The sequence below is a fragment of the Salmo salar genome, chromosome 18, assembly GCF_965601325.2.
Source record: "Salmo salar chromosome 18, fSalSal1, whole genome shotgun sequence".
NCBI classification, from domain to species: Eukaryota; Metazoa; Chordata; class Actinopteri; order Salmoniformes; family Salmonidae; genus Salmo; species Salmo salar.
The window spans coordinates 32,613,982-32,758,160 of NC_138308.1; the positions used below are offsets into that span (position 1 = coordinate 32,613,982).

General features: G+C 43.3%; 3 protein-coding genes across 4 annotated transcripts in view; 2 read left to right on the forward strand and 1 right to left on the reverse strand.

The window, feature by feature from the left end:
* The first annotated feature begins 2,327 nt into the window (after positions 1-2,327).
* Positions 2,328-36,141, forward strand: LOC106577237 (uncharacterized). 2 transcript variants are annotated; one of them, XM_014155155.3, is made up of 15 exons: positions 2,328-2,575; positions 18,063-18,145; positions 18,737-18,820; positions 18,963-19,019; positions 19,205-19,408; positions 19,701-19,817; positions 26,084-26,129; positions 26,311-26,401; positions 27,793-27,934; positions 28,097-28,201; positions 31,175-31,265; positions 31,467-31,500; positions 31,672-31,852; positions 31,971-32,086; positions 33,481-36,141. In XM_014155155.3, exons 1-15 carry the CDS (start codon positions 2,518-2,520, stop codon positions 33,614-33,616), a joined length of 1,545 nt encoding a protein of 514 aa, XP_014010630.1. In that variant the 5' UTR covers positions 2,328-2,517; the 3' UTR covers positions 33,617-36,141. The 2 variants fall into 2 exon arrangements, with proteins under 2 accessions (XP_014010630.1, XP_014010631.1); XM_014155156.3 differs by having other exon boundaries at positions 18,743-18,820.
* A 10,200-nt stretch (positions 36,142-46,341) lies between these two features.
* LOC106577236 (lysyl oxidase homolog 4) lies at positions 46,342-97,540 on the forward strand. Its single transcript, XM_014155154.3, has 15 exons — positions 46,342-46,459; positions 47,616-47,960; positions 49,274-49,581; positions 49,891-50,105; positions 63,134-63,172; positions 66,494-66,707; positions 67,021-67,198; positions 74,999-75,153; positions 75,439-75,606; positions 76,572-76,734; positions 78,877-79,120; positions 84,082-84,197; positions 84,767-84,903; positions 93,540-93,651; positions 93,801-97,540. Exons 2-15 carry the CDS (start codon positions 47,636-47,638, stop codon positions 93,869-93,871), a joined length of 2,445 nt encoding a protein of 814 aa, XP_014010629.1. The 5' UTR covers positions 46,342-46,459; positions 47,616-47,635; the 3' UTR covers positions 93,872-97,540.
* A 43,191-nt stretch (positions 97,541-140,731) lies between these two features.
* LOC106577258 (golgin subfamily A member 7B) overlaps positions 140,732-144,179 on the reverse strand; it is a 19,114-nt gene continuing 15,666 nt past the window's right edge. The window contains exons 4-5 of the mRNA XM_014155193.3: positions 141,868-141,969; positions 140,732-140,818 (exon numbers count right to left, since the gene is read on the reverse strand). Of these exons, the coding sequence (XP_014010668.1) occupies positions 140,732-140,818; positions 141,868-141,969 (189 nt within the window). The remainder of the gene's footprint in view (positions 140,819-141,867; positions 141,970-144,179) is intronic.

Here is a 144,179-nt window from a genome sequence, read left to right on the forward strand (position 1 = left end):
AACAATTCTTTAAAGCTACCATATGTACCTTTTTGGGCAACCCAACTAAATTCACATAGAAATGTAAGTTATAGATCTGTCATTCTCATTGAAAGAAAGTCTAAGAAGTGGTAGATCTGTTCTATGTGTGCTATTCCTATGCTTCCCGTACTTAAGTTTTGTTTTTGTTTTTGTGTCTTTTACTTTCGGTTTTCTACACCATCTTCAAACAGCTGAAAATATAATATTTTTGGTTATTGAAAATATATTTCACAGCGCTTTAGATGGTACAAAGATTGCTTGCTTTGTCACATAAACAAAAATGAGGCAAACTATTAGAAATTTAGCAACCAGGAAATGGTGGAGCGATTCCTGCATACGGCACCTTTAAGATAAGAGAATTGGATTAATGGGGAGATGTAATTGCTGTTACTACAGCTGTTCTCATACGCAACACACAGATATAGAATTACTAGAATGGACACAGTTCTGTGTACTCTGTGACAGGAGAAAAGGCTTGAGTAAGTGTGTGTTCTCAGATGTGTGTGTTCCATTCGCAAGTAGGTGAATGAATGCACAGTATGTAGAGCTACAGTATATGGTGCTCAGGTGTGGGTGTGTTCATTCTGTTCTAAGCTGAGTGTGTGTGTGTACACTCTCAGAAAAAAAGGTGCTATCTAGAACCTAAAAGGGTTATTTGGCTGTCACCATAGGAGAACCCTTTAAAGAACCCTTTCTGGTTCCAAATAGAACCCTTTTGGTTCCAGTTAGAACCATTTTGGGTTTCATGTAGAACCCTTTCCACAGAGGGTCGAAAGTTGACATACACCTTAGCCAAATACATTTAAACTCAGTTTTCACAATTCCTGACATTTATCTTAGTAATCATTCCCTGTTTTAGGTCAGTTAGGATCACCACTTTATTTTAAGAATGTGAAATGTCAGAATAATAGTAGAGAAAATTATTTATTTCAGATTTTATTTCTTTCATCACATTCCAAGTGGGTCAGAAGTTTACATACACTCAATTAGTATTTGGTAGCATTGCCTTTAAATTGTTTCACTTGCGTCAAACATTTCAGGTAGCTTTCCACAAGCTTCCCACAAGAAGTTGGGTGAATTTTGGCCCATTCCTCCTGACAGAGCTGGTGTAACTGAATCAGGTTTGTAGGCCTCCTTGCACGCACACGCTTTTTCAGTTGTGCCCACAAATGTTCTATGGGATTGAGGTCAGGGCTTTGTGATGGCCACTCCAATACCTTGACTTTCTTGTCCTTAACCTGTTGAGGACAGACGTTCCGCTAGCGGAACCCCTAGCCAACAGCCAATGGCATCACACGGCGCGAAATACAAAACCAACTAAAATACCACAATTCAATTTTCTCAAACAATCAACTATTTACACCATTTTAAAGATAAGACTCTCGTTAATCTAACCACATTGTCCGATTTCAAAAAGGCTTAACAGCGAAACCAAAACATTAGATTATGTTAGGAGAGTACATAGACACAAATAATCACACAGCAATTTTCCAAGCAAGCATATATGTCACATAAACCCAAACCACAGCTAAATGCAGCACTAACCTTTGATGATCTTCATCAGATGACACTCCTAGGACATTATGTTATACAATACATGCATGTTTTGTTCAATCAAGTTCAGATGGCAGCGCACTATTGGCCCAGTGTTGTCTGAGTTTGTTCTTAACTGACTTGCTAGTTAAATAAATCAAATGTGTTATGTGAATGAATATCCTTTGAACAATCCTAATGTGAATAAAACTCTATCTCTATTGTTTACAAATGTTGTAAAAAATATATTTTATGAACTTTGAACCAAATGTCTAAATTGAACAAATCCAGCTGAAATTACAGTCTGTCCGTCGGTCTTTCTGTGAAGATCTCAATTGAATATTTTGGTCCAAATTAAAACATCTTAAACTAAAAGGCTACTGTCAAAACATTAGGTGAGGTTTGAGAATCCCCACGGGTCCATGTAAATTAGGTTGTAACTATCAGGGGTTGAGAGTATCGTACACTAAATAGTTGCCACCACCCTTTTATTTTGAAAAATACCATTCTATAGAATCTATTGAAAGCGAAATCCTTTCCATGGAAATTTGGGACGTTATATCAACTGATGCTGAATTGTCATGTAGAATGTTCATTCAAATTATGCTAACTGATGTGGCTCATGGAATGGAATATAGGCCTATTTGTTGTAATGTCAGTTGAATTAACTCAAAACATTACAGCACAGATTGAAGGGTACACACGTACACTTCTAAATTCTATTTCTATGTGAAAATGTATATAAACGTTGGATTTTGTCGTGAACTGCCTCTTTAAGACGTGGGCATTGGGTGGAACCTCCAACGAACCAAATATGCCGACTCATGACGCCCAGGAAGCCCCGAACAAACCTCCCAAATTCCCGCAGATCTGAGACAGCTAAGGTCCCCATGTTATAAGCGTTTTTTACTTTGTAACAATGTGTGTGGTTTTATTAACGGGTATTTGAGTCGATAATGCTGAATGGTCGGTGTCATGCGGTTCACATGGGATATTTACAGGCTGTTGGGGCTTGGGAGCGGTAAGAAATCTCCACTTTTTACAACTCTTTTCGAACTTTCCTCTCAACTCGTTAACAGTTAGTCGGCAAAAAAAAAGTTGATTTGGCCTTTGAACTAGGATTACAAAACATTTCAAGTGAGTGTTTGTGACATTTAACTAGTTACCCTGGTAGAATAACTAATCTGTAATAACATACTTCGGCGCTTTTGTTGCTTAGAAGTTAAAATACATTCAAACAAGTGGCTACGCTTGCCACTCTCCCGCTAGCTTTTTCGAAGCTACATTGGAACATTAGTAAATATAAAATGTAACGATTGCTACACGAATTTACTTCGGAGTTCTCATGATGTGGATTGTTGAATGGCCCACAAAAAGAGTTGTAACGTGTCAACTATATTTCAATAAAGTATGTCGGTCTATACTGAAAACAGCACAGTGTTTTTGCACATTTGCACATCTTACTCAATGCAGGAATCTGAAAGCACATCCATAAACCTTGGCTATTAGAGTAACACTTCCTTTCATCGCCTCGTCCAAAAACACTTTATTGAAGCACTACTGATAAGAATTGCTCAATCGATAACATGGCATAGCCTTGCTCTCCAGAACCCAATGCATTAAAGCTGCAATGTGCAACCAGACACAATTCACATAGAAGAGTATGTTATAGAGATGTCATTCTCATTGAAAGCAAGTCTTAAGAAGCGGTAGATCTGTTCTATGTCAAATCAAATTGTATTAGTCACATGCGCCGAATACAAAAGGCGTGGACCTTACACTGAAATGCTTACTTACTGCCCTAACCAACAATGAAGTAAAAAAAATATGTAGAATAAGAAATAAAGTAACAAGTAATTGAAGAACAGCAGTAAAATAACAATAGCGAGACTATATACAGGGGGGTACTGGTACAGAGTCAATGTGCGGGGGCACCAGTTAGTTGAGGTAATATGTACTAGAGGTTGACCGATTATGATTTTCCCGATGCCGATTATTGGAGGACCCAAAAACCCTGATGCCGATGATTTTTTTTTTTTACATCATTTATTTTATTATATATATATATATATATATATATATATATATATATATATATATATATATATATATATATATATATATATATATATATATATATATATATTTGTAATAATGGCAATTACAACAATACTGAATGAACAATGAACACTTTTTTATTTTAACTTAATATAATACATCAATAAAATCAATTTAGTCTCAAATAAATTATGAAACATGTTCAGTTTGGTTTAAATAGTGCAAAAACAAATTGTTGGAGAAGAAAGTAAAAGTGCAATATGTGCCATGTAAAAAAGCTAATGTTTAAGTTTCTTGCTGAGAACATATGAAAGCTGGTGGTTCCTTTTAACATGAGTCTTCATTATTCCCACGTAAGAATTTTTAGGTTGAAGTTATTATAGGACTATTTCTCTCTATACCATTTGTATTTCATATACCTTTGACTATTGGACATTCTAATAGGTACTTTAGTATTATCAGCCTAATCTCGGGAGTTGATACGCTTCAAGTCATTAACAGCGCGATGCTTGAAGCATTGCGAAGAGCTGCTGGCAAACGCAGTAAGTGCTGTTTGATTGAATGCTTACGAGCCTGCTGCTGCCTACCACCGCTCAGTCAGACTACTCTATCAAATCATAGACATAATTAAAATATAATAACACAGAGAAATACGAGCCTTAGGTCATTAATATGGTCAAATCCGGAAACTATCATTTCGAAAACAAAACATTTATTCCTTCAGTGAAATACGGAATCGTTCCGTATTTTATCTAACGGGTGGCATCCATAAGTCTAAATATAGCTGTTACATTGCACAACCTTCAATGTTATGTCATAATTACGTAAAATTCTGGCAAATTAGTTCGCAACGAGCCAGGCGGCCCAAACTGTTCGCATATACCCTGACTCTAAGTGCAATGAACGCAAGAGAAGTGACACAATTTCCCTAGTTTAATATTGCCTGCTAACATGAATTTCTTTTAACTAAATATACTTCTGTGTATTGATTTTAAGAAAGGCATTGATGTTTATGGTTAGGTACATTCGTGCAACAATTGTGCTTTTTTCACAAATTAGCTTTTGTTAAATCATCCCCCGTTTGGCGAAGTTGGCTGTCTTTGTTATGAAGAAATAGTCTTCACACAGTTCACAACAAGCCAGGCGGCCCAAACTGCTGCTTATACATTTTACGTTTACATTTTAGTCATGTAGCAGACGCTCTTATCCAGATTGACTTACAGTAGTGAATGCATACATTTTCATACTTTTCATTTCATGCATCCTTTTTTTTTTTTTTTTTTTTTTTTTTGTACTGGTCCCCCGTGGGAATCGAACCCACAACCCTGGCGTTGCAAAAACCATGCTCTACCAACTGAGCCACAGGGAAGGCTATACCCTGACTCTGTTGCAAGAGAAGTGACACAATTTCCCTAGTTAAAAGAAATTCATGTTAGCAGACAGTATTAACTAAATATGCAGGTTTAAAAATATATACTTGTGTATTGATTTTAAGAAAGGCGTTGATGTTTATGGTTAGGTACACATTGGTGCAACGACAGTGCTTTTTTTCGTGAATGCGCTTGTTAAATCACCCATTTGGTGAAGTAGGCTGTGATTCAATGATAAATTAACAGGCACCGCATCGATTATATGCAACGCAGGACAAGCTAGATAAACTAGTAATATCATCAACCATGTGTAGTTAACTAGTGATTATGTTAAGATTGATTGTTTTTTAAAAGGTAAGTTTAATGCTAGCTAGCACCTTACCTTGGCTCCTTGCTGCACTCCCATAACAGGTAGTCAGCCTGCCACGCATTCTCCTGGTGGAGTGCAATGTAATTGGCTATGATCGGTGTCCAAAAATGCAGATTACCGATTGTTATGAAAACTTGAAATCGGCCCTAATTAATCGGCCATTCTGTTTAATCGGTCAACCTCTAATATGTACATGTAGGTAGAGTTATGAAAGTGACTATGCATAGATGATAACACCATCTATGCATAGTCACTATGCATTGCTATGCTTTCCGTTCTTAAGTTTCAATGTTGCATCTTTTATTTTCGGTTTGTACAGCAGCCTCAAACGTCTGAAACACATGAATTTCCATAACCAAAATATTTTCATCAATGCTCACAAAAAAATGGTCATGGCCATGACTGAAGACAAACGAGTTGTCTTTGGGGTGTGGTTTGATGTGGGTGTTCCTTGGGTGTGTCTGACTGATTTCATGTCAACTGTAATATGGTTACATTTTAAACTCTAACAATCTATTTGAGAGACAACAAGTGCTCATTGTGCAAATGTATTTATACTTTCAATAAACATTTGGAAAGAAAATCTAGTTTACATGTTGTCAACAATCTAAGCCAACCCTGTCTGTTTTGTCCCATAGTGCACACACATCGGTTGTTGCTAAACAACCAACCCGTCTATGGAGAGAATTCAGTTTTGAATTTGAGGACTTCTCCCCTCCTGACTGACTCATCATCTCAAGATTGTCAGCTAATTAGGTTCAACGTGTAGGCTAAAGACCTTGTATTTAGCCAACGTGACAGCAGCTAGCTTGCATAGCTTGGTGATATGATAGCCAGCTGCAGCTATATTTCTCTGTCAAATCAGATATGGCAAGAATTAGTGTCTGAAATGTGTAGAAGAATTAGTGTCTGGAATAAGACAGACTTGCTACAAAAGTAGCTTGCAACTTAGTTTCAACATTTCATAACATCAAGTAAATACATGTTATCACATGTTATCGTGGATACATTATAAACTACTGCCAGTTGAGTGCCCATGGTCTTCAGTCAGCTCAGCTACACAATATTCTATAACTGGCAAGTTTTGTCTCTCCTTATGTCTGCTATTAGATCTTTCCCGGGAAACAAATCCTAGAACTAATCTCCCTACAGGTGTAGGCTACATGTGGACATTGCACAAACATCACCCAACTTGAGTGTAGATGCATCAACAACAAAAAAATCTAAGGATGTGTTTGTGTTACAAAGACGAAACATTTTCTGCTGTAAATATCATATTGTTGTGCTTATATAGACTGTATGCCTACACTTTACCTAACAAATAAAATCAGTTCTGTTTAGAGCATAACTTCAGCTGTCTAACCAGAACTAGAATGGCATTTCTATGGCCTATTTGCCCAAATCTAAGGATTATTTAACACACTGACATGCACACCTCTCTGGGTAAGGTTCTGTCTTCAAGTCGCCAGTCAGTGATAAGTCCCTTCCATCTAAGTAATGTATTACAGGTTATGGACAGGTGCCGTCAGGTGGCAGGAGGGGTGGAGTGTATGACACTCCATCCTGGATATGACAGAGTTTGAGTTCAATAACTACAGACAGATGTGAGATGCAGGAGGATGGCACTCTTCTCATACTGAGTAACCTACAGCGTAATATGACAAAAATGCAATAGCTGAACTTATGTAGATATTCTAAACAGTGTTATGATAACAAAATGAAAACACGAAGCAGAGGACTCTTTGGTCCTTTAAAAACCTACTCTATGTAAAAGATTGTGTGCTAATAGCTTGGAAAATAAATAAATGTGACTCTGGATGATAGGATAATGATGTTTGTTTCCAACATTAGGGCTGTTTTCCTAAAGAAGTTAAAATCACTTTGTGTTTTGTTTCCTTGCCACGATACTATCCTGATACTGGTATTGTCCCAGCCCTAGTGGTTATGTCCTCCATTACTCTAAAACGGACTGGTGTCTGGTCACTGTCTCCTTATCTGGTGATCTGTCATCATTTTTTGCCCTAGGAAATACACACTGTTTCTTGTTGGCATCTTTTCAAATCAAATCCAATTTTATTTGTCACATGCGCCGACCTTACCGTGAAATGCTTACTTACAAACCCTTAAACAATGCAGTTCAAGAAATAGAGTCAAGAAAATATTTACTAAATAATCGAAAGTAAAAAATAAATAATAATAATAATAAAAAGTAACATAAGAAATGTACATAGCAATAACAAGGCTATATACAGGGGGTACTGGTACCGAGACAATGTGTGCGGGTACAGGTTAGTCAAGGTCATTTGTAAAGTGACTATGCATAGATAATAAACAGCCAGTAGCAGCAGTGTAAAAGCAAAGGAGGGGGGGTCAATGTAAATAGTCCGGGTGGCCATTTGATTAGTTGTTCAGCACTCTTATGGCTTGTGGGTAGAAGTTGTTAAGGATCCTTTTGGTCCTAGACTTAGTGCTCCCGTACTGCTTACCATGCAGTAGCAGAGAGAACAGTCTGTGACTTGAGTGACTGGAGTCTTTGACACATTTTTGGGCCTTCCTCTGACACTGCCTAGTATATAGGTCCTGGATGTCAGGAAGCTTGGCCCCAGTGATGTACTGGGCTGTACGCCCAGTACATCACTGGGGCCAAGTCTAGGACCAAAAGGTGAGAATTTTTGGACGATAAACAAATTACTTGCATGGACACAGTTTTATTTAGGAATTTTAGTTTCAACCGTACCAAATGGGGAAAGAATACAATGTAACAAATAGTCAAACTATGTGTGAAAACGCTGTTACTGTAGCAGGTTTGCACCGATCCTTATGACTGTGTGCCCCCAGCCAACAAACTACACTTCCGCCCAGTTACATTTACACATGGGCAATGGTGGAAAAAGTACCCAACTGTCATACTTGAGTAAAAGTAAAGATACCTTAACAGAAAATGACTCAAGTAAAAGTCAGTCACCCAGTAAAATTGTACTTGAGTAAAACATTTTGGTTTAAAATATACTTAAGTATAAAAAGTAAAAGTATAAATAATTTCAAATTCCTTATATTTAGCAAACCAGCCATTTTTTTTTTTTATATTACGGATAGCCAGGGGCACGCTCCAACATTCACACATAATTTACAAGTGAGTCTGCCAGATCAGAGGCAGTACGGATGAATTTGACTATTTTCCTGTCCTGCTAAGCATTCAAAATGTAACGAGTACTTTTGGGTGTCAAGGAAAATCTGTCGCCCATGGGATGGAAACCTAGTTACAGTGTGTAAATGATAACACATTAGTGCAGAAAAGAAATACATTGATTAAAATGCTGGAAATAAACAATTTAACTATGCAAAAGGTTGTGTGAATTAAAAAAATAGATTCTAGATGCCTGGCTCAAAAAGGGCCCCGTTGTCTTCAGTGATTTAAGCAAACACCTGGGCTATTAATTTAAGTTTTACGGTATTCAGTTTGTGGCCCATGTGGGAATCAAACCCACAACTGCCCCAACCAACCAACCAACCAACCAAACTGCGGGAACCACATAACATTTCCGAAATGTTTATACTTTCTACAAAGTTTCCCTCAACATTTTTTGTTGACAATGTTTCTTTCTCTTGTAGATATCAGAGATGAGTTACATAACATGATACACAGAGAGCACAGGAGGTTGGTGGCACCTTTAGCAGGAGCCCCTCTTCCCCAGTGATGGCTGGAGTGGACCAGATGGAATGGTATCAAACACATGGTTTCCATGTGTTTGATGCCATTTCATTCGCTCCATTCTAACCATTATTATGAGCCGTCCTCCCCTCAGCAGCCTCCACTGACAGAGACTAAATACTTTCCCCCTTCCCATTTGTGCTAAATACTGACATGCTGTTCCTCTTTTCTTTTTGATCACTAACTTTACTCTTGCTCTAAATTCGCCACAACATGTTGGGTAGCCCGAGTGGCACAGCGCTCTAAAGCACTGCATCTCAGTGCTGGAGGCGTCACTACAGACCCTGGTTCGGTTCCAGGCTGTATCACAACCGGCCATGATTGGGAGTCCCGTAGGGCGGCGCACAATTGGCCCAGTGTCGTCTGGTTTTGGCCGGGGTTGGCCGTCATTGTAAATAATAATTTGTTCTTAACTGACTTGACTAGTTAAATAAAGGTTCAATAAAAAAGCTGTGATTACAAAGTAGCTCTTTGAATCCCCTGGTTTCTGATCTCTTTGTCTAGGCCCGATTCCAGTCGCAGAAAGTCTAGCTTGCAGCCCTGTTCCCCATTTTTTTGTATTTGTATTTGTTTCTGAGTAACTTGATGACATGTGGTAATTACGTAGGTAGGTACAGTACATTGTTTTTTACATTTTATTAGGATCCCCATTAGCCGATGTCAATGGCGACAGCTAGTCTTTCTGAGGTCCGACGCAAAACGGAAAAGACATTAGAGACAAGACTTTACAATTTACATAGGATAAAGAAATAATACTCCAAGCTGCAGCGCAATACTACTTGTAAAACATAGAGAACTGATAATATATACTGGTTGTTGGGGTGGGGGTCCGTTGGTGGCTTTTCACAATTTCTTTGGAATCCTCATGTCTTGCTCATTGTTAGACTTATTTATTTTTGGTCCAAATTGGATGTTATGTACAATATTTATTTTATATGAATCCAATCATTTAAAATGGCCAATTTGGGAGAAATCAATTAGCTTCATTTCTCAGAGATCAAATTATATTTCAACAAAATGTTGTAGGAAGTCTAATCTAATCTGTTTCTAACTACAGAAATGATTTTCGAACAATCTTGAGATGGTGGCAGTCAATCCTCTTTCTGGTGCTTTTTTGTGGTGGAACGACCCAACAATCTCTAATTGTAGAATTTTGCGCTTTCTCACACACCTGTGATCTGAGATGGTAGATGATTTCAGTCATGCAAATGTCTAGCAGGTACAATTATAGAGTATGATGAGTCCAAAATGTGTGCTGGTGTTGTTAGTGCTAGGCTGGAACGAAAGCCGGACCACAGTAGGCATAGCTCTCCAGGACAGGGCAGAGTCGGAAAGCTCTGATTTGGGTAGTGATGACGAGGGAGGCTGAGTACTGTATTTAGCTAGATGGTGTAGCTAGCCTCCCACAGTTTGGGATGATATACTGTATATTTTACATTCTTGTGTCAGCAAAATCCCCTTTCAGCACCACTAATTTCCTTCAAGAGGTAAACACCGGATCTTTTGTTGCTATTGGCATCAGATCTGGATAATTTGTTGGACAGAGAACATTCCTTTATGATGGGGATTGAAGGAACAGTATGATTTAGCAGGTAATGGGTACTCAGACGGTGCAGTAAGAACATGCGTAACCTTTCCATTTAAATAGCAGGACTGGGTGGAGTTTTTGCCATATTGCCTAGTGTTTTGTCTACGTCTATCCTGTCCTCTCAGATCTCAGGGCTTCTGGATGGGACCAGATGCTGAGATTTACTCCATCCCTATATGGTCTGGTGGTGAGTCACAGATGGATAGTTAGTCACCATTGGTGTTTGTATGTGTGCGCGTGGGAACTACTGCAAGAAATGCCACAGATCTTCCACACTGAGGAGATGGAAATTTCAACAGTGTACAGGTCTATGTATGGATGTCAATCCAGTGTTTTATCTAAATGTCCCCCCTGTTCACTTTCCATTTTGGAAACATTTTGCTACATTGTGCCCTGCTGAACATGCCCACTGTATCTGTATCCCATTACCTGTATATTTGTCCTGGTGTCTTCCAGGGTGAATCAACTGACACAGTGGCCCTGACCTGACCCCTAGCAGCCCAATAGGAAATCAGCATACTGTCATGTGAGGGGAACTTATGACATCAACCACTCTAGTATTATATTCATCAATGGACTTGTACCCTACTGACATCATGGCCATTTAGATTAAAGGAACAGCTTTCTGAAGAAGAAAAAAAAAAAAGATATATATCTATTTTTCACTGAGCTCCTTTTGAGGTTAGAAGACCATAACGATATACATTTTTCATATAACTATCCCTTTAAATGTCTTCCCTTCTACCCTAAGAAGTTTGAACTCGGCTTTGGGAAGGGACTCTGCGGGCCCTAGTCATGATGAGGCTGTGACATCACAGGTCAACCAGCTCCCCAGACCTTCCCTGTCCTCCCAGAACATATTGTTGGATGACTTTGTCCATGTTCAGCCATTTAAAGTAATTTAGAAAAGATGGCTATGTTTTGATAAAGCCGTAGCCCAGAGCAGGGATCATCAACTAGGTTCAGCTCGCTGGATGTTTTTTTTTCTCTTTTTCTTGAGCTGATGGTCAGGGGGCTGGAACATAATTACAAATAATTTGTCAAATGCAAATTGGCCGCAAAAAGCACAAACAAATATAGCATTTGACAAAAACATAATAATTTCAAACTTGCTTACATTTGTATACAGTCAAATATCTCTTATGCGTGGGAATACATTCTAACAGATTTCCTAAATTAAATAACAGCCAAGCAAAACACCAGCACTAATTTTAGCCTCTAGTACAGAGACCGATACACACGGTTTTGATGTGTGTTGGTTTGATCTTAGCAGATGTTCTACATATGGATACCAACTGTCCCCACCCACCCTCTTCTTGTCTCTGTGTGTACACTCAGAGATCTCATGATCTGCATCATCATTAAACTCATATTCACCCTGTCTCACCATTTACTAGGCTCACACAAACTCTGTTGGGGTTTTAGGCTGGGTTTCTGTATAAGCACTTTATGACATCTGCTGATATAAAAATGGCTTTCTAAATATATTTTGATTTGTTTCTACAGAACTCCCACACCTGTGCGTACACATGTTTCATGTAGAGGCTGCACTTAGACACAGACCTAGAAAACGTACAACTGATCTTACATCGGTCTAAGGGCAACATCCTCCTACTCAGTCATAGCCCCAACACATGCCTCCTTCACTTAAGCCGTTTCCATTAGAGGTCAACCGATTATGATTTTTCTACGCCGATACAGATTATTGGAGGACCAAAAAAAGCCAATACCGATTAATCGGCCGTTTAAAAAAAATAAGAAAAAAAAATAAAAAATTATTTTCTTTTTTTTACATTTTTTTTATATATATATTTGTAATAATGACAATTACAACAATACTGAATGAAAAATAGCACTTTTTTATTTTAACTTAATATGATACATAAATAAAATCAATTCAGTCTCAAATAAATAATGAAACCTGTTCAATTTGGTTTAAATAATGCATAAACACAATGTTGGAGAAGAAAGTAAAAGTGCAATATGTGCCATGTAAAAAAGCTAACATTTAAGTTCCTTGCTCAGAACATGAGAACGTATGAAAACTGGTGGTTCCTTTTAACATGAGTCTTCAATATTTCCAGGTAAGAAGTTTTAGGTTGTAGTTATTATAGGACTATTTCTCTCTATACCATTTGTATTTCATATACCTTTGACTATTGGATGTTCTTATAGACACTATAGCATTGCCAGCCTAATCTCGGGAGTTGATAGGCTTGAAGTCATAAACAGCGCTGTGCTTCAAGCATTGCAAAAAGCTGCTGGCAAATGGAGGAAAGTGCGGTTTGAATGAATGCTTACGAGCATGCTGCTGCCTACCACCGCTAAGACTGCTCTATCAAATATCAAATCATAGACTTAATTATAACATAATAACACACATATACGAGCCTTAGGTCGTTAATATGGTCAAATCCGGAAACTCATTTTGAAAACAAAACGTTTATTCTTTCAATGAAATACAGAACCGTCTAAATATTGCTGTTACATTGCACAACCTTCAATGTTATGTCATAATTATGTAAAATTCTGGCAAATTAATTATGGTCTTTGTTAGGAAGAAATGGTCTTCACACAGTTCGCAACAAGCCAGGTGACCCAAACTGCTGCATATACCCTGACTCTGCCTGCACTGAACGCAAGAGAAGTGACACAATTTCAGGCACCGCATTGATTATATGCAAATCTAGTTAAACTAGTAATATCATCAACCATGTGTAGTTAATTAGTGATTATGTTAAGATTGATTGTTTATTATAAGTTTAATGCTAGCTAGCATCTTACCATGGCCTCCTTGCTGCCTGCACTTGCGTAACAGGTGGTCAGCCTGCCACGCAGTCGCCTCGTGGATTGCAATATAATCGGCCATAATCGGCGTCCAAAAATGCCAGTTACCCATTCGTTATGAACTTGAAATTGGCCCTAATCAATCGGCCATTCCGATTAATCGGTCGACCTCTAGTTTCCATGTCAACCCATCCCATCGGAGCTCATTTCCTTCTGTTATTTTAGTTTCCCTATTGTCTCCCCTCAGACAAACTGTAGGCAAATGTCACTAGACCAGACCGATGTAATGTCTAGACTAGACAAATGACGCATGATTCCACAACAATCAGTTTCACTCCTTAATCACGGAACTTACTGTTTAACCACTGAACTCTGTTTTGTGTCAAGTGAATAACTGTCTGTTGTTGCCCAGTGCATGACCATGGTTTTTGTTGCCCAGTGAAGGATCATTGATTTAAAAGTTTAACAAACCATACAACTCTATGCACAAGGACTCCTTTTAACAATTTGCATTGACATTTTTACAGAAACACACTTACTGGAAGAAGTTTGGTAACAGAATTTCTGTAAAATCTCCCTAAATGTTTTCAAAAACTCTGTTAAATATCTGCTCTGAATTAAGATTCAACAATGTCAGCCGATACAATGGGGTGTAATCTATGACACCACACCTTGACATTGAAAAAATCTATTTGGTTTATTGAGTAAGTGAAGTGGATTTACACCGGGTAATGGAATTTCATCATGGATCCCTGATCTGTACAACATAGAAATGCATAACTATGGATATGAATGTCATTCTCTTCATGGTGATGTATCCTAAATAGGTACACTAAAGTATACATATGAAATATCCTCCTTTGCATATCTGGGTATTATTCTACACACTGGCTATTATTTTAATGAGCTCTGCTCTCAACAAGACCAAATCTGGTTGGTCTGGACCAAATCTGAAACAATCATAGATGTCTATGTTTCACAAGTTTGGACATCAAAGTACAGCACGGTAGAGATCAGTACAGTTGAGCACAGAACAGTACAGTAGAGTTCAGCACAGTAAAGTATAGTACAGTACATTATAGTGTTCTCAACTCGTGTGCCCTACTGTGTACTGTGCTGAACTGTACTGTACTGAACTAATACTCTGCTGTACTGTGCTTTCCAAACTTGTGAACCCAACTGTGGTTTGACTTCTATAATTTCCCATTGTAGCCAATTCATTTGCAGAAATCCGTTACTGATTTTGGTGATTTTTAAAGTAACTATTTTAATCACTATCATAACTCTGTATTGTTGATGAAGGACCCATAACTATTTCACAGCACCTGTTGTTTATGAAGCATGTGACAAATACATTTTATTTGACTTATACATTTTCTTTATAAATTATTATCAGTAAAAACACTAACTAATTGATAGGTCTACCTATACATGTTATTTCTGTTAACTTTCATTATTGTCCCTCACGAGGGAGAGAAATTAGAAAATATATTGAAGATGAGTGGGTTTTTGGTCACAGAATTTCAAGGCACAGGGCAATGTTTCTAAAACTTACAAGGCAGAAAAAATGATCCAAAGCTAAATATACAGTGCCTATAGAAAGTCTACACTCCCTTTCAAAATGTTCACCTTTTGTTGCCTTATAGCCTGGAATTAAAATGCAAAATACTTAACACCCTTTGATCTACACATCCTACCGCACAAGTGACATTTTTGTAATGTATTTTTTGAAAATCAATAAATGGAATTAGCTTGGTTGCGTACTGTAAGCGTCCACACACCTTGTAATAGCAATCCTAAATTAGCTCAGGGCTAACCAATCACATTCAGAATCACACACCAAGTTTATTGGCCTCAACCTGTGTTAAATTGTAGTGATTCACATGATTTCAGGATTCATTCAGCAGTTCCTGTAGGTTCTGTCTGCTAGTAGTGACTTACAAAGCAAACACTCAATCATGAGCACCAAAGATCTTAAAAAAAAAACTCAGGGACAAAGTTGTGGAAAGGCAAAGATTGGTGTCACAGCCAGGCATACAGTGCATTCGGAAAGTATTCAGACATTTTGTTACATTACAGCCTTATTCTAAAATATATGAAGGAAGAAAAAAAATCATGACAAAGCGAAAACAGTTATGCAAATAAATGTGCAAAAATGTTTTTTTTTTTTTAAGTATTCAGACCCTTTGCTATGAGACTCGATATTGAGCTCAGGTAAATCCTGTTTCCATTGATCATCCTTGAGATGTTTCTCCAACTTGATTGGAGTCCACCTGTGGTAAATTCAATTGATTGGACATGATTTGGAAAGGCACACACCTGTCTATATAAGCTCCCTCAGTTGACAGTGCATGTCAGAGCAAAACTAAGCCATTAGGTCGAAGGAATTGTCCGTAGAGCTCCGAGACAGGTTTGTGTTGAGGCACAGATCTGGGGAAGGGTACCCAAACATTTCTACAGCATTGAAGGTTCCCAAGAACACAGTAGCCTCCATCATTATTAAATGGAAGGAGTTTGGAGCTGGCCGCCCGGCCAAACTGAGCAATCGGGGGGAAAAGGGCCTTGGTCAGGGAGGTGACCAAGAACCCGATGGTCACTCTGCTAGAACTTCAGTGTACTTGGGAGAACCTTCCAGAAGGACAACCATCTCTACAGCACCACCAATTAGGCCATTATGGTAGAGTGACCAGATGGAAGCCACTCCTCAGTTAAAGGCACATGACAGCCCGCTTGGATTATGCCAAAAGGCCTCTCCGACTATGAGAAACAAAATTCTCTGATCTGATGAAACCAAGATTTAATTATTTGGCCTGAATGCCAAGCGTCACGTCTGGAGTGAACCTGGCTCCATCCCTACAGTGAAGCATGGTGGTGGCAGTATCATGCTGTGGGGATTTCTTTCAGCAGCAGGGACTGGGAGACTAGTCAGGATCAATGGAAAGATGACCGGAGCAAAGTACAGAGATCCTGGATGAAAACCTGCTCCAGAGTGCTCAGGACCTCAGACCTCACCAGGACAATGACCCTAAGCACACAGCCAAGATAGCGCATGAGTGGCTTCGGGACAAGTTTCTGAATGTCCTTGAGTGGCCGAGCCAGACCCCGGAATTGAACCCGATCGAACATCCTATTTTCAGGAGATACCTGAAAATAGCTGTGCCGCGACGCTCCCCATCCAACTTGACAGAGCTTGAAAGGGATATGCAGAGAAGAATGTTAGAAATTATCCAAATACAGGAGTGTCAAGCTTGTAGCGTTATACCCAAGAAGACTTGAGGCTGTAATCGCTTCCAAAGGATCTTCAACAAAGTACTGAGTAAGGGGTCTGAATATTTATGTATATTTCAGTTTAGTATTTTTTTTATACATTTGCCAAATGATGGGGTGTTGTGTGTAGATTGAGGGGGGGGGGGGAAAGATTTAATCAATTTTAGAATAAGGCTGTGGAAAAAGTCAAGGTCTGAATACTTTCCGATTGCGCCGTATTTCTAGAGAAGTCACATGTACACCTCTTGACTGCTGTTTCACTTCTTCATTTTTAATGTCCTCGTTTTCGGTCCATTGGTCTCCATCAGAATTCAGAGCTTGAAATGTAAAACACAGAAGATTGAGTCCTGTCAGTGTAAGACACATGTCAAACTCATTCCACAGAGGGCAGAGTTTCTGCACTCCTCCCTTGGACTTGATTGATAATTATGGTCACTGGTTAGTAAGGAACTTCCCTCATCTAATTGTCTCGGTCTTAATTGACAGGATAAAAAAAAAAAAAAACAGCAGACACTAGGCCTTCCATGGAATGAGTTTGACACCACTGTTTTAAGGCTTTGACCATAAACAATATAAAGAATTATATATATTCTCAGTTCTCCTTTTGCAGAAGGAACTGTTCAGTCGTTAGACTTGTGTGCGTGACAGACTGACTTGAATCTGATGGCAGCGAGCCGTGACCTGGTTCAAGCCTGTATCTGACCACACAGTTCTGTTAATGTTAGCAAGGTTTCAACCAATTCTCTATATCAGACATTGATTGGCTTACCTCTGAGCATGTAACGTATGAATAGAACCCTGATGTACACATTAGGAACACCTACTCTTTCCGTGACATAGACTGACCACCTGAATCCAGGTGAAAGCTATGATCCTTTATTGATGTCACTTGTTAAATCCACTTCAATCAGTGTAGATGAAGGAGGAGACGGGTTAAAGAAGGGTTTTTAAGCCTTGAGACAATTGAGACATGGATTGTCTATGTGCGCCATTCAGAGGAGGAATGGGCAAGACAAAATATTGATGTGCATTTGAACGGGGTATGGTAGTAGGTGCCAGGCGCACAGGTTTGAGTGTGTCAAGAACTGCAACATTGCTGAGTTTTTCACGCTGAACAGTTTCCCGTGTGTATCAAGAATGGTCCACCACCCAAAGGATATCCAGCCAACTTAAAACAACTGAGGAAAGGAAGCATTGGAGTCAACATGGGCCAGCATCCCTGTGGAATGCTTTCAACACTTTGTAGTCCATGCCCTGATTAATTGAGGCTGTTCTGAGGGCAAATGGGGGTTCAACTCAATATTAGGAAGTTGTTCCTAATGTTTTGTACACTCGTATGTTTTTGTTTTTTCCCAGAAGCCCCCAGTGCCCAGGGCCAGGAGGAGATGGAGTGTGGCGCAGCGACCCCTGACCCCACCAATGACGTCACACTGTCTCAGGTAAGGTAATCATCTTCAAATCATATTTTTTGCAGGAATCTCCATACGAATGATTTTCCTGAAAATGATGTGACACTATCAGTCAGAGGTAAGGACATGTTACATTGAAGGACAATGTATGTTTGACAGTATTCGGAGCATTGTGATCTTAAAAGTTAAAAGGCATGCTCTGGAACTTAGGCGACGACTGAGTATTTTTTTTAAACCTCCCGCTTTGGGCTGGATGTGCCAATGTGTAGTTCATACATGCATAATCTATGAGCGGAATTACTGTCTTACCTCAATTAGCCACGAAATCCCTAGTTTGAAAGCGACGTTTTTTCTGGGAGCTGTGCTGCACCATTTTTCCCTACATTTTCCCCCACGGGTACCAGCCTTCTAGCAATTTGACTTCAAGCCAATGAGCTTCAGTCCCTCCACATTTGAGTGACAGCCAACAAGTGTTGCGCACACACAGTAGATGATGTGGTGCACATATCTGCACAAATGTGACGTAGTATGCAATTTTTGAGGACCACTTACGGTTCGTGAGCACTACTTTCAGAACTACTGGCTAGAAAGTATACAGTAGTACAAGATAATGTCTTTAAGGAACAGGACATCAGTGGAGAGGACAGTCTGAGTGAGGAGGAGAAGGCCAAACGCAGAGTGGAGCGACGCAGAGCCAAGAGGAAGGTGAGCAACACACGCACACACCACACCTACTCCTCCTGAGCCATAGTGTTTAGTTAAAATAGATGAGACCTGCTCTGTCCATAGTGAACAACATAGTCATCTGTATTCCTGATGCGTGATGCTGTTTCTATGTTTCTCTCAGCGTCAACGGGAGCGCAAGAAGCTGGAGCAGGTGAAGACGCCTGAGAGCACCGAGCAGGTAAACTACAAACCAATATTACATGTCTTCTAAATTAATCTGAATCATATGACGATTAGCACCCTAATTTGCAGTTATCGAAAAAAGGAATGGTTTGTATAGAAAGGAATGGTTGTTATAAAAAGGATTGGACAGTTGGCATTCCAGCTAGGTTATAATATGCTCTGTAACTGTGTGTTTACCAGGACGCTGAAGATGAGGATGATGATGGTGGTGAATCTGAGGAGGAGGAAGCAGAGGAGAGCGATTCTGAGCTTGAGGAGGAGGAGCAAGAAGAAGAAAAAGATGATAGAGCAGCCATTCCTTGCTCCAAGGAGCCTCCCGCCCCATCCCCAGCCCCCTCGGGGACTAAAGGACCCCAGAAGACCGCTGCACGACACTCTGAAGAGGTAGTGATAGATTGACTCCTTCATCTTGGCAATGGCGTAAGAGCCTGGTCCCAGGTCTGTTTGTACTGTCTGTGACAATGACTATAGGAATTGTAAAGACTGCACAAATTGAGATGGAACCAGGCCAATTATGTAGTGTTGTTGAGTCAAGAAACCGTCTGGGAAGCTACCCAGGCTTGTGTAGGGGAGCCGTCTCTACTTGAGGAGTCTTAATACACACTCATGGGTACCTTTAGTAAACCATTCTCTCTCTCACACATATGATTTCTTTATTTTTGTCTCTCTACTATAGGAACCAGAGTGGGATGTGAGCAGTGCGTTCTTTGCCAACGCTGCTAGCCACATCAGGCCAAAAGGCTGGACCAAACCTGGGCGCAAGTCCAAGGAGAATGAGGGCAGAACCAGAGAGGTAAGTGGACCGTGAGCTTTGGGATATCTACCTTGCTGGCTAGCTGCTATGGTAAGAGTGGTGCTAGCCAGCATATCTAGCTAGATGTTTGCTGTGGTGGGTGTTTTGTTGATGTCTATCTGTAAGAGTTGTTGTGGCAACGATAGCTAGCTAGCTAGCTACTTAGAAGTTGCGCTGGTAGGAGTGTTGTTGGGGTTAAAGATGTTTCTGTGGTAGGAGTGTTGATGATAGCTAGCTAGCCGTCTGCTGTGCTGTCTGCAGTGAGACTTAGGATATCTTGCCATCTAGGAGTCACTGCGTTGTAGAAGTGTTTTGGGGGCTAAGGATAGCTAGGTACAGTAGCTATCTACTGTGGTAGGAGTGTTGGGGCTAAGGATACCTAGGTACAGTAACTATTTACTGCGGTAGAAGTGTGGGGTCGAGGGCTAAGGATAGCTAGGTGCATTATCTATTTACTGTGGTAGGAGTGTTGGCAATAGGTTGCTGTCAGTAGTAGGAGTGTTGATGACTAACTGTCTACTGTAATAGGGGAGACCAGGGGTAAATTGGACGCCTTAGTCTAGAGTGCTGTGTTAAATTGTGCTCAGGAGCATTTTTTACGTCTCTAAAGTGTTAAAATGGGTACTAATAGATGTGATTATTGAAAAAAAAATCAGTTTGCACCTTTTACTCATTCTAAATTGCCACCTCTCTTTTTTGGATTGTCCTGTGGAACATTCCCCATGTGTCTAATGATGTATCATTTTTCAGTAAGAAGAGGTGTTTTGATTGGTATAGTTGATGAAAATATACTGAACAAAAATATAAATGCAACAATTTCAACAACAATTTCAACAATTTCAATTTCATTTTCAGGGAAAAACAGGTAGTTGACTAATATTTTTTGTTATTATTGACAAAATTAACACTTCCCTGCAGCCTGTTACATTTAACCCCGCGTACGGGGTCAATTGTAACATTTCACTTCCGCCACTCTCGGTTGAATTGTAAACGACTGGTATGTCCAAGAAACGCAGTTATTGTGTAATGGTAGCTGAGACGTACAGTACCAGTCAAAAGTTTGGACACACCTACTCATTCAAGGGTTTTTCTTTATTTTTACTATTTTCTACATTGTAGAATAATAGTGAAGACATCAAAACTATAAAATAACACATATGGAATCATGAAGTAACAAAAAGTATTTAATATTTGAGATTCTTCAAAGTAGCCACCCTTTGCCTTGATGACAGCTTTGCACACTTGGCATTCTCTCCACAAGCTTTACCTGGAATGCTTTTACAACAGTCTGAAGGAGTTTTCACATATGCTGAGCACTTGTTGGCTGCTTTTGCTTCCCTCTGCGGTCCAACTCATCCCAAACCATCTCAATTGGGTTGAGGTCGGGTGATTTGTGGAGGCCAGGTCATCTGATGCAGCCCTCCATCACTCTCCACCTTATACAGCCTGGAAGTGTGTTGGGTCATTGTCCTGTTGTAAAACGAATGATAGTCCCACTAAGCGCAAACCAGAGGGGGGTTGTCAATGTAATAGTCCGGAGGCTATTTGATTAATTGTTCAGCAGTCTTATGGCTTGGGTGTAGAAGCTGTTAAGGAGCATTTTGGTCCTAGACTTGGCACTCCGGTACCGTTTGCCGTGCGGTAGCAGAGAAAACAGTCTATAACTTGGGTGACTGGAGTCTCTGACAATTTCATGGGCTTTCCTCTGACACCACCTGGTATAGAGGTCCTGGATGGCAGGAATGTTGGCCTCAATGATGTACTGGGCCATACGCACCACCCTCTGTAGTGCCTTACAGAGTCGAGCAGTTGCCATACCAGGCGGTGATGCAACCGGTTAGGATGCTCTCGATGGTGCAGCTGTATACATTTTTGAGGATCTGGAGACCCATGCCAAGTCTTTTCAGTCTCCTGAGGGGGAAAAGGTTTTGTTGTGCCCTCTTCACGACTGTCTTGGTGTGTTTGTACCATGATAGCTCATTGGTGATGTGGACACCAAGGAACCTGAAACTCCACTACAGCCCGTTGATGTTAATGGGGGCTTGTTCGTCCTGTAGTCCACAATCAGCTCTTTTGTCTGGCTCACATTGAGGTAGATGTTGTCCTGCCACCATACTGCCAGTTCTCTGACCACCTCCCTATAGGCTGTCTCATCGTTGTCGGTGATCAGGCCTACCACTGTTGTGTCGTCAGCAAACTTAATGATGGTGTTGGAGTCGTGTTTGGCCATGCGGTCGTGGGTGAACAGGGAGTACAGGAGAGGACTAAGTACACACCCCTGAGGGGCCCCAGTGTTGAGGATCAGCGTGCCAGACGTGTTGTTGCCTACCCTTACCAGCTGGGGGTGGCCCGTCAGGAAGTCCAGGATCCAGTTACAGAGGAAGGTGTTTTCGGCCCAGGGTCCTTAGCTTAGTGATGAGCTTCGTGGGCGTTATGGGATTGAACGTTGAGCTGTAGTCAATGAACAGCATTCTCACATAGGTGTTCCTTTTGTCCAGGTGGGAAAGGGCAGTGTATAGTGCGATTGCATTATCTGTGGCATTGTTTGGGCGGTATGCGAATTGGAGTGGGTCTAGGGTATACGGGAGGGTGCTGTTGATGTGAGCCATGACCAGCCTTTCAAAGCACTTTTGATTACTATCCAGTGCTATGGGGCGGTAATCAGTTAGGCAGGTTACCTTCGCTTCCTTGGTCACACGTACTATGGTTGTCTGCTTGAAACATGTAGGTATTACAGACTCAGGCAAGGAGAGGTTGAAAATGTCAATGAAAACACTTGCCTGTTGGTTCGCGCGTGCATTGAGTACATGTCCTGGTAATCCATCTGGCCCTAATGGCTTTGTGAATGTTGACTTGTTTAACCTCTCTGGGCTAGGCGGGACGAATTCGTCCCACCAACGCAACAGCCAGTTGAATCCCGTGGCGCGATTTTCAAATACCTTAGAAATGCTATTACTTCAATTTCTCAAACATATGACTATTTTACACATTTTTAAAGACAAGACTCTCGTTAATCTAACCACACTGTCCGATTTCAAAAAGGCTTTACAACGAAAGCAAAACATTAGATTATGTCAGCAGAGTACCCCAGCCAGAAATAATCAGACACCCATTTTTCAAGCTAGCATATGTCACAAAAACCCAGAAGACAACTAAATGCAGCACTAACCTTTGATAATCTTCATCAGATGACACACCTAGGACATTATGTTATACAATACATGCATGTTTTGTTAAATCAAGTTCATATTTATATCAAAAAACAGCTTTTTACATTAGCATGTGACGTTCAGAACTAGCATAAGCCCCCGCAAACTTCCGGGGAATTTACTAACAATTTACTAAATTACTCACGATAAACGTTCACAAAAAACATAACAATTATTTTAAGAATTATAGATACAGAACTCCTTTGTGCAATCGAGGTGTCCGATTTTAAAATAGCTTTTCGGTGAAAGCACATTTTGCAATATTCTCAGTAGATAGCCCAGCCATCACGGCTAGCCATTTAGACACCCACCAAGTTTAGCCCTGACCAAAGTCAGATTTACTATTACAAAAGTTTGATTACCTTTGTTGTCTTCGTCAGAATGCACTCCCAGGACTGCTACTTCAATAACAAATGTTGGTTTGGTCCAAAATAATCCATCGTTATATCCAAACAGCGGCGTTTTGTTATATCCAAACAGCGGCGTTCCAGACACTATCCGAAATGGTAAATCAGGGTCACGAGCATGGCGCAATTCGTGACAAAAAAAATCTAAATATTCCATTACCGTACTTCGAAGCATGTCAACCGCTGTTTAAAATCCATTTTTATGCAATTTTTCTCGTAAAAAAGCGATAATATTCCGACCGGGAATCTCCGTTTAGGTAAACAGAGGAAAGAAAACAAAGCATTCGGTCGACGCGGGCACGCGCCTGAGTCTCACAGTACTGTAACCAGCCACTACCCAAACGTGCTACTTTTTTTCAGCCAGAGCCTGCAAAGCCACGATTCAGCTTTTTGCCGGCTTCTGAGAGCCCATGGCAGCCGTAGGAAGTGTCACGTAACAGCAGAGATCCTTTGTAATGGATAGAGATGGCAAAGAAGGCCAAGAAATGGTCAGATAGGGTACTTCCTGTACAGAATCTTCTCAGGTTTTGACCTGCCATTTGAGTTCTGTTATACTCACAGACACCATTCAAACAGTTTTAGAAACTTTGGAGTGTTTTCTATCCAAAGCCAATAATTATATGTATATTCTAGTTACTGGGCAGGAGTAGTAACCAGATTAAATCGGGTACGTTTTTTATCCAGCCGTGTCAATACTGCCCCCTAGCCCTAACAGGTTAAAGGTCTTGCTCACATCGGCTACCGAGAGCATTATCACACAGTCATCCAGAACAGCTGGTACTCTCGTGCATGCTTCAGTGTTGCTTGCCTTGAGCCAAGCATAAAAGGCATTTAGCTCGTCTGATAGGCTTGCGTCACTAGGCAGGTCGCGTCTGGGTGTACCTTTTTGTAGTCTGTAATAGTTTTCAAAGCCCTGCCACATTGGAAGGGGGTCAGAGACTGTGTAGTAGGATTCAATCTTAATCCTGTATTGCTTGTTTGATGGTTCATCTGAGGGCAAAGCGGATTTCTTATGTGTCCGGATTAGTGTGATGCTCCTTGAAAGCGGCAGCTCTAGCCTTTAGCTCAATGCGGATGTTGCCTGTAATCCATGGCTTCTGGTTGGGATATGCAGGTACGGTCACTGTGGGGATGACGTCGTCGATGCACTTATTGATAAAGCCATTGGAATATGTTCCCGGGATTCATCCAGTCTGTGCTAGCAAAACAGTCCTGTAGCGTAGCATCCGCGTCATCTGACTACTTCCATGTTGAGAGAGTCACTGGTACTTCCTGCTTTAGTTTTTGCTTGTAAGCAGGAAGATAGAATTATGGTCAGATTTGCCAAATGGAGGGTGGGGGAGAGCTTTGTATGCATCTCTGTGTGTGGAGTAAAGGTGGTCTTTAGGTTTTTTATTTATTTTTTTCCCATCTGGTTGCTCATGTGACATGCTGGTAAAAATGTGGTAAAACTGATTTGTTTGCCTGCATTAAAGTCCCTGGCCACTAGGAGCACTGATTCTGGGTGAGCATTTTCTTGTTTGATTATGGCCTTAGTTGGTTGAGTGCGGTCTTAGTGCCAGCATTGGTCTGTGGTGATAAGTAGACGGCTACAAATAGTTTAGACGAGACATCTCTTGGTAGATAGTGTGGTCTACAGCTTATCATAAGGTACTCTACCTCAGGCGAGCAATACCTCGAGACTTCTTTAATATTAGACATCGCGCACCAGCTGTTATTGACAAAAATACACACAACCCCACCCCTCGTCTTACCAGACGTAGCTTCTCTGTTCTGCCGGTGCATTGAAAATCCCTCCAGCTCTATATTATCCGTATCATCGTTCAGCAACGACTCAGTGAAACATAAGATATTACAGTTCTTAATGTCCTGTTGGTAGGATAATCGTAGATCATCAATTTTATTTTCCAATGATTGCATGTTAGCAAGTAGGACAGGTGGGAGTTTACTCGCGCGCCTACGGATTCTCAGAAGGCAGCCCGATCTGCGTCCTCTTTTCCTCCGTCTTTTCATTTTACTATGTGTTATTTAATAGTTTTGATGTCTTCAATATTATTCTACAATGTAGAAAATAGTAAAATAAAGAGAACCCCTGGAATGAGTAGGTGTAAACTTTTGACTGGTACTGTATGTTTGTATAAAAACAGTCTTTTCATGAATAAGCAAAAGGCTTTTATCTGGTCTCCCATCGTGTTGATATCTGTAGGCCGTGGCAGGTTCAATGTCCTCCCTAAGGTGAGGTGAACTCTGCATCTGGAAGGCATGGTAAACAGTTATTGGAACGTTTATGTGTTTGACCTCGCATTGTCTCACACACACACATGCATAGATACATATACACATACACTGCCTCAGTGCACAGGCTTGAGCACGGTCAGTTGTGTCACTGGGTCAGAGGTTACCAACAGTTTTCTGTCTGTCTCTGTCTGTCTGTCACATTTTACTGATGTATCCTAGGCCTATTTGCTTTTTATCTAACACATTTCCACAAAGTGCTTATTAGCATGTTATAACAGCAACCCAGGCCTAAAGCTGCAGGTTACAGTGACAATAAACAGCTTCCTAGGTAGGACAAACTCTAGGGAGCTAATATGCGAACGAATTAATGTGTTTGCCTTACTTTTTCGGGAACATGTTCTGGTTTCTTCAGGTGAATGGAACAGATGCTGTGACTAAGAGAAGCGCCTCGTTGACAGGTGAGTGTGTGCGTTTATCCATCCATCCAGGTGTGGCAGCGTTAGGGCAGTGATCAATTACACACACTACTCTCTGTACACACCCTCAAACACATACGGGTGCACACACACACCTTGCTGTGCAAACATGCTCAGATGTTGTTTGTACATTTGAGCCTCTGGCTGTGTATGTGCCCTGTAGAAAAAGGGATCAAGCTGGTGCAGGAGGGCCAGTATTCTCAGGCCGTCGTTATGTTTACAGAAGCCATCAGATACGACCCAAAGGATTACAGGTAATATCACACTGTTATATGTCTGCATTATGTCACTTACTACCGCATGACCTCTGACCTCAATACGCTAGTTACAGTGAGCTCCAAAAGTATTGGGACAGTGACACCTTTTTTGTTGTGACAGGGGAGGTTAGCATTTTTGGGGGGGTATTATATTTATTTATCTAACTTTCTCACTCACTTATTCACGATTCATTAAGGATTATCCGTAATCATGGTAGCATCCACATTAATGTAGAAGTGTTTAGAAACATTCTATTCTTATTTACAGTAAAAGTGACTCCAAGATGACACTACATTAATTACCATTAATTTCTATTGGGCACAAAATAATCTGAAACACAACCAAAACAAACAACAAATGCATCCAACAAGTTTGCAAAGTCACAAGCTTGATGTAGTCATTGTGTTCTGGGAATATGGAACCAAATACTCAACTTTTTATTTCCTTAGTACATAGAAGTGAATTTGGCCCAATACCTTTGTTCCTCTAAAATGTACAAAAAGTGCTGTAATTTCTGAACGATTCACCTGATATCGATGAAAATACCCTCAAATTAATGCTGACAGTCTACAATTTAACCTCATACTTATTGTATCATTTCAAAGCCGAAACAACAAAAAATGAGTCACTGTCCTAATATCAATCAATCAAATGTATTTATAAAGCCCATTTTACATCAGCAGATGTCAAAGTGCTATACAGAAACCCAGCCTAAAACCCCAAACAGAAAGCAATGGAGATGTAAAGGCACGGTGGCTAGGAAAAACTCCCTAGAAAGGCCAGAACCTAGGAAGAAACCTAGAGAGGAACCAGGCTCTGAGCGGTGGCCAGTTCTCTTCTGGCTGTGCCTGATGGAGATCATAACAGTACATGGCCAATATGTTCAAACGTTCATAGATGACCAGCGGGGTCAAATAATAATAATCACAGTGGTTGTCGAGGATGTAACAGGTCAGTTGGCTTTTCATAGCCGCAGATGCTGTAGAGAGAAATATTAGAAAACAGCTCGACCAGGTGGACTGGGGACAGCAAGGAGTCATCTGGCTAGGTAGTCCTGAGGCATGGTCCAAAGGCTCAGGTCCTCCGGGAGGGGGAGAGAGCAAGAATTAGCGGGAGCATATTTAAATTCACACAGGACACCGGATAAGACAGGAGAATTACACCAGATATAACAGACTGACCCTAGCACCCCGACACAAAAACTACTGCAGCATAGATACTGGAGGCTGACTGTATCTAGCCGACATCAATACATTGGTACAGTATGACATAGACAATAAACCACAATTTACCGTGTGTGTGTGTCTCTGTATGTGTGTGTGTGTGTGTCTCTGTATGTGTGTGTGTGTGTGTCTCTGTATGTGTGTTTATCTGTCTGTCCGTCCAGGTTCTTTGGGAACCGGTCGTACTGTTATAGCTGTTTGGAGCACTACCCCCAGGCCCTGTCTGATGCTGAGAGGTCCATCCAGCTGGCACCTGACTGGCCTAAAGGACACTTCCGCAAGGGCAGTGCACTCATTGGGATGAAGGTGGACCACAGACTGCATATCTGTCCTCTCCTGTTCTATTGTATTCTATAGGATGCAAATTCTCCGTATAGTGATTATTCACCAATTATATAATATATGTTTATGCAGGCTTGAGGTGTGTTGACCTCCTGTGTGTGTGTGTGTGTGTGTGTGTGTGTGTAGCGGTACAGTGAGGCAGAGAAAGCCATGGAACAGGTGCTGAAGCTGGATAAAGACTGTGAGGAGGCTGTCAATGATCTCTACAACTGCAAAGTCTTACAGCTTATGGTGAACACACACATCTTTGAATACACACGTACATGTTCAAGCCTGCACACACACGTGGCTATGTGCTACCAACGTGCTCACGATACGTATGGGAAATGGCAATGTATAGCTGTTACAGATCTCCTAAACTGTTTCCTAGTCTCCTTTCTTTTATGAAAAGCAGCATAGGACAGGTAAACTGAAGTTTAGGTTTAGTGCTTTTCACACCACTACTCAGGGACCCACAGCTGTTCCATGTACAGTGCCGTGAAAAAGTATTTGCCCCGTTTCTCTATTTTTGCATATTTTGATACTGAATTTTGATACTGAATTTTGATACCAAAAATCTAATATTAGATAAAGGGAACATGTCGCGCTCGCTTGCCCACTCTGTCGCGCTCGCTCGCCCGCTCTGTCCCGCTCACTCGTCCGCCCTGTCGTGCTCGTCCGCCCTGTCGTGCTCGTCCGCCCTGTTGCGCTCGCCCGCGCTGTCCCGCTCACTCGCCCGCCATGTCGTGCTCGCCCGCCATGTCGCGCTCGCCCGCCCTGTCGCGCTCGTCCGCCCTGTCGCGCGCCCTGTCGCGCGCCCTGTCGCCCGCCCTGTCGCGCGCCCTGTCGTCCTCTCTGTCGCGCGCCCTGTCGTCCTCTCTGTCGCGCGCCCTGTCGTCCTCTCTGTCGCGCGCTCTGTCGTCCGCTCTGTCGCGCCCGCCCTGTCGTCCGCTCTATCACGCCCGCCCTGTCGTGCCCGCTCTGTCTCGCCCGCCCTGTCGCTCCTCGCCCGCTCTCCCTCTGTCGCTCCTCGCCCGCTCTCCCTCTGTCGCTCCTCGCCCGCTCTCCCTCTCTGTCGCTCCTGGCCCGCTCTCCCTCTCTGTCGCTCCTCGCCCGCTCTCCCTCTCTGTCGCTCCTCGCCCGCTCTCCCTCTCTGTCGCTCCTCGCCCGCTCTCCCTCTGTCGCTCCTCGCCCGCTCTCCCTCTGTCGCTCTCTGTCGCCCGCTCTCCCTCTGTCGCTCCTCGCCCGCTCTCCCTCTGTCGCGTCGCGCCTCGCCCGCTCGCCCTCTGTCGCGCCTCGCCCGCTCTCCCTCTCTGTCGCTCCTCGCCCGCTCTCCCTCTGTCGCTCCTCGCCCGCTCTCCCTCTGTCGCTCCTCGCCCGCTCTCCCTCTCTGTCGCCCGCTCTCCCTCTGTCGCTCTCTGTCGCCCGCTCTCCCTCTGTCGCTCCTCGCCCGCTCTCCCTCTGTCGCGTCGCGCCTCGCCCGCTCGCCCTCTGTCGCGCCTCGCCCGCTCTCCCTCTGTCGCTCTCTGTCGCCCGCTCTCCCTCTGTCGCTCCTCGCCCGCTCTCCCTCTGTCGCGTCGCGCCTCGCCCGCTCGCCCTCTGTCGCGCCTCGCCCGCTCTCCCTCTCTGTCGCTCCTCGCCCGCTCTCCCTCTGTCGCTCCTCGCCCGCTCTCCCTCTGTCGCTCCTCGCCCGCTCTCCCTCTCTGTCGCCCGCTCTCCCTCTGTCGCTCTCTGTCGCCCGCTCTCCCTCTGTCGCTCCTCGCCCGCTCTCCCTCTGTCGCGTCGCGCCTCGCCCGCTCGCCCTCTGTCGCGCCTCGCCCGCTCGCCCTCTGTCGCTCCTCGCCCGCTCGCCCTCTGTCGCTCCTCGCCCGCTCTCCCTCTGTCGCTCCTCGCCCGCTCTCCCTCTCTGTCGCCCGCTCTCCCTCTGTCGCTCTCTGTCGCCCGCTCTCCCTCTGTCGCTCCTCGCCCGCTCTCCCTCTGTCGCGTCGCGCCTCGCCCGCTCGCCCTCTGTCGCTCCTCGCCCGCTCTCCCTCTGTCGCTCCTCGCCCGCTCTCCCTCTGTCGCGTCGCGCCTCGCCCGCTCGCCCTCTGTCGCTCCTCGCCCGCTCGCCCTCTGTCGCTCCTCGCTCTCTGTCGCTCTCTGTCGCCCGCTCTTGCTCTGTTGCTCCTCGCCCGCTCTTGCTCTGTCGCCCGCTATCTCGCCCGCTATTGCTGTCGCTCCTCGCCCGCTCTTGCTCTGTCGCCGCTCTCCCTCTCTGTCGCTCCTCGCCCGCTCTCTCTCTGTCTGTCTCTCTGTCTGTCTGTCTGTCTGTCGCGCGCTCTCTCAATTCAATTCAAGGGTCTTTATTGGCATGGGAAGCATATGTTAACATTGTCAAAGCAAGTGAAGTAGATAATATACAAAAGTAAACATTACACTCACAGAAGTTCCAAAATGAATAAAGACATTACAAATGTCATTATGTGTATATATGCAGTGTTGTAACTGTGCAAATGGTTAAAATACAAAAGGGAAAATAAATAAACATAAACATGGGTTGTATTTACAATGGTGTTTGTTCTTCACTGGTTGCCCTTTTCTTGTGGCAACAGGTCACAGATCTTGCTGCTGTGATGGCACACTGTGGTATTTCACCCAGTAGATATGGGAGTTTATCAAAATTGGGTTTGTTTTCAAATCTTTGTGGATCTGTGTAATCTGAGAGAAATATGTGTCTTTAATATGGTTATATATTTGGCAGGGGGTTAGGAAGTGCTGCTCAGTTTCCAGCTCATTTTGTGGGCAGTGTGCACATAGCCTGTCTTCTCTTGAGAGCCAGGTCGGCCTACAGCGGCCTTTCTCAATAGCAAGGCTATGCTCACTGAGTCTGTACATAGTCAAAGCTTTCCTTAAGTTTGGGTCAGTCACAGTGGTCAGGTATTCTGCCACTATGTACTCTCTGTTAATGGCCAAATAGCATTCCAGCTTGCTCTGTTTTTTTGTGAATTCTTTCCATTGTCTCAAGTAATTATCTTTTTGTTTTCTCTTAATTTGGTTGGGTCTAATTGTGTTGCTGTCCCGGGGCGTCTGTTTCTGTTTGAGCCCCAGGACCAGCTTGCTAAGGGGACTCTTCACCAGGTTCATCTGTCTTTAGGTTATGGAAGGTTTGGGAATCGCTTCCTTTTAGGTGGAAGCGCTCCCTCTCACTCTGTCTCTCACTCTCGTCTCTCTCTTCTCTGTCTCTAGGATCTGGGTTTTGAGGAGGGACAGAGTGTGTCTCTGCTGGAGCGATTCACCACTCTACAGGCTGTGCTGACCTCACCTGAGGCTTCTAGGGGTGAGGACACATACCACTGTGCAGGCCGTGCCAGTGGTATGGAAAAACATGCAATTTCTCGTCTTAAGCCTAGAGGGCAGCAATGTCATGAATTAGTCTAATTTAAATGACATGGGAAGGAAAGGGAACACATTTCTGAGCTATTGCTGCAATGTAGATGTTTTGTGTGATCTAATTCAGTTGTCTTCTCTCTTTCCTCAGTGGTGAGCCAGGATTCCTCATTGGGTTTGCCAGGGTAGGTGGATATTAGCCAATCTCATTGACCCAATAAGGGTCAGGGGTCATAGAAAATAGAAAAACATACATTTTTGATTTCCTTATTTGGTGTGGACAAGTATGTGTAACTTGTTGTCTGTGTGGACATAAGTGATGTCTCTTCCCTGTTCGGCCTCTCTTCCTCCTTCAGGTCCCCGTGTGTCTCTCTCTGGGTGGGGAACGTGACCGCTGAGCTGACTGAGAAACACCTGTTGGACCTCTTTAAAACTTACGGGGAGATAGACAGCATACGAGTTCTCCACGAGCGGTTCTGTGCCTTCGTCAACTTCAAGAACGCCAACAAGGCATCGCGGGCCATGGAGAAACTCAACGTGAGTGGCCTTCATAAGATGCTGTGTTTTTTTTCTGTTTTTTATTTTGTATGTCTGTATGTTTTAACTTTTTCTATTCTATTGCCATTAATGTATTAGTATGTGTGTTCCCCCACAGGGCTACAGTATAGAGAACACAAGGTTGGTGGTTCGCTACCCAGACCATCGCAGCCAGAGGGTTCTGCCTATCCCCCTCAAGACCAACTCACTTGCATTGCAACAGGCAGCTGCTGGGTAAGAAAACACCCTTTTAAAGCTGAGATCTGTGAAAGGTGAAATGGCGCCCCCCCCCCCCACAGGCGCTTGACCTAAAACTGCAAAAGGTGGAATAGCTATCCCTTACTTCTCCAGAGTCAGATGAACCCTTTTTATGTCTGGATCTAGTATGAAGAAAGTTGGAGGTAGTTTCGTGAGCCTATGCTAACCAGCCTTAGTGCAATGACTGGACGTCTATGGTATCTACTAGTATGCTAGCAGTTACTATAGACTTCCAGTCACTGTGCTAATGCTAGTTAGCAACTGCACACAGGGAAATAAAAACGTATTCCACAAGTTAATCTCAGGGTTCAACCCAAAGAATGGAAGAGAGGCGCAGTGCCACCTTGCTGACTGTCAGCACCACTATGTTAAAAAAAAACATTTGTTATGATATTTTTTTCCCCTAGATTACAGGTGTTCAAAAACACAATCTCGGCACTGCCCCCCTCAGGGCCTCCCAACCAGCCGTACTCAGCAGCACCATCTTGTTAAAAACTCCATATGAAAAGCCTTCATCTGACTCTGGGGAAAGTAGATAAAGGGCTTCATCTGACACTGGGGAAGTAGATAAAGGGCTTCATCTGACCTGGGGAAGTAGATAAAGGGCTTCATCTGACCTGGGGAAGTAGATAAAGGGCTTCATCTGACTCTGGGGAAGTAGATAAAGGGCTTCATCTGACTCTGGGGAAGTAGATAAAGGGCTTCATCTGACTCTGGGGAAGTAGATAAAGGGACTTCATCTGACTCTGGGGAAGTAGATAAAGGGCTTCATCTGACCTGGGGAAGTAGATAAAGGGCTTCATCTGACACTGGGGAAGGAGATAAAGGGCTTCATCTGACTCTGGGGAAGGAGATAAAGGGCTTCATCTGACACTGGGGAAGGAGATAAAGGGACTTCATCTGACACTGGGGAAAGAGATAAAGGGCTTCATCTGACTGGGGAAGTAGATAAAGGGCTTCATCTGACTCTGGGGAAGTAGATAAAGGGCTTCATCTGACTCTGGGGAAGTAGATAAAGGGCTTCATCTGACTCTGGGGAAGTAGATAAAGGGCTTCATCTGACTCTGGGGAAGTAGATAAAGGGCTTCATCTGACTCTGGGGAAGTAGATAAAGGGCTTCATCTGACTCTGGGGAAGTAGATAAAGGGCTTCATCTGACTCTGGGGAAGTAGATAAAGGGCTTCATCTGACTCTGGGGAAGTAGATAAAGGGCTTCATCTGACTCTGGGGAAGTAGATAAAGTATCCCTTTAAAATAAAGCAAGAGGAAATCCGTTGACGACGAGCTACGTGGCCCACTTTAACATTTTGTATAATTTCATCCCAAAATCACATTTTCGTAACTTTCTAACCTTCTTGCCCCTTCTCCAGTCCCAGACGTTGTGGCCCAGTGAACGGAGACGAGTGTTACTTCTGGAGGACCACCGGCTGCCATTTTGGGGACAAGTGTCGCTACAAACACATTGCTGAACAGAGTGGCAAAGACAGGAAGCCCTGGCAGCCCTGAGCACCGTTTCAAAACGAATACATTTTTATTTGTCACATGCACCCAATACAACTGGTGTAGACTTTACCGTGAAATGTTTCCTCCTCAATTCTGGCCTTTTATAAAAACTGGCACCCCGTTATGACGATGGGCTCAATATTAAATGGACAGTGTAGGACTGTTGTTGTGATGGAGGAGAATGTTCAGACTAATAAAATGGAGGACAGCATAATGAGTGCTATAATAGAAGCGCATTAGGACTGTAATAATGGACCAGAAGACATCAGCAGTCCCCCTTGACCACAGCTGGGCCTTTAGGCTTTGCATGGCAACGAACCTCAACACCTTGAAGCCTTAAAACCTTGCTAGCCTTACAGCTAGCCCTACGGCTGGCATCAGTTATCCCTACGGCTAACGTCAGTCCTATTGCTGTCTGGGGTTTGTGGCATAGGGAACTGGGCTCTCCACCTCGTCCTCATCTCCCATCCATGTCTCTCTCTTCCCATGCCAATACCACCAGAACGGACCAGGCCAAGCCATGCTGTCCACACCAAAGGAGAACCAATAACCACCCAGACCACCACACCAAAGACCCAGCAGCCATCCAGCCTGCAGCAGATTCAACCTGACGTTTCAGTTCATCCATAAGAAAGAGGTTCCTCCCTTCCACTCTGCCTTGGTGCTAAGTAACCTGCCTCCTAAAATGGTCATGTTAGTTAAGCACCACATGGAATTAAACGGACTGAAACAGAGGGACTACCTGTATTTCTCCAATATGAAACACTCATTTTCCTTTGCCACACATTTTCAAACGTTTTCTTTGTCATGCCCTAATGAACATGGCCCAGGGCTTGCAATACAGTGGGCTATGGGCTCTGCTATTGGCCTTAGCTAAATGGGCCATTGCAATGTGTGAGTGGAGCAGAGAGGTGTACCACCAATTTAACAGATAACCTTGTTTTTCAATGTATTAATCCATGTTTCATTTTACCACTGTACCTGATGGCAAACAGATGAAATGCACACTCCAAATCTGTTGGGTGATTTTGACACTGAGAACTGACAAACGTTTTTCTATGTTTGTCAGGGTTTGTTTAAAGTTTAGTTTGCCAGCCCTTAAAATATCTGGAAAATAAGCATCTTGTTTGTAAAATGAACCAAATATGTTTCTTGCTCTCTGTTTCAATCTACCCTCTCTAGACCTTGCACCTTCTCAATGTGTCCCATTAAAGGACAGTGTCACTGAATGTCTAGGCAAGACCCGAAGCTTGAGGGTACATCTCAGCAGTCTAAAGTGGCTAGCTGAAGCTATGTAAGACCAAGCTAGCTGCATCTTTGGTTTACATCTGTCTGATTTTACTAATGGTACAGTAGTTATTGGAGGTTGGTTTTCAGGAATGGGTTCACCACTTTGCAGTAAAGCCCTCTTAGGCTCTTCTCACACTATCGTCTGTCCCTGCAGTGTTAGGCTGTCATTCTGTCCCTGTGTCATTTTTAAGCTGTCAAGAGCTGTCCGAGTGAGGGTGACACCCAACACTGTAGGGGAGAGGCTTTGGACACGGAACTACACCTACTTTCCCATTTTTGTGTTCCTCTTCAGATTTTCACCATTCTGTAGACCCAAGGCTTCCATGTCGGTATTTAGTCTGAACCAAAGAATGCTTCTAGACAACCAAAGGCTGTCTGCGCTGGTAATACCTGTAAGCTGTTTCTTTATTCCTGCACTCAAGCCTTCAAATGCAAATGGATAACTTCTCCGAGACCCAGTGAATCAAAACAAGCCTCTCGTGGTGAGGAGCTGTAGCTGCCACTAGAAATGGAAAAGTCATTTTTCTTAGTCCACACTACTCTATATCTCAAACTGTGTGTACAGACGAGTACAGGCTATTTATTTGCATATTTATATGTATATTTGCTTTACCTGTGAGACCATAGTGGTTGGTTGGTATATTATTCAAATGATGACTCCCCAGACGCTAGAACTTTCTGGGCCGGTTTGTAGTAGTGCAATGTATATTCTCCATTGAAGTGATTTTTAGTCCAGGACTAAGCTTAGTCTGGGAAATCAGCCCTATCTGTTTAGTAACTGTTGAGAGAAAGAATTGTTATTAAATGTGGTGGGAGTTTCTGCTTTTTTTGTGGTTGCCTGGTTTCCGGCCTCGTAGAGATTGGTCAAAGAAATCAGAACTTCATATTAGAATAAAGTCATGTGAGAAAACACTATACTATTATCTTTAAAAGACTCACAGAAGTATGTTTTCTTAGTTCAGTGATCCCAAGTACACAGTATTCACTAATTTGGGCAAATGCATGTTTTATGAGTTAGAAATTAATAAAGTATTTATGTGCTAAGCCCAGTTTTAGTATGAGTCCATTTCTCTCGAGTCCCAACTTTAGGAGAAAGTGTTTTTTAATGACTATGTACGCCCCAAAACGTTTAACTCAAGCAATGTAATCTCTGTTCATTCCAAATTGACAAAATATTTTAAATGTGTGAAAGAGTCTGCCAATGAGTCCTTTTGTACATAATATATTCATTCAAATAATTTCAGCCTCAGTCAATTTTTCTGTTTTCTTCCTGCTGTTTCTTCCACTTGAATATTTCTTAATTTTGTTACATTACAGCCTTATTCTAAAATGTATAAAATATGTTTTTTCTTCATAAATCTACACACAATACCCTAAAACGACAAAGCAAAAACAGGTTTTTAGAATGTTTCGCTGATTTATAAAAATAAAAAAAATATTTACTTCTGTAAATAAGGTATTTGCTATGTGACTCTAAATTGAGCTCAGGTGCATCCTGTTTCCATTGATCATCCTTGATGTTTCTACAACTTGATTGGAGTCCACCTGTGGTAAATTCAATTGTTTTGGACATGATTTGGAAATTCACACACCTGTCTATATAAAAATCCCACAGTTGACAGTGCATGTCAGAGCAAAAACCAAACCAATTTTACATTTTAGTCATTTAGCAGATGCTCTTATCCAGAGCGACTTACAGTAGTGAATGCATACATTTTCATACATTTCATTTCATGCATTTTTTTTTTGTACTGGCCCCCCGTGGGAATCAAACCCACAACCCTGGCTTTGCAAACACCACGCTCTACCAACCGAGCCACAGGGAAGGCATGAGGCCATGAGGTTGAAGGAATTATCCGTCGAGGCACAAATCTGGGGAAAGGTACCAAAACATTTCTGCAGCATTGAAGGTCCCCAAGAACACTTCCTAGAGCTGGCTGCCTGACCAAACTGAGTAATCGGGGGAGAAGGGCCTTGATCAGGGAGGTGACCAAGAACCTGATAGTCACTGACAGATCTCCAGAGTTCCTCTGTGGAGATGTGAGAAACTTCCAGAAGGACAACCAACTCTGCAGCACTCCACCAATCAGACCTTTATGGGAGAGTGGCCAGACGGAAGCCACTCCTCAGTAAAAAGCACATGACAGCCTGCTTGGAGTTTGCCAAAAGTCTCCTAAAGGACTCTCAAACCATGATAAACAAGATTCTCAGGTCTGATGAGACCAAGATTGAATTATTTGGCCTGAATGCCAAGTGCCACATCTGGAGGAAACCTGGCACCATCCCTATGGTGAAGCATGGTGGTGTCAGCATCATGCTGTGGGGATGTTTTTCAGCGTCAGGGACTGGGAGACCAGTCCGGATCGAGGAAAAGATGAACGGAGCAAAGTACAGAGAGATCCCAGGACAAGTCTCTGAATGTCCTTGAGTGGCCCAGCCAGAGTCCGGACTTGAACCCGATCAAACATCTCTGGAGAGACCTGAAAATACTTGTGCAGCGACGCTCCCCTTCAAACCTGACCGAGCTTGAAGGATCTGCAGAGAAGAATGGGAGAAACTCCCCAAATACAGGTGTGCCAAGTTTTGTAGCGTCATACCCAAGAGGACTCGAGGCTGTAATCGCTGACAAAGGTGCTTCAACAAAGTACTGAGTAAAAGGTCTCAATACTTATGTAAAGGTGATATTTCAGTTTTGTATTTTTTATAAATGAGCAAAAATGTCTAAACCTGTTTTTGCTTTGTCATTATGGGGTATTGTGTGTAGATCGATGAGGGGGGGAACGATTTAATCCATTTTAGAATAAGGCTGTAACGTAACACAAAATGGAAAAATTCTAGAGGTCTGAACACTATCCGAATGCACTGTAAGTTAACCAGTGGAGTCATCCTCCTCACACAAGTACACACCCTCTTCTATTCACTGTATTCATGGCACCGCACAACTGTCCTATTCTGGTACATATTCTGCACTTGTGGTTATTTATCAACTATATAAAATATGGTTATGCAGACCACTGAAGGTAAGTGTGCGTGTGTCTGTGTGGAGAGGTACAGTGAGGCGGAGAAAGCCATGCAACAGGTGCTGAAGATGGATAAAGACTGTGAGGAGGCTGTCAACGATCTCTTCAACTGCAAAGTCTTACAGCTTATGGTAAACTCACAGATGACTGATGATACTGGGTTAGAAGTAAAATCAGCAAAAAAAGAACTGTCCCTTTTTCAGGACCTTGTCTTTCAAAGATAATTTGTAAAACTCCAAATAACTTCACAGATCTTCATTGTAAAGGGTTTAAACACTTTCCCATGCTTGTTCAATGAAGCGTAAACAATAAATGAACATGCACTTGTGGAGCAGTCGATAAGATACTAACAGCTTACAGACGGTAGGCAAATAAGATCACAGTTATTAAAACTTAGGACACTAAAGAGGCCTTTCTACTGACTGAAAAACACCAAAAGAAAGATGCCCAGGGTCCCTGCTCATCTGCGTGAACATGCCTTAGGCATGCTGCAAGGAGGCATGAGGACTGCAGATGTGGCCAGGGCAATGAATTGTAATGTCCATACTGTGAGACTCCTAAAACAGCGCTACAGGGAGACAGGACGGACAGCTGATCGTCCTCGCAGTGGCAGACCATGTGTAACAACACCTGTACAGGATCGGTACATCCGAACATCACACCTGCGGGACAGGTACAGAATGGCAACAACAACTGCCCAAGTTACACCAGGAACGCACAATCCCTCCATCAGCGCTCAGACTGTCCGCAATAGGCTGAGAGAGGCTGGACTGCGGGCTTGTAGGCCTGTTGTAAGGCAGGTCCTCACCAGACATCACCGGCAACAGTGTCGCCTATGGGCACAAACCCACCGTCACTGGACCAGACAGGACTGGCAAAAAGTGCTCTTCACTGACGAGTCGCGGTTTTGTCTCACCAGGGGTGATGGTCGGAGGAATGAGCGTTATACCGAGGCCTGTACTCTGGAGCGGGATCGATTTGGAGTTGGAGGGTCCGTCATGGTCTGGGGTGGTGTGTCACAGCATCATCGGACTGAGCTTGTTGTCATTGCAGGCAATCTCAACACTGTGCGTTACAGGGAAGACTCCTCCCTCATGTGGTACCCTTCCTGCAGGCTCATCCTGGCATGACCCTTCAGCATGACTGCCACCAGCCATACTGCTCGTTCTGTGTGTGATTTCCTGCAAAACAGGAATGTCAGTGTTCTGCCATTGCCAGCGAAGAGCCCGGTTCTCAATCCCATTGAGCACGTCTGGGACCTGTTGGATCGGAGGGTGAGGGCTTGGGCCATTCCCCCCAGAAATGTCCGGGAACATGCAGGTGCCTTGGTGGAAGAGTGGGGTAACATCTCACAGCAAGAACTGGAAAATCTGGTGCAGTCCATGAGGAGGAGATGCACTGCAGTACTTAATGCAGCTGGTGGCCACACCAGATACTGTTACTTTTGATTTTGACCCCCCTCCTTTGTTCAGGGACACATTATTTCGTTTCTGTTAGTTACATGTCTGTGGAACTTGTTTAATTTGTCTTAGTTGTTGAATCTTGTTATGTTCATACAAATATTTACACGTTAAGTTTGCAGTTGACAGTGAGAGGACGTTTCTTTTTTTCCTGAGTTTATTTTGTTCGCAGTGTGGTTTAGCTTGCTTAACACCAGGGGGCGTAGTATAATCTATTAATACTGAACTCCACACAAACAGAAGGGAGAGTGAGTGTTTATATATACCTTGAATATTTAGTTTTCCAGAAAAGGCATTGACATGTTGGTTTAAATCACTCCTGTGACACTCACTAGCCTAATTCAGAGCTGCTGCTGATCAGATGGGCTATATGGTGGCCCTATCATCACACACAGAAGGAAGCTGGGTGGAAACAATGGAGGATTGTGTATGTAAGCAAGATAAAAGCGTATGGTGGTTAGTATGCGTGATGGAGGATGGATTGTGTGTGTGTGTGTGTGTGTGTTTGTCACAGATAAAAGTTTATTGTGGTTAGTATGTGAGGTAGATGGAGTAGGGAGAGTGTAACCACTAACCAGGGGGAGAAGGATAGACATACAGATTACAGTACTCTTAAAAGCATGGGGAAAATCAACTGCATGCCCTAATTCCAAAAATGTTTAAACAAAGGTGTGTGTGTGCATGCTTTTGTGTATCTGAAAGATTGAGAGAGAGCATGTATTTCTGGCCTGCCTTGGCTGATTATGGCTAAGGGCAGAGCAGGGCCGGGCTGCGTAATTAGAGAGGTGGAGATGGCGAGAGAGCTCAGCCACAGCAACTATACTCTTAGAGACTGTGTCTCTCGCTCTCTCTTTCTCACTCTCACACACACACACACTCTTCAACCTCCTCTTCCAATCGTTATGTCAGGCACATTAGCTACACATACACTGCTCACACAGTCAGTTCCTCTTTGTCTTCACAGATGTTTCTCTCTCTTTCTCTCTCTCTCTCTCTCTCTCTCTCTCTCTCTCTCTCTCTTTACGTATTTCTGAGCACCTCCAAGACGTATGATACCTACTAATGGTCTAGTTACTTTAGACAGAGACAAAAGTAGGGATGTTGGTCGGGGAGGATGGGTGGGCGTAATCTGTGACCGTCTAGCAATCCAAAGGTTGCATGTTCGAGTCACGTCGGTGACAACAGTAGCATTTTAGCTAACCTTTCCCCTAACCCTTATTCTAAACTTAACGCAATTCACCTAACTTGCTACCTAAATGACCTAAACTTTGTCATTGTAGTTCTAACCTTTTAATGTAAATTATCCTAACCATTGTTGTTAGTTCCCTTAACTGCTAACATAAATTCTTCCTGTCATTTTCCTTTGTTGTCACAGCGCAACAAGCAACCTGGTATCAGAGAAAGATGTATAATACTATACGTCCCCCAAAATGTATCATAAGTTATTTATCCAATTTGTAAGCTATTTTGCGACTAGGTAAGACGTATGACACTATACATCCTATAAATCGTATGACATTTTACGACCACTATTCCATTCATAATGTAACCTAACGTAACGTAATATATAATACGAAAGGGAGTGTCGCAGATTAACATAAAGAATAAAACGAACTGCCCTGAGTCCCCGTTGCTCTGTGTTGTCCAGTGTGATCTCTCGCAGCCTTGCTTTGGGTGTCCCGGTCATGTATTTTTGGCTGCTTTCCCTTCTTTTGTCCTGTGTCATCCATCCAGTGTGACCTCTCTGATAGGGGCCTGTTCTTCCAGTGTGACCTCTCTGATAGGGGCCTGTTCTTCTAGTGTGATCTCTCTGATAGGGGCCTGTTCTTCTAGTGTGATCTCTCTGATAGGGGCCTGTTCTTCTAGTGTGATCTCTCTGATAGGGGCCTGTTCTTCCAGTGTGATCTCTCTGATAGGGGCCTGTTCTTCCAGTGTGATCTCTCTGATAGGGGCCTGTTCTTCCTGTGTGATCTCTCTGATAGGGGCCTGTTCTTCCTGTGTGATCTCTCTGACAGGGGCCTGTTCTTCCTGTGTGATCTCTCTGACAGGGGCCTGTTCTTCCTGTGTGATCTCTCTGATAGGGGCCTGTTCTTCCTGTGTGATCCCTCTGTTAGGGGCCTGTTTTTCCAGTGTGATCTACAGATAGGAGCCTGTTCTTCCAATGTGATCTCTCTGATAAACCTCTCTGATAGGAACCTGTTCTTCCATTGTCACCTTGGAAGAACAGTATCTGCATTGGCGAAAAGCAGATGTTTCAGGTTTTCAGGGATACAATATTTTCAACCTAACTTCCGTTTACCCTGAAAAACAGAAGTGTGGACTCTTCTACGCCTGCTATACAGTGGTGTAAAGTAGTAATGTAGTTTTTGGGGGTATCTACACTTTACTTTACTATTTATATTTTGGCAACTTTTACTTTTACTTCACTACATACCGAAAGAAAGTAATGTACTTTTTACTCCATACATTTTCCCTGACACCCAAAAGTACTCCTTACATTTTGACAGGTCAACCCTACTGCATCTGATCTGGCAGACTCACTAAACACAAATGCTTTGTTTGTAAATTATGTCTGAGTGTTGAAATGTGCCCTTGGCTATCAGTCAAAAAGAAGAAAAAAAGAAAATTGTGATGTTTGGTTAATATCAGGAATTTGAAATAATTTTTACTTTTACTTTTGATACTTAATAACTCTACAGGATCGGTGTCCCCTCCACGGGATGGTTAAGCTAATGTAGGGTAATGTGATTAGCATGAGGTTGTAAGTAACATGAAAATGTCTCAGGACATAGGCATATCTGATATGGGCAGAAAGCTTAAATTCTTGTTAATCTAACTGCACTGTCCTTTTTACAGTAGCTATTACAGTGAAATAATCCCAATCTATTGTTTGAGGAGAGTGCACAATTATGAACTTGAAAATATTAATATTAATAAACCATTTAGGCACATTTTGGGCAGTCTTGACACAATATTTTGAACAGATACGCAATGGTTCATTGGATCAGTCTAAAACTTTGCACATACACTGTCACCATTTAGTGGCCAAAATCTAAATTGTGCCTGGGCTAGAGTAATACATTATGGCCTTTCTCTTGCATTTCAAAGATGATGGTACAAAAAAGAAACACATTTTTTTCTTTGTTATCTTTACCAGATCTAATGTGTTATATTCTCCTACATTCATTTCACATTTACACAAACTTCAAAGTGTTTCCTTTCAAATGGTATCAATAATATGCAGATCCTTGCTCCAAGTCCTGAGCTACAAGCAGTTAGATTTGGGTATGTCATTTCAGGTGAAAACTGAAAAAGGGGCGGATCCTTAAGAGGTTTTAATTAAGTACATTTTAGCAATCCCATTTACTTTTGAACACCTAAGTATTTTTTAAAACCAAATACTTTTAGACTTTTACTCAAGTAGTATTTTACTGGGTGACTTTTACTTGAGTCATTTTCTATTAAGATATCTTTACTTTTACTCAAATATGACAATTTAGTACTTTTTCCACCACTGCTGCTACGTTAGGTTATTCCGGTGTTGGTTTTACCGGCCATGCAGGGAGGGACCGCCACTCAAGCATCCAGTCTCACACACCCTGTCCCGGCCTGCCTGGCTGGCACAAACAACTAGATTGCTGGTTCTAGATTCACACGGTCACAGGGACATGCATGCAGGCAGGCACGTGCACTCACACACCCTACCCTAGGCAGCATGTGGTCTTAGAATGAGGGCTTGCAGTTGATGTTTTCCCACGCATTCAATATTACTGTAATCTACGTTTATCTTTCTCCCCCTGGTTAGTGGTTACACATTCTCCCTGCTGCATCCATCCTCCACCACACATCCTAACCACTGAGTTTTTATCTTTGACACACACACACACACACACACACACACACACACACACACACACACACACACGCAGACAGACACATCTACTGAACAAAAATATAAACTCAACATGCAACAATTTCATAGATTTTTACTGAGTTACAGTTCATATAAGGAAATCAGTCAGTTGAAATATATTCATTAGGCCCTAATCTATGGATTTCACATGACTGGAATACAGATAGGCATCTATTGGTCACAGATACCTTAAAAAAAATGGGCCTCAGGATCTCGTCACAGTATTTTTGTGCAATGAAATTGCCATCTATAAAATGCAATTGTGTTCATTGTCCGTAGCCCATACCATAACCCTACAGCCACCATGGGGCACTCTGTTCACAATGTTGACATCAGCAAACCGCTCACCTACACAACGCCATACATGTGGTTTGTTGTAGTGAGGCCGGTTGGACGTATTGCCAAATTCTCTAAAATTACATTGGAGGCGTCTTATGGTAGAGAAATGAACATTAAATTATTTGGCAACCGCTCTGGTGGACATTCCTGCAGTCAGCATACCAATTGCATGCTCTCTCAAAACTTGAGACTTTTGTGGCATTGTGTTGTGTGACAAAATTGCACATTTTAGTGGCTTTTATTGCCCCAGCACAAGGTGCACCTGTGTAATGATCATGCTGTTTAATCAGCTTCTTCATATTCCACACCTGTCAGGTGGATGGGTTATCTTGGCAAAGGAGAAATGCTCACTAATAGGGATGTAAACATTTGTGCACAAACTTTTTGAGAAATAAGCTTTTTGTGCATATAGAAACTTTCTGGGATCTTTTATTTCAGCTCATGAAACATGGGACCATGAATTTACATTTTGCACTTATATTTTTGTTCAGTGTTCAATAGATCATGGTTGTGTTCATTAGGGCATGAAATGGAAAATGTTTTAAAACGTTTTACAATGGAAACAAACGTTTTTTGTGTGAAATTTATATGAAAACATATCTGTTTTATAAATATTTTAGAAATCTGTAGAGCCATGCCATCTGTGTCTACCTGTGAATTTACGGTCATCGTCGATGAGAATATGAATCCTATGAATACACCCTGTCCTTCTCAAAATGGAGCTCTGAGGTTTGTGCTTGCACTGAAATATCTTTATCAACACAGCAGTCAGGGGCAGAATATTCCAGGTGGCTAATTCTGTAAGAAATAAAATAAACACCTTTCCAACAAGCAGACAAACAAACCTGGACACCTGGAGGAGGGACCAAATAGGCACCAAATAGAAGAACATTTACTGAAACAGTGGGACTTCTTATCAGAAATGCCCAATAGGAAACACATAAAACATGTGTTTCCATAGCAAAACATTTTAAAACATTTTCCACTGCATGCCCTAATGAACACAACCGTGATCTACTGAACACTGAACTGATCCCAGAACAGACTAACTTGCTGTATTACATATAGAAGCCATACAGACATACTGCATGTCATACAGTGTAAGGGTGAAAGCTAATATACAAATTAGTTCTAGAAAATATATTATTCATGGGGGAAGAACAGAAGAATCCCTAACGTATAAAGACACAAGATGATTGACTGAAAAATCCCCTGGAGATGTCTCCCCTGGAAACGACATGCATAGTCTTAGATACAGAAGATATAAGCCTACTAAACTGTATAAAAGACAACAGCTGTGATTCCAATTGTCTATCAAAACCTTGCAATTTGAAGTCAAAGGGTCAAACAACAGCTTTTTATTCTTCCTGCTTTATCAGGAAGTTGGGGCCACACTTAGGTAGTCCAACACTGAAGTGAGGGCAAGTGACCTTAGAAATCCACCTCTCACGTATCACACGTTCCTCACTGGTGCTGTACCCTCATCAATACTCCCATCTCTGACTACCACCCTTACACTAGCAGAGAGAGAGAGAGAGAGAGAGAGACAAGGAGGCTGGGCCTATTTTAAAACGCTGGTTTGCGGTTGGGCTCAACAAGGAAATATATACCCTGTGGTTTACGCAGCTTCTTTGGGATACTTGGAACTTGACGTTTTGGAACTATTCCTGACATAGCAACTTCCTGTTGGTAGCATTTACACAACACACACACACACACAGACTTGCATAATGTTGGCCTCCTCGAAGACTTGTTGTGTAAAACATTCTGGACCGAGGTTGTGTAAAGGCAACCATCAGCCTATCAGAGAAGAGAATTTGATGCCATCACTAGCAGAAACATGTGACTATAAATGTGAATGATTTGATGATTAGGTTCATTCACTCATTCATTCATTCATTCATTCATTCATTCAGGACACATAATCAATGTTGAATGTACAGGACATATACGCTCTCATGTTGAATTATTTGAATGGTTAAATTGATTAATAAATTCAAAGGACAGACACTGATTCTTCTTTAATGTGAAAGGTATTACCCCAGTATTTCATTATGTTTCTGTGATAAAAAGTTTTGATTATTTTTTACATTAAAATGGATTCCTATCTCTCCTCCCTGTAGAGACAACAGTACCATGCTGTCAATACACAACATGGATGATGGAATACTTTTGTATTAGTTGAACCCGTTAAGAAGGCGTAGGACATCATTTACAGTCATTCAACCTGGATGTTTTTGTTTGAAAGATTACTCGGATCCACTCACTGTTGACTCTCCTCCCGTACTGCAGATTGTTATTCTATTCATGTGATCCATTGTGAAAAATCAAGATACAAATTGAACTGCTTCATCACTTTACCGTTTATCAAGTGAGATTTGTCTCCCTGTGAGTTTATAGGAGATACAGTGGGTTGTGAGGAGACTTTATTTGTTACATGTGACTACATTTTAGCTCTATTGGTACAAGAGATTTGTGGGATTATGTACAACAGTGAAATTATACACAGACCGTATCTGAAAACAGATCATTATTTCCCAACAGCACCATTTAAAATGCACACACACCCCAAACTATGTTTATAGTTAAATCGAAATGCAATTAGACAATTGTGTATGTGTGCGTGTCAGCATTTCTGAGTGAGCAGGAAAATTCTTAAAACATAGAGAGAAGAAATGTGGGAGGGAATGAGGGAGGCAGGAGAAGAAAGAGAAAGATTGACCAGAGATCTCATCTAGCAGGTACACTTACTTGTTCACTCAGTCACTCTCTCCTCTCCCGGTCTGGGACGTCTAGGACTGCTGTGTCTGTAGCTTTCTAACAGGTGAGTCCACCCTCCTGCTTTTTTATTCTCCTTTTATTCCCTTTTTATTCACCTTGCAGTGCTTTTGATGTATAATTCAAGTACACATTTTGATAGAAATATATTAGTCTAGGTAACTTATGTTAAGTTTACATGTTGGCTCTTATCTGGTTGTGTCTTCTCATACAGGGATTATCAGGTAGTTAAACATGAGTGGTTGCTTCTTTCTGGATTAGTTGATTGAAGAATAAACGTGATTTGATGAACACCAACCACATCAATATTTTAAATGACGTTTCATTCAACTGCGGAATTTTGTTCCAAATGTAATTATCATAATTTATGATAATAGCTCTATTCTGTATTCTGATATGTAATTACACAAAGAAAGTTATGGCTTCTGTGCACCTCAATGTGATCTAGTGTATTCTCATGTGTTTCTGAGGATACAGTGAATGTCTCAAACATTTGTGGAGTTATTTAGTCAATTTATAGTATTATGCAATACTGTCCGTCCGTCCTTCTGCCTGTCTGCCTGCCTGTCTCTCTGTGTCTGTGTTGGGGTGAAATATGTTTCATTAGCTCCAGGGTGATACTTGTACATATCTGGGGTTAGATTTTAAGAACTGAAATATTTCTAGACTACTTATATGTCTATGTGAAATGCAATCATAGTTCTGTGGTTGAACTTCAGATTTGAATGTCTGGAACTACAGAGTTTCTTCATATCCTGCTCATATCAGACAGGTTTCTATCAGGTCCTCTTCATTGTATCTGTAAACTTTGGATTCAGTTTATTTTTTTGTTGTTCAAATGTATTTTGAGAGCGAGAGAGAGACTAACCTGTCCACTTACCTGTAGCCTACCTGTCTCCCAGCTCTGAATAGGACAGAATAGGCCAACTCTGTCCTGATGATGTCAGTATTGGCCTGTTTGAAGATAGACATCTCTCTCTTACTCCCTTACAATTCCACTGCTGGTTATGAGCCAAAATAATGCCTCTTCTTTCAGGGTAGCAAAATATTGAATTGGGATGAATCATCTCTCAATAAAATACGATTGATCACACTATCAAATCCACTCAACTAATAAACAACTGATTACCTTCAGTCAATTATGTTGATGACTCTACTAACCCAATTCTCTCTCTCTCTCTCGCTCTCTCTCTATCTCCTAGACGACACTCCATACACAGACATGATGCATCGCATCTTCCTCATCTGCTTGAGTTCTCTGCTCCTCCTCCTCTTCCTCTCCTCCTCCGCGCTTTCGGAACCCCGCCGACGCTCGTCATCCTCACCACGCAGCAGGACCGCGCGCGCTCCGGTTTCCAAGGTGCGCCTGGCGGGAAACTTCGCCCGGGGACTGAACGAGGGTCGCGTGGAAGTGCTTCACAACAGCACGTGGGGGACGGTGTGTGATGATGAAGTGGATATCAAGCTAGCCAAAGTCGTCTGCCGCGAGCTGGGCTTTCAGACCGGCGTCACGTGGGCGCACAGTGCCAAATATGGAGAGGGTGTTGGTAAGCGTTCCAGAACAGTTGCTGCATTTTTGCAATGATCAAAATGTATCTTTATTTCTGTAATGTAATACAGATAATATACTCTTTAAAATCGATAGGTACATTAAAAGAAGACAGTCAGCTTCCATTCTTTTTATATGGCTGTCAGATGTTAAAGGGATAGTTCACCCAAATGACAAAATGACACATTGGTTTCCTTACCCTGTAAGCAGTCTATGGACAACATATGACAGGAATACATGCTTTAATTTCCCTGTTACTGTTTCCACATGCTAACGTTTTAGCATTTGTTGCACTAATCCCATTCAAGTCATTGGACCGATATTAGCATTTTTCACACATCATGTGAGAATCATCTGAAAGTATCAAACATTTATTGTGAAGCTTAACAAAGTCAGTTATAGATAATATGAACATGATGTGCAGAAAAAGCTAATAAGATCTGTGGGATTTGTGCCACAAATTCTAAAACGTTAGCATGTGGAAACAGTACCAGGGAAACTAAACCAAAGCATGGATTGCTGTCATTCCTCATCCATAGACTGCTTACATGGTAAGGAAACCAATATATAATTTAGTAATTTGGGTGAACTTTAATCCATAGGCCTATCTTTCCAATTCTGTGAAGAGGGCGCCTGCATTCTAACTAAAATTCAGTTCCTAAACCTTTCAGTTTCTAAAGTACTGGCAGGCATGATTTTTCACAACAGCGGTAGCCTATCACAGGATAGGATGGCAGTGCTAGACAGCTAGCATAGCTACTGCTCTGTCGGTTCACTCACCCTTCCCTTTAATTGTAATTTAAGGGGGAAATAAAGCATGTCTATAAAACAAGGCAAGTGTAGCACATCGCTGGCAGGGCAAGGCTGTCATTACTCTAAAACAAATGCTCCTCTCAGGCAGTATATTGCCACGCCAGCCTGCCAGGCAGCGACTGTAATGAGGAGTGCAGTGAAGTCCCATAAGTTTTCTTTGTCTCTTTATGATGGTGGCAGGCTCAGTTCATTCACTGCAGGGTTATTTTGGTGATGTAATTGGTGGTGTAAACTTGGGTGTTGGAGGCCTACAGAAGCTGGGGAGACAGGCTCCCTAGTCCCACAGTTGCATCTTATTACTGTATATGGCATATTTACGGAACATTTTTATCAAATTTGGCTATCAATTATTATATCAGTGAAGGAATGAAGAAATGAATAAAGGGATGGATGATTCAATCAGTCAATCAATCATTAAATACTTTAATCCGTCCATCCATCCATCAATGACAAGTTGATGTCCATATCCGATAATAACCCTGTTTCCCCCATCCCCAGGTCCTATCTGGATGGACAACGTGCGTTGTGACGGCACAGAGAAGACTGTGAAAGACTGTAAACATAACGGCTGGGGTGTCAATGATTGCAAGCACTCTGAGGACCTTGGCGTGGTCTGCAGTCCGGAGCGACGACTGGACCAGGTCACGGGGTCACGTAACGGTCAGTCGGTGGCCCTGCGCCCGGATGTCAGCGTCTCGCCCCAGTGGCAAAGCATCCTGGCCAGCCGCAGTAACCCCCGACAGACCCATCATGGGAACGGACACCCTCCAGAGAGGCCCAGCCTGAGACAGGACCACTACAACCCGGTAGGTAGCATTAGACCTTATACTCTCTATCCCTGCTACCTCTAGTAGTAAAGTAGACGTAGCCTGAGACAACATCTATACAACCTGATAAGCAGCTACAGTGGGCACCACCAACTCTATAACTCTGGTACTTGCTAATGTCTGGTATTTGCTGATCAACCACCGATACTGCCAATGCCAACCAATTAACCAATCAATCTATATATTTACTGCCCCAGTTGGAAATTCTACGCTTAAGTCATTTGAATTTGAAAGTGTCCTTGATTAAACCCAAAGTTTTAAGAAATCCCCTCCCCCCTTCTCCCTCAGTATTCCAGCAAGGTGCGTATCCAGGAGGTGCGTCTGCGGCCAATCCTGATGCACACTAAAAAGCAGGCCCTGATCACTGAGGGTGTGGTGGAAGTGAAGCATGCTGGGAGATGGAGGCAGGTGTGTGACCTGGGCTGGAACCTCAACAGCAGCAGAGTGGTGTGTGGAATGCTGGGGTTCCCTGAGGCAGAACTACACAATGAAAGAACATACAAGTAAGTAACCCACTCCATTCAGCCCTCAGATCTGCAGATTCAGAGTGTTTAATAGTCACATGTTCAGGGTTACAGGTGGGATTGTGGTTCAGATTCAGAGTGTTTAATAGTCACATGTTCAGGGCTACAGGTGGGATTGTTGTTCAGATTCAGAGTGTTTAATAGTCACATGTTCAGGGTTACAGGTGGGATTGTTGTCCAGATTCAGAGTGTTTAATAGTCACATTTTCAGGGTTACAGGTGGGATTGTTGTTCAGATTCAGAGTGTTTAATAGTCACATGTTCAGGGTTACAGGTGGGATTGTTGTCCAGATTCAGAGTGTTTAATAGTCACATGTTCAGGGTTACAGGTGGGGTGTTGTTCAGATTCAGAGTGTTTAATAGTCACATGTTCAGGGTTACAGGTAGGATTGTGGTTCAGATTCAGAGTGTTTAATAGTCACATGTTCAGGGTTACAGGTGGGATTGTGGTTCAGATTCAGAGGGTTTAATAGTTACATGCTCAGGGTTACAGGTGGGATTGTGGTTCAGATTCAGAGTGTTTAATAGTCACATGTTCAGGGTTACAGGTGGGATTGTGGTTCAGATTCAGAGTGTTTAATAATCACATGTTCAGGGTTACAGGTGGGATTGTGGTTCAGATTCAGAGTGTTTAATAGTCACATGTTCAGGGTTACAGGTGGGATTGTTGTTCAGATTCAGAGTGTTTAATAGTCACATGTTCAGGGTTACAGGTGGGATTGTGGTTCAGATTCAGAGTGTTTAATAGTCACATGTTCAGGGTTACAGGTGGGGTGTTGTTCAGATTCAGAGTGTTTAATAGTCACATGTTCAGGGTTACAGGTGGGATTGTGGTTCAGATTCAGAGTGTTTAATAGTCACATGTTCAGGGTTACAGGTGGGGTGTTGTTCAGATTCAGAGTGTTTAATAGTCACATGTTCAGGGTTACAGGTGGGATTGTTGTCCAGATTCAGAGTGTTTAATAGTTACATGTTCAGGGTTACAGGTGGGATTGTTGTCCAGATTCAGAGTGTTTAATAGTTACATGTTCAGGGCTACAGGTGGGATTGTTGTTCAGATTCAGAGTGTTTAATAGTCACATGTTCAGGGTTACAGGTGGGATTGTTGTTCAGATTCAGAGTGTTTAATAGTCACATGTTCAGGGTTACAGGTGGGATTGTTGTTCAGATTCAGAGTGTTTAATAGTCACATGTTCAGGGTTACAGGTGGGGTGTTGTTCAGATTCAGAGTGTTTAATAGTCACATGTTCAGGGTTACAGGTGGGATTGTTGTTCAGATTCAGAGTGTTTAATAGTCACATGTTCAGGGTTACAGGTAGGATTGTTGTTCAGATTCAGAGTGTTTAATAGTCACATGTTCAGGGTTACAGGTGGGGTGTTGTCCAGATTCAGAGTGTTTAATAGTCACATGTTCAGGGTTACAGGTGGGGTGTTGTCCAGATTCAGAGTGTTTAATAGTCACATGTTCAGGGTTACAGGTGGGATTGTGGTTCAGATTCAGAGTGTTTAATAGTCACATGTTCAGGGTTACAGGTGGGATTGTTGTTCAGATTCAGAGTGTTTAATAGTCACATGTTCAGGGTTACAGGTGGGATTGTGGTTCAGATTCAGAGTGTTTAATAGTCACATGTTCAGGGTTACAGGTGGGATTGTGGTTCAGATTCAGAGTGTTTAATAGTCACATGTTCAGGGTTACAGGTGGGATTGTGGTTCAGATTCAGAGTGTTTAATAGTCACATGTTCAGGGTTACAGGTGGGATTGTTGTTCAGATTCAGAGTGTTTAATAATCACATGTTCAGGGTTACAGGTGTGATTGTTGTTCAGATTCAGTGTGTTTAATAGTCACATGTTCAGGATTACAGGTGGGATTGTTGTTCAGATTCAGAGTGTTTAATAGTCACATGTTCAGGGTTACAGGTGGGATTGTTGTTCAGATTCAGAGTGTTTAATAATCACATGTTCAGGGTTACAGGTGGGATTGTGGTTCAGATTCAGAGTGTTTAATAGTCACATGTTCAGGATTACAGGTGGGATTGTGGTTCAGATTCAGAGTGTTTAATAGTCACACGTTCAGGGTTACAGGTGGGATTGTGGTTCAGATTCAGAGTGTTTAATAGTCACATGTTCAGGGTTACAGGTGGGATTGTTGTTCAGATTCAGTGTGTTTAATAGTCACATGTTCAGGGTTACAGGTGGGATTGTGGTTCAGATTCAGAGTGTTTAATAGTCACATGTTCAGGGTTACAGGTGGGATTGTTGTTCAGATTCAGAGTGTTTAATAGTCACATGTTCAGGGTTACAGGTGGGATTGTGGTTCAGATTCAGAGTGTTTAATAATCACATGTTCAGGGTTACAGGTGGGATTGTTGTCCAGATTCAGAGTGTTTAATAATCACATGTTCAGGGTTACAGGTGGGATTGTTGTTCAGATTCAGTGTTTAATAGTCACATGTTCAGGGTTACAGGTGGGATTGCAGGGTACAGTGAGCTCCAACATGTAGGACTAAGAGAAATGTATATATATATATTTATTTATTTATTTATTTATTTATTATTATTTATTTATTTAACCTTTATTTAACTAGACAAGTCAGTAAAGAACACATTCTTATTTACAATAACAGCCTAGGAACAGTGGGTTAACTGCCTTGTTCAGGGGCAGAACGACAGATTTTTACCTTGTCAGCTCAGGGATTCGATCTAGCAACTTTTCAGCCCAACGCTCAAACCACTAGGCTACCTGCCGCCCAAAATAATGGAAATGGTCATAAAACCCCCAAATAGAAATAGAAATAGCACTGGTGCCATTTCTATTTCTACATCATAACAACTGTAGCAGTGATGAATAAATACATGTCCATTGGGGTGGAGGCAGAGTAAAGACTGTTGAGGGAGTGTGGAGAATGACCGTAACAAATAGTTGGAAGGTGTAGGGGGGGTTTTCGGACAGGGCTGAGGTTTTCTCCGGATGTACATGTCCTCATGTGTATGGTATCCATATTAGGAAGTCTCTAAGTTGTCAGACAAAACGTCCTCAGTTGTCAGACTCACTCACTCACTCACTCACTCACTCACTCACTCACTCACTCACTCACTCACTCACTCACTCACTCACTCACTCACTCACTCACTCACTCACTCACTCACTCACTCACTCACTCACTCACTCACTCACTCACTCACTCACTCACTCACTCACTCACTCACTCACTCACCAACCTAACTGTACTTCCTCTGACCCTGTGGAAAACAGTGTTATTAGGACGGTTTAGTTTAGAATCGAGGGAGAACCACACATTAGCACGACTATTTCTGTCCCATCATGAATGAAAGTCCTCTGTCCAGACTTTCATGAACATCCTATTGTAATTATTTCCTAATGGTTTTGTCCTGTGTGACTCAAAGTTGAGACATTCATTCCCCATATGGGCTGCAGCTACTGTAGCTAGCCCCGTGTGTGTGTGTGTGTGTGTGTGTGTGTGCGTGTGCGTGCACGTGCTTGTGTGTATGCGTGTGCGTGTGACTGAACTGACCATAACATCTGTTCTGATTCCTGTATGTTTAAAGAGAGAGCTACTGTTTTAGCCGGTTCATTTCCTCACATGACCTTTCACTGTCATGTTACATTCAAGTGAGGGGAGTTTCAACACCGGATTGGTAAATTTTCAGAGGTGATTATTTCCAATGAGATATTTAGCTCCATAATGGCACCATGGAAGACAGAGGCCCTACCTAGGCTCATAGTCAGTATAGTGGAATTGTAAGGGAGACGAGAGAGAAACAGGACAAGGTTGGTGTAGTCTGAAGGACTTAGCCTGAAGAATTCACAGGCAGCTGAATTCTGTTGGCCTCTTGTTTTTTAACCTGTGAGGTCACAGAAACAATGTTCAAAGAAGGAAGAATGAAAGAAAGGAAAAAAGATGACAACAGAAGAAGACAAATAAAGTAGGGAATAAACAAATAGACTGAGAGGTGGATATATTCAGGAGCATTTGTCTGTTTGTTTTGACAAGTGCATGTGGTACAATGGCCGTGTCCGAAATCTGTCTTGCCTATAGGCTACTTACTAAAACTGCATACTGTGTACTTATTATTGTACGGGACATTTACATTATAGTCATTTAGTTGATGCTCTTATCCTATGAGACTTACAGGAGCATTGGATAATGCCTTGTTCGCCAGATTTTTTCACCTAGTCAGCTCGGGAATTCAAACCAGCTGCTAGGCTACCAACCGCCCATAATACGCCCATCATACTATTTAGTATTTAGAACATACTGTTTAGTGAAAACGTATGCAGTAAGCAACAAATATCAACTTACTAGACTCACCTATACTGAGAATGTGTCATTTAATGCATAATTGTGTTGCTTCCTGCCATTCGTTCATTTGGGTACAGCTTGTCACCTCAGCTAATTATAGGCTGTTGTCAAACACATGGATCTGACAAGACCACTCTCTTCCTCAGTAGTGTTCAGATAATTCTACTACATGAAAAGCCAAAATAAGTATGACATCAAGACATTTAAATCAAACAACATTTTTGACATTTCAAATATTATAAAACATTCTATTTTTGAATACCCAAAATGCCTACTTTTAGAACGTAAGTACAGGTATTTGGCCATTATCTTTTCCGAGTTCAAACCGCCAGTTTGTTTTCCTGCCAGTATGTTTCATTCTCAGTTTAGTAAATAACAAGGCATTTGGGACGGCAGTGGTTGCTTTCTATTTTTATTCAGTTGGGTCTCTGTGTCCTAGGGTTGACCTGGTGTTGTGTTCCGAAGGGACAGACGGGAGAACACATCTGGAAACGGACAACAAAAAGGGACTTTCTCATTGGCTCAATTCCATCTGTTTCAAAGCGTTTTCTTTCATTTCGAGCCTACTGAACGGTACCCCAGTGTTTGTGTGCCAGCTGGTCCAGCTGGTGAAAGCTTTATCCTTGGCACCACATCACTCTGATATGACCTAGAAAGGCCAGATCGTTTTTTTTTTACCTCAGATTAGACAGTTAGACATGTTTAAAGTCTGTATAGTTTATTAAGGCCAGTTTTGCTCTTTTATAGTTTTGTTCTCATGGATTTTATTAGTATTTTAGTCCTGGTTGGTTGATCATTTAAGACGCTACAGTTTTTATGTATAGCCCGATATCCCACATCCTAAAATAGAATGAGTGATTGACTTACTGATGGTTGGTTGATTGATTGATTTTAACATGGCTTAAAGGTGCAGACTGTAAATTGTATTATTTTCACATTCATCCAAGAACCTAAATGAAAATATAATTTATTTCACTGAAAATTTAAGTTACAGATTGCACCTTTAATGTAGTCCTAACCCAGTAGAACCCAATTAGGACTGGCATGACCTGGCATGAATTGACCTACAGTAGCTTGTTCAGACAGTCTCTGGTCCATTCTTAGAAAGCTCAGACGAGACCAGAGCATATGGCTCCTGTCCCCTCCTGGCTCTTGTCCGTGTCTACTGGTCTGGATGAGACCCTGGAGATGTTGTAATTGTAGGTTGGGCAGTACTGAGGCTCTCCTGGTTTCTGCCCTGCTTGCCGCCAGAGAAAAAACACCCCAATTATAGCTGTGTGTGTCTGTCTGTTGATGTCTATAAGGTGTGTGTGTGTGTGTGTGTGTGTGTGTGTGTGTGTGTGTGTGTGTGTGTGTGTGTGTGTGTGTGTGTGTGTGTGTGTGTGTGTGTGTGTGTGTGTGTGTGTGTGTGTGTGTGCATCGTTCATGTGTGTGTGTGTGAAGAACAGTGTGTAGGACTGAGCCACTCAGACTACCCAGGGTTTTCTACTGTCTCCAATTATAGCCTGGGCCCAGCTGTGGCCCCGCTGTGTCAGCAACTGTCTGTCTCTCTCTGTCACCGTGGAGATTAGAGGTCCTACAATTGATTAATTGCGCTTCAGCCCAGATGGGGGGGTATCATTTTCCTTAGGGTGAAATTTTGTGTAACCGATTCAGTCTCGGTTGGTGTCTCAGATCTGAGAAACTTGAGGGATCCAATGTGAGCTTGTCTCTAATTTATATAGCGTCTTTTGATTTATGTAGGCCTATGTATGGCGGGCGGCTGTGCTTTATGTGGTTGTGGAGAAGCGTTTAACCGTGGTTGTCAGCCCAAGCTGTAATTCATTCAGTTGCGTTTTGACTGACATGTTTTATTGCATGTACTGTACTTCCGTAAGAGATCATCCATAGCCAAGGAGGAGCTCACAGGCTATCATCTCTGAGCCCATAGAAAGAGGATCATCCATGATAGGAGGACACAGACTATGCAACTCTGCAACTTCATCTGGACAACTCAAAACTGTGGATCTAAGATCGATGGTTCCCAGCAATCACTATCCTGACAAAGACATTTGGTGTTTAAAGTGGTTGCTATTCATATCCGGGGTTCCAACATTGCATGGGGTACTCCTCTTCTTCTGGCACTGCAGGGTAAGGGAGGAAGATACTGGAGAGAGAGAGAGAGAGAGAGAGGTGAAGGGGGAGAGAATGTGGTAAAGCGGTAAGGAAAGCAAGGGAGTGTGACGGTGATGAAAAAAGAAACAGCAGGGTGATTGTTGTCGTTTAGCAATAGGGGTGGGTCCCACTATAATTAGCCTCTTTCGCTCTCTCTCTTTCTCTCTCTCTCTCTCTTTCTGGGTTGGTAAACGAGGGGTAGAGCCTGTAACACGCTGATTATACAGGCAGACTGGGGTTCTGGGAAGGAGAACCGTTAAACACATTTATACACATACCATTATAGAGTCAGAGGTGTAGTGAACAGTAGTTCTGTTTTCTCAACCCCAATCCACCTGCTCATAATGTGTGTTCATACAAGTGTTCATAATATACACTAGCTAGCTAGCTAACATCTGTACAATCGTATTAGAGAAAGAGGGATATGTGCACCCTAAATACAATACCGTCAGAAAGTATTCACACCCCTTTACTTTTTCCACATTTTGTTGTGTTACAGCCTCAAATTAAAATGGATTCAATAGAGATTTTGTGTTACTGGCCTGCACACAATACACCATAATGTCAAACTGGAATTATGTTTTAAAAAAATGAAAAGCTGAAATGTCTTGAGTCAATAAGTATTCAATCCCTTTGTTATTTGCAAGCATACATACGTTCAGGAGTATAAATGTGCTTACAAAGTCACATAATAAATTGCATGGACTCACTCTGTGTCCAATAATAGTGTTTAATATGATTATTGAATGACTACCTCATCTCTGTACCCCACAATACAAATGATCTGTAAGGTCCCTCAGTCGAGCAGTGAATTTCAAACACAGATTTAACCACAAAGACCAGGGAGGTTTTCCAATGCATCACAAAGAAGGGCACCTATTGGTAGATGGGTAAAAATTAAAAACAGCAGACATTGAATATCCTTTTGAGCATGGTGAAGTTATAAATTACACTTTGGGTGGTGTATCAATACACCCAGTCACTACAAAGACACAGGCGTCCTTCCTAACTCAGTTGCCGGAGAGAAAGGAAACTGCTCAGGGATTTCACCATGAGGCCAATGGTGATTTTAAAACAGTTACAGAGTTTAATGGCTGTGATAGGAGAAAACTGAGGATGGATCAACAAAATTGTAGTTACGCGACAATACTAACATATTGTGATAAGAAGGAAGCCTTTACATGCATCCTTTTTGCAATAAGGCGCTAAAGTAAAACTGCCAAAAAATGGGCAAAGTAATGAACTTTATGTCCTGAATATAAGTGTCATGTTTGGGGAAAATCCAACACAACACAACACTGTTCATATTTTCAAGCTTGGTGGTGGCTGCATCATGTTATGGGTATGCTTTTCATCGGCAAAGACTGGGATGTTTTTTAAGGGTAAAAATAAACGGAATAGAGCTAAGCACAGGCAAAATCCTAGAGGAAAACCTGGTTCAGTCTGCTTTCCAACAGACACTGGGAGACAAATTCACCTTTCAGCAGGACAATAACCTAAAACACAAGGCCAAATATAAACTGGAGTTGCTTACCAAGAAGACAGTGGGTGGCAGAGTTTCAGTTTTGACTTAAATCAGCTTGAAAATCCATGGTAAGACGTGACATGGCAAGACTTAAGGGACAACCAACTTGAGCTTGTGCAAATATTATACAATACAGGTGAGCAAAGCTCTCAGAGACTTACCCAGAAATACTCATCAGCTGTAATCGCTGGCAAAGGTGATTCTAACATGTATTGACTCAGGGGTGTGAATCCATATGTAAGTTTGATATTTCTGTATTTCATTTTGAATACATTTGCAAAAAAAATCTAAAAACATGTTTTCACTGTCATTTTGGGGAATTCTGTGTAGATCGGTGAGAGAAAAACATCTATATAATCAATTTAGAGTTCAGGCTGTAACACAACAAAATGTGGAATAAGTCAAGGAGTATGAATACTTTCTGAGGGCACTGTATCTTCAAAGACAGAAGTAGCATGAATAAAGTTAGAATAGTAGTAACAATACATAGGTTTTATATAGCACTTTTTTCAATGCTTTGAAGTTCGGTTGAAGTTAAGGGAACTTAGGGTAAGTTCCACCAAAGTTCAACCAAATATACTGTAACTGAATCAGAGTCTGGGATATGGTTGATATGTGGTTTTCTTTCCTCGGTGCTCAATTTAGTCAGTGCCAGTGTGGTGAGGGAAATAGTTGGTTTGATTGGTGTGTGGTGAGGTCACAATTATGTCACAGACATTCTCTCCCCTGGTTACGTGTGTGTGGGTGGGTGTGTGTGTGCGGGCGCGCCTTTGCGTATATGTGCGTGTCTATTCTCTGGGTTACGAACGTTTTACAACATAGACACATGGTAGACACATCCAAGTTATTTTACGAATTTCATTTAAGAATAAGTGTTCAATTCAATTCGCAGCGTGTGTGTCTGTCTCAATCCACCACAAGCCCTTTAGCATGACCTTACTGCTGCAGTATATGTCTGTCTGAACATTACTCGTACATATAATTCAACTTTTGATGGCTTAAGCTAACATGGCTGGTGTCCATTTACACCCCATGCTAGCATTAGCTGGCAGTGTCTTTGGGTACTTAAACTCGTTATATGAAACCCATGTGTTATAATATTATTAGGTAAACAGACATGTTTAAATAAACATGCTTATTTCAGTCTCTCCTACATGGCTCATAGACACCTGTCATAGTCTGGAAACAGGTATTGTTCATAACGTGGTAGGTGAGCACTTGGCCATACTGTAACACAGGGGTAAAAGTAAGCTGGTACTATCACGTTTTAAGGAAGACCCAGATGCTGACAGTGTTGAAGTAACAAAAGTTTATTACTAGAACAGGGGGCAGGCAAAACGACAGGTCAGGGGCAGGCAGAGATTGGTAATCAGAGTCCAAACAGTACAGAACGGCAGGCAGTCTCAGGGTCAGGGCAGGCAGAATGGTCAAAACTGGGAAAACTAGAAAACAGGAACTAGAAACAGACAGGAGCAAGGAGATCATAGTGTGACAGGTACAGTCAAATAAATAGTGGGGGTGCTTCATATCGGTTGAACATGACCCTATCCCAATAATTAAAACAAAGATGCCTAGAAAACAAATACTATTATTTATCATTACCGCATTTCACCCGCATGAAAAATGTGCGAATGGATGTGGTGTGGTACTGTGATAAGAGTGACATTTTAGTGACAGTGGACGGATCAATTCAGGTTACAAGTGTAGGCCTGATGGATGACATTCTTTATATTTCTTGGTGTTTTGTAACAGATGTCTCTTTGGGTTTTATGTAATGTGTTAATGTGCCGTCAAAAAGGTAAACATTTTAAAAGTTAAACGACAAATATTTACTATTAGGCCTCACAGTGATGAGAGATGATATTACAGTAAATGCATAATGATTCTATATGTAATTCTATATTTAGGTCAACAACAAAAATAGTGCAAGGAGGTACCATACCGGAAAGAAGTGACATCTACTTTCCCACTGTAACAGGACTTAACTCTAGCTACTTTACAACACCAGGGCTGAAACAATGTCTCTCTTCATTCCAACATCCTCCTTTGTAGACTTTGTGACTAGCAAGGCAGGAATGTGTTCGTTTCATGTTGGAAATCCAAATATCCTGTGTTATGAATATCCGTAGATGTATTTGTTTCCCTAAGTGCAGCTGACTGAGTTGTGTTTGTGCATGTGTGTGTGGGGGTGTGTGTGTGCATGTGTCACGTTCTTCAAAAGGACGGGACCAAAGCGCAGCGTGCGTATAGTTCCACATATTTTATTTCAAAGTGAAACTTAACAAAACAACAAAGACCAAAATGAACGTGCCTATTGTAGCACACAAATGCACTAAACAAAACAATATCCCACAAAACACAGGTGGGAAAAAGGCTACCTAAATATGATCCCCAATTAGAGGCAACGATTACCAGCTGCCTCTAATTGGGAACCATACAACTGACCAACATAGAAATACAATGACTAGAACACCCCCCTAGTCACGCTCTGACCTATACACCATAGAGAACCAAGGGCTCTCTATGGTCAGGGCGTGACAGTACGAAACCCCCCCCCCCCCCCAAAGGTGCGGACTCAGCCGCAAAACCTGAAAACAAATGGGGAGGGTAGGGGGGGGGGTGCCTAGTGTCGGATCCAGCCATGGTGCCGGGCTGAATGCCGTGCCTGGACTGGGCATCGGCGCAGAAAAAGGCTCCGGCCTTGGAGCGGTACTGGATGCCGTGCCTGGACTGGGCCCTGGCGCAGAGGAAGGCTCCTGCCATGGAGCGGGACTGGACACCGTGCCTGGACTGGGCCCTGGCGCAGAGGAAGGCTCCTACCTTGGAGCGGGACTGGACACCATGCCTGGACTGGGCACCGGCGCAGAGGAAGGCTCCGGCCTTGGAGCGGGACTGGACACCATGCCTGGACTCTCCGGACCGTTGACAGTCACTGGAAGCTCTGGGCCGTTGACCGTCACTGGAGGCTCTGGGCCGTTGACCGTCACTGGAAGCTCTGGACTGTGAACCGTCGCTGGAGGTTCTGGGCTGTAGAGGCACACTGGAGGCCTAGTGCGTGAAGCCGGCACAGGACGCACCGGACTGGGAATGCGCACTGGAGGCCTGGTGTGTGGAGCCGGCACAGCTGTTCCCGGACTGGTGACGCGCACTTCTGGGAGGGTGCAGGGAGCTGACCCATGACACACCAGACTGCTGACAGGATCTTCAGGTCGAATGTTGTGCAGAACACACCTGACCAACATCTCTCTCATCTCTCTCTCTCTCCCAACGTATCCATTGCCTCCCTGACGGTCTCTGGCTCTTCAGGACGAGTGTGGGGATCTGGCACAGGACGTACCGGACTGGGGAGGCGCACTGGAGGCCTGGTGCGTGGAGCCGGCACAGGTTTCACCGGACTGATGACACGCTCTTCCAAACGCCTGAGTTGCCGCATACTCCTAGCTAACCCCTCTCTCCGGTATCCTTCCTCACAGTGTTCAATCGACTCCAAGGCGGGCTCTGGCACTCCACGCTGCTCAGTCGACCACCCCTCGTGCCCCCCCCCCAAAAAAATCTTGGGGTTTCTGTGGCCGCGGTCCCCGGCATCGTCGCTGTCCTTCCTGCGTCCTCTGCGACTCCCGTCAAGGAAGGGTCTTGTGTCCTCCCATTCTCTCCTCCCATGTCCAAAACTCCTTTACCTCATGAACACACTGCTTGGTCCTTGCTTGGTGGGATATTCTGTCACGTTCTTCAAAAGGACAGGACCAAGGGCTCTCTATGGTCAGGGCGTGACAGCGTGGGCGTGGGTGTGTGTGTGTGTAGTCTAGTCTACCTCAGCTCCTGTTTGGCACTCTCTGCATCTGGGGTGGGAACTATGGGACGGCTATTTGGATGCAGATCAACCGTGTTTATGTGTGTGTATGTGAGCGAGTGGGAGGGAGGGAGGGAGGGAGGGAGGGAGGGAGGGAGGGAGGGAGGGGGGAGGGAGGGAGGGAGGGAGGGAGGGAGGGAGGGAGAGAGAGAGTTTCTCGGACAGACTGACCAGTTCTTACGGTTAACATGTGCCAACACTGTTTGTTTGTGTGTGTGTTTTGTTTCAACCTTTTCCCAGCAATGTCGTCCATAGTTGTTCTTGAAAGTCACATTTTTTCAGCCTACGCATGGTTGGTTAGTATAATGAGTAGTTTCAAAAGGCGCAGTGTTTAGGTTGAATCCCTTTCTCGCTTTCCAGAGTTATTTACAAATGTTCTTGTACTAGCAATGTTCTTGTAAAATGCCAAGTAAGCATTTGTTATTGAAGCCATAGTCCCTCCCTGTTTTATTCCGTTTGCTTCCATTTGGTGCCTAATGAATACAACCCAGTTGTTTGAGCAGACAACAGACATCATTCTTTTTCTCTTAAAGCCTGGCTTAGCTGGCGGCACATAGACCTACTACACTCTGACCAGTCGTTCTAAACATACACACAGACCTAGGCTAGACATCTACACCCCAACATAAAGGAAAGAGAGACAGGAAGTGTTGGTCAGAGAGAAGAAGGGAAAAATTCACAATCCCATCTACACACATATACAACGATTTACTGTATCTCAACACAGATGGGCCTCTCTTTAGGCTGACAATATTTATCTATGTAAGTGTATTTATACTGGTTTGCCTCTGTAAGGACAATATGACAAATACAGATGCTTCTAGGACATAACTGTTTCTGTCTGCATCCATGTACACCAACAACACATGCCTACCGATGTGGCTGATAAACAGTGTGTGTGGGGGAATCATTCTGTGTGGCATGGACCATACAAACACCAGATATCTACAGTCAGTGTGTGGGTATCACTGTGTGTGGGTATCACTGTGTGTGGCATTAACCAAGCACATGAGACAGTTGTCGTCTACTAAAGCGAACTCAGTAGGTAAGCTTTAGTCATCTCACCTCACAGGACTAACAGGTGTTTCACGAAACCTCAACTAATAAACGGAAGAGATACTAACGTCCTTTCCTATTTTTCCTGTTTCTTTACAGGAAAATCTGGGACACCAAGCTTGCTGATCCATCCACAAAGTAAGACCAACTCAGATGTTGGAACATCTCAACTAACTACAAATTCTTTGTTCTCCAGATGTTGATAATGTTTGTGTATGTGATTTTAGCACACATGACCGTAAGTCACTTTGGATAAAAGTGTCCGCTAAATAGCATGTACTATACAGTATATATACTATAGTAATGCATTATAAAGTATTCATACGAAGTGTTCCTGGATAGTGCTTGTCTTGTTCCTCTCCTTCATGGAACTGAGATGACATAAATTACCAGACGTTAGCTATGCACACATTAAAGTTAGGTGGGACTTGCGAAGCAAAATTTCAGACTTTAAATCTTTGTCATACTTTTTATTCTTCTGCACCCTACTCCTCTTACACCGTTTAAGCTAGAAACGCCATTCAAATGTTCAAATGCAGACTGGTCTGGAATAGTGAGCTTACATACAACTTTGTTATATTATTTATACTTTTTAAACTATGATTTTGTTGGTCTTTCTTTTTTTCCATCTTCATTCACTTTAATGTGACTTTTTCAACATTCTAAAACTCCCCATTGTGACCTCATCACTTCCAACTTCTATTCACTGTAAATGCAACAATGCAACTTTTGACACAAATCAGCTGTTTGACCACTTTGGCAAACACTTAGGCATCTTCCTCTACCTCTCTACTCTTCAAATCTGAAATAATAACAGAATTATCTGGTACCGATCAAAAGTTACAGCTGTTTAAGTGACCGTATCTACAACATTTTCTTTCCCGCTCTGATCCCGCTAACGGGATTTAGTGACAAGATACCATGGCGGGAAATTCAAAACTGCAAGAATCTAATAATTTCAATTTCTCAAATAATCAACTATTTTTCACCATTTGAAAGATAAACATCTCCTAAATCCAACCACATTGTCCGATTTCAAAGAGGCTTTACGGCGAAAGCATAAAGTTAGGTTATGTTAGGAGAGTACATTGAAAATAGCTGTGTGTAATGTTTTGTCAATTCAAAGACAGGCGTCACCAAAAGCAGAAAACCAGCTAAAATTATGCACTAACCATTGACAATCTTCATCAGATGACACTCCTAGGACATTATGTTATACAATACATGCATTTTTTGTTCCATCAAGTTCATATTTATATCCCAAAACAGCATTTTACAGTGGCGGTGAAATTCAGAATTTTTTTTCCCTCAAATGCTTCCGGTGGATCAGCGTTACAATTTACAAAATTACTATTCGAAAACATTGGTAAATTATAATATTGTCCATCAAAGAATTATCGATTAACATCTTGTAAATGCTACCGCATTGCCAGATTTCAAAATAACTTTACTGGGAAATCATACTTTGCAATAAACGGGGTGCTATGCTAAGAACAATAGGCTAGGATATACAGGTTAGCACCATCTTGGAACCATCTAATATCAATAATACTATTGTAAATAATCCCTTACCTTTGATTATCTTCATCAGAAGGCACCTCCAGGAATCCCAGGTCCACAACAAATGTGGTTTCTTTTGACAAAGTTAATAATTTATGTCCAAATAACTCCAAGTTGTTCCATGTTGTTAGCGCGTTCAGTAGGCTCCTCAAAATGTAGGGCGGGGGGGGAGTCACGACGAAAAGTAAAAAAATATATATTTACGTTCGTTCAAACATGTCAAACGTTGTTTAGCATCAATCTTTAGGGCCATTTTTAACGTGAAACATCAGTAATATTTCAACCCGACCTCTCCTGTGTCTTGAAAAACGTTTTGAAAAATGTCTCGCCTCACATGAACGCGCATGTGCGCGCAATAATGAAGTGACGACATCCCAGGGACGTCAACTTCCCTTCCTTGTCATCCGGTCTCTGTTCATCATAGACGCTTCAAACAACTTTATAAAGATCGTTGACATCTAGTGGAAGCCGTAGGAAGTGCAAAATGAATCATTTGTCACTGTGTGATCTATTAGCAATGACTCGAAAATAGTACAGCCACAAAATTCTAATTTCCTGCTTGTATTTTTCTCAGGTTTTTGCCTGCCATATGAGTTTTGTTATACTTACAGACACCATTCAAACAGTTTTAGAAAATTCAGAGTGTTTTCTATCCAAATCTGTTAATAATATGCATATCCTAGCTTCTGAGTTGGTGTAGGAGGCAGTTAAAAATGAGCACATATTTTTTTCAAAATTCTCAATACTGCCCCCTAGCCACAACTGACATTTTGACCACTTTCCCAAAGAAGTTTGACAAAAAGTTAGATGGTGTGACATCTTTGTCTACTTCCTTGCTATTCAAATCTGGAAATAAGAACAGAAATATCTACTACCAATCAAGAGGTACACTACGGATCTAATGATACAGCAGTTTTAGTAAGTGCATTAACATATTTTTCAAACAACTGCAGTTTTGAACACTTTCCCAAAAACAGAGAGGTTATGACTATTGGTCTATCTCTCTGCTATTCAGATCTGGAATCGGAACAGAAACATCTTGTACAGATGTAACGATACAGTTGTTTTAGTCACCGCATCAGAACCTTTCGTCTTAATTTTTTCAAACAACTGCCATTTTGACCACTTTCCCAGCACTTTAGACAAACATGTAGAGGGTATAACATCTTGGTCTACTTCTGTGCTATTTAAATCTGCTTTATCCTATGATTACGACCAATCCCCCCCCCCCCACACACACACACAGACACACCATCCGCACCTTCAACCGTACATTCATTCCTTTATCATACCAATCAGTACAACCTGGTTTTATCCCTTCATCCCTCCATCCATTAGGTCTTCCATCTCTCCGTCCATCCCTGTATCCTTACTTTAGATTTATTTATCCTGTCATTAACTTTCTTTTAACAGCTTTATCCTATGATTAAGACATTTATGTTTGGTTAAAGTAAGGGATAAATGCTTGGGATAAAAATATTTTTTTTTAAATGGATTTTAACTTCAACAATGCCTCCTTATCTTATTATACTATATTATTACAGTTGTCATATACTGTGATATTCTAGTAGGAGTTTATAAAAGTCTAGTAGGCTAGTCTGAGTCTAGTTATTTGTGATAAAATATGTGATCTAACTGCCACACAATCAAAAGTAATAAGGTTGGTAGTGTAGTCTATCAAAGTAATCAGACCAATTATTTTACTGAATTTAATTTTGAGTATATTGAACTTCTTGGCTTATGTAATACATTTTAAACATATTCCACTACCACAAAGAATTAAAGCAAGTCCCATCAATTTTTCTTCATGGAAAATGACCATCTAGTATGTTATAATGTGTTATAATATGTTATAAAGCATTCTAATTCACTTACAACCTCTTCTCTCCCCCTTCCTAGGCTGAGCCTCATGGCTAGTAAGAAGAGTTACTGGGTAGAGAAGGTTCACTGCCTGGGGTCAGAGACCAGCCTATCAGAGTGTCACACTCAGCTGTCCATCCCACTTAGCCCCTCCCCCTGTAAGAGCGGGAGACACGCGGTGGCGAGGTGTGTACTGGGACCACAGTTTGCGCACATGTCATCTGGAAGACCCCAAGCACCTCACCCAATTGTAGTAAGAGACGGACGCAGGCACGCACGCATGCACACACACACTGACGCGCACACACACACTGACACACACACACACATACACTGACACACACATTCCATGCCTCACTGTGCTAATAGCCAAGACCTTGCCACTGTCTCTCGCTCTCCTTCTCTCTCTCTTTCATTTTCTCTCTCTCTGTCTTTCTTTCTCTCCAAAGCTCTCTCTCTCACCTCTCTCTCTCTCTCTCTCTCTCTCTCTCCTCTCTCTCTCTCTCTCTCTCTCTCTCTCTCACCGTCTCTCTCTGTGCCTCTAATTCTCTTCTCTCCCACTCTAGCCGGTGCGTCTGAAGGCTGGCCCCAGGCTGGGTGAGGGCCGTGTGGAGGTGTTGAAGGAGGGGAAGTGGGGTACCATCGTAGACCACCTGTGGGACCTCAACTCAGCCAGCGTGGTGTGCAGGGAGCTGGGCTTCGGAACTGCCAAGGAGGCCCTCACTGGAGCTCACTTGGGACAAGGTAGGCTAGGACTCTCTATCTGTTATCTGTCTTTTTGTCTGACTCTGTCTTTCCTACAGGGGTCAAGGGTTAGACTGTTATTTTCTCTGGCAAAGGAAAAAGTTCACCCCAGTTGTGCCATGTGAACATCCAGCCCTGTCTGTTTCATTCAGGGTCTTTTGCACCTGAGGGAACACACCCATGATAAAGCTGTGTGTGTCTCTATGTCTGTCCTGGCTTAGGTCACAGGAACAGTGTACCTCTGTACCCTGAGTACCTTAGACTGTTTACGATTCCAATGTGAGTCAGAGGGACTTTTCCTGCCGTGTTTAGGACTCATCTTAGGATTCTACACCCGTCTGCCGCTGAATGCTCTGAGAATGTGTGTGGATTTGTACGTGAGGCTGATCTGTGGTTCACACACTGTTAGCGGGTTTCCTCTGTCCTCCAGCCTGGTCATTGCAGCTGTAGTGTAAATCAAAGCACCATGTCTGCCACCACGCTCTAACATATTGACTGAGTTCTGCAGGCCACATAAACATACTGTATTAAATGTGATGTTGGAAAAGGCCTATATTAAGAGTCCAGATGACAGGGCAGAGACTCACGGACACAGATGGACGGACGGACAGACAGAGGAAATGTACAGAGAATAAGTGTTTTTAGGTACTGTAGAGAGACATGTTCTGTTGAATAACTTGTGCCATTTTCGCTCAATAGTCTCAATAAGTTTAGTAAATGCAGTCAGTATACATTGGTTTAAATATAGCATTGACATTTAATCATTTTAGATAAATAAGCAAAGCTATATTTAACATTAGCACATGCCAATCAAACAGACAAATAAAACATCTTTAAGACTTTTTAGGGAGCTGGAAACGGAATGGTTCTGGTGACATAGTTAGTGAGAATAGCCCAAATAGTTAGTTAGTGGTTATGATGGAAACATTAATTAAGCGTGGTTTATTGAACATTAATTAAGCGTGGTTTAGGGAACATTAATTAAGTGTGGTTTAGGGAACATTAATTAAGTGTGGTTTAGGGAACATTAATTTAGTGTGATTTAGGGAACATTAATTAAGCGGGGTTTAGGGAACATTAATTAAGCGTGGTTTAGGGAACATTAATTAAGCGTGGTTTAGGGAACATTAATTAAGCGTGGTTTAGGGAACATTAATTAAGTGTGGTTTAGGGAACATTAATTAAGCGGGGTTTAGGGAACATTAATTAAGCGGGGTTTAGGGAACAGTAATTAAGCGGGGTTTAGGGAACATTAATTAAGCAGGGTTTATGGAACTTAGTAGCTTTTGGCTGGGGCTTTTTGGTGCACGTGAGCTACATGACAAACATATAGCAGTGAGAGAGTGAGAGATAGAGAGACTATCATGTTAGACTGTTTTGAGAGAGAGCGAGAACAAGTAGTGTGTGGCGTGTGTCTGAATGTGTGTTCATGTCAGTCGACACCAACTCTAGAACAAAGCACTGTCTGCCACCTTTGAGCGGCAAGCTCCTTTTCCCCAGCCATCCTGATAGCCAATTATCCACACCAACTACCATAGAGAGAGATATTTCACTAGTCCTTCACACCAACTGCCATTGATAGAGATCTTTGATCCCCCTGGGGGTTCTACTACACATCAACCATGTTGTTTTCTGCTACGTCATCTCTCAAAGGGATTACATTAAATCAGCTGCTGCACTGTAAAAAGTAACTCCATAACTCATTAAAGAAATTGAGTAGTGGCTACTCAAACATCTCCAACGGTCAGTAGAACTCAAATAAAAAAATGGTACTAACTCATATGCCAATAATATTTCTTATCCCTTAATATTGAAGAGTACTGTTAACAAATATTAGGTTATTGAGTAAATCTAAATGTATTTATGTTCTACTAATCTAAAGTCATTGAGACTTTACAAGTTATTATTACTTAAATTAATATATTTTCATTATTATATATTTTTTTCAAATTTTACCCTATTTTTGTGACATCCAATTGGTAGTTACGATATTGTCTCATCAAATAAAATAAAATTTTATTTGTTACATACACATGGTTAGCAGATGTTAATGCGAGTGTAGCGAAATGCTTGTGCTTCTAGTTCCGACCATGCAGTAATATCTAACAAGTAATCTAACCTAACAATTTCACAACAACTACCTTATACACACAAGTGTAAACGAATGAATACGAATATGTACATACAAATATATGAATAAGTGATGGCCGAACGGCATAGGCAGGATGCAGTAGATGGTATAGAGTACAGTATATACATATGAGATGAGTAATGTAGGGTATGTAAACATTATATAAAGTGGCATTGTTTAAAGTGGCTAGTGATACAATTATTACATCAATTTTTCCATTATTAAAGTGGCTAGAGTTGAGTCAGTATGTTGGCAGCAGCCACTCAATGTTAGTGATGGCTGTTTAACAGTCTGATGGCCTTGAGATAGAAGCTGTTTTTCAGTCTCTCGGTCCCAGCTTTGATGCACCTGTACTGACCTCACCTTCTGGATGATGGCGGGGTGAACAGGCAGTGGCTCGGGTGGTTGTGGTCTTTGATCTTTTTGGCCTTCCTGTGACATCGGGTGGTGTAGGTGTCCTGGAGGGCAGGTAGTTTGCACCCGGTGATGCGTTGTGCAACATCACTGCCCTCTGGAGAGCCTAACGGTTATGGGCGGAGCAGTTGCCGTACCAGGCGGTGATACAGCCTGACAGGATGCTCTCGATTGTGCATCTGTAAAAGTTTGTGAGTGTTTTTGGTGACAAGCCGAATTTCTTCAGCCTCCTGAGGATGAAGAGGCACTGTTGCGCCTTCTTCACCACGTTGTCTGTGTGGGTGGACCATTTCAGTTTGTCCGTGATGTGTACACCGAGGAACTTAAAACTTTCCACCCTCTCCACTACTGTCCCGTCAATGTAGATAGGGGGCTGCTCCCTCTGCTGTTTCCTGAAGTCCAAGATCATCTCTTTGTTTTGTTGACATTGATTGGGAGGTTATTTTCCTGACACCACACTCTGAGGGCCTTCACCTCCTCCCTGTAGGCCGTCTCGTCGTTGTTGGTAATCAAGCCTACCACTGTAGTGTTGTCTGCAAACTTGATGATTGAGTTGGAGGCGTGCATGGCCATGCAGTCGTGGGTGAACAGGGAGTACAGGAGAGGGCTGAGAACGCACCCTTGTGGGCACCCAGTGTTGAGGATCAGCGGGGTGGAGATGTTGTTACCTACCCTCACCACCTGGGGGCGGCCCGTCAGGAAGTCCAGGACCCAGTTGCACAGGGCAAGGTCGAGACCCAGGGTCTCGAGCTTAATGACGAGTTTGGAGGGTACTACGGTGTTAAATGCTGAGCTGTAGTCAATGAACAGCATTCTTACATAGGTATTCCTCTTGTCCAGATGGGATAGGGCAGTGTGCAGTGTGATGGCGATTGCGTCGTCTGTGGACCTATTGGGGCGGTAAGCAAATTGGAGTCGGTCTAGGGTGTCAGTTAGGGTGGAGGTGATATGGTCCTTGACTAATCTCTCAAAACACTTCATGATCACGGAAGTGAGTGCTACAGGGCGGTAGTCATTTAGCTCAGTTACCTTAGCTTTCTTGGGAACAGGAACAATGGTGGCCCTCTTGAAGCATGTGGGAACAGCAGACTGGGATAAGGATTGATTGAATATGTCCGTAAACACACCAGCCAGCTGGTCTGCACATGCTCTGAGGACGCGGCCGGGGATGCCGTCTGGGCATGCAGCCTTGCGAGGGTTAACACGTTTAACCTCTTACATCTAGACGTTCCGCTAGCGGAACACCACTCCAATATCCAATGATTGGGCGTGGCGCGAAATACAAACTCCTCGAAAATCCGAGAAATAGTCATTTTTCAAACATATGACTATTTTACACCATTTTAAAGACAAGACTCTCCTTTATCTAACCACACTGTCCGATTTCAAAAAGGCTTTACAACGAAAGCAAAACATTAGATTATGTCAGCAGAGTACCCAGCCAGAAATAATCAGACACCCATTTTTCAAGCTAGCATATAATGTCACAAAAACCAAAACCACAGCTAAATGCAGCACTAACCTTTGATGATCTTCATCAGATGACACTCCTAGGACATTATGTTATACAATACATGCATGTTTTGTTCAATCAAGTACATATTTATATAAAAAAACAGCTTTTTACATTAGCATGTGACGTTCAGAACTAGCATTCCCACCAAACACTTCCGGTGAATTTACTAAATTACTCACGATAAACGTTCACAAAAAACATAACAATTATTTTAAGAATTATAGATACAGACCTCCTTTATGCAATCGCGGTGTCCGATTCTAAAATAGCTTTTCGGTGAAACCACATTTTGCAATATTCTGAGTAGATAGCTCGCCATCACGGGCTAGCTAATTTGACACCCACCAAGTTTGGTACTCACCAAACTCAGATTTACTATAAGAAAAATTGGATTACCTTTGCTGTTCTTCGTCAGAATGCACTCCCAGGACTTCTACTTCAACAACAAATGTTGGTTTGGTTCCAAATAATCCATAGTTATATCCAAATAGCGGTGTTTTGTTTGTGCGTTCAAGACACTATCCGAAGGGTAACGAAGGGTGACGCGCGGACGCGTATCGTGACAAAGAAATTTCAAAATATTCCATTACCGTACTTCGAAGCATGTCAAACGCTGTTTAAAATCAATTTTTATGCAATTTTTCTCGTAAAATAGCGATAATATTTCGTTCAAAGACTGAAAAAGTAAAATGGACTCTTCACGTGCACGCGCGCACCCCTCTCATTGTTCTCAGATCGACCACTTACCAAATGCGCTACTGTTTTTCAGCCAGTAACTGCAGAGTCATCATTCAACGTTCTGGCGCCTTCTGAGAGCCTATGGGAGCCTTAGAAAGTGTCACGTTACAGCAGAGATCCTCTGTTTTGGATAGAGATGACAAAGAAGGCCAAGAAATGGTCAGACAGGGTACTTCCTGTACAGAATCTTCTCAGGTTTTGGCCTGCCATTTGAGTTCTGTTATACTCACAGACACCATTCAAACAGTTTTAGAAACTTTGGAGTGTTTTCTATGCAAAGCCACTAATTATATGCATATTCTAGTTTTTGGGCAGGAGTAATAACCAGATTAAATCAGGTACGTTTTTTATCCGGCCGTGAAAATACTGCTCCCTATCCATAACAAGTTAAATGTTTTACTCACATTGGCTACTGTGAAGGAGAGCCCGCAGGTTTTGGTAGCAGGCCGTGTCAGTGGCACTGTATTGTCCTCAAAGCGAGCAAAGAAGTTGTTTAGTCTGTCTGCAACTCCCCAACGGGCTTGGGAGAGACGATGGTCAAGACATATGTCCTCCGAAACATGACCCGCGAAGTCGCCCAGCTTAACACACTGCGCAGCTTAACACACCGCGCACCTTAACACACTGCTTTCTTAATCCGGAAGCCACCCGCACCAATGTTTCTGAGGAAAGCTTGCAGGCGCCCAACCCGCCCCAGGAGTCGCTAGAGCGCGGTTAGCCAAGGAAAGCCTCCCGGCCTTATCCTGCCCTAACTGGGAAGGCACTGTGCCAATTGTGCGCACAAATGTGAGCTGTGACACGGCCTGGGATCCAACCCCAGGCTGTAGTAGCACCTCAGCCCTACGATGCAGTGCCTTAGACCGCTGCGCTACTCAGGAGGCCCCCATTACTTCATATTTTAAAGTCAATCTAACATTTTATAAATTAGTTGTTCTTACTTTTGCGTCTTTACTTAAAAATAATAAAGTAGTAGTCAGACATTGATATTTGAGTAAAAAATTCTTCATGTATCTGTGTTGTGCTGATATAGAATGATTACGTTTTTGCCAGTTATGACTACTTAATAGCGCTTAATAGCGTTATGACTACGTAGCACTGTTTTTAGAGGATTGTGGGTAATCCAACATTGTTTGACTTTATGATACTTTTATGCAATGTTCTATCCATGTTTGAAGAAAGAAAAGTATATTTCTAAAAAATATTAAGCAGTTTGTTGTGCTATGAGGTGTAATTGATCATGATGAATGGATATCAAAACCGGCTCACAAATTGACGTCAATAATGAGACAAGCCATTACCGCCATCACCAAGGTCATATGCACCACTCTTAATGACAGAGGCTAATGCAGCATCCTGTGATGCTTACATCTCTACCTCCAGTTACTGTTAGAGGAATGAGCACTGTTCTCAACAATGACTGGTTACATCTCTACCTCCAGTTACTGTTAGAGGAATGAGCACTGTTCTCAACAATGACTGGTTACATCTCTACCTCCAGTTACTGTTAGAGGAATGAGCACTGTTCTCAACAATGACTGGTTACATCTCTACCTCCAGTTACCGCTAGAGGAATGAGTACTGTTCTCAACAATGCCTGGTTACATCTCTACCTCCAGTTACTGTTAGAGGAATGAGCACTGTTCTCAACAATGACTGGTTACATCTCTACCTCCAGTTACTGTTAGAGGAATGAGCAGTGTTCTCAACAATGACTGGTTACATCTCTACCTCCAGTTACTGTTAGAGGAATGAGCACTGTTCTCAACAATGCCTGGTTACATCTCTACCTCAAGGTTAAACAATGGTAAACATTAAGACACGACCACTGAACATTACTAATCAGTACTACTTATTACTTACACTTGAAAATAATTAGTAGACGGGACCCCATATTTTTATGTTCACTACAATAAATATTTATGTTCAAGTATCTTCAATCGTTACAGTTCAGAATACATAATGCAATTTAGTGACAAAGTTTAGAAAACATAAAACAGTATTTACAACTTGACACTAATATACTTTTAGTGACAAAGTTTAGAAAACATAAAACAGTATTTACAACTTGACACTAATATACTTTGAGTTGGGATACTCTAATGGTTTCCACCCCTTAAAATGTTAGCAGAACGAAGGACTTTTTACAGTGTGTGAGGTCGCGCACATGCAGAGCTCTGATTGGATAAAAGATATGATAGGGTTCACAGGCTACATCTGCTGTACCTCACTGGGAAAGAAGACTAATCTAAAGATTACACAAAAACATTTCTCCTTTGAAAATGAGACCTTGAAAGGAGAGAATGTCAAGTATGGACACACAAACATGATACAGCAAGAACTGGACAAAGTAGGAGAACATTGAAAGGGGAATTTAGTGGGAGTGAATTTGCCTTTTGCTGACTGTTTACAACACTTTGATCATTGGTAGTGACGTCAATGAAAGTGAAACTAGGTTGAAAACTGAAACCACCATCTAAACACATCAGCTGCCATTTGAACTCTCGTCATCACCATCACCATCGTCATCGTCAGTGTCTATTTTCAATTCTGACCAATACTATATTATCATTTCTACTACTATATGTAATTTACTCTGAGGTGGTATACGTACACAGTGTGTGTGTGTGTGTGTGTGTGTGTGTGTGTGTGTGTGTGTGTGTGTGTGTGTGTGTGTGTGTGTGTGTGTGTGTGTGTGTGTGTGTGTGTGTGTGTGTGCCCCTCGTGTTGTGCTGTGTTGGTCCTGATAAGTTAAACTGCGGTTGTTCTGATCTACCTACTCAATGTTATTTTATGTGGTATTCTACTCACCGATAGAGAGGTTTGGGTCAGGAAGTGGGTTTTGTTTAGCCTATTTAGTGTGGGTGGATGTGTACCCAGTCCTTGTGACCAATATGGATGGAGGCCTACAATCTATCATTATAGATAACCAACATAGGAGACCAATATAGGCCTGCAATCACCAACTCTCTCGCTCTCTCTCTCTTTTGCTCTCTCTCTCTAGGTACTGGTCCTATCCATATTAACAGTGTCCAGTGTTTGGGGACAGAGAAGTCTATCCTAGAATGTAACTTCCAGGATGCCCCTTTATGGACGTTCAAACACACCCAGGACGCCTCAGTACGCTGCAACGTCCCCAAGCTTGGCCTGGACAGCACGGTTAGAACATACACAAATTCCATTATTATATACTCATTAGATACATAACTCTAAACATTTGACTTGCCAAACTTACAGATTAAGAAAAAACGCAATTGAAATTGACATTTATTTTCCTCCTCTTCCTCTTCTTCCTCCTTCCTCTCCTCTTCTTCCTCCTTTCTCTCCTTTTCCTCCTCCACCTCTCCTCTTCCTCCTCCTACCTCTCCTCTTCCTCCTACCCTTCTACCCTCCTTCCTCTGCTAACACCTCCTCCTCCTAACCTCCTTTCTCCTCTTACCCCAGGTGCGGTTGGCGGGAGGCAGGGAGCCAGGTGAGGGCCGTGTGGAGGTACTGATGGATGTAGGGGGTCGTAAGAGATGGGGGTCAGTCTGCAGTGAGAACTGGGGGATCAACGAAGCCATGGTGGTCTGTCGACAGCTGGGTCTGGGGTTCGCATCTCGAGCACACCAGGTACGGAAACACACCTATGAAACCCTATTCTCTGTATAGAAACACACCTATGAAACCCTATTCTCTGTATAGAAACACACCTATGAAACCCTATTCTCTGTATAGAAACACACCTATGAAACCCTATTCTCTGTATAGAAACACACCTATGAAACCCTATTCTCTGAATAGAAACACACCTATGAAACCCTATTCTCTGTATAGAAACACACCTATGAAACCCTATTCTCTGTATAGAAACACACCTATGAAACCCTATTCTCTGTATAGTTCACTACTTTTGGCCAGAGCCCTTTGTGGGAATATGGTGCCATTTCAGATTTGCCCCTATACTCCCTGACTTCCACAATTCACCAATCAACTCACTGAGTCTCCCTGAGTCCTCAAACATGAACAGCTGAAATACTCAGTAACACTTTCCATGAGGCACAATTAAGCAATAGGGCTCTAGAGGATGTGATATATTTGCCATTATAAACTGGGTGGTTTGAGCCCTGAATTCTGATTGGTTGAAAGCCATGGTATATCAGACCGTATACCACGGGTGTGACAAAACATTTAGTTTTATTGCTCTAATTACGTTGGTAACCAGTTTATAGTAGCACTAAGGCTCCTTGGGGGTCTGTGATATATGGCCAATATACCACGGCCAAGGGCTGTCCGGGCATTTCACATTGCGTAGTGCCTAAGAACAGCCCTTAGACCACACCTCCTCGGGCCTTATGGCTTAAATACACCACAGCTAAGTGCTGTTATTATGCATGATGCCAAAGTGTAGTGCCTGAATACAGCTCTTAGCCCTGGTATATTGGCCATATACCACAAACCATCGAGGTGCTTCATGTACAGTAGTCACACATTCTCTCTCTCTCTCTCTCTCTCTCTCTCTCTCTCTCTCTCTCTCTCTCTCTCTCTCTCTCTCTCTCTCTCTCTCTCTCTCTCTCTGTGTCTCTCTCTCTCTCTAGGAGACGTGGTATTGGGCTGGGGATCCTAACGCAGCAGAGTTGGTGTTGAGTGGAACCCACTGTGTCGGAACTGAGCTGTCAATCCAACAGTGTCGCCGTAACAACCACATCCACTGTCCCCGGGGTGGCAGGACTAAGGCTGCAGGGGTCACCTGTTCAGAGAGTGAGTCATCACAGCACACCTGTTCCACCTGGCTAGATCTCTACACCTGTTCCACCTGGCTAGATCTCTAACCTGTTCCACCTGGCTAGATCTCTAACCTGTTCCACCTGGCTAGATCTCTACACCTGTTCCACCTGGCTAGATCTCTACACCTGTTCCACCTGGCTAGATCTCTACACCTGTTCCACCTGGCTAGATCTCTAACTTGTTCCACCTGGCTAGATCTCTACACCTGTTCCACCCTGCTAGATCTCTACACCTGTTCCACCTGGCTAGATCTCTACACCTGTTCCACCTGGCTAGATCTCTACACATGTTCTACCTGGCTAGATCTCTAACCTGTTCCACCTGGCTAGATCTCTACACCTGTTCTACCTGGCTAGATCTCTAACCTGTTCTACCTGGCTAGATCTCTAACCTGTTCCATCTGGCTAGATCTCTACACCTGTTCCACCTGGCTAGATCTCTACACCTGTTCCACCTGGCTAGATCTCTACACCTGTTCCACCTGGCTAGATCTCTACACCTGTTCCACCTGGCTAGATCTCAACACCTGTTCCACCTGGCTAGATCTCTACACATGTTCTACCTGGCTAGATCTCTAACCTGTTCCACCTGGCTAGATCTCTACACCTGTTCTACCTGGCTAGATCTCTAACCTGTTCTACCTGGCTAGATCTCTAACCTGTTCCACCTGGCTAGAACTCTACACCTGTTCCACCTGGCTAGATCTCTACACCTGTTCCACCTGGCTAGATCTCTACACCTGTTCCACCTGGCTAGATCTGTACACCTGTTCTACCTGGCTAGATCTCTACACCTGTTCTACCTGGCTAGATCTCTAACCTGTTCCACCTGGCTAGATCTCTACACCTGTTCCACCTGGCTAGATCTCTACACCTGTTCCACCTGGCTAGATCTCTAACCTGTTCCACCTGGCTAGATCTCTAACCTGTTCCACCTGGCTAGATCTCTACACCTGTTCCACCTGGCTAGATCTCTACACCTGTTCTACCTGGCTAGATCTCTACACCTGTTCTACCTAGCTAGATCTCTACACCTGTGCCACCTGGCTAGATCTCTACACCTGTTCCACCTGGCTAGATCTCTACACCTGTTCCACCTGGCTAGATCTCTAACCTGTTCCACCTGGCTAGATCTCTACACCTGTTCCACCCTGCTAAATCTCTACACCTGTTCTACCTGGCTAGATCTCTACACCTGTTCTACCTGGCTAGATCTCTACACCTGTTCCACCCTGCTAGATCTCTACACCTGTTCCACCTGGCTAGATCTCTACACCTGTTCCACCTGGCTAGATCTCTACACCTGTTCTACCTGGCTAGAGCTCTACACCTGTTCCACCTGGCTAGATCTCTACACCTGTTCCACCTGGCTAGATCTCTAACCTGTTCCACCTGGCTAGATCTCTACACCTGTTCCACCTGGCTAGATCTGTACACCTGTTCCACCTGGCTAGATCTCTACACCTGTTCCACCTGGCTAGATCTCTACACCTGTTCCACCTGGCTAGATTTCTAACCTGTTCCATCTGGCTAGATTTCTAACCTGTTCCACCTGGCTAGATCTCTACACCTGTTCCACCTGGCTAGATCTCTAACCTGTTCCACCTGGCTAGATCTCTACACCTGTTCCACCTGGCTAGATCTCTACACCTGTTCCACCTGGCTAGATCTCTACACCTGTTCTACCTGGCTAGATATCTACACCTGTTCCACCTGGCTAGATCTCTACACCTGTTCCACCTGGCTAGATCTCAACACCTGTTCCACCTGGCTAGATCTCTACACCTGTGTAATCTTAAAACTGATGTACCTGAAAACGTTTCTCCTTTTTTGCTTTCTGAACGTGAACTCTGATTGATCTCTGGTTCAATCAATGAATCAAATGTATTTTATAAAGCTCTTTTAACATCAGCAGTTGTCACAAAGTGCTTTACAGATACCAAGCCTTAAAACCCAGCCAGAATCACTTGCATTGTAACTGGTGAACCTCTAACCTATCCCTCCCCTCTCCGTAGTGGCCCTTGCCCCATTGTTTCATGTAATACCTGGTTAACCTGTCACTCCGATACATGTTTACGTTAACCCTAACATCTCACCCCTCTTCCCTGCCCTCTAGCTGCCCCTGACCTGGTACTAGATGCCCAACTGGTTCAGGAGACAGCCTACCTGGAGGACCGACCCCTACACCTGCTGACCTGTGCCAACGAGGAGAACTGTCTGTCGTCTTCCGCTGCCAGAATGAACTGGCCCTATGGACACCGCCGCCTGTTACGATTCTCCTCCAGGATCATGAACACGGGACGGGCTGACTTCAGACCTAGGGCTACCAGGGAGTCTTGGACCTGGCATGCGTGTCACAGGTAAGGGGTGTTGTAGTTGTAGTCTTTGGCATTATGAACATGAAAAAGGCTGACTTCAGACCTAGGGCTACCAGGGAGTCTTTGACATGGCACACGTGTCACAGGTTCTGCATGGGAGTCAGGGGCTTTGTAGTTCTAGAAGGCCATGTACTTGTTGTTCTGTTTCACTGCATGAAGGAATTGTTGTAGTTTTACAATGCATTGCCATATACTTAGTTTGTAGTAGTTGAAACTCTCTGTTGCCATACTTGTCATGAGTTGTAGTACTATATCACTATACTCTATGGAGGGGACGTGGGCAGTGGTATGAAGTACTTAAGTAAAAATACTTTCAAGTACAAATTTTCTGGGCTATCTGTACTTTAATATACTGCTCAAAAAAATAAAGGGAACACTTAAAGAACACATCCTAGATCTGAATGAAAGAAATAATGTTATTAAATACTTTTTTCTTTACATAGTTGAATGTGCTGACAACAAACTCACACAAAAATAATCAATGGAAATCCAATTTATCAACCCACGGAGGTCTGGATTTGGAGGCACACTCAAAATTAAAGTGGAAAACCACACTACAGGCTGATCCAACTTTGATGTAATGTCCTTAAAACAAGTCAAAATGAGGCTCAGTAGTGTGTGTGGCCTCCATGTGCCTGTATGACCTCCCTACAACGCCTGGGCATGCTCTTGATGAGGTGGCGGATGGTCTCCTGAGGGATCTCCTCCCAGACCTGGACTAAAGCATCCGCCAACTCCTGGACAGTCTGTGGTGCAACGTGGTGTTGGTGGATGGAGCAAGACATGATGTCCCAGATGTGCTCAATTGGATTCAGGTCTGGGGAACGGGCGGGCCAGTCCATAGCATCAATGCCTTCCTCTTGCAGGAACTGCTGACACACTCCAGCCACATGAGGTCTAGCATTGTCTTGCATTAGGAGGAACCCAGGGCACACCGCACCAGCATATGGTCTCACAAGGGGTCTGAGGATCTCATCTCGGTACCTAATGGCAGTCAGGCTACCTCTGGCGAGCACATGGATGGCTGTGCGGCCCCCCAAAGAAATGCCACCGCACACCATGACTGACCCACCGCCAAACCGGTCATGCTGGAGGATGTTGCAGGCAGCAGAACGTTCTCCACGGCATCTCCAGACTCTGTCACGTCTGTCACGTGCTCAGTTTGAACCTGCTTTCATCTGTGAAGAGCACAGGGCGCCAGTGGCGAATTTTCCAATCTTGGTGTTCTCTGGCAAATGCCAAACGACCTGCATGGTGTTGGGCTGTAAGCACAGCCCCCACCTGTGGACGTCGGGCCCTCATACCACCCTCATGGAGTCTGTTTCTGACCGTTTGAGCAGACACATGCACATTTGTGGCCTGCTGGAGTTCATTTTGCAGGGCTCTGGCAGTGCTTCTCCTGCTCCTCCTTGCACAAAGGCGGAGGTAGCGGTCCTGCTGCTGGGTTGTTGCCCTCCTACGGCCTCCTCCACGTCTCCTGATGTACTGGCCTGTCTCCTGGTAGCGCCTCCATGCTCTGGACACTACGCTGACAGACACAGCAAACCTTCTTGCCACAGCTCGCATTGATGTGCCATCCTGGATGAGCTGCACTACCTGAGCCACTTGTGTGGGTTGTAGACTCCGTCTCATGCTACCACTAGAGTGAAAGCACCGCCAGCATTCAAAAGTGACCAAAACATCAGCCAGGAAGCATAAGAACTGAGAAGTGGTCTGTGGTCACCACCTGCCAAACCACTCCTTTATTGGGGGTGTCTTGCTAATTGCCTATAATTTCCACCTGTTGTCTATTCCATTTGCACAACAGCATGTGAAATTTATTGTCAATCAGTGTTGCTTCCTAAGTGGACAGTTTGATTTCACAGAAGTGTGATTGACTTGGAGTTACATTGTGTTGTTTAAGTGTTCCCTTTATTTTTTTGAGCAGTGTATTTATCTTTTTGACAACTTTTACCTTTCACTATATTCCTAAATAAGATAATGTAATTTTTACTCCATACATTTTCCCTGACACTCAAAAGTACTCGTTACATTTTGAATGCTTAGCAGGACAGAAAAATGGTCCAATTTACGCACTTATCAAGAGAACATCCCTGGTCATCACTACTGCCTCTGATCTGGCGGACTCACTAAACACAAATGCTTTGTTTGTTTGACACTTAAGTATATTTTAGCAATTACATTTACTTTTGATACTTAAGTATATTTAAAACCAAATACTCTGACTTTTACTCAAGTAGTATTTTACTGGGTACTTTCACTTTTATTTTAGTAATTTTCTGTTAAGGTATCTTTACTTTTACTCCAGTATGACAATTGGGTGCTTTTTCCAACACTGCTTGTGGGTGTAGGAGTTAAGGTACTTTCACATATCCCCTGAATGACCTGGTTCCTGGAGCATTAGGTACCCTGATCCGTGCTCTAAAGCAAACTTACCCTGACTGAAACGAATCCTGGACCTGGTGAGTAGGGGGTCTAAGATTCAGGACCAGAAGTGCGAGTCGTATTGAACTTTTTGTCCGTTGCAAACAAGCTAGCTTGCTAACGTCATGTAGAATGTACATTTTTCTAATCACATCCTGAAACAGTTCTTTTCAGGTCTTGTGAAAACAAAACCTATTCTGTAGAATTCTCAAAAACACTGTAGGAAACCGAATCAGGGAACTGAATTTCATATGTAAAAACGCCCTTAGTAACAGTCCCTTAGTTAAAGTCCCTTAGTTAGAGTCAGTTAAAGTCCCTTAGTTAGAGTCCATTAGTTACAGTCCCTTAGTTACAGTCAGTTAAAGTCCCTTAGTTACAGTCACAGGGAGGCTGCTGGAGTCTTCGGTCATTATAAGTGTTTGGTAGTGGAAGTTGTGGTTTTGGATGACCATGTTACAGGTTGTGAGTATAACGGCTGTCGTAGAGAGGGGACCAAAGCGCAGCGTGTTGATTGCTCATGATGAATATTTATTTTAACTCAAAACACTAAAGAAAAAATAACAAAGTGAAAACGAAAGCGCACAGTTCTGTCAGGTACATAGACTAAACAGAAGACAACTACCCACAAACACAGGTGGAAAAAAACCCTACTTAAGTATGATCTCCAATTAGAGACTACGAGGACCAGCTGCCTCTAATTGGAGATCATTCCAAAAAAAACAACATAGAAATAAAAAACTAGATATAAAAAAAAATTGAAAACACAAAACACCCCCTGTCACGCCCTGACCTACTCTACCATAGAAAATAACCTCTTACTATGGTCAGGACGTGACAGTGAGTTACATTACCTGAAGGAGTTATGGAAACCAACACCACAGACTTCCATTTTACAGCTGTAATTGCCCTTGTGGGACATAATTGTTCTGTGTGGAATGAGTAAGGTCTATTGACTTGAACTGCATTGAATTGATTTAGATACAGGTTAGAAAGCATGTAAAAGTATGATCTAATTGTCATTAAGGACAATAAATGCTGTTTGGCAGAAACTTACTTACAGAAACTAATGGTCCACATAAAGCTTTTCTTCGATAATGTTATGGATAGACTTATGGAAAATGCCCGTTTGGGGAAAAAAAAGATTAATATTGCTATTCTGTTATGCTTATCTCTTAGTGGATGTCATTGCTAAGTACATTGCAAGCGAATGACCCATCACTTTTAAGGCGTCATTTTTCATATAACACATTTCATGCAATTCTACTCATTTTGCCTTAGGGTGGATTTACATTTTTTCAGTTTTAAAGCAAATTACCTGCAATTGTAGACATTTTGCCATGTTAATATGATTTCTGAGCTAGTGTGACTAACAAAATCAATGGGGGGCCCCTGCAGGTCAGGGCCCCCTGGAGTTCAGGGCCCACTGGAGGTCAGGGCCCGCCTGGAGATCAGGGCCCGCCTGGAGATCAGGGCCCACCTGGAGATCAGGGCCCCGTGTAGGTCACTGCCCCCTGTAGGTCAGGGCCCCTGTGTCTTGTGGGTATCAGGCCATGATTACTACACCTTTAGATAGATAGCTGGCAAGACTAACTTACCAATTTAAATGTTTTAGCTGACTTTGCTAATTGAGTGACTGTCAGTGACTGACATAAGAGAACAACTGCTGATGCATAACCAAATGTCTGATCCTTGAATATTCTACTACTGTTACCCTCAAATTAAGATGAGACTCTGACTGAACCTTATATTCTACTACTGTTACCCTCAAATTAAGATGAGACTCTGACTGATTTTTCTGCTGGTCGGTGCTAAAAGCGACCTCTTATGTCATTTATGCCTGGAGCCGTGTGCCTGTGTGCACTGTATGTGTGTGTTCACGAGAAATGCATGAATGTGTGTGTAGGTGAGTTTCAAAGCCCCCCATTCACTGTGAGTGTGTAAACAGGTCTGTGTGTGAGCGGTGCAACCTAGCAAGTTGTAGAACAAGCTTCTATGAGAGGTGTTACTCTGCCACATGTTCTAGTGTTGAGATCACTGGGCTACCAGCCATAGGGAGCGACTGTTCTGATTCCCAGACATACACACACCAGCCAGGTCACCCGTGATACAAGTCAGTAGTCAACGTCCATCCATGCCTGAGGACATGGGGAGATGATGTGGAAACTGACCACTATGGGCAACAGTGAGCACTGTTACTTTCACGTAGGTTTCAGTTTTGCAAGGGTGTTGTGGACAGGGATGGTGGATCGGATGGCGGATGTGTGTAAACATCTACCTCTGATTCCAAAGGTTACAAGTTTAATTCCAGTGATAGAAAGTTGTTTTTGAGATTTTTGTCTATCCAAAAACCTTAACCCTTGCCTAACCTTAAGATTTCAGAGTTGACGCCTAAACTTAACCTTAAATACTTTGAGAAACATGGATCAACGTCTAGTTCTAATGTGAGACTGAGAGAGCCAGCTGCACACACACACACACACACACACACCCTGACCACCCCTTTTATTCTGTGTTACCAGGCACTACCACAGCATTGAGGTGTTCACCCACTATGACCTGCTGACTCTGAATGGGACCAGGATAGCAGAGGGACACAAGGCCAGCTTCTGTCTGGAGGATACATACTGCCCTGAAGGTAATAACACCTGTTATTAACATGGATATCACCTAATGTCACATGTTATTAACATTCATACATACTGCCCTGAAGGTAACAACACCTGTTATTAACATGGATGCGTACTGCCTTGAGGGTAATAACACATGTTATTAACATGGATAAATACTGCCCTGAAGGTAATAACACCTGTTATTAGCATGGATGCGTACTGCCTTGAGGGTAATAACACGTGTTATTAACATGGATAAATACTGCCCTGAAGGTAATAACACCTGTTATTATCATGGATAAACCCATAATGTCACACGTTATTAACATGCATACATAATCACCCTGAAGTTAATAACACCTGTTATTAACATGGATAGCGCCTCATGTCACATGTTGTTAACATTCATAATATGGCAATGTCACCTGCTATTAACATTTATATCAACCATTTATTTTAAACAACTTGGCTTCATATGCTGTCCATGACCTAAATTATTCCTGGACCATGGTTACTTTTCTTTTTGAATAGCTGAAACTGGCTCCTAAAAGCATCAAGCTGAAGAGTAAAGTCACTGTTCTTGTCTGTGTGTCAGGTCTGCATAAGCGTTTCTCCTGCTACAACATGGGCGACCAGGGCATCTCAGTGGGCTGCTGGGATACGTACCGCCACGACATCGACTGTCAGTGGATCGACATCACCGATGTCAAGCCTGGAGACTACATATTCCAGGTACATACACACGCACAGACACACACAGCTGCGCTTGATTCAGCTTGGAGTTTACACTTTTTAGATGATCCCATTGGTCCCTTTTTACCCCGCAAAACTATTAAAGTATGTTGAAGTATTTAACATGTATGTGACCGAGGTCTGCAGACCACCCTCTGTGTTACCATGAGAGACAGCCATGTTGTACACATGTATGTACACACGCACACACACACACACACACACACACACACACACACACACACACACACACACCACACACACACACACACACACACACACACACACACACACACACACACACACACACACACACACACACTCTCCATCTCTGTCATTACCCTGTCTCATGTTAATCAGCTGTGTCCTTGTGGGCGCCACCTCAGGACACATAAAAAAAACTCCAACTCCCATCAGCCACCACTTCTGTCTCACATTACTAATCCCAGCATGCTGTCCCTGGGGGCAATTAGGCTTTCGATTATTTGTATACCTCTGAGGCATGGGAAAGCCATGGGTTACAGTGAAACCCGCTATCTGTTAATGAGAGGAGGGTTATAGTGAATCTACCACCCCTGTAATTACTAATAGTACTACCTAATCACTCTCTGTTAATGAGGAGGGTTATGGTGAAACTAGCACCCCTGTAATTACTAATAGTACTACCTAATCACTCTCTGTTAATGAGGAGGGTTATGGTGAAACTACCACCCCTGTAATTACTAATAGTACTACCTAATCACTCTCTGTTAATGAGGAGGGTTATAGTGAATCTACCACCCCTGTAATTACTAATAGTACTACCTAATCACTCTCTGTTAATGAGGAGGGTTATGGTGAAACTAGCACCCCTGTAATTACTAATAGTACTACCTAATCACTCTCTGTTAATGAGGAGGGTTATAGTGAATCTACCACCCCTGTAATTACTAATAGTACTACCTAATCACTCTCTGTTAATGAGGAGGGTTATGGTGAAACTACCACCCCTGTAATTACTAATAGTACTACCTAATCACTCTCTGTTAATGAGGAGGGTTATGGTGAAACTACCACCCCTGTAATTACTAATAGTACTACCTAATCAGTCTCTGTTAATGAGGAGGGTTATGGTGAAACTCGTTCCCTTAATGACTGTGCTACCTAGGCCATGGGAGTCAGTTGAGAGGTTACAGTGAAAAGTGTCTCAGCCTGTTTTATTTAGTCACCCTCCATGTCCCTATGATAGATGTACACACACGCTCACGGGGACACACACACGCTCACGGGGACACACACACACTCACGGGGACACACACACAAATGTGTGTATTTTAGGCATGTAGAGCAGGGCGTAATTACAAGTGGTGGCAATGCAACAGCTGTGAGAAGAAAAGGAGTTGAGGAAGAGAGGAGAGAAGAAAACAGGAGAAGAGGAGGACAGGAGTGAGAAGAGGAGGACAGGAGTGAGAAGAGAACAGGAGTGAGAAGAGGAGGACAGGAGTGAGAAGAGGAGGACAGGAGTGAGAAGAGGAGGACAGGAGTGAGAAGATGAGGACAGGAGTGAGAAGAGAACAGGAGTGAGAAGAGGAGGACAGGAGTGAGAAGAGGAGGACAGGAGTGAGAAGAGAACAGGAGTGAGAAGAGGAGGACAGGAGTGAGAAGAGGAGGACAGGAGAAGAGGAGGACAGGAGTGAGAAGATGAGGACAGGAGTGAGAAGAGGAGGACAGGAGTGAGAAGAGGAGGGCAGGAGTGAGAAGAGAACAGGAGTGAGAAGAGGAGGACAGGAGAAGAGGAGGACAGGAGTGAGAAGATGAAGACAGGAGTGAGAAGAGGAGGACAGGAGTGAGAAGATGAGGACAGGAATGAGTGAGCATGTAACTCTTCGAAAAAAGGGTTCCAAAAGGGTTCTTCAGCTGTCCCCATAGGAGAACCCTTTTTGGTTCCAGGTACAATCCTTTTAGGTTCCATGTAGAACCCTCTGTGAAAAGGGTTCTACATGGAATCCAAAAGGGTTCTACCTGGAACCTAAAGGGTTCTCCAAAGGGTTATCCTATGGGGACAGCCGAATAACCCTTCCAGTTGTCCAATCTCCAGTTGTTAAAACTCGAGGCCCTATTCAGTGGGGTGCACCGTTCAGGGCTTTTATTCACAACGTGTCTCGGAGTAGGAGTGATGACCTAGGACCAGTTAAGTAAAACGGGGTGCCCTGATCATAGATCAGCACTCCTACTCTGAGACACTTAGTGAACGCAGGACCATAACATTACATATCTACATTTGAGAGACATGGACTAAACATTCCCCAATTACCCAAATTAACCCTCTATCATTAGACCCTTCTCATTACAGCCAGCCACCACATTTTCATTTCTCCCCATGGAATTCCTTTGCTGTCCTTACAGGCCTTTTTATCACGCTGTTACACATTCCGATGGCCCAAGCCAACCGACTACAGACGACAAAGTCCAACACTGTAATTTCTACAGAGTTTCCATCATGCCTAGTTTTTGAGCATTCACAAAGTTTTAAATATGTTTTTTAGGGGTTAAAGTTGTTTTCCTGTGTAGCTGGATGCAGCCTGTATTTAGAGTGGGTGTAGTACATTTACAGAGCAGCTATTAGGGAATATGGCTTCTCAGTATTATCACGGAGTGTGTGTGTGTGTGTGTGTGTGTGTGTGTGTGGTGTGTGTGTGTGTGTGTGTGTGTGTGTGTGTGTGTGTGTGTGTGTGTGTGTGTGTGTGTGTGTGTGTGTGTGTGTGTTTGGTTGCCTGACTGTGTTTGCCCTCATCCGCATGCGTGTGTTTATGTGTGTGTGTGTGTTCGGTTGCCTGACTGTGTTTGCCCTCATCCACATGCGTGTGTGTGTTAGTGTGTGTGTGTGTGTGTGTGTGTGCGTTACAGAACAGAATGGTTATGTCAGCAGCTGTGGATGTAGACTGGTGAATAACAGTCTATAAGAACATGGTAGAGCTCAGAATAGCACCTATTACAGACACTTATACAGTCACGGTTATGCTCTCTGTAACTACTGTACCTTCTTAACCACACACTAAATGACTGCTTTAATTCAGCTTTAGTCCTCAACATAAAGCTGTCCTTTAAACGAGCCAGGAGTAATGTTTGCCCATATGGTAAACTGCATTGAGACTTTTTTGTGATCAATTTATTTTTACAAGAGATTCAGACTCTCAATGACAGGACAGAAACACAGAAGTGGATAGCAAACAGATTGAGGCTTCCTCTAAAATAGTTTTCTGTTATGACTCAAATGGTGTGAGACTCAGTTGGAATGGCAATCCATTAGTCCTGTGACAAACCATACAATTACACAACTCTTCTTCTAAGGATGCACACTGTGTGGGTTGAGAATGTCTTTGTTACTCAACATTTATACTAAACTTACACAACCTTCCATACAATAGTCATACAACTATTTACTGTATGAGTTTTCCTTAGGCTGCTATTACTGCTGATGTCTCCCAGTGTCTTTCAACTGAATGTTATTAAATAGCAAATGTGGATCTCTCTCTCTCTCTCTCTCTCTCTCTCTTCTCTCTCTCTCCTCTCTCTCTCTCTCTCTCTCTCTCTCTCTATATATATATATATATATATGAGCCCTGATCAAAAGTAGTGCACTACAAAGGGAATAGGGTGCTACTTGGGAAGTAGGCTAAGACTGCTCTCTTCCTCTCCATGGGTCTGATATGGCAGGGAGACTTGAGGGGGAAGAATGAAATGTAATGAGAAACTCCCTCCCTCTGCTTTCTAATAACACAGTGGGGTGAAGATGGAGTGAGCGGCTGCAGGTCAGGAGGTCACAGACAGCCATCATACTCTTACATTGTAATAGCTTTGTAGTAGCTCTGGCTCATTGCAGGGCTCAAGTACTCTCAGCTACTGATACGTGCACAGTGGACAAGTGCAAACTCTATTTGAGTACATCAAGCTCATCAGTCCCAATTTAAATATGTGTTTCTTGTTCTGGTGTAGTTTAGTGCACACTGGTGTTAGACATTGCATATATATATATATATATATATATATATATATATATATATATATATATATATATATATACAGTGCCTTGCGATTTTTATTTGTTAAAAAAGTTTGAAATATCCAATAAATTTCGTTCCACTTCATGATTGTGTCCCACTTGTTGTTGATTCTTCACAACAAATTACAGTTTTATATCTTTATGTTTGAAGCCTGAAATGTGGCAAAAGGTCGAAAAGTTCAAGGGGGCCGAATATTTTCGCAAGGCACTGTATATACATTTTTTTATTTCACCTTTATTTAACCAGGTAGGCAAGTTGAGAACAAGTTCTCATTTACAATATATATGGGAGTTGACTATACTTTCCCAAGATGGCGTAGCAGTCAGACGTCTGGTCCATCAGCCAATTCAGCCAAAGAGGTCCATCAGCCAATTCTTGGGCTACAATACCTATTTTGCCAGTTGGCCTGGACCCTTTTACTGACGACACAGAGCCCCGCTAATCCATCATGACTGGTCTGCCAATGTAACCGTCCGAGGGGGTTTCAACAGGCTCTTCCGTGGCGGCGTCCCCCGAAGGCCCATCTGCTAGCCTGCTAGCCCCGGCCCGCTAGCTGTCTGAATCGCCGCGTCTCCAGCTCATCTAACTACTCACTGGACCCTATGATGCCTCTCCCTAATGTCAATATGCCTTGTCTACTGCTGTTTTGGTTAGTGATTATTGTCTAATTTCACTGTAGAGCCTCCAGCCCTGCTCAATATTCCTTAGCTAGCCCTTTTGTTCCACCCCCCACACATGCGGTGACATCACCTGGCTTAAATGGTGCCTCTAGAGACAAAACCTCTCTCATCATCTCTCAATGCTTAGGTTTACATCCACTGTATTCACATCCTACCATACCCTTGTCTCTATATTATGCCTAGAATCTATTATTCTGCGCCCAGAAATCTGCTCCTTTTACGCTCTGTTCCGAACGCACTAGACGACCAGTTCTAATAGCCTTTAGCCGTACCCTTATCCTACTTCTCCTCTGTTCCTCTGGTGATGTAGCGGTTAACCCAGGCCCTGCAGCCCCTAGCTCCACTCCCACTCCCCAGACGCTCTCATCTGTTGACTTCTGTAACCGTAAAAGCCTTGGTTTCATGCATGTTAACATTAGACGCCTTCTCCCTAAGCTTGTTTTATTCACTGCTTTAGCACATTCTGCCAACTTGGATGTCCTAGCCATGTCTGAATCCTGGCTTAGGAAGGCCACCAAAAATCCTGAAATGTCCATCCATACCTATAACATTTTTCGACAAGATAGAACTGCCAAAGGGTGTAGTTGCAATCTACTGCAGAGATAGCCTGCAGAGTTCTGTCATACTATCCAGGTCTGTGCCCAAACAATTCGAGCTTCTACTTTTAAAAATCCACCTTTCCAGAAACAAGTCTTTCACCATTGCCGCTTGTTATAGACCCCCCTCGGCCCCCAGCTGTGCCCTGGACACCATATGTGAATTGATTGCCCCCCATCTATCTTCAGAGTTCGTACTGTTAGGTGACCTAAACTGGGACATACAGTGCTGGGAAAAAGTATTTGCTCGCTTCCTGATTTCTTATTTTTTTGCACATTTGTCACACTTAAATGTTTCAGATCATCAAACAAATTTAAATATTACAGAAAGATAACCCAAGTAAACACAAAATGCAGATAAGTGGTGATTTTATTTATTAAGGGAAAAAAGCTATCTGAACCTTCATGACCCTAAAATATTTAAGTGTGACAAATGTGCAAAAAAATAAGAAATCAGGACGGGGGCAAATACTTTTTCACAGCACTGTACTTAACACCTCGGCCATCCTACAATCTAAGCTAGATGCCCTCTATCTCACACAATTTATCAAGGAACCTACCAGGTACAACCCTAAATCTGTAACCATGGGCACCCTCTTAGATATCATCCTGACCAATTTGCCCTCTAAATACACCTCCGCCGTCTTCAACCAGGATCTCAGCAATCATTGCCTGCGTGCGTAATGGGTCCGAGGTCAAACCACCACCCCTCATTTTTACATTTACGTCATTTAGCAGACGCTCTTATCCAGAGCGACTTACATCACTGTCAAACGCTCCCTAAAACACTTCAGCGAGCAGGCCTTTCTAATCAACCTTTCCCGGGTATCCTGGAAGGATATTGACCTCATCCCATCAGTAGAGGATGCCTGGTTGCTCTTTAAAAGTGCTTTCCTCACCATCTTAAATAAGTATGCCCCATTCAAAAAATGTAGAACATGAGAACAGATATAGCCCTTGGTTCAACCCAGACTTGACTGCCCTTGACCAGCACAAAAACATCCTGTGGCGTACTGCAATAGCATTGAATAGCCCCTGCGATATGCAATTTTTCAGGGAAATCAGGAACCAATATACTCAGTCAGTTAGGAAAGCTAAGGCTAGCTTTTTCAAACAGAAATTTGCATCCTGTAGCACTAATTCCCAAAACTTTTGGGACACTGTAAAGTCCATGGAGAATAAGAGCACCTCCTCCCAGCTGCCCACTGCACGCACTGAGGATAGGAAACATTGTCACCACCGATAAATCTACGATAATCGCTAATTTCAATAAGCATTTGTCTACAGTTGGCCATGTTTTCCACCTGGCCACCCCTACCCTGGTCAACGTCTCAGCACCCCCTGCAGCAACTTGCCCAAGGCCCCCCCCCCCCCCCCCCGCTTCTCCTTCAACCATATCCAGACAGCTGATGTTCTCAAATAGCTGCAAAATCTGGACCCCTACATATCAGCTGAGCGAGACAATCTGGACCCTCTCATTCTAAAATTATCCGCCGCAATTGTTGCAACCCCTATTACCAGCCTGTTCAACCTCTCTTTCTTATCGTCTGAGATCCCCAAAGATTGGAAAGCTGTTGCGGTCATCCCTCTCTTCAAAGGGGGAGACACTCTAGACCCAAACTGTTATAGACCTATATCCATCCTGCCCTGCCTTTCTAAAATCTTTGAAAGCCAAGTTAACAAACAGATCACCGACCATTTCGAATCCCACCGTACCTTCTCCACTATGCAATCCGGTTTCCGAGCTGGTCATGGGTGCACCTCAGCCACGCTCAAGGTCCTAAACGATATCATAACCGCCATCGATAAAAGACAGTACTGTGCAGCCGTCTTCATCGACCTGGCCAAGGCTTTCGACTCTGTCAATCACCGCATTCTTATCAGCAGACTCAATAGCCTTGGCTTCTCAAATTACTGCCTCGCCTGGTTCACCAACTACTTCTCAGATAGAGTTCAGTGTGTCAAATCGGAGGGCCTGTTGTCCGGACCTCTAGCAGTCTCTATGGGGGTGCCACAGGGTTAAATTCTCGGGCCGACTCTTTCTCTATATATAGCAATGATATTGCTCTTGATGCTGGTGATTCTCTGATCCACCTCTATGCAGACGACACCATTCTGTATACATCTGGCCCTTCTTTGGACACTGTGCTAACAAACCTCCAAACGAGCTTCAATGCCGTACAACACTCTTTCCGAGGCCTCCAACTGCTTTTACATGCAAGTAAAACTAAGTGCATGCTCTTCAACCGATTGCAGCCCACACCCTCCCGCCCGACTAGCATCACTACTCTGGATGGTTCTGGCTTAGAATATGTGGACAACTACAAATACCTAGGTGTTTGGTTAGACTGTAAACTCTCTTTCCAGACTCAAAATTAAATCTGGATTTCGGCTTCCTATTTTGCAACAAAGCCTCCTTCACTCATGCTGCCAAACATACCCTCGTAAAACTGACTATCCTACCGATCCTTGACTTCGGCGATGTCATTTACAAAATAGCCTCCAGCCCTCTACTCAGCAAACTGGATGCAGTCCATCACAGTGCCATCCGTTTTGTCACCAAAGCCCCATAAACTACCCACCACTGCAACCTGTATGCTCTCGTTGGCTGGCCCTCACTACATATATTCTTCGCCAAACCCACTGGCTCCAGGTCATCTGTAAGTCTATGCTAGGTAAAGCCCCGCCTTATCTCAGCTCACTGGTCACCATAGCAACACCCACCCGTAGCACGCGCTCCAGCAGGTATATTTCACTGGTCACACCCAAAGCCAACACTTCCTTTGGCCGCCTTTCCTTCCAGTTCTCTGCTGCCAATGACTGGAACGCATTGCAAAAATCACTGTAGCTGGAGTCTTATATCTCCCTCTCTAACTTTAAGCATCAGCTTTCAGAGCAGCTTACCGATCACTGTACCTGTACACAGCCAATCTGTAAATAGCACACCCAACTACCTCATCCCCATATTGTTACTTATCCTCTTGCTCTTTTGCACCCCAGTATCTCTACTTGCACATCATCATCTGCACATCTATCACTCCAGTGTTAATGATAAATTGTAATTATTTCGCCTCTATGGCCTATTTATTGCCTTACCTCCCTACTCTTCTACATTTATACACACTGCACATAGATTTTTCTATTGTGTTATTGACTGTACGTTTGTTTATGTGTAACTCTGTGTTGTTGTTTTTGTCGCACTGCTTTGCTTTATCTTGGTCAGGTCGCAGTTATAAATGAGAACATGTACTCAGCTGGCCTACCTGGTTAAATAAAGTTAAACAAATTTAAAAATCTCTGTTTCTGTCATATTGCAGGTGGAAGTCAACCCCTCGTTAGATATGGCTGAGTCGGACTTCCAGAACAACGTGATGAGATGTCGATGCAAATACGACGGACACAGAGCGTACATGTATGGATGTCACGCAGGTATGGGAAATTACATTTATCTGTCGTTAACACACATTCTCGCTCTCTCTCACAAACTCTCTCTCTCTCTGTCTGTCTGTCTGTCTCTTCCTCAATCTCTCTCTCTTTCTTTCTCCTTATCTCTAACTGTATTTTGTTTCTTTTACCAGGTGATGCGTACAGTGCAGAGATTGAGGACCTGTTTGAGCACCAAAGGCAGATCACCAATAACTTTGTCTAGGCCCTTCCAGGGCCCAGTGCTGGCCCAGGCTGGTGCCCAGCAAAGAGGGTTCAGAGCTGGGGCCAAAACTGCTCAGGGTGCCCTGGGGTCTGGAGGTCTGGTGGGACGTGGGACTCCTGCCCCACAACACTAGGGGACTCACAAAATGGCACCTGTCCACTACCCTTACCTGCTGTGGACTACACTACCCAGAATAAACCACAACTAGGAGAAGACCATCACCCTGACTACACCTTTCGACCCCAACAGCCAATAGAACAGCAGGACTGATGTCACCAGGGAAACCAAATTATTTCAGTTAACAATGGAGGGTTACAATGATATGGATTCAATCAACATTTAGGTATTTTGTTAGTTAATGAATGTGGACTACTAGTAATTTAGCTACTCAAAATTTGTATGAATTAATGAATTAATTTCAATTAAAGTTGAAAATATAATTGTACGTCTAACATACCAACCTGGTCAAAGAGCATTTCGTATGATTATGTATGTAAATCCCTGATACTCCTTTTAGTATGATATGTTACATTTCGTATGGTATGTATTAATTTGTGGATGTCCATCACCCATTTCATGTACTTTGTTCATATTATATGTTATGAATTTTCTAAATTCAAAATAGGTTACGAATTTACAAAACACGTTACGAATTTACAAAAACGTGATATTTTATGAATTCTAGTAAAGTGGCTAGGTGGCTAATGTTAGCAAGCGGGCTAACGTTAGCTAGCTGGCTAATGTTAGCTAGGCTAGGGCTTAGGGTTAGGGTTAAGTTTAGGAGTTAGGTTAAAGGTTTAAGGTTAAGGTTAAGGGAAGGGTTAGCTAAAAGGGTTAAGGTTAGGGTTATGATTAGGGTTATCTAACATGCTAAGTAGTAGCAAAGTAGCTATAAGGTAGTAAGTAGTTGAAAAGTTGCTAATTAGCTAAAATAGTAAGGTTGACCGTGATGAGATTCAAACTCACAAACTTTGGGATGCTAGACGTTTGCGCTAAATGCCTACTGATCCACCCTGACCCACCACCCATAGGCCCACCCCAACCAACCACCCTACTTTCCTTTTTGCCTTAAGTAACCATCTGTCTTATGTAACCATACCAACCATAACATATGATACTAATTTGAATGTCAGGGATTTAAGTTTACTATGTTAAGTCTAGTCTATGAGACCAGGCTGAAGATATGGATGATCCCATATGCCCATGTCCCAGGAAAGGGGAAAGGATGACTGAAAAGAGTTCTGTATTATCTGTTTGACTGATGGTCTGTCTAGACAGTGTCTCCTACAATATCGGTGCTGTTTGATCAAATCTCAACCTTCCAGTAGACTTTAGAGGTCTGCAGTTCAACTTTATTTCATCCATAACCAGGGATGAAATAAAACCAGGAGTTTCCTTGAGTGGACCTCAAGGCCCGAGTTTGAATACATAGTTGGCTATGAACGTTTATCTTAGTTTTTACAATTTAATTAGTTGTTTTACTTTGTGCAGGTATTGCCATATTCTGAAAATAATGACGATATACTGTAACTACAGTAGATCTGATACAACAAAACAAATATAGTTTATTTAGTTAACATTTCACTCTTCTTCGGTTTTAAAATTACTGTAACATGAGGTCAAATAATTTTCATGGGATGATGCACTTTATCTATTGAACTAATATCAGTATTTAGAATTTTGACCAAGTCCCCCCTCCATAGTTTAATATGATCAGTCATAAAATGCATGGTTACCATATTAGGACAGCCTGGTCCCTCTGTGACTGAGGCTGTCCTAATATGGACTCCGTAATGTTTGCTTTTGTGACATTATCTCTTGATACCTGCCATGAAAATGTAACTTTTGATGCAGTTTACTGTCTGATTTGTTGTAGTAACTGAATTCCAATGCTTTTGGTGCTCATTTTGTCATAACATGTAATGTATCATATATACTGCAGTTAATTTATTCAAGGTTACCATGTGCAATGCTTTTTATATTGATTAAACATAAAACAAACACATTTTCACCCATTACAGTAAGTCACTAGCTAGGGTATGCACTAGAAAAAAGGTCTACCTAGAACCACGGTTTATTTGGCTGTTCCTGTAGCTTGGTTAACCCTTTTTGGTTCCAGATATAACTCTGTTTTGTTTCAGAAATAAAAATTTCTGGTTCCAGGTCAAAAGAGAGAAACACAGAGAAACACAGCAACTGTGAACTCTGCTGTCACCAGCTATAGGCATGGGTGGGAAAGACACATGAGAAAGAGAGAGGGAGAGAAAGAGATGGTGGGGGTAGAGAGAAAGATATGGAGAACAATGCCTTGACATTGGCAGGGAGAAAGAAAATGAGAAATAGATAGAGGATAAGCCTTGACGTGGGCAACACATCCACCCTGGCCACTGCTGCGGAGGCCGCAGGGCTGGCATACTGAGGCCGCAGGGCTGGTATACTGAGACCGCAGGGCTGGCATACTGAGACCGCAGGGCTGGCATACAGAGGCTGCAGGGCTGGCATACTGAGACCGCAGGGCTGGCATACTGAGACCGCAGGGCTGGCATACTGAGACGCAGGGCTGGCATGCTGAGACCGCAGCATGCTGAGACCGTACAATGCTGTAACTCCATTTTAAGTCATCCATGTTTGTGGCTTTTTTACGCCATAGATGTTGACTGGTAGATGGATCTGTTTGTGTTTTATCCTTCTCCTTTGTCTTTTGCGTGAGTTGGCTAAAACAGAAACAAATCTGGCGCAAAGCTCCATGTTCACTGCACCATTATGGCCTTTTGATGTGTTTGAATGACCAACCATCCTCAAGTCTAGATGCTGTCAGCAGCAGCAATGGACATTTTCCAGGATTATATAATATACCGTAGTCGGCTGTTAACAGTACAGTTCCTTAATGAATATCTTTAGCAGATCCCTTTGGTTCCCTCGGCCCACTCATTCACATTTCGTTATTAGGGGCTTCAGTTAATATCGTCTTCAACAACATTTTATATCACAACACCTACATGTTATTATGAAACAGTGTTAAGTTAACCCACAACTTCCTTACACACACGCACATATGCACACATACATGCTCGCACAAATGTAGGCATGCACGTACGCACACAAACACCCCCCCCCCCCCCCACACACACACACAGTCAAACTCTTTAATCAATAAAAGCTGTAGATGAAATCGTACTGAATAGACCTTAGATGTGTCTTTACAGGGCTATTTCCTAATGTAAAAAAACACATTATAGGCTAATATGTGTTTTTTAATTGAATTGTATGGTGCTTGTGTACAGTTGCTATTGACATAACAAAATAGTCTGTTCTATGCTTTTTAATGTTTGTATTGCGTTCCATAACTTTAATAACAACTTTGTATATGTTTGGTTAGCATTCATCACATTCACTTTTTTATTATCTTGTTCTGTACAATACATATCCCATGCTGTTGGACTATCTAGCATTGGGATTTCTATAATTGCCAGTTTCCTAACCAGTTGTCCTATGCAATAATGTTTGAAACCATATGTAAGCTGAGGGTGTGAGCTATGGTGCTTATCTAATATTCATATAGAACGATTGTGCTCTCAGGGACTCAAATAACTCCCAAAACCAAATATTTGTTTCATGTGTGACCAAAGTGTACTTTCATGAAAATAAATGAGCAATTCTTATGTCAAATGGTTTCACATGAAGATTCGTTTCATGTTAACCCCTTTACTAAAGATATTTATTTTGAGAAGTCCACTATTACTAGGTTTCTATCCAACCATTTCATGAGGATGAATTGAAAAACGTCACGAACGGACTGATGCTAACATAATATGCCGGTACAATTTTATAAATGTCTACAGACAATTTGTTCGTTCGACATGGTGGGATCTTTTTGTGTCAGTAAAATTATGTTTGCGAGAAATGCCGGTAGAAACGACTTAGAGTCACGCGATGATATGTGGTCTTCCCACTACGACTCGGGGAAACCATGTCGTTTATTAGGCTACTGATTAAATAAATAATGATGAACTTCACAGGGTGGTGAAAGTGCAGGCTGATGAGCTTGATGCTCATTTCCTTTACATATCCAGGCTCTTTTTATTCTGGTGACATGAACTGATGCTTGGCTGCCGCTTGACAATAAAAAATAATATTGCTCTTATCCACAATAATCTAATAATGTAGGTAACCTACCTGCACTGTGTATGTGAGCTGTTGGCTAACACGCACTTGCCAATACCAGTGGGCATATAAAGCAACAGTTATTCTGGCAAAACCATCAGTAGAGTTGAAAATGCGATGGAAACCCATTTAACTTGTATTTTTCATTCGGTACATGGCAATTTAACCGCAAAAGTTAATTTTATATGCACTACGTCATTACACACAGCCTTTTATCAGCAATAAGTCACAGCAAGAAACACCTCTCAAGTGGGCATACTGTTTTATGCAGATTTTAGAATATTCGCATCAAATTGGATGGAAACCTAGCTAATGTTGATATGCCTAACTGGTGTGTTTGTATGGAAAACCGGAAATGGATTTTGTGACGTTTGCCCTCGGAATAGCTGGGATAGCTGTGGTTAAGTACTGGCTGCCTTGGCTGCAAAGCTGACTTACAGCCCAAATATCACTACACTCATTACTGTGAACCAATAAAAAAACATCAGATGCAAAGTTGTCTACCCTGCCTGTTTATTTCTGATCTTCTTGATTATCTTCGTCTTAATTCTCTTTGACTTTATGTCTACCCAGCCCAGCTCTAAAAACACCTGATTCAACTAGCCAATTAAGGCCACCATTAGCGGAATAAGGTATGTCAGATCTGGACTGAAACAAAAAACCTCCAAACACTACAACCCTTCATGACCGAACCTGCCTATCCCTGTCCTACACGCTCTGTAACACAATTATAAAGTGGACCGTTTATACATTTCTAAGTCTTTGAGTAATGGTAAAATACTGTGGTTTCGATTTCAAGAAGTGTCCCCTGAAAAGTGCAGGTTGTCCAAATAAACCAGTTTTAATGTTATTAGCTTTCCTGTGAACTGTTCATATGCAAATACTCAGCACAGATCTCTCCCATGGGGAAGTAAGAAACTCAACTATTTATGTAACTAAAGTACACACTGACTTCCAGGAATTAACGGTTGAATTCAAGAATATTAAACCATGATGGGAGGGGTGGGGTAATCAGGCGAGTTTTGAAAGAACCCATATGTTCTACATTTCTTTTCTTCAAAATGAAAGTTTCATTTGATAACCAAACACCTGACACACCCTGCCCTGACTGGACACACACACACACACACACACACACACACACAGATGTCCACCCAGTTAGAAAACATTTTGATCTGTGATGTGGTCATTCTCAGAGAAACCAAACCCAATGCAGAGTTAAAACAGCTGTTTAGCAAACAGGATGGACGGGAAACACATTTCAAAGATGAAAGCAACGGAGGTGAATTGATAAACACCCGTCAGCCAAGAGAGTGAGAAGTGAGTTGATAAACACCCCTCCAGCCACTCTGTTCTTGTTTATTCCTGACTGAACTAGGCTGCTTCCTGTAAGCAACACGTGTTATGAGACCTCAGGGCTGGTTACAATGGAGACTGTGTGTTCCCTCTCAATGACAGACCTGTCCCTGTATACTGCACCCACCTCCTGTCACTGACATCTATAGACATTCACCCTTTCATTGACATAGAGCTAGAATGGATAGAACTGTCATTCACCCTACATTGAAGTAGACTGATGCTGTAGTTCTATGTCACCTACATAGATCCGGGTATATAATCATCATTCACCCTTTTTACTGACATACAGCTAGTGTGGATAGAACCGTCATTCATGGTCCTATGGTATTCGGATCCTGAATGGCCTCGGTCCTATGTTAATCAGAAAATGGCCTAGGTCCTATGTTAATCAGAAAATGGCCTAGGTCCTATGTTAATCAGAAAATGGCCTAGGTCCTATGTTAATCAGAAAATGGCCTAGGTCCTATGTTAATCAGAAAATGGCCTAGGTCCTATGTTAATCAGAAAATGGCCTAGGTCCACATCAGTCACTGGCTTTATCAAATCAAATCAAAGTTTATTTGTCACGTGCGCCGAATACAACAGGTAAAATGCTTACTTACCAACAGTGCAAAAAAGGTATTACGTGAACAATAGGTAAGTAAAGAAACAAAAATAACAGTAGCGAGGCTATATACAGTAGTGAGGCTATAAAAGTAGCGAGGCTACATACAGACACCGGTTTGTCAGACTGATTGAGGTAGTATGACCATGTACAGTGAGGGAAAAAAGTATTTGATCCCCTGCTGATTTTGTACGTTTGCCCACTGACAAAGAAATGATCAGTCTATCATTTTAATGGTAGGTTTATTTGAACAGTGAGAGACAGAATAACAACAAAAATAACCAGAAAAACGCATGTCAAAAATGTTAGAAATTGATTTGCAATTTAATGAGGGAAATAAGTATTTAAACCCTCTGCAAAACATGACTTAGTACTTGGTGGCAAAACCCTTGTTGGCAATCACAGAGGTCAGACGTTTCTTGTAGTTGGCCACCAGGTTTGCACACATCTCAGGAGGGATTTTGTCCCACTCCTCTTTGCAGATCTTCTCCAAGTCATTAAGGTTTCGAGGCTGACGTTTGGCAAATTGAACCTTCAGCTCCCTCCACAGATTTTCTATGGGATTAAGATCAGGAGACTGGCTAGGCCACTCCAGGACCTTAATGTGCTTCTTCTTGAGCCACTCCTTTGTTACCTTGGCGGTGTGTTTTGGGTCATTGTCATGCTGGAATACCCATCCACGACCCATTTTCAATGCCCTGGCTGAGGGAAGGAGGTTCTCACCCAAGATTTGACAGTATATGGCCCCGTCCATCGTCCCTTTGATGCGGTGAAGTTTTCCTGTCCCGTTAGCAGAAAAACACCCCCAAAGCATAATGTTTCCACCTCCATGTTTGACGGTGGGGATGGTTTTCTTGGGGTCATAGGCAGCATTCCTCCCACCAAACACGGCGAGTTGAGTTGATGCCAAAGAGCTCCATTTTGGTCTCATCTGACCACAACACTTTCACCCAGTTGTTCTCTGAATCATTCAGATGTTCATTGGCAAACTTCAGACGGGCATGTATATGTGCTTTCTTGAGCAGGGGGACCTTGCGGGCGCAGCAGGATTTCAGTCCTTCACAGCGTAGTGTGTTACCAATTGTTTTCTTGGTGACTATGGTCCCAGCTGCCTGGAGATTATAGACAAGATCCTCCCGTGTAGTTAGTTCTGGGCTGATTCCTCACCGTTCTCATGATCATTGCAACTCCACGAGGTGAGATCTTGCATGGAGCCCCAGGCCGAGGGAGATTGACGATTCTTTTGTGTTTCTTCCATTTGCGAATAATCGCACCAACTGTTGTCACCTTCTCACCTAGCTGCTTGGCGATGGTCTTGTAGCCCATTCCAGCCTTGTGTAGGTCTACAATCTTGTCCCTGACATCTTTGGAGAGCTCTTTGGTCTTGGCCATGGTGGAGAGTTTGGAATTTGACTGTTTGATTGCTTCTGTGGACAGGTGTCTTTTATACAGGTAACAAACTGAGATTAGGAGCACTCCCTTTAAGAGTGTGCTCCTAATCTCAGCTCGTCACCTGTATAAAAGACACCTGGGAGCCAGAAATCTTTCTGATTGAGAGGGGGTCAAATACTTATTTCCCTCATTAAAATGCAAATCAATTTATAACATTTTTGACGTGCATTTTTCTGGATTTTTTGTTGTTGTTATTCTGTCTCTCACTGTTCAAATAAACCTACCATTAAAATTAGAGACTGATCATTTCTTTGTCAGTGGGCAAATGTACAAAATCAGCAGGGGATCAAATACTTTTTCCCCTCACTGTATATAAAAGTTTTGTCAGCATACAGATGACTATTACAAGTTTTAACAGATAGACCACTATTGTTTATATAAACAGTAAAAAGAATAGGTCCCCGTACCAATCCCTGCGGTACACCTTTTGTAGTGTTCAGAAAACTATACTTAACACCATCAGAGATCACACATTGTGTCCTGTGTGATAGATCATTTTCAAACCACTTGCAAGAAGCCTGATTCAGGGCTATTTCAGTCAACCTTTGAATGAGAGTGTGATGGTCAACAGTGTCAAAGGCCTTGGAAATGTCTATAAATAAGGCAGCACAATGATTTTTGTGATCCAAGCAACTTAACCCATTATCTAAAAGGAGCGTAGCAGCTGAAACGGTGCTACAGTATGTCCAGGTCTAAAACTCTATTCACATTAAGAATAGAACGAGAAGTTCTTATCTGACAGTTGGTCAGGGATTCTACTAGTTTGGAAAGGCAGATCATTTGGAGATTGGAACGTAGTTATCTAAGTCAGAAGGATTTCCTCCTTTACATAGAGGGAGGACAAGTGCCACTTTCTAGATCTTAGAGATAACACCAGAAACAATATTCAAATTAAAGATATAGTTCAATGGTTCTGAAATAAGTGGGACAGAGAGCTGCAGTAAGAAGGGATCAATTGAATCAGCCCCTGTGTTATTTTTTATATCGATCATTAGCAAGCACTTAGTACATCATAGACATCGAAGGTTTGAAATGAAAATAAAGTATGTGTGTGCATCATGCTCCACAATCTGTTCTGAGGTGACTAAAGTACTCCCTCTAGTGGAATGAAATGCGTTTTCAGAGTATATCCTTCAAATAGGTGGCCAGCTGAAGCAAAATGGTTATTAAAACAATCACACATTTCCATGTTGTCTAGAATGGGATGAGAGGCTGTCAAAACCTACTGGGGCAACACGGGGGTGAAGTTTTGTTTCAAAGATTTGACCACTTTCCAGAAGATGGCTGGATTACCACCACTCTCTCATACACAATTTAAGAAATATGTTGATTTAGCTTTTTTAAACAGGGATTGACATCTATTTCTCAGATGTCTGAAGGACTGCTAATCAGACGTAGAATCAGTCAGTCTAGCCTCAGACCAAGATACATTTCTTTCCTGTAATTTCTCAGACAATTCATGCGTAAACCACATCTGTCTTTTACCCTTCATTTTTTAAAAGGTACATGTTTATCTGCAACAGAGTTAAACAGGGAAATATAACAATTAAGGGACTGATCCGAGTCAGTGATACTGTAGTTATCACTCAACCCCAGCTCAGACAAAAATAGTTGCTCATTAAAACTCTTAACATTTCTCAATGTAATAATGCGTGAGCGAGATTTAGGTAGTTTAACATCTCTCATACAGGCAATGGGACAATGGTGACTGAACTCATTGGCAAATAACCCATTTGCTGTAAACTAATGAGTGACATTTGTTAGAATAATATCTGACAGAGTAGATTTTTCAGGGTGTTTAAAGTTGGGGCGAGTTGGTTTATCAGCTGAGTTAGATTTAGCTCAGTACAAATATCTTTCATCCCATCAGATACTGGCATCAGTGTGACGACCCTCCCACTCTGTCTGCAGAATTCTTTCTCTTTGCTCTTGTTTTCCTTGATGGGATGTCGGTGGGCGGAGCCGGGAGGGTCGTCAGCGAAATGGGACACACCTGGGTTCGGGTGTGTCCCAGGATAAATACATCTTTTCCCCATATATCGAGGAGACTCTCCATGCAGATGCACTGTTAGCGTTTGGTTGTGGCATTTTTGGGGCTGTTTTGTTTGTTTGCTTTGGCACCTTTCAACACCCCTCATTATCACATCTACGCATGCAACCACTCACTTACACTACTGATTACTGACTACATACACCATTGTTAATTGTATTTAGGTTATTTCAGTTAATAAATATATTTTTGTTATTCCTTATCTCCACGTTGTCTCCCTATTTGTTACGGACTTCGAGCCGGATCATGACATCAGCCAATCTAGATTAAAATCACCCACTATCAGTCATTTAGACAGCAGGTCTGAGAGCACGTGCGGGGGACGAGGGAGGGCGATAAATTCCCACTAGCGTCAGATGGACATGTTTACCAAGTCCAACATTTAGGACTAGACATTCAAATTTCTTAGGGACAGAGGTGGTGATGGATACAGAAACATTTGAATGTCTCTTTATGTATATGGCGACATCCCCTTTTCTGCCATAGACTTTTTTAACCAAGATTCAGTTATAACAAGAATGTCCGTGTTGGTTTGAGAAGACGGAGTTACAGGCATTTACACAAATCAGTCCAAGGCCGCAGCTGCAGGAATTCAGATTAGATGGAGTCTCTAATACATGTTCAACAGGTAACCTCCTACTAGAAAATACCATGGGGTTGGCTTGAATTGGAATAGATACACCATTACCTAGAACTGAACTGCTAGGCCTATGCCTTGAACTATGCTCAGTTGGTAGGCCCCTATTTGAAAATACCATGGGGCTAGCTTGATTTGGTATAGATACAAGATTGTCTAGAACTGTCAATGATGGTTGTTGCGGGCCTGCAGTATGATGATAATGCTGATAATTTATTGTTTGGATTACCTGAGGAAAAAGACCCCATGACCGAAAGGTTGCTGGTTCGAATGCCTTAGCCGACTAGGTGAAAATTTGTTCCTGTAAGTCACTCTGGATAAGAGTGTGCGTGTAAACATATTGTCTCCCTCCCCCAATAAGTAGTGTCTCAGAAGCTCTCCATGGCATCTCCGGTGGGTCCGGGCATCGCTGCAGACTTCAACAACGACAATGAAGTAGAGATGTTCTTCAATAACATCCCTAACAGAGGGTCCTCAGTCAACAGACTGTTCAGGTACAGAGACATATGCATTATATCAGTTACAAAACACAATTAAACTAATGTAATTTAGATAAACATTTTAGCTAACATTAGTTCATGTAAAATCTATAATTCCTCTCAGTTATTTTGGACTAAAGCATTTCTGTAGACAGGAAGTAGTCATAATGACTGAATATTCAGATCAGTGAAATGTGTGTGTATGTGTGTGTACCTATGTGTGTGTAACAGTCTGTGTGTGTGAGACTGTTGGAGTGTGTCTGTCCCCTATGTAGTTATGCAGGATGTCTGTGGTTTGATATGGTGAGCGATCCAACATCCAAAAGGCTGAGGTTCCGCTTGTACCATATTAAAACCTAAGTGGAAGTTTCAATCATGAAACAGAAACCCTCAAATGAACGGTTAAGGATCGTCTGGCAATGAAACACCCAGCTTGAACTATTGTCCTCATTGAAGCTAATTCATTAATAAATGAAGGTTTGCTGGGTTGCCAGCTCTTTGTAAAAGCTTTGCATAATATTCTAAGTTGACAATGTTCTGAAGTCTAATAAAGTTTGATTCAAAAACGCATATGTGATTCAATCTCAATATGGAGCATTTTGATAGGTGAGGCGCTGTCCAAACTATGAGCTGTTAGCATGGAGATGACAGTGATTACTACTGGATGTGTAAATAATTAAACATAATGTCCAACATTACAAATGTGTAGTGGAAATGAAACTGTTGAACTTCAGCTCATTCTACACTGTGATTCACTGTTAAACATCAACTCATTCTACACTGTGATTCACTGTTAAACATCAACTCATTCTACACTGTGATTCACTGTAAAACATCAACTCATTCTACACTGTGATTCACTGTTAAACATCAACTCATTCTACACTGTGATTCACTGTTAAACATCAACTCATTCTACACTGTGATTCACTGTTAAACATCAACTCATTCTACACTGCGATTCACTGTTAAACATCAACTCATTCTACACTGTGATTCACTGTTAAACATCAACTCATTCTACACTGTGATTCACTGTTTAAAATCAACTCATTCTACACTGTGATTCACTGTTAAACATCAACTCATTCTACACTGTGATTCACTGTTAAACATCAACTCATTCTACACTGTGATTCACTGTTAAACATCAACTCATTCTACACTGTGATTCACTGTTTAACATCAACTCATTCTACACTGTGATTCACTGTTAAACATCAAATCATTTTACACTGTGATTCACTGTTGAACATCAACTCATTCTACACTGTGATTCACTGTTAAACATCAACTCATTCTACACTGTGATTCACTGTTTAACATCAACTCATTCCACACTGTGATTCACTGTTAAAAATCAACTCTACACTGTCAATGTGAAGCACCTCTTACATGTAGTGTGGTTCCTATTTCCTCCACTGGATGGCGCTATAGATATGTGGTTTAGGATTTGAGACTAGACAGCCCAGCCTCTCTCTTCTATATGTGTCTCTTATTGTTGCTAGTGTCCTGTGTGTGGTCACAGCTTTAGAAGTGTTTATCTTGTGGTCTGTCAGGACCAGCAGTAACAGACGGATGGAGATGGTAGTCAGGACCAGCAGTAACAGACTGATGGAGATGGTAGTCAGGACCAGCAGTAACAGACTGATGGAGATGGTAGTCAGGACCAGCAGTAACAGACTGATGGAGATGGTAGTCAGGACCAGCAGTAACAGACTGATGGAGATGGTAGTCAGGACCAGCAGTAACAGACGGATGGAGATGGTAGTCAGGACCAGCAGTAACAGACTGATGGAGATGGTAGTCAGGACCAGCAGTAACAGACGGATGGAGATGGTAGTCAGGACCAGCAGTAACAGACTGATGGAGATGGTAGTCAGGACCAGCAGTAACAGACTGATGGAGATGGTAGTCAGGACCAGCAGTAACAGACTGATGGAGATGGTAGTCAGGACCAGCAGTAACAGACTGATGGAGATGGTAGTCAGGACCAGCAGTAACAGACTGATGGAGATGGTAGTCAGGACCAGCAGTAACAGACTGATGGAGATGGTAGTCAGGACCAGCAGTAACAGACTGATGGAGATGGTAGTCAGGACCAGCAGTAACAGACGGATGGAGATGGTAGTCAGGACCAGCAGTAACAGACTGATGGAGATGGTAGTCAGGACCAGCAGTAACAGACTGATGGAGATGGTAGTCAGGACCAGCAGTAACAGACTGATGGAGATGGTAGTCAGGACCAGCAGTAACAGACTGATGGAGATAGTAGTCAGGACCAGCAGTAACAGACGGATGGAGATGGTAGTCAGGACCAGCAGTAACAGACGGATGGAGATGGTAGTCAGGACCAGCAGTAACAGACTGATGGAGATGGTAGTCAGGACCAGCAGTAACAGACTGATGGAGATGGTAGTCAGGACCAGCAGTAACAGACGGATGGAGATGGTAGTCAGGACCAGCAGTAACAGACTGATGGAGATGGTAGTCAGGACCAGCAGTAACAGACTGATGGAGATGGTAGTCAGGACCAGCAGTCACAGACTGATGGAGATGGTAGTCAGGACCAGCAGTAACAGACTGATGGAGATGGTAGTCAGGACCAGCAGTAACAGACTGATGGAGATGGTAGTCAGGACCAGCAGTAACAGACTGATGGAGATGGTAGTCAGGACCAGCAGTAACAGACTGATGGAGATGGTAGTCAGGACCAGCAGTAACAGACTGATGGAGATGGTAGTCAGGACCAGCAGTAACAGACTGATGGAGATGGTAGTCAGGACCAGCAGTAACAGACTGATGGAGATGGTAGTCAGGACCAGCAGTAACAGACTGATGGAGATGGTAGTCAGGACCAGCAGTAACAGACTGATGGAGATGGTAGTCAGGACCAGCAGTAACAGACTGATGGAGATGGTAGTCAGGACCAGCAGTAACAGACGGATGGAGATGGTAGTCAGGACCAGCAGTAACAGACTGATGGAGATGGTAGTCAGGACCAGCAGTAACAGACTGATGGAGATGGTAGTCAGGACCAGCAGTAACAGACTGATGGAGATGGTAGTCAGGACCAGCAGTAACAGACTGATGGAGATGGTAGTCAGGACCAGCAGTAACAGACTGATGGAGATGGTAGTCAGGACCAGCAGTAACAGACTGATGGAGATGGTAGTCAGGACCAGCAGTAACAGACTGATGGAGATGGTAGTCAGGACCAGCAGTAACAGACTGATGGAGATGGTAGTCAGGACCAGCAGTAACAGACTGATGGAGATGGTAGTCAGGACCAGCAGTAACAGACTGATGGAGATGGTAGTCAGGACCAGCAGTAACAGACTGATGGAGATGGTAGTCAGGACCAGCAGTAACAGACTGATGGAGATGGTAGTCAGGACCAGCAGTAACAGACTGATGGAGATGGTAGTCAGGACCAGCAGTAACAGACTGATGAAGATGGTAGTCAGGACCTTCTGGTGTCTCATGGAGAGGGTTGCTCAGCCTCTATCTACAGTCAACCAGGTCTGCTGTGTGTGTGTGTGTGTTGCATCCCACACACATAGTCTCTCTCTCTTTCTCTCGTTTTCCCCCTCTCTCCTGGTCTTGCTTTCTTTATCTCTCTCACTTCCCCCTCCCTCTCTCTTACTTTTCCCCCCTCCCTTTCTCTCCCTTTCTCTCTCTTTTTCACCCTCTCTCGCTTTCTCTCTCTCTCTCGTGGCTGTGTGTTCTCCCTCATACCCAGTACGGGGTGTATGACCAGGGGGCTAAGGTGGTGGTCTATACCCCACACACACACTCAGATCCATGTGGAAACCATTTCCTAATCACCCCTTCTGATTGGAGGCCCAGGGGAAAGGTGGAGAGACAGAGGAAAGAGAGAAAGAGGAGGAGGTGAAGGGAGAAGACAGGAGGTGAAGGGAGAAGACAGGAGATGAGAAAGAGTCAGGTGCAGGTGCAGCACCTGGAAGGCCTGCATTGAAACCCTTCTCCAGCCCCACATCCCCATAGTGCAGCCAATACAGCTAGCTTCTGCCTGTGCACACACAAGCACTCATTTATTTGAGTGTGTGTGTTGTGGAAAAATGTGATAAGGTGATACTCGCAATTAGCGAATTGCAGGCACTAAGGCCCAGCGTGATGACTCAATCATGATTTATGACATTGTTTGGACGGCTGACCATCTGTGGGCTATCACAGGGTCCTAACACCTTATCTGTGGGCTATCACAGGGGCCTAACACCTTATCTGTGGGCTATCACAGGGGCCTAACACCTTATCTGTGGGCTATCACAGGGGCCTAACACCTTATCTGTGGGCTATCACAGGGGCCTAACACCTTATCTGTGGGCTACCACAGGGGCCTAACACCTTATCTGTGGGCTATCACAGGGGCCTAACACCTTATCTGTGGGCTATCACAGGGGCCTAACACCTCATCTGTGGGCTATCACAGGGGCCTAACACCTTATCTGTGGGCTATCACAGGGTCCTAACACCTTATCTGTGGGCTATCACAGGGGCCTAACACCTTATCTGTGGGCTATCACAGGGGCCTAACACCTTATCTGTGGGCTATCACAGGGGCCTAACACCTTATCTGTGGGCTATCACAGGGGCCTAACACCTTATCTGTGGGCTATCATAGGGTCCTAACACCTTATCTGTGGGCTATCACAGGGGCCTAACACCTTATCTGTGGGCTATCACAGGGGCCTAACACCTTATCTGTGGGCTATCACAGGGGCCTAACACCTTATCTGTGGGCTATCACAGGGTCATAACACCTTATCTGTGGGCTATCACAGGGGCCTAACACCTTATCTGTGGGCTATCACAGGGGCCTAACACCTTATCTGTGGGCTATCACAGGGGCCTAACAGTAACATTATGGGGGTGTTACAGTAACATTATGGGAACATTATGGGGGTGTTACAGTAACATTATGGGGGTGTTACAGTGATATTATGGTACATTATGGGGATGTTACAGTAACATTATGGGAACATTATGGGGGTGTTACAGTAACATTATTGGGTGTTACAGTAACATTATGGGGGTGTTACAGTGATATTATGGTACATTATGGGGATGTTACAGTAACATTATTGGCGTGTTACAGTAACATTATGGGAACATTATGGGGGTGTTACAGTAACATTATGGGGGTGTTACAGTGATATTATGGTACATTATGGGGGTGTTACAGTAACATTATGGGGGTGTTACAGTGATATTATGGTACATTATGGGGATGTTACAGTAACATTATGGGAACATTATGGGGGTGTTACAGTAACATTATGGGGGTGTTACAGTAACATTATTGGGTGTTACAGTAACATTATGGGGGTGTTACAGTGACATTATGGGGGCGTTACAGTGACATTATGGGGGTGTTACAGTAGCGTTATGGGGTGTTACAGTAACATTATGGTACCTTATGGGGATGTTACAGTAACATTATGGGGGTGTTACAGTAACATTATGGGAACATTATTGGGGTGTTACAGTAACATTATGGGGGTGTTTCAGTAACATTATTGGGTGTTACAGTAACATTATGGGGGTGTTACAGTAACATTATGGGGATGTTACAGTGACATTATGTGGGTGTTACAGTGACATTATGGGGGTGTTACAGTAACATTATGGGGGTGTTACAGTAACATTATGGTACATTATGGGGATGTTACAGTAACATTATGGGGGTGTTACAGTAACATTATGGGAACATTATGGGGGTATTACAGTGACATTATGGGGGTGTTACAGTGACATTATGGGGGTGTTACAGTAACATTATGGGGGTGTTACAGTAACATTATGGAGGTGTTACAGTTACATTATGGGGTGTTGCAGTAACATTATGGGGGTGTTACAGTAACATTATGGTACATTATGGGGGTGTTACAGTAACATTATGGTACATTATGGGGATGTTACAGTAACATTATGGGGGTGTTACAGTAACATTATGGTACATTATGGGGGTGTTACAGTAACATTATGGTACATTATGGGGATGTTACAGTAACATTATGGTACATTATGGGGGTGTTACAGTAACATTATGGGGGTGTTACAGTAACATTATGGTACATTATGGGGGTGTTACTGTAACATTATGGGGGTGTTACAGTAACATTATGGGGGTGTTACAGTAACATTATGGTACATTATGGGGGTGTTACAGTAACATTATGGGAACATTATGGTGATGTTATGGTGATGTGTCCCTCCAGGTAAAGACACTGGCCTGATGGGAAGTCAGTAGCCAGGCCCAGTGAGATCAACTCTGTCCTGGAGATCCACTATCCCATAGAGGATTAGGAGGACACACCTGAAATAGGTAAGGGCTTCTCTCTGTCGTTAATCTCCTTCTTCCTCTCACTGTTTCTCTCTGTAGGAGTCTCTCTCTCTCCCCCTTTCTCTCTCTACACTCTTAGAAAGAAAGGTGTCATCTAGAACCTAAAAGGGTTCTTCGGCTGTCCCCATAGGAGAACCCTTTGAAGAACGCTTTTTGGTTCCATGTAGAACCACCTGTGGAAAGGGTTCTGCATAGTTATACCTCAAATTAAAAAGGGTTCTCCTTTGGGAACAGCTGAAGAACCCTTTTGGAACTTTTTCTTCTGGGGTGTAATTCTTGGTTTGTTGGCCAGTGACTTTTCTGATCATTATTAGATGCTATAGCTTCTCTTTTTCAACCAGCCAGAATTGAAGATGCATTGCTTTCTTACAGTGTGGTCAAGGGTTTGCTATGAATGAGAACAGCCGGTTGAGCCCCTAGATCTTTAACAATCCCTGTCCTGTTTGCCAAAGTGCTATCCTGCCTCTCTTTCCCTGCAATACACTTCTCCTCCCCCTCTTCTTCCTTCTCCTCTCCCTTCCTCCTTTCCCTTCTCTCCCTCCAGATAAGGATGAGTGTACCCAGTTCCCCTCTGAGTTCCCCACTGGCAGTCTTGTGTGCACTAATGCCTATGGTAGCTACAAGTGTTGTGCTAATTAGAGGTGCAACCAATGCTTTGAACCCAACATTGATGGATCGGCCTGCGTCGGTGAGTGGGTTCATCCTGGTCCCAGATCTGTTTGTGTTGTCTTTTAGCCTGGTCCTAGATCTGTGTGTTGTATTTTAACCTGGTCCCAGATCTGTTTGTGTTGTCTTGTAGCCTGGTCCCAGATCTGTTTGTGTTGTCTTGTATCATGTTCCTAAATCTGTTTGTGCTGTCTTGTAATCACCATGCCATGTTTGGCACGACAGCGGCCATAGAAAGTGGCTACACAGCACTAACAGGTCTGGGACCAGGCTATAACGGGCTAGAATATACAGTAGATATAACTGTTTATAGAGTCCACAGTCCTTCCACCATAGAAATATACATCTATAGAACAGGCTTGGAACCTCTAACCCTGGCAATTTGACTGGTAAACTCATGGGCACACTCACAATGGCTGCTAGCCAGTCCATCCATTATGCCACCATTGACTTGAATGTGGAGGCCCGTTCTATAGATTCTATTGTGATGCTCCACACACTGTTATATGCTTCATTATAGTTTATTACAACCTGTACATCTGTAACATCATTACAGTCCTTCCAACGAGTGTTCATAACATTCTCCAAACTCCTTTTCTCCTCTCTGCATCTCTGTACATGCATGACTTACTATTCTAGGCATGTGAGTTGATCTATGGATGATATTCATCTTTTCTCCCCTGTGCCTCTCTGCAGATCAGGTAGCTTACTTTGGGGGGGACGCACTCCTCAGGGGTCCGGTGATTGGCCAGCCTCTCTCTCTCCTGCCTCTCCTCTCTCTCCCGCCTCTCCTCTCTGCAACCCAGACCACTGTAGCTGCTACACACCTCTCTACTTCACTCCGGAACCATACCTCCTTCACTCTCCTCCCTTTTTCTGTTACTCACTCCTAGAGAGAACGGAAGAAGTCTCTTCATCTCTCTCTTTATGCCTCTGGAAAACAAAATGATCATGGAAGCTTCTTAATTTCTTAATTTCTCTGGAAAACTGATCATGAAAGTTTCTTCATCTTTCTCTTCATTGCTCTGGGAAACAAACTGATCATGGGTCTCTTCATTCCTCTGGAAAACAGACTGATCATGGAAGCTTCTTCTATCTCTTTACTCATCCTGAAACAAAGTCATCATATAATCCCTCCCTGTCTTCTCCCTCAAAACGAGCTCTCCATGGACGTTTCTGCTTCTTCTCACTCCTCTCATACAGAACAGATCATGGACCTTCTCTTCCTCCTTTCTTCACTCGTTCATAGACTTTTCATATACTTCTGTTTCTTAACACGTATCCCCCCCAGCCCACTACTGAACCCTAGAATACCACACACAGGGAGCATGCTGCAGGGAGTTAAGGGGTTAACAATGAACTGCAGAGTCCTTCACACCACCTCACCAGCTAAACTAGCCTGGAAGAGGGCTACTCCTGATACATATTTGGGTCATGTTGAATAGGGCACACCGTAGCTAGGGTTCCAAAGTACTTTCAATAAATTCCCTGGTTTTCCAGAAATCCTGGTGTGATATCTCAGTTTCAAGGGTGTTTATTTAAAACAATAAAGAAAGAGAAAATAAACTTCTTCCTGATTACCGTCTTCTGGGAATGCTCCCTCCGCTGGGGTAGAACACCAAGCCCCTCGGTTCCAGCAGACCGCACGGCCGTCTCTCTGGTAACAACCTCTCGCTACCTCCCACCTCTGTCGTGTGCTGGCCTCCTGGCAGCTTTATGGGACCCGTATGGCTGCAGAGCAATCAGCCTCTTGATGACTCACCAGCCTCAATCAGCCCCAATTAGTCCTGGCTGGAGGACCCGTTGAGACCTGGCACGTCCAGCAGAGGGCGCCACCGCCTCGTGATGTAGACTCCGTCTGTCACCAGGCCTCGACGAGTCTCCCACGTTGTGTCTTGTCCGTTGTACGCCACAATGTATGTATATATATATATATTTATATATATACACATGTCAGGAAATGTACATAGTGAACTCGTACACATTGTAAATACGTAAATACAATACATTCTTTCAGACGCTTGCATGAATTATCAGACTGGGAAGAATTGACATTCACAGTCTCCCTCTATCTGCAAGCATAGCCAATGGCATTGCCCCTTTTTGAGATCTGACTTGAACCAACCAATTAGAATACATAAACATTAAATACACATTTCTGCAGTGGCAAGTAGAAACATAACTCAACATGTTACACTTATCAATGTCAAATACATGTGTGATTATAAAATAGGGTTGGAAGGTGATTCAAAAAGTTGAATCCATTATACTATGGGATGAATCCTAACTTGAGATTTAAGCACATACGCTAACTCGCACTTTCACATATATCACTGATGTCAGTCAGAGATATGTATATTTAGCCCTGATGAAACTCAAGTTAGACATGAGAGAAAATACTCAAGCTGTACCAAAATGAAACACACACATTTTGTAAGTAAGGCTGGGATTCAATCTGATTGTGGGTTTTAAAGGCAATGTGGCAGTGTGGCTTTTAAAGGCAATTTCTGATAGAGCCGACATATGCAGCATTCCCTGTGAATGGGATCTCCACGAATGTGGGAACATGACTTTAGAAGCAGCAATGCCTATAGGATGTTAATTAGAGCCAGTATGCTAGAGCAGGAAAATATTCCTGCAGCATCAAGAAATGTGAAATGTTATGTGGATTATAATTAATGGACATTTTTGTAAGAGTTGATACATGTTTCATGAAGAATATAAAGTCTGAAATGTCAAAGTGGAAATGACAAACTTCAGCAGCCTTTTTAAACCTCAAATACACTACAAGTTTTACATTTTCTGCATTGCATAAAAGTTCTTCTGTAATAGGTTGATCAAATTAAGATCTTACATCTGTATAACTCGTGATAGGATTGAATCCCTGCCTAAATGACAGCTAAATGACCAAACAGGGAACACATAGCTGGGCCATGGAGTGAAAGTATTCCACTGTGCTGTGGTTGATCAATATTCACTATGGAGAAAGAAAATGTCCTTGAAACTCACTCAAATAAATGAACTGTCAAGAAATGTAGCAACTTACAACAAAATGTTCATGTAGTCCAAGGTTAATATCACAACTGGGGATGAATTATTCACATAGCTTTAGCAGGAGTCCTCTCTAGGGGTAGTGTTCGTGGTCAGTGTGTGTGTGTGTGTGTGTGTGTGTGTGTGTGTGTGTGTGTGTGTGTGTGTGTGTGTGTGTGTGTGTGTGTGTGTGTGTGTGTGTGTGTGTGCCGCTAGTGGTGTTCTCTCACTATTCCCAGACTGATGCAAGTGTTTCTGTTGTCCCAAATTCCAGAATCCCCACGTCTAGCATCTCACACATTCCAATATTAATACAACACACCAAGCTAGCGCCACGGAAACCTCCCTATAGTAACATATCCATGGTAATTACACTGACCGTCATAATAATATGATGCCACCTGTAAATCAACAACAGTTTTTTTTATATTTCTACTTAATGAGACAATGTAATGGGAAAAGACAGAGGTCTGGAATTCATATAAACTAAGGGAATCATAGAGGGATATGTAAAAATGCTCAAGTCTGGAATCTCCCCGATATCTGCTTGACCCATAGTAATGATTCTGTCACGATCCCCACATTCTGTGTTCCGTTAGGGAATGTTCTTCAAGGGAATATTCCAACAGAGAACACTGAGGCGGCGTTAATTCTATGGAATGAGAGGATGATTTGGTTTCAGGGTCATCTCAGGTGAAGTTCTCTTATTTTTTACATTAGAGACTTAGCCAAGCATCAGCATATACAGCTACAGACAACGACCAGCATAACACATCCAATAACCTGTCTGGCCAGGTCAGGGATGGCATCTGTCCGGAAAACTAGGTGTATGGGCTCCATGACCAATCAGCGACAACAATGGACCATTGAAGAGCCAGGGAGAGGAGGACACCAAAAGTTCCCAAGACCTGATTGGCCCATACCTGGTCTATGATGCAAGAAGGTACCATCAGACTCAACCAACTTACAAACGGTAAATAGGATATTTGGGTAGTGCATGAATATAGCTCCACATTGATCTGGTACTGGTACTCCCTGTATATAGCTCCACATTGATCTGGTACTGGTACTCCCTGTATATAGCTCCACATTCATCTGGTACTGGTACTCCCTATATATAGCTCCACATTGATCTGGTACTGGTACTTCCTGTATATAGCTACACATTGATCTGGTACTGGTACTCCCTATATATAGCTCCACATTGATCTGGTACTGGTACTTCCTGTATATAGCTACACATTGATCTGGTACTGGTACTCCCTGTATATAGCTCCACATTCATCTGGTACTGGTACTCCCTATATATAGCTCCACATTGATCTGGTACTGGTACTTCCTGTATATAGCTACACATTGATCTGGTACTGGTACTCCCTGTATATAGCTCCACATTGATCTGGTACTGGTACTCCCTGTATATAGCTCCACACTGATCTGGTACTGGTACTTCCTGTATATAGCTACACATTGATCTGGTACTGGTACTCCCTGTATATAGCTCCACATTGATCTGGTACTGGTACTCCCTGTATATAGCTCCACATTGATCTGGTACTGGTACTCCCTGTATATAGCTCTACATTGATCTGGTACTGGTACTCCCTGTATATAGCTCCACACTGATCTGGTACTGGTACTCCCTGTATATAGCTCCACATTGATCTGGTACTCCCTGTATATAGCTCCACATTGATCTGGTACTGGTAATCCCTGTATATAGCTCCACATTGATCTGGTACTCCCTGTATATAGCTCCACATTGATCTGGTACTGGTACTCCCTGTATATAGCTCCACATTGATCTGGTACTGGTGCTCCCTGTATATAGCTCCACATTGATCTGGTACTGGTACTCCCTGTATATAGCTCCACATTGATCTGGTACTGGTGCTCCCTGTATATAGCTCCACATTGATCTGGTACTGGTACTCCCTGTATATAGCTCCACATTGATCTGGTACTGGTACTCCCTGTATATAGCTCCACATTGATCTGGTACTGGTACCTCCTGTATATAGCTCCACATTGATCTGGTACTGGTACTCCCTGTATATAGCTCCACATTGATATGGTACTGGTACTCCCTGTATATAGCTCCACATTGATCTGGTACTGGTACTCCCTGTATATAGCTCCACATTGATCTGGTACTGGTACTTCCTGTATATAGCTCCACATTGATCTGGTACTGGTACTTCCTGTATATAGCTCCACATTGATCTGGTACTGGTACTTCCTGTATATAGCTCCACATTGATCTGCTACTGGTACTTCCTGTATATAGCTCCACATTGATCTGGTACTCCCTGTATATAGCTCCACATTGATCTGGTACTGGTACTTCCTGTATATAGCTCCACATTGATCTGGTACTGGTACTCCCTGTATATAGCTCCACATTGATCTGGTACTGGTACTTCCTGTATATAGCTCCACATTGATCTGGTACTGGTACTTCCTGTATATAGCTCCACATTGATCTGGTATTGCTACATTCTTGTGTATTTTATTTTTTTCCTCTTGAGTTAGTTATTTTCAACTCAGCATCATTGGGAAGGGTTCGTAAGCAAGCATTTCATTGTAAAGTCTACACCAGTTGTATTCGGCGCGTGAGACAAATAACATTTTATTTTATTTGAAGGAATGAGAGAGAGCAAGCGATGTAGAAAGAGAGTGAGATTAGATCTGTTGAGAAGAGACCCTAACAGACCAGTGGTCCATGTTGTTGGACTGATGCTACTGCTCTGTGTGTGTATGTGTGTGTTCATTTGTGCATTTGTGCATACGTGTGTGTGTTGGTGGGCTGCTGTGTGTGTGTTATGTTTCAATACAACATTAGATTCCTAAGGCTGAGCTAGACCTTTGAAGAGCTTCGGGGGAGAGAGGGGGAAGAATTAAAGGGATTAGAGAGGAGAGAGATGGGTAAGAGGGCAAGCCTGTGTACCCTGCTCTATGCTCGGGCCAAATGAACTGGAACACAGGGCTCATGCCATTGACTCACGGGTTTATCCAGGTGTCACTCTCTCTCTCTCGCTCTATATGTAGCCTGTTAGACATAGGTCTATATGTAGCCTGTTAGACTTAGGCCTATATGTAGCCTGTCAGGCTTAGGCCTATATGTAGCCTGTCAGACTTAGGCCTATATGTAGCCTGTCAGCCTTAGGCCTATATGTAGCCTGTCAGACTTAGGCCTATATGTAGCCTGTAGTATGTCACTTAGGCCTATATGTAGCCTGTAGTATGTCACTTAGGCCTATATGTAGCCTGTAGCTTGTCAGACTTAGGCTTATATGTAGCCTGTCAGCCTTAGGCCTATATGTAGCCTGTCAGCCTTAGGCCTATATGTAGCCTGTCAGATTTAGGCCTATATGTAGCCTGTCAGACTTAGGCCTATATGCAGCCAGTAGCTTGTCAGCCTTGGGCCTATATGTAGCATGTTGGGAAAGGGGGATACCTAGTCAGTTGTACAGCTGAATGCATTGCGGGGGGCTACAATAATTGATCTGGTGCAGAGAGGTGCGGGGGGCTGCCATAATCGACATCCATGTCTTCGGCGTCCGGGGAACAGTGGGTTAACTGCTTGCTCAGGGGCAGAACGACGGATTTTTACCTTGTCAGCTCAGGGATTCGATCCAGTAACCTTCGATTCGATCCAGCAACTGGCCCAACGCTCTAACCACTAGGCTACCGGTCGCCCCCACTAGACTACCTGCCTGTCAGCCTGTCAGCTTTAGTTTATAGACTATATGCCTATAGTTTGCAGACCTGATTATGAAATAGTCACTATTATTTCCCCTACATCATCTACATCTCCTCCCAGGAGATTGGGACCCTGGCTGCTCACCCTGCTCAGTAACCACCCGGACGCACATGTTCCACTGTGGCACCCTCTCCCTTGTAGAGCGCTCAATAGGTGCAACAGAAGGGAGATGGCTGTGCCTTGATACCAGCGGTGGGAGACTGTACAAGCCTGAGAAGGTGTGTAGAATGATAATAACTAGCTGTGTGTTGCACAACATGGCTGTGCACAATGGGATTCCCATCCTCCCAGAGGACTTGAGGTGTGAAGATCCTCATGAGGACAACCACCGTCCTCCACCCCATCAGCCAAATGCAGCCACAAATGGGGACAGATCTGGCATCAATCTTATTAAAAACAGTTTCAATCTGGCATTCAGTGCAATTGGTCTTTTTGTTTTTTTTGCGGATGCCATGCTTAAAGATAGTCTTTAGTGCCATGTCTTGCATTTCACAAAGGCCTAGGTTGGCTAACTGAGGTTAATTGAGTCACCATATGGTTTATCACAGACTTTAACGGGGTGGGTTCGTGAAGCTTGTTCATGTGCTCACAGTTTCAAGACGGGTCTGATTTGTAATTGCAAAAGTGTATATGTGACATCCACTATATATTTTTTGACGTGCCCACTCAGGTATTGATTGTGAAATATATTCAACAGTTATGAATGATGCCCCTGGTCACTATTCCCATCACTGCCACGATTTCCTCCTCTTGTCTCTCTCCCTCTTCCCCTTTACCTCCCTTTTATTTTATTTTATTTTATTTAACATTTATTGAATTAGGCAAGTCAGTTAAGAACAAATTCTTATTTACAATGACGGCCTACCCCGGCCAAACCCAGACGACGCTGGGCCAATTGTGCGCAGCCCTATGTGACGCCCAATTACAGCTGGTTGTGAAACAGGCTGGAATCGAACCAGGGGTCTGTAGTGACGCCTCTAGCACTAAGATACAGTGCCTTAGATCGCTACGCCACTCAAAAAGCCCTCCCTCCTACCCCTAACAGTGGTATAATGGAGTCACTGACCCTCTCTCTGCCCTGCTCTCTATGGACGTAGAAAATCGTTATGTTTGTGTGTGTGTGTGTGTGTGTGTGTGTGTGTGTGTGTGTGTGTGTGTGTGTGTGTGTGTGTGTGTGTGTGTGTGTGTGTGTGTGTGTGTGTGTGTCTGTGTGTGTCTGTGTGTGTGTGTCTGTGTGTGTGTGTTTGTGTGTGTGTGTGTGTGTGTGTGTGTGTGTGTGTGTGTGCGTGTGGTGTGATGTGTGAGGGCATGTGTGTAGACAATAAAATGTCATGTTTGGTTACAAGGTGTTTGTGTGAGTGTGTGTGTGTTTGTTTGTGCGTGCTTGTGTGTGTGTGTGTATGACTGTGTGTTTCATAGACTTGTGTGTGTGTGTGCCCATCCGTATGTTTCTTTTCATTTGTATGTTATGTCATGGTTACTGGAAGTATTCCTTTATGATCTGAGCCATTGACCGTGAAAACATTACTTAACTCTGCCGACCCTCCACTCTGTCACAAAGATGAATGAACAGGCACATTCAACCAGCAGGCCATCTTGGCAACTCTGGCAACAAGGTGGAAAAATATGGGCTGTGTCCCAAATGGCACCCTATTCCCTATATAGTGCACTACTGTTGACCAGAGCCCTATTCCCTATATAGTGAACTACTGTTGACCAGAGCCCTATTCCCTATATAATGCACTACTGTTGACCAGAGCCCTATTCCCTATATAATGCACTACTGTTGACCAGAGCCCTATTCCCTATATAGTGCACTACTGTTGACCAGAGCCCTATTCCATATATAATGCACTACTGTTGACCAAAGCCCTATTCCATATATAATGCACTACTGTTGACCAGAGCCCTATTCCCTATATAATGCACTACTGTTGACCAGAGCCCTATTCCCTATATAGTGCACTACTGTTGACCAGAGCCCTATTCCTTATATAATGCACTACTGTTGACCAGAGCCCTATTCCCTATATAATGCACTACTGTTGACCAGAGCCCTATTCCTTATATAGTGCACTACTGTTGACCAGAGCCCTATTCCATATATAATGCACTACTGTTGACCAAATCCCTATTCCTTATATAATGCACTACTGTTGACCAGAGCCCTATTCCCTATATAGTGCACTACTGTTGACCAGAGCCCTATTCCTTATATAATACACTACTGTTGACCAGAGCCCTATTCCTTATATAATACACTACTGTTGACCAGAGCCCTATTCCATATATAATACACTACTGTTGACCAGAGCCCTATTCCATATATAATACACTACTGTTGACCAGAGCCCTATTCCTTATATAGTGCACTACTGTTGACCAGAGCCCTATTCCATATATAATACACTACTGTTGACCAGAGCCCTATTCCCTATATAGTGCACTACTGTTGACCAGAGCCCTATTCCTTATATAATGCACTACTGTTGACCAGAGCCCTATTCCATATATAGTGCACTACTGTTGACCAGAGCCCTATTCCATATATAATACACTACTGTTGACCAGAGCCCTATTCCTTATATAGTGCACTACTGTTGACCAGAGCCCTATTCCATATATAATACACTACTGTTGACCAGAGCCCTATTCCCTATATAGTGCACTACTGTTGACCAGAGCCCTATTCCATATATAATACACTACTGTTGACCAGAGCCCTATTCCATATATAATACACTACTGTTGACCAGGGAGTCATACTGAGACTAAGGGCTCTTTTACAGATGAGCCCTGAATTACATAAATGACAGAAAATACAGAGAAATACACACACACACACACACAATGCAATCAGAAAGAAAAACAGGGTCATACATACATTCTTCAGTAATAAGGTCCTCAATCAACCTTCTGCATTTCTCTAAAGGCACCAATTCCTCACATTTAAGAACATTCTGAAGATTGTTCAGAGAGAGAGAGAGAGAGAGAGAGAGAGAGAGAGAGAGAGAGAGAGAGGAGAGAGAGAGAGAGAGAGAGAGAGAGAGAGAGAGAGAGAGAGAGAGAGAGAGAGAGAGAGAGAGAGAGAGAGAGATTTCCTGTAAATTGTTTCTCTGTCTGCAGCAGTGTGTGTCCCAGCTGGCATTGACCAATCAGCTCCTCTGATGATCACTAGGCCTTCTGCAAGCCAATCAGCTCCTCTGATGTTCACTAAACCCACTGACAGGTATGATCACTATCTGATTTGGCATAGTGGGTTACTTACCACAACTTGTACATTTGAAAGACAAATTGACCCATTGTGGCGTGAACTGTTGTTCATACAACTAAATGTGCCTAAACCAGCCCTACTAAACTAGCCCTACTTGGCTGCTTGAGGGTACAATTGAGTTAGCGATGCCAATACATATTGTTGTTATTCGGCATTCCTAGGTCCGCTGGGGTTAGTGTTAGCTTCTAACCCAGACACAACAACTGTCCTGTCAATATCAGTAAGGTTAGACAAACCATAGCCAAAGACAACAAACATGGGGCAGCCCAGAAGGCTGTGAAAGGGGAATGGGGATTTAGGAGAGATGTTCCAAGACCAGACTCAAGGACAGTGAATCAAATGTGGTCAAAACAATCACTGACTGAGACGTCTAATAGTTTCCAGCATTTTCTCTCTCTCTCTCTCAAATAACCCCTTTTCACTCAACCTCTCTCCTCACTCCCTCTCTCTCTCCCTTCTTCAAAGTCCTTCTCAGCCTGGTGGTTGCCTGCTCCTGCACATGGAATGTCATGAGTGATAAATATTCCAAACAAATGTTGAGAATCAGAAAGAATATTCCTAATATTCTGACTTCCAACAGACCAGATCTGTTCTGTGATGTCTGCAGCATGGAGGCCAAACTCACTCTGTGTGTGAGTGTGTGTTGTGTGAGAGTGTGTGTGTTTTGTGAGAGAGAGTGTGTGTGTGTGTGTGTGTGCGTCATGACAGTTCACTGGTTGTTACTGTAGTCAGGTTCTCTGGGTTTGTGTGAGGCAGATGCCAGCTGGCATGATGAACCACTACTGCACGGTGACTTGGTTAGGATCGGAGTGGGTGTGCATGTGCTTGTGTGTGTGTGCGTGACTTAGTTACCTTCTCCTACTGCGAGGCAGAACACCGGCCTTGTACATACTTGCTAGCTACAACTTTTGCACAGTTACTTATGTTCAATATTATTATAACTCATATGTCTACGTGTGCCTTAAAGCATCTCTCTGTCTGTTCAAGGACTATTAGCCTGTATGTTTTGTTATGAGTACAGTATTACATAGTTAGCCTGGTCCCAGACCTGTTTGTGCTGTCTTGTCAACTCCTATAATATGGTCATTTTTGTGTTGTGACAAGGAGTTGAGAAAACAGCACAAACAGGTCTGGGACCAGTGGGACCAGGCTATACTAAATATAGTAGGCTACATGATGACAGATAGGAGACTGGTGCACAGATACTGAGATCAGGAGTTAAACTGCTCTCAGAGAGGTGATATCCCTCCTTGGCTGAAATAACAACGCACAGGTTAATGAGGCAGTAAAACAGAAAACAGCATGTCAGAGAACACACACACACACACACACACACACACACACACACACACACACACACACACACACACACACACACACACACACACACACACACACACACACACACACACACACACACACACACACACACACACACACACACAAAACACACACACACACACACATACTGAAGTTATGTGGTGTGTCGCAGTATTATTTTAGACAGAGGTTATGCCAGCTCTGCCAAATATTAAAGCACACTGTGTTCAGGGACAGAAACAGAAAGAAAAACTGAGTTAATAAACAGTGTCCTTTTGTTAAGAACTTTTAGAATCCATTGAGGTCAGTTATTTAAACAACTGGGTGACTAGAGCCAAGCAATTAATAAATTAATTAGAGAGAGAGAGAGAGAGAGAGAGAGGGGAGAGAGCGAGAGAGAGAGAGAGAGAGAGAGAGAATGAGAGAGAGAGAGAGAGAGAGAGAGAGAGAGAGAGAGAGAGAGAGAGAGAGAGAGAATGAGAGAGAGAGAGAGAATGAGAGAGCAGGACAAAGAGAAAGAGGCTGGGGACAGAGGGAGAATGAGAGAGCAGGACAGAGAGAAAGAGGCTGGGGACAGAGGGAGAATTGAGAAAGCAGGACAGAGAGAAAGAGGCTGGGGACAGAGGGAGAAAGAGAGGGCAGGACAGAGAGAAAGAGGCTGGGGACAGAGGGAGAAAGAGAGGGCAGGACAGAGAGAAAGAGGCTGGGGACAGAGGGAGAATGAGAGGGCAGGACAGAGAGAAAGAGGCTGGGGACAGAGGGAGAAAGAGAGGGCAGGACAGAGAGAAAGAGGCTGGGGACAGAGGGAGAAAGAGAGAGCAGGACAAAGAGAAAGAGGCTGGGGACAGAGGGAGAAAGAGAGGGCAGGACAGAGAGAAAGAGGCTTGGGACAGAGGGAGAAAGAGAGGGCAGGACAGAGAGAAAGAGGCTGGGGACAGAGGGAGAAAGAGAGAGCAGGACAGAGAGAAAGAGGCTTGGGACAGAGGGAGAAAGAGAGATGGAGAGAGACGTTTTAGTCACGGAACAAACCCCCTCTGTGTAAGAGATTTGGAAACGATAACCACAACAGCAGAAATTACATTTTAAAGAGGGATGCAGGGAGAGAGAGAATAGGAGGAAGAGAGAGGGTTTGAAAGGGAGAAAGAGATCAAGAGGAAAAAAGGAAGATGGAGAGAGACCTTTTAGTCAGGGAACAAACCCCCTCTGTGAGGGAGTAAGAGATTTGGAAACTATAACCACAACAGCAGAAATTACCTTTTAAAGAGGTATGGAGGGAGAGAGAGAATAGGAGGAAGAGGTAGATAGAGAGAAAGAGAGTGGCCTGTTAGCATAAAAGCTGCTCTTTTTTCCCAGGTGTAGAGCTGTTAGCTCACTCTGTCTTTGAACTCATCCACTCTGTCTTTAAGCCGGTGGCCTTAAAAAGCTACTGTCTCTGTCATAACCTTCTGTGTCAGTGTTCGTGTATAGGAGATGAGAAATAGAGTCAATCGCAGGACACCGAACTGAGTAAAACATATGTCTTTACTCTAGGAAAAAATTCATATACAAAATCCACGCAGGGATAAAACTCTAACGAAATACATACAACGAACACGACCAACAGTAAAACAATAACACACAAAACATCATGAATATCAGAGGGTTTAAATAGGGAAGTAATCATAATGAAATGGGAACCAGGTGTGAACAATCAAGACATAACAAATGGAAAAAGAAACATGGATCGGTGGCAGCTAGAAAGCCGGTGACGATGACCGCCGAACGCCGCCGAACAAGGAGAGGCACCAACTTCGGCGGAAGTCGGGACATTCTGTCACAATATTAGCAGACCTTAACGGATCTGAGCTTCACATACACACCGACACCCCTGAAGGCTTACAGACGATATCAATGATGTGATGAATCCAAATGAATGGTGTGTGTGTGTGTCCTCACAAGGATAGTAAAACAATTAACATTTAGACAAGTGGGGACATTTAGCTGGTCCCCACAAGGAAAAGGCGTAGGGGATAGGTTTAGGGTTAGGTTTACAATTCGGGTTAGAGGTTAGGAGTTAGGGTTAGGTTCAGTTTTAGGGTTAGGGTTTTGGGGTTAACGTTAGGGTTAAGGTTAAGTTGAGGGTTAGGGTTAGGGTTAAGTTTAGGGGTTAGGGAAAATAGGATTTGAATGGGAATCAGTTGTTTGGTCGCCACAAGGATAGTAAAACAAATGTGTGTGCATTTGTATGTTTGCAAATGTCCCTGTATGTGTATGAAGGTGTGTGTGTGTACAGCCCCTGAGATGCCAAAGCACTAACCTTTTGTCCCTGGCTCAGAAACATGGCGTGTCCTGAACAAGGACAATATCATTTCATTACAAATAGAGACGGACGTCACATCTCGTCAAGTCTGTGGGATGGCTCCTGTCGTGATTTGGCCTCAGATTGGAGTTGCTGTGGCCATGACTGTCTTAGCACTGGTGTGTGTGTGTCTGTGTGTGTGTGTGTGTGTGTGTGTGTGTGTGTGTGTGTGTGTGTGTGTGTGTGTGTGTGTGTGTGTGTGTGTGTGTGTGTGTGTGTGTGTGTGTGTGTGTGTGTGTGTGTGTGTGTGTGTGTGTGTGTGTGTGTGTAACAAGGCAGTTTAGGGCTCTTCCAGGCAAGGTAATGGTCCAGATATCCTGTCCTGTCCCAAGCTGATCCACCATTATCTATCTACCTGTCTGCACCATCTTACAAAGTCTACGCTAAAAGACGAGCAGTTGAGTGCTGAGCAGTTACCCTAGTTCAACTTTGGAAAGACCGTTTTAACACACATCCAAACACAGCAGCTGGAGTAAGAACAGGGGCGGACTGAAACAATAATTCAGACCGGGAATTTGACTCCATCCCAGGCCACCCTGCTCACGCAAACCACCAGAACGCTAATTTTGTAGGCTAACCCTATTTGTTGATGTAACGGGTACCAAACTAGTTATACATTTGGCCACTATGCTCATCTGGGAAGAAAGTTATCCACATTCCAAAATACAAACATTTGGGACTGACCAACAAGTAGCCTATCTGAACACTGAGTTTTCAAGGTATGGTACCCTCAAACTTACTAGGAATACACCAATCATAGCACACACAAATATACAAGGCTAGACACACAAAACAATTAGCCTACACTTTTTAAAAAGAGAATGAGATACTCAGAGTTAGCTCAAATGTTCAAATGATTATCTTTATATTCAAGCATCAAGCATATCAAAAGTATCAGAAAACGTCACACACACATTCACTGAACTTGAACATAAGCTACAACAATATAAGTGAGTATAATACAAAAGTTGAAAAAGCACTCCTCTACAAAAAAATGTACATTACAATGTTCACTCACTGGTGTCCATAAAGCAAACAGCACAACAATAAACATGAAATTGAACATTGGCTACATAACTGCAAGTATAATACGAATGTCCAAAAAACATGCCTCTGTACAAAAGCTTTAACTCACAGCAAATGTTCTTTCACCCTTGTCAGCCTGTTAAGGAAGAGTCATAGCATAGCTACTTCAGAGTAACGAGGAAGTAGTTACCACTAGTAAACCAGTAGTAAACCACAGTAACTCACTGCTCTCCGCCATATTGTCAATGATGTCATCTTTGTCAAGTCCCATAAGAATCTCCTTCTCTGTTGCCATCTGATTCATCACTGGCGGCGGTGACCCCGGTTTTGTACTCCTCCAATGCTGACCTTTTCAGTCTTTCCCACTATACAAATTGAAGGAAAGTGGTGTTGGGGGGAAAACATACGACATTATAAAATCCATGTACACAAACAACAAGTATGCGGTTAAAATAGGTAAAAAACACACACATTTCTTCCCACAGGGCCGTGGGGTGAGACATGGATGCAGCTTAAGCCCCACCCTCTTCAACATATACAGTTGAAGTTGGAAGCATTTTAGCCAAATACATTTAAACTCAGTTTTTCACAATTCCTGACATTTAATCCTAATAGAAATTCCCTGTTTTAGGTCAGTTAGGATCACCACTATTTTAAAAATGTGAAATGTCAGAATAATAGTAGAGAGAATGATTTATTTCAGCTTTTATTTATTTCATCACATTCCCAGTTGGTCAGAAGTTTACATACACTCAATTAGTATTTGGTAGCATTGCCTTTAAATTGTTTAACTTCGGTCAAATGTTTTGGGTAGCCTTCCACAAGCTTCCCACAATAAGTTGAGTGAATTTTGGCCCATTCCTCCTGACAGAGCTGGTGTAACTGAGTCAGGTTTGTAGGCCTCCTTGCACGCACACGCTTTTTCAGTTCTGCCCACACATTTTCTATAGAATTGAGGTCAGGGCTTTGTGATGGCCACTCCAATACCTTGACTTTGTTGTCCTTAAGCCATTTTGCCACAACTTTGGAAGTATGCTTGGGGTCATTGTCCATTTGGAAGACCCATTTGCGACCAAGCTTTAACTTCCTGACTGATGTCAGGAAGATGTAGCCTAAAAATATCCACATCATTTTCCTTCCTCATGTTGCCATCTATTTTGTGAAGTGCACCAGTCCCTTCTGTAGCAAAGCACCCCCACAACATGATGCTGCCACCCCCATGCTTCTCGGTTGGGATGGTGTTCCAAACATAACGATGGTCATTATGTACCTTCAGGCATTTGGAAATTGCTCCCAAGGATGAACCAGACTTGTGGAGGTCTACAATTTTTTTTATGTGGTCTTGGCTGATTTCTTTTGATTTTCCCATGATGTCAAGCAAAGAGGCACTGAGTTTGAAGGTAGGCCTTGAAATACATCTACAGGTACACCTCCAATTGACTCAAATGATGTCAATTAGCCTATCAGAAGCTTCTAAAGCCATGACATCATTTTCTGGAATTTTTCCAAGCTGTTTAAAGGCAAAGTCAACTTAGTGTATGTAAACTTCTGACCCACTGGAATTGTGATACAGTGAATTATAAGTGAAATAATCTGTCTGTGAATAATTGTTGGAAAAATTACTTGTGTCATGCACAAAGTAAATGTCCTAACCGACTTGACAAAACTATAGTTTGTTAATATTAACAATACATTTGTGGAGTGGTTGAAAAAGGAGTTTTAATGACTCCAACCGAAGTGTATGTAAATTTCCGACTTCAACTGTATATCAACAAATTGGCGAGGGCACTAGAACAGTCTGCAGCACCCGGTCTCACCCTACTAGAATCTGATGTCTACTGTTCGCTGGAGGGCCTACAGCAGCACCTAGATCTTCTGCACAGATTCTGTCAGACATGGGCCCTGACAGTAAATCTCAGTAAGAGCAAAGTAATGTTGTTCCAACAAAAGGTCCAGTCGCCAGGACCACAAATACAAATTCCATCTAGACACCGTTGCCATAGAGCACACTATACATACCTTGGCCTAAACATCAGCGCCACAGGTAACATCTACAAAGCTGTGAATGATCTGAGAGACAAGGCAAGAAGGGCATTCTATGCTATCAAAAGGAACATAAAATTCGACATACCATTTAGGATCTGGCTAAACATACTTGACTCAGTTATAGAACCCATTGCCCTTTATGGTTGTGAGATCTGGGGTCCGCTCACCAACCAAGAATTCACAACATGGGACAATCACCAAAATGAGACTCTGCATGCAGAATTCTGCAAAAATATCCTCTGTGCACAACGAGGAACACCAAATAATGCATGCAGAGCAGAATTAGGCCGATACCCGCTAATTATCAAAATCCAGACAAGAGCCGTAAAATTCTACAACAACCTAAAAGGAAGTGATTCCCAAACCTTCCATAACAAAGCCATCAACTGCAGAGAGATGAACCTGGAGAAGAGCCCCCTAAGCAAGCTGGTCCTGGGGCTCGGTTCACAAACACAAACACACCCCACAGAGCCCCAGGACAGCAACACAATTAGACCCAACCAAATCATGAGAAAATGAAAAGATAATTACTTGACACATTGGAAAGAATTAACAAAAAAACTGAGCAAACTAGAATGCTATTTGGCCCTAAACAGAGAGTACACAGTGGCAGAATACCTGACCACTCTGACTGACCCAAACTTAAGGAAAGCTTTGAATATGTACAGACTCAGTGAGCATAGCCTTGCTATTGAGTAGGCAGACGTGGCTCTAAGAGAAGACAGGCTATGTGCACAATGCCCACAAAATGAGGTGGAAACAGAGCTGCACTTCCTAACCTCCTGCCAAATGTATGACCATATTAGAGACACATATTTCCCCCAGATTACACAGATCCGCAAAGAATTCGAAAACAAACCCGATTTTGATAAATTCCCATATTTATTGGTTGCAATACCAGTGTGCCATCACAGCAGCAAGATGTGTGACCTGTTGCCACAAGAAAAGGGCAACCAGTGAAGAACAAACACCATTGTAAATACAACCCATATTTATGTTTATTTATTTTCCCTTTTGTACTTTAACTATTTGCACATCATTACAACACTGTATATATACTGCTCAAAAAAATAAAGGGAACACTTAAACAACACAATGTAACTCCAAGTCAATCACACTTCTGTGAAATCAAACTGTCCACTTAGGAAGCAACACTGATTGACAATAAATTGCACATGCTGTTGTGCAAATGGAATAGACAACAGGTGGAAATTATAGGCAATTAGCAAGACACCCCCAATAAAGGAGTGGTTCTGCAGGTGGTAACCACAGACCACTTCTCAGTTCCTATGCTTCCTGGCTAATGTTTTGGTCACTTTTGAATGCTGGCGGTGCTTTCACTCTAGTGGTAGCATGAGACGGAGTCTACAACCCACACAAGTGGCTCAGGTAGTGCAGCTCATCCAGGATGGCACATCAATGCGAGCTGTGGCAAGAAGGTTTGCTGTGTCTGTCAGCGTAGTGTCCAGAGCATGGAGGCGCTACCAGGAGACAGGCCAATACATCAGGAGACGTGGAGGAGGCCGTAGGAGGGAAACAACCCAGCAGCAGGACTGCTACCTCCGCCTTTGTGCAAGGAGGAGCACTGCCAGAGCCCTGCAAAATGACCTCCAGCAGGCCACAAATGTGCATGTGTCTGCTCAAATGGTCAGAAACAGAATCCATGAGGGTGGTATGAGGGCCCAACGTCCACAGGTGGGGGTTGTGCTTACAGCCCAACACCGTGCAGGACGTTTGGCATTTGCCAGAGAACACCAAGATTGGCAAATTCGCCACTGGCGCCCTGTGCTCTTCACAGATGAAAGCAGGTTCACACTGAGCACATGTGACAGACGTGACAGTCTGGAGACGCCGTGGAGAACGTTCTGCTGCCTGCAACATCCTCCAGCATGACCGGTTTGGCGGTGGGTCAGTCATGGTGTGGGGTGGCATTTCTTTGGGGGGCCGCACAGCCCTCCATGTGCTCGCCAGAGGTAGCCTGACTGCCATTAGGTACCGAGATGAGATCCTCAGACACCTTGTGAGACCATATGCTGGTGCGGTTGGCCCTGGGTTCCTCCTAATGCAAGACAATGCTAGACCTCATGTGGCTGGAGTGTGTCAGCAGTTCCTGCAAGAGGAAGGCATTGATGCTATGGACTGGACCGCCCGTTCCCCAGACCTGAATCCAATTGAGCACATCTGGGACATCATGTCTCGCTCCATCCACCAACGCCACGTTGCACCACAGACTGTCCAGGAGTTGGCGATGCTTTAGTCCAGGTCTGGGAGGAAATCCCTCAGGAGACCATCCGCCACCTCATCAGGAGCATGCCCAGGCGTTGTAGGGAGGTCATACAGGCACGTGGAGTCCACACACACTACTGAGCCTCATTTTGACTTGTTTTAAGGACATTACATCAAAGTTGGATCAGCCTATAGTGTGGTTTTCCACTTTAATTTTGAGTGTGACTCCAAATCCAGACCTCCATGGGTTGATAAATTGGATTTCCATTGATTATTTTTGTGTGATTTTGTTGTCAGCACATTCAACTATGTAAAGATAAAAGTATTTAATACGATTATTTAATTCATTCAGATCTAGGATGTGTTATTTTAGTGTTCCCTTTATTTTTTTGAGCAGTGTATATACATAACATGACATTTGTAATGTCCTTATTCTTTTGGAACTTGTGAGTGTGATGTTTTGGGGGGGGGGGGGGGGGGAGAGAAAAGGAGAGAGAGAGGAGAGGGAGAGAGAAGAGGTTGAGAGGGAAAAAAGAGAGAGGTTAAGAGGGAGGACAAGAGAGAGTTCTCAAACTTTACCTCAGATGAACTGTGTCCATGGTGTTTACTGGGACTGAGGGACAACATGGACTCTGTTGCTAAACAACTGATGGCTATGCCCATGGACCAGGCATAACTAGATACACGCACACACACGCACGCATGCACACACACACACACACACACACACACACACACACACACACACACACACACCACCCGTGTCACAGACACGCAAACACAAACTCACACACACACACACACACACACCCACACACACACACACACACAAGCAACAGCCTGTCACAATAAACCAATCTTTCAAGTAATAACATTTTATTTATCTTCAAGTGACTATTTTTTTTTAAGCTCAAATCAATAATAATAATCTTTGTGGAATACATAACTCTGACTTTAATAAATGTGTAACTATAATTCTGTAAATACATTAACAGTATTAAGTTGAAGCTGGAATCCTTAATGGTGAAACAGCCACGTCTGTTTGTGATATTACAAAAACAAAGAAGTTACTGCAAACAACAAACCCTGTTGCATGTGCAATAGAAGAACACAATATGTACTGTAATGTTTTACCATGCTGCATCATGCTCCTCAGCTCGGCCAGACGTCACGCTTCGCAGCTCGGCCAGACGTCACGCTCCTCAGCTCGGCCAGACGTCACGCTCCACAGCTCGGCCAGACGTCACGCTCCTCAGCTCGGCCAGACGTCACGCTCCTCAGCTCGGCCAGACGTCACGCTCCTCAGCTCGGCCAGACGTCACGCTCCTCAGCTCGGCCAGACGTCACGCTCCTCAGCTCGGCCAGACGTCACGCTCCGCAGCTCGGCCAGACGTCACGCACCTCAGCTCGGCCAGACGTCACGCTCCTCAGCTCGGCCAGACGTCACGCTCCTCAGCTCGGCCAGGCGCCACGCTCCTCAGCTCGGCCAGACGTCACGCTCCTCAGCTCGGCCAGACGTCACGCTCCTCAGCTCGGCCACAAATACAATAACAACGGTCGTAGGGCGGCCATGACGCTGTTCCCGCCTATTACGGATTCCATCTTTAAGTTATAAGATCCTATTTTTCTTGTTGCAGCAGAGGTGAGTTGGTTAACTCTTGTAGACTACCTCGGGGAAGAAAGTCTTTCAGCACTTAGACTCAACAACCTTAGCCTGGGTCCTACTCATTAGGGCCAAACGTTTTGCAAAGGACAACAAAAAACAAGCATTTCTAAGGTAGCCCCTCCCTGTTTCAGTCCATTTTATTCCGTTTGGTGTCTAAGGAACACAAGCCAGAGTACCTTTTTCAGTTCGCTTTCTCATGTTTCGTGCCTAATGAACACAACCTTACATTACAGGAAGACTGGATTATCATTCACTTTCACAGGTTTACGTATCAGAACATACGTGTTCACATACTGTATATTGCATTTGAACAATACATCTTCATTTGGTCGTCCTCACATTTTTTATGGGGCTCAGTTAGCAAGCTTACAGTGGCCAAGGAGTGGCCTGACATCGGTGAATTCAGTGGCCCAGCAGATTTACAAAAGGCCAACGGCATGCCAACTGTTGGTCTTCCCTTACATCTTTACAGTTCACACTAGTACATCCTCCTTTCTCAATATTTTCAGTTCTAAAGGGATACTTCAGGATGTTAAAGGGATACTTTGGGATTTTGGCAATGAAGCCCTTTATCTCCTGGATACCATATCCGTGTCTTGTGTGCAGTTTGAAGGAAGTAGCTAACTAAAGCTAGCACAATTGCTAACTAGCATTAACAAAATGACTGGAAGTCTGTGGGTATCTTCTAGCAGATACACATAGACTTCCAGCCATTGTGCTAACACTAGTTAGCATTGTTTTGCGAAACTACCTCCAACTTCCTTCATAATGGACACAGACATAAAAATGGTATCCCCAAGTTCATCTGACTCTGGGGAAGTAGATACAAAGCATCATTAAAATCCCATTAAGTCTATTTTTCTCTCAGTATGCAACACAAAACTATCACATTCTGTCAGTCAATACAGTATGTATGCATGTCTTCTCTTTTCCATCTTTGGCACCTTCCGATCCTCCTCCCGAGTATCTTTCTCATCGTCATCTCCATCATCATCATCATTGTATTCGTTGTCGTCATCATCCTTATCATCAGATTTACACAAATAGACTAGGTCACTCGACTCGATGACAACACTTTTACAGAGTAGATTTTAGTACATGGCCATGGTAGAAACAAAAATGTCAACATCATTCAAATTGATTGGTGGTCAGAAAGCACCATATATTTCAGTTTCTTTCTAGCATGACCAGATAGTGACAACGGTGTTTACATGTACAAAAGTTCAAAGGTTATTTACAAGGTCACTGATTGGCTCAGATACATGTCCATAGAGCCCACCGGTTTTCTCATTGGCAGTGTTAAGTATTTTTATTGGTCAGTCAGCCCCAGGTTTGGTAACCAATCCACAGAGAGGAAATATGAAGGCATCGAAAGCACAGGAGGCTGATCAGAGAGCAGAGGAGGTGTCGAAGCACAGTAGGATACACAACCAAGCTGAATGAGTACAGATTTAAAGGGTGTTCTCTGGCTGGGTTTGGCTAGAAGTTGCTCTTAGGCAAATCTAAGATAAGATTACTCTCCCTCAATCCTAACTGTGACCATCAGTAGTAAATCACAAAACTGACCTTGGATCTGTGTTAGGGCAACTTCCTCAGTCCACACACTAGAGAGGGTGATTACAATGTATGTGAGAATGTGTGTGTGTGTTTGAGTGAGAGTGAGAGAGAGAGTGAGAGCGTGAGAGAGTGAGAGAGAGAGAGAGAGAGAGAGAGAGAGAGAGAGAGAGAGAGAGAGAGAGAGAGAGAGAGAGAGAGAGCAGGATAGAGAGCTAGAGGGATAGAGAGATAAAGAGAGGGAAGGATAGAGAGCTAGAGGGATAGAGAGATAAAGAGAGAATGAGAGAGAGGGAAGGATAGAGAGATAAAGAAAGAATGAGAGAGAGAGAGGGAAGGATAGAAAGAGAGGGAGAGAGAGAGGGAAGGATAGAGAGATAAAGAGAGAATGAGAGAGAGAGGGAGGGACAGAGAGAGAGAATGAGAGAGAGGGAGAGACAGAGAGAGAGAATGAGAGAGAGGGAGGGAGAGACAGAGAGAGGGAGAGACAGAGAGACAGAGAGAGGGAGAGACAGAGACAGAGAGAGAGAGAGAGAGAGAGAGAGCAACTACATTACACCCAAGGTCAATGGACTCAGCCACTTGCTTTAAAGTCCCATTGTGTGGTTTGATAACGCAGTAGTAATACCAATGGAGATATTCCTTTATGTTATTTTATCTCTATGGTGGACTGTGATAGCCAAGGGCCCACAGAGAAAAACCCAGTCAGACACAGCTGGCATAGAGAAATGTAATCAGTCTCCACTTTACTCCTAATCAACTGATCTCTCTCTCTCTCTCTCTCTCTCTCTCTCTCTCTCCCTCTCTCTCTCTCTCTCTCTCTCTCGTGTGTGTGTTTGTGTGTGTCTCTGTGTGTGTGTGTGTGTGTGTGTGTGTGTGTGTGTGTGTGTGTGTGTGTGTGTGTGTGTGTGTGTGTGTGTGTGTGTGTGTGTGTGTGAAAGAGAGAGAGTCCCCCCCCCACACACACACACAAACACGCCAGGGGTGGTCATTAAAATAGGTCCCTAAGTATAGGTCCCTAAATATTAGAACCAGGGAACAGGCATTATCCAGCTGTAGTCCATAAATATAGAGAACCAGGGAACAGTCATTATCCAGCTGTAGTCCATAAATATAGAGAACCAGGGAACAGTCATTATCCAGCTGTAGTCCATAAATATAGAGAACCAGGGAACAGTCATTATCCAGCTGTAGTCCATAAATATAGAGAACCAGGGAACAGTCATTATCCAGCTGTAGTCCATAAATATAGAGAACCAGGGAACAGTCATTATCCAGCTGTAGTCCATAAATATAGAGAACCAGGGAACAGTCATTATCCAGCTGTAGTCCATAAATATAGAGAACCAGGGAACAGTCATTATCCAGCTGTAGTCCATAAATATAGAGAACCAGGGAACAGTCATTATCCAGCTGTAGCCCATAAATATAGAGAACCAGGGAACAGTCATTATCCAGCTGTAGTCCATAAATATAGAGAACCAGGGAACAGTCATTATCCAGCTGTAGTCCATAAATATAGAGAACCAGGGAACAGTCATTATCCAGCTGTAGTCCATAAATATAGAGAACCAGGGAACAGTCATTATCCAGCTGTAGCCCATAAATATAGAGAACCAGGGAACAGTCATTATCCAGCTGTAGCCCATAAATATAGAGAACCAGGGAACAGTCATTATCCAGCTGTAGCCCATAAATATAGAGAACCAGGGAACAGTCATTATCCAGCTGTAGTCCATAAATATAGAGAACCAGGGAACAAACAGTCATTATCCAGCTGTAGTGTTAAAACCACACTAAGTCTATCTTCTATGAACCACATCTGTCTAAATAAACCTTGTACAGGCTCGTTTGGAGTAACGAACAATCTGTAATTAGCCAGGCAGTTTAGAAGTGCTACAGGCCAGGGACAAGCATGACTTTAAAGGGCTGGAGGTTTGCTTGTGATTCCAATGAGCTGAGACCACAAACAGAGAACACCGATTGGCTGTGAGGGAGGGAGGGAGGGAGGGAGGGAGGGAGGGAGGGAGGGAGGGAGGGAGGGAGGGGGAGGGAGGGAGGGAGGGAGGGAAAGAAGGAAGGATGGAGGGAGGCAGGGAGGGGGGGTGGAGTGAGCAAGGAAGGGAGGGAAAGAAGGAAGGATGGAGGGAGGGAGCAAGGGAGGGAGGGAAGGAAGGATGGAGGGAGCAAGGGACGGAGGTGAGGGAGCAAGGGAGGGAGGGAGTATGTGTGTGTCTCTGACCTGAGACCATCTGGTCTGACTGAATGTGGGGCTGCCAGGACTTTGTGTGCAGGAACGCAAGGCCAGGGGCCACAGGTGTGTGTGTGTCTGTGTGTGTCTACATACACTGAGAGTACAAAATATTAGGAACTTTCCATGACAGACTGACCAGCTGAATCCAGTTGACAGCTATGATCCCTTATTGATGCCACCTGTTAAATCCACTTCAATCAGTGTAGACGAAGGGGAGGAGACAGGTTAAAGAAGGATTTTTAAGCCTTAAGACAGTTGTGCCAATCAGAGGGTGAATGGGCAAGACAAAACATTGAAGTGCCTTTGAATGGGGTATGGTAGTAGGTCCCAGGCACTCCGGTATGAGTGTGTCAAGAACTGCAACGCTGCTGGTTTTTCACTCTCAACAGTTTCCTGTGTGTATCAAGAATGGTCCACCACCCAAAAGACATCCAGCCAACTTGACTGTGGGAAGCATTGGAGTCAACATGGGCCAGCATCCCTGTGGAACGATTTTGAAAACTTGTAGAGTCCATCCCTGATTAATTGAGGCTGTTCTGAGGGCAAAAAGAGGTGAAACTCAATATTAGGAAGATGTTCCTAATGTTTTGTACACTCAGTGTATGTTTGTGCATATGCCTCTGTGCATGCATTTGTGGATGTGTGTGTGTGTGTGTGTGTGTGTGTGTGTGTGTGTGTGTGTGTGTGTGTGTGTGTGTGTGTGTGTGTGTGTGTGTGTGTGTGTGTGTGTGTGTTGTGTGTGTCTGTGTGAGTGTTGCGCTGTGGATCACCAGTACCCAGTGCTCTAAATCAGCATGGATAAATAATCCAAAGTGTTTCAGTGCTCAGTGTTTTGAAGTCCGAGCCAGATCCATGTGAAATGACCCAGAAGAACTAGCAGTCCCTACGCACACACACACACACACACACACACACACACACACACACACACACACACACACACACACACACACACACACACACACACACACACACACACACACACACACACACACACACACACACACACACACACACACACACACAGGAAGCTGAAGCAGTAGGTAGAAACAGAACAGGGCAGGACACGTCAGCATTCACAAAGCACTGGCCTCGTTTTCACACTGCCTGAAATGAACTGTCTTTCAAAAACATTATCAGTAAGTGTGCCATTGTCAGCAATCAAAGTGATAGTTATGTGAATCAAGAACAGTCCACCACCCACAATACATCACCAATCGAAGATGGTGTAGCAGCAAGACGTGTTTGTTTTTGACCCGTGTTTTGCCCCGTGTAAATATTCAGCTTTTTTCATTTTTTTCTCGTTTTTCTGTATACAATCCCTTTTTCCATTTTCGAATGAAATATAACTTCTTCCAACCCGCCTCACCTAACGTGGTACGGATATGCCTTTTTTTTAGACCTTATAACTGGAATCTCCATCAGAAGCTAGCCTTCAGAAGCTAGCCCGCTAATTAGCTACAAGCTATTTAGTCTTTGTTAGCCACTGCTAGCAGTCTTTACCTTTAGCACAGACACAAGACGCTTTAGCCCGGATAGCCTGCATAGCCCGAATAACACCTGCCAGTCTGCACAGCGCAATATCAGCCCTGAGCATATCGGACTGCTTTTTCCCCCCCACTACATCACCAGATTCCTGCCGCAAGCTCTGGGCCATTTCACTGGATCATTGCACCTAGCTAGCTGCTACCGAGTGGCTATCGTGGCTAATGCCCTTGTCCAGAAGCAAGCACCAGTTAGCCTCGAGCTAGGCCCATTCCCCCGGCTAGCAAACGAAGTACACCAACTACAATACTTCTCTTGCCAATTGACCTGGACCCTTTATCGACACGGAGCCCCGCCGATCCATCATGACTGGTCTGCTGACGTATTTCGCTGATGTGCTCTCAACCGGTCTCTGCATCATTGATGTCGGTGAGGACCCAGCTACTAGCCCCGGCCCACTAACTCTACGCCGTGTCTCCCGCTCGCTGGACCCTCGCTTCCTAAAATTATCCGCCGCCATTGTCGCAACCCCTATTACTAGTCTGTTCAACCTCTCTTTCATATCGTCTGAGATTCCTGAAGACTGGAAAGTGGCCGCAGTCATCCCTCTCTTCAAAGGGGAAGACACTCTAGACCCAAACTGTTACAGACATATATCCATCCTGCCCTGCCTTTCTAAAGTCTTCGAAAGCCAATTGAACAAACAGATCACCGACCATCTCGAATCCCACCGTACCTTCTCCGCTATGCAGTCCTGTTTCCGAGCTGGTCACGGGTGCACCTTAGACACGCTCAAGGTCCTAAATGATATCATAACCACCATCGATAAAAAACAGTATTGTACAGCCGTCTTCATTGACCTGTCTAAGGCTTTTGACTCTGTCAATCACCGCATTCTTATCGGCAGACTCAACAGCCTTGATATCTCTAATGACTGCCCTGCCTGGTTCACTAACTACTTCTCAGATAGAGTTCAGTGTATCAAATCGGAGGGCCTGTTGTCCGGACCTCCGGCAGCCTCTATGGGGATGCCACAGGGTTCAATTCTCGGGCCGACTCTTTTCTCTGTATATATCAATGATGTCGCTCTTGCTGCGGGTGATTCTTTGATCTACCTCTACGCAGACAACACCATTCTGGCCCTTCTTTGGACACTGTGTTAACAAACCTTCAAATGAGCTTCAATGCCATACAACACTCCTTCCGTGGCCTTCAACTGCTCTTAAACGCTAGTAAAATTAAATGAATGCTCTTCAACTGATCGCTGCCCACACCCGCCCGTCGGCCTAGCATCACTACTCTGGATGGTTCTGATTTAGAATATGTGGACAACTATAAATACCTAGGTGTCTGGCTAGACTGTAAACTCTCCTTCCAGATCCATATTAAGCACCTCGAATCTAAAATTAAATCTAGAATCGGCTTTCTATTTCGCAACAAAGCCTCCCTTACTCATGCTGCTAAACATACCCTCGTAAAACTGACTATCCTGCCGATCCTTGACTTCAGCGATGTCATTTACAAAATAGCCTCCAACACTCTACTCAGCAAGTTGGATGCAGTCTATCACAGTGCCATCAGTTTTGTCACCACAGCCCCATATACTATCCACCATTGCGACCTGTATTCTCTTGTTGGCTGGTCCTCGCTACATATTCGTTGCCAAACCCACTGGCTCCAGGTCATCTATAAGTCTTTGCTAGGTAAAGCTCTGGTCACCATAGCAACACCCACCTGGAGCACGTGCTCCAGCAGGTATATATTTCACTGGTCATCCCCAAAGCCAACACCTCGTTTGGCCGCCTTTCCTTCTAGTTTTCTGCTGCCAATGACTGGAAGAATTGCAAAAATCACTGAAGTTGGAGACATATCTCCCTCACTAACTTCAAGCATTGCCTGTCAGAGCAGCTTACCGATCGCTGCAGCTGTACACAGCCCATCTGTAAATAGCCCATCCAACCAACTACCTACCTCATCCCCATATTTGTTTTTTTCTGCTCTTTTGCACACCAGTATTTGTACTTGCACATCCTCATCTGCACATCTATCACTCCAGTGTTAATTGCTCAATTGTAATTACTTCGCCACTATGGCCTATTTATTGCCTTACCTCCTTCATTTGCACAAACTGTATACATATTTTCTATTGTGTTATTGACTGTACGTTTGTTTATCCCATGTGTAACTCTGTGTTGTTGTTTATGTCGCACTGCTTTGCTTTATCTTGGCCAGGTCGCAGTTGTAAATGAGAACTTGTTCTCAACTGGCCTACCTGGTTAAATAAAGGTGAAATAAAATAAATAAAATATGCTACTACTACTTCAAAATATTCAATTTGATCCAGTTTGCTACAGCAGGAAAATAATCCTGCAGCAACAGGAAATGTGAATTATTATGTTGATTATAATTAATTCACATATTTGTAGAGGTTGATCAATAATTTAAGTGGAAATTGACACGTTAACATTTTGGAAATTACAGACTTGAACCCCAAATACACTACACATTTTACCTTTCCTGCTTTGCAGGAAGGTTCTCCTGCAACAGGGTGATCAAATTAAGATCCTACATCTGTATTGGCTATGGCATAATAGTTCCATCTGAAGTCATGGAAACACAGGGAATAGTGACACAGCAGAATGACAGTCGGCTGAATGAGTAGTCTGCAGAAACATGAGTCTAACCATCAGATACTCAAAGATGTGTGTTTCAACGTCTGCCCCTGTTCTTCAGTAGCCTCGTCCTGGCCTCTCTCTTTAGTCTCCCTGACACACAACTACAGATAGTATATACAATCAATATTTACTTCCTGTATGACATATGCATCTATACTCAGAACTAGAGACAGTACATTGATTAGATATGTGTCTATACTCAGAACTAGAGATAGTATATTGATTACATATGCATCTATAGTCAGAACTAGAGATAGTATATTGATTACATATGCATCTATACTCCAAACTAGAGATAGTATATAGATTACGTTGATATACATCTATAGTCAGAAGCGGGTGCTCTCTTGTTTCAGCATGCGGATGTTGGTGAAAGATCCGCTGCTTCTGTGGTGGTACCCATATCCCTGGTGCTGATCCTCCAGTCACCGCTGGCTGCTGCCACCAGACGACACACTGCTGCTGTGGCTAGAGCCGCTCAAACCGCGGTCCTCAAACACACTCACCTCGATCTGAAGGACAGGGATTAAGGAGTATAGACGAGAGAGAGAGCAAGAGAGAGAGAGAGAGAGAGAGAGAGAGAGAGAGAGAGAGAGAGAGAGAGAGAGAGAGAGAGAGAGAGAGAGAGATGGTGTGGGACGGTGTGGGACCCTGGGTACTACGTGTCAGATGGTGTCAATTGGTACAGACACGCAAAAATGCACACACACAGACACACACACACAATACTTAGCACTGTGTAAAAAAGTGATTATTGTATAGGTATAGCTTGGCCTTCTGTTATCCCTCTGTGTTTCTCATTGTCTCAGGAGAGAGAGGGAGGGACAACCCAGCCAGGCCAGTGTGATGATCCGCTGGACACATCACTGTGTACCAAATGGCACCTATTCACTATATTGCCCCATGGGTCCTGGCCAAAAGTAGTGCACTATATTGGGAATAGGGTGCAATTTGATACGTACCCATTATCTTTATCCCTGCCTTTCCCTGTAGAGTAGGGCTGGGGGGGAGTAACAGAGGAGACAGCAGCTCCAGGGGGAGTGACAGAGGAGACAGCAGCTCCAGGGGGAGTGACAGAGGAGACAGCAGCGCCAGGGGGGAGTGACAGAGGAGACAGCAGCGCCAGGGGGGAGTGACAGAGGAGACAGCAGCGCCAGGGGGGAGTGACAGAGGAGACAGCAGCGCCAGGGGGGAGTGACAAAGGAGACAGCAGCTCCAGGGGGAGTGACAGAGGAGGGGGGAGAAAATTAGGAAGAAAATAGGTCTTAAAAAAAGTTTTTAAAAAATTGTGAGCTACAACCACACTAATATAGCCCTCTAACCCTCAAAACATTTACTTTTTGAGGCTTTGTGTTGTCACTTTACTCACCAGCAGTCAACTTTGTGGCAACCTATGTCTTCATAAACATCTAACCCTGACCCCTGACCTATAAACCCGGACCCCTAAACCCTGACCCTATAAATCAACCCCTCACTTCCTATTATAGTTCTAGCATGGTTCTGAGATTAGAAATAAGACCAGCTGTGTAACAATAGACCAATTTATTGCTCAAAAGGATACGACTCTCATGCCTCTCTCTATAGGGTCTGTCAGTAATAGACCTCTGGGAGCGTAGATCTTCTCATTCTGCTCCTGGATGTACCCTGAGATCTTCTTCAACATCTGACAGAGGGAGAGGAGAGAGAGAGGTGGAGGGAGATATGAGAGTGAGAAAGACAGAGAGAGAGAGGGAGGAGGAGGATGGAGAGGAGAGGGAGAAAGACAGAGAGAGCGAGAGAGAGCGAGAGAGAGCGAGAGAGAGGTTGGAGGGAGGAGGGAGGAGAGATGAGAGGGAGAAAGACAGACAGACAAATTCAATAGGCGAAATGCTAAAGAATCCTTACCCCTCGCTCTTACGTTAGCTCCCCCCCTCGCTCTTACTTACAGTGGATATATATATTTATTTGTATATCTCCACTGTACATGCAAATCACGGCAAATTGGTTCCTGTTTCAGTCTCGTCTTGGTCATGTTCGCGTATGGTCACTCAAAATCATCATAATAATTGGTTGACAATAGCGCCTCCCACAATGCAGGCAATGGCAATCAAATCAATCAAATGTTACAGGTCACATACACATATTTAGCAGATGTTACAGGTCACATACACATATTTAGCAGATGTTACAGGTCACATACACATATTTAGAAGATGTTACAGGTCACATACACATATTTAGCAGATGTTACAGGTCACATACACATATTTAGCAGATGTTACAGGTCACATACACATATTTAGCAGATGTTACAGGTCACATACACATATTTAGCAGATGTTACAGGTCACATACACATATTTAGCAGATGTTACAGGTCACATACACATATTTAGCAGATGTTACAGGTCACATACACATATTTAGCAGATGTTACAGGTCACATACACATATTTAGCAGATATTACAGGTCACATACACATATTTAGCAGATGTTATTGCGGGCGAAATGCTTGTGTTCCTAGCTCCAACAGTGCAGTACTATCTAACTCACAACAATACACACACATCTAAAAGTAAAAGAATGGAATTAATAAATATTAGGACGAGCAATGTCAGAGTGGCATTGACTAAAATACAGTAGAATAGAAAACAGTATATACATTTGAAATGAGTGAAGCAGTATGTAAAGCAGTAACATTATTAAAGTGACTAGTGTTCCATTATTAAAGTGGCCAGTGATTCCTGGTCTATGTATATGGGGCAGCAGCCTCTAAGATGCAGGGTTGAGTAACTGGGTGGAAGCCGACTAGTGATGGCTATTTAACAGTCTGATGGCCTTGAGATAGAAGCTGTTATTCAGTCTCTCGGTCCCAGCTTTGATGCACCTGTACTGACCTCTCCTTCTGGATGATAACAGGGTGGACAGGTAGTGGCTCGGGTGGTTGTTGTCCTTGATGATCTTTTTGGCCTTCCTGTGACATCGGGTGGTGTAGGTGTCCTGGAGGGCAGGCAGTGTGCGCCCTGTGATGCGTTGTGCAGACCACACCACCCTCTGGAGAGCCCTGCGGTTGCGGGCGGTGCAGTTGCCGTACCAGGCGGTGATACAGTCTGACAGGATGCTCCCAATTGTGCATCTGTGAAAGTTTGTGAGGGTCTTAGGAGCCAAGCCGAATTTCTTCAGCCTCCTGAGGTTTTCCACCTGAATGTCTGTGGGGTGGACCATTTCAGATTGTCAGTGATGTGTACGCCAAGGAACTTGAAGCTTTTCACCTTCGCCACTGCGGTCCTGTCAATATGGATAGGGGCGTGCTCCCTCTGCTGTTTCCTGAAGTCTACCATCAGCTCCTCCATTTTGTTGACGTTGAGGGAGAGGTTATTTTCATGGCACCATTCCGCCAGGGCCCTCACCTCCTGCTTGTAGTCTGTCTCATCATTGTTAGTAATCAGGCCTTTCTACTGTTGTGTCGTCTGCAAACTTGATGATTGAGGCGTGCGTGGCTACACAGTAATGGGTGAACAGGGAGTACTGGAGGGGGCGGAGAACGCGCCCTTGTGAGGCCCCCTGTGTTGAGGATCAGTGTTGTTTCCTACCTTCACCACCTGAGGTCCACCCGTCAGGAAGTCCAGGACCCAGTTGCACAGGGCGGGGTTCAGACCCAGTGCCCCGAGCTTGATGATGAGCTTGGAGGGTAGTATGGTGTTGAAGGCTGAGCTGTAGTCAATGAACAGCATTCTTACATAGGTATTCTTCTTGTCCAGATGGGATAGGGCAGTGTGATGGTGATTGCATCGTCAGTGGACCTATTGGGGTAGTAAAAAAATTGAAGTGGGTCTAGGGTGACAGGTAGGGTGGAGGTTATATGATCCTTAACTAGCTGTCAGAACATCGAC

Coding starts and splice junctions, on each gene's coding strand:
- LOC106577236 (XM_014155154.3), top strand. CDS start 47,636: ATGATGCATCGCATCTTCCTCATCTGCTTGAGTTCTCTGCTCCTCCTC. Junction 63,173..66,493: donor CTTGCTGATCCATCCACAAA/GTAAGACCAACT, acceptor CCCCCTTCCTAG/GCTGAGCCTCATGGCTAGTA. Junction 67,199..74,998: donor TGGAGCTCACTTGGGACAAG/GTAGGCTAGGAC, acceptor CTCTCTCTCTAG/GTACTGGTCCTATCCATATT.
- LOC106577237 (XM_014155155.3), top strand. CDS start 2,518: ATGGTCGGTGTCATGCGGTTCACATGGGATATTTACAGGCTGTTGGGG. Junction 18,821..18,962: donor GACGCAGAGCCAAGAGGAAG/GTGAGCAACACA, acceptor TGTTTCTCTCAG/CGTCAACGGGAGCGCAAGAA. Junction 26,402..27,792: donor TACGACCCAAAGGATTACAG/GTAATATCACAC, acceptor CTGTCCGTCCAG/GTTCTTTGGGAACCGGTCGT.